The sequence below is a fragment of the Gobio gobio genome (genome assembly GCF_949357685.1).
Source record: "Gobio gobio genome assembly, chromosome: 25".
Lineage (NCBI taxonomy): Eukaryota > Metazoa > Chordata > Actinopteri > Cypriniformes > Gobionidae > Gobio > Gobio gobio.
In genome coordinates this window covers 8,171,180-8,315,358 of record NC_137121.1, presented here as the reverse complement: position 1 = coordinate 8,315,358, position 144,179 = coordinate 8,171,180, and the positions used below count along the sequence as shown (strand labels likewise).

The 144,179-nt window shown below is 43.9% G+C and overlaps 2 protein-coding genes across 2 annotated transcripts in view; both read left to right on the top strand.

Annotated features, from left to right (window-relative positions):
- LOC307121800 (N-acetylneuraminate-9-phosphate synthase-like) overlaps positions 1-7,499 on the top strand; it is a gene marked incomplete at both ends in the record, with an annotated part of 15,490 nt that extends 7,991 nt beyond the window's left edge. The window contains one exon of the mRNA XM_079809558.1: positions 7,376-7,499. Coding sequence (XP_079665684.1) covers positions 7,376-7,499 — 124 coding nt within the window. The remainder of the gene's footprint in view (positions 1-7,375) is intronic.
- Positions 7,500-40,503: 33,004 nt separating this feature from the next.
- LOC307121798 (beta-1,4 N-acetylgalactosaminyltransferase 2-like) lies at positions 40,504-139,916 on the top strand (the record flags this gene model as incomplete). The annotated part of the gene is made up of 12 exons (XM_079809556.1): positions 40,504-40,511; positions 40,599-40,910; positions 125,035-125,091; positions 125,175-125,312; positions 128,194-128,300; positions 129,270-129,307; positions 130,416-130,596; positions 132,157-132,243; positions 134,025-134,206; positions 134,291-134,434; positions 134,578-134,803; positions 139,735-139,916. 12 exons carry the CDS (start codon positions 40,504-40,506, stop codon positions 139,914-139,916), a joined length of 1,662 nt encoding a protein of 553 aa, XP_079665682.1.
- Positions 139,917-144,179: the final 4,263 nt, after the last annotated feature.

Below are 144,179 nucleotides of genomic sequence, written 5' to 3'. Positions count from 1 at the left end.
ATGCCAATCTTTAAGGTGTTTCCTGGCTCTCAATTATGCGGTATTTGGTGAGCGGTATAGAGGGGCCAATATTAGGGCAGGGGCTGCTGTGTCCAGTCTTGACCTTGGCCCCTACGAAACACAGCTTCCCCTCCCCACAGTGATGCTGCTGGCCTCACAGACATCTGCCTCACCTCTCATACACACCTCACATAAAAACACCCCCCTTTCTGGGAGGTGCCCCAATGGCGGTGACCCCCATTGGCTTAGGTTGTCCTCCTCTGGCCAACAGAAGAGCTTACCCGTCATCGGCGAATCACCTCATGCTCATTGGTCATCGCTTATATCTTTGACCCTCAACAGGATCCGATATTCTCTGGAACATTTTGGAAAGTGCATTCAAGAGTCAGCAGAGCCCCAGGTCTGATTTCAAATTAGTAAAAACATGGAGACAGGTTAATAATAGTTCCTGATCACACAGTTTTCCTGATACAAGTGTTCTCGTGAGACATCACACCCGCCTAGGACAGACCCTCAGTCACCACTCAGAGAGCAAATACAAACTTTAGAAAATATAAAGGAAGAAACAAAATCATACCTAGGGAGGATAATTCAATTCATTATAATAATATAGAAAGATAAATATTGACTAAGTCTTTGATTATAAATTTAATTAAGATATATATATATACAATTATATTGTAGAGGCAGTGGATTCTAGAACCCACCCTTTAAGTTTCTCCTGAGGCCAAAGTGGGGGTATTAATGGTCTACCAATTTAGGCTGGTTCCTAATTTCCAATTAAAAATAGGATTGTTACTTTTTCAAAACAGACCTTTTCAGGTATAAAACTCAATAGTGGCCTGAAATAAAAAAATAAAAAGTAAATAAATAAAAATAAACCACATAATAGTCCATCCAATTGCATTCAGTCTCATATAGCATGCCCCACCCCAAAAGAATAGAAAATAAAATAAAACATTCACATCATCCATCTCATTATTTCCACTTAAAACATAAACTTGTTCCTAATTTTTACTCAAGAACCCTTTTGCTAAATTTACTTTTTCCAACAGACCCATGTTATTAGTAAAACATTTAAGATCATTCATCAGGGTTTTCCTTAAAGTACCCTTTTTTTAATTTTCTTTTATTCTCAATGTCTTGTTCATTAAAACTCTTCAGGTGTAAGCTCCAAATGACCAAAATATTAAACCTCTTAATTCATGTCACTTGGTAGTGATACTTCATCAAATCCTCACTAGCCTTATCTTGCCACTTACACCCAAACGTGTCATAACTTTACAAAGAACTTACAGATTTCATAATTTCCCATATTACTTTAAATTTGGACTATAAGTCATCATCAATTTCTTTAAAGCTGTTTTTCCCTTTAACTTTACGGGTGTTCCTAAATTCTATTTCACAACATTAATCTTTGGGCTATTTCTCATTATTGTTCTATCAATCTGCAGATGCCACACAATATGATCATTATTGTTTCTTATCTCTACTGCTCTGCAGAAACCAAAATATTATATTCCTCTTATCTCAATCCCAGTCACACAGAAAGACTTAAAGTCACTTGCTTCTTTAACATTAATTGTGGTTCTCTATATAAATCAAAGTATCATAAAAAAAAAAAAAAAAACTTAAAATAAAGTAAAAATAAAACTTTTCATTTTTAGAAGTTATCTCTTTGGTCGCCCTCCGGCCTTTCAGAATTTTGAGGGAGTCTCTGGATAATTTAGATAGTGACTTCAGCCAATTTGTCACTTTGTCTCTGCCGTCAAGTCTATAACATTTACGCCTACCATTTTTAATCACATTATTAAATTTAAGCCCTCAGTTGAATTTAGACAATGGTTTTAACCCATGATGGACGGCAATCTTTAACTTTACAATTCCACTTGAACTAATCCAGAGAGTAATTCAAATCAACATCATAAATGACAAAAGTCGTCATAACAGACAGAGCTGGATAACAATCCATTTAAAGCTCGTCCTGTGTTCTGGATCATCTTTTCACCAGATTCCTTCAAAATTATCAGTTTCTCTAAAGGTTGTCGTTTACCATAACCCATCTGTAATGGTCAAATACCCATTTCAGAGGTTAATGACACCCCATCAGGACAGAACATTTCTAGGAACACATACAACACATACAAAACATAAAGTGCAGTCACACCCACACACACATTAAACATGAATTGCTCATTCTCAAATTTTACTTTTTGTGTTTACTCAAATTATTATTTAAACTCAGTTTTTGCATCTGCTCATTATTAATTTGTCTCTACAAAAGTCAGCTGGATTGTTTTGGTTCTGATATCATTTTCTTTGTTTTGTTTCAGCTTTAGCAGGGCGATAACAAATTGCACCATCCCTGCTTCCACAAGCAGTCTCTCTCTCTCTCTCTCTCTCTCTCTCTCTCTCTCTCTCTCTCTCTCTCTCTCTCTCTCTCTCTCTCTCTCTCTCTCTCTCTCTCTCTCTAACCTTTTTAACAGTCTTCTAAGACTTTAACTTCAATGTGAAATTCATCTCATACCTTTTTAAACACTGTTTTCCCTAAAACATGTCTTATTATTTTCAAGTGATGCCATGTGCTTTTACTCATCAATATCTTCTATCATCTGTGGCACAGGCTCAGATATCAGCCTTGAGCTGGTTTCGAAAGAGAGAGACTTCTATGCATTCAGTACTGGTACTGCATTTTCATAAACTTTTAACTTGTCAATCTAGCACAGCATAAGACTTGGCTAGAGATCACATTTATCTTCCAATAAACATCAGACATTATCCTTTTAACTCTATCTTTTGCCAGAAATTACGTTTTCAAATGATCATAATTTTATATTTGTCTTTTGCCCATACAATAAATTTAAACTTCAAACATCTAAATTGAGTCTGAGTTACTTCCAATTTTAGCCACAGCACCAGAAATGACATAGTGGGCCAGATTCAGATAAGCGAATTGTTTTATTACAGCTCTGCATGAGCTTATCTCTTGAAACCAAAACATCAGCTTCTAGGGTTTTTAGCTTTTAACCATATTCTTCTACAGTGTTTTTACCAACATCCAGTCAAGTAAACTTTATCAGAATTTTTCACGAATCATTGTAACATTTTTATCATTGAAACCCTCTATGTCTCTAATTATATAGTTACTGCCATTAATTTTTAACCTCATAATTTATTTTAAAATGATCATGGACCTTTCCTTTAAAAGGAATTCCTTAAGATGTCAATATATGAACTTATTACTTATTTCCTTATTTTCAATCTGTGTACCTCTGTTTAAAATCCCTCCGTGTCCGTGACTATATCTGCTTTTTCCTTTTTTTTTTTCTTTTCAAAAACAACTTCAAGTCCTTTTACTCAGACTACACAGACCAAATCCTACATAAGTTTCAGTGATTTCCTGCCAATTTATCTCATAAACAGTTAGGAATCAAACATTTTTCCAGTCTTTTAGCTTTTAGCCAGTCAAGTTTCTGATTAACTTTTCAAATTAGAATTAAAACCTTTGCTGCCCATTTACTTGATAATTCTTTCAAATTTCTTTGACGTCAGGGCTTCAGAGCAGCGCTGCTTACAGCGTTTGCTGTCTTTCGTCTCAAAATCTTTTTCTGGACTGATCATATCACTCAAATTTTTAGCCATCATTTTAGTCAAAGTTCATACTCACCTGAAATTATACCAGCAGAGATGGAGGCGAAGATCTTTAACCAACACAGCTGTGGCTTCTGCGTGATGAAACTGCAAAGTACACTTATACGAAAAAGTCACTTACTGGTCCATTCCAATTTGGGTCATACCTTACATTTTACTCGGGATCGTTCCTGATGCATCCCTGGCAAACAACCCTGAATCTATTTTTATTTTGTTTAACTAATAACTTAATCCCTAACTGTCTATTGTCCTAAATTCGGGGATCCCCTATCTGAGTTGGAAGAGACGGAGAAGGTTTGCGGTGATGCACTGGCCCCCTTTGTCCAGTGCCGCATGCCCCTTTAGGAGTGGTATCCTTACCTTAGCCCTTAATCAGCTCTCTCCCCTTTAAGCATGCCTACGTTGCACCCCGTTTCCAAATTATTGGCCTACTAGAGCGACTTCTTATACCCCTTGTGTGTTTCTCAAAAAGCTCTCGACTTACTCAGAGTAGCCGAAACACAATCCTTAGTATAATTATTCCCTATTTCCCATTGAAATAAAGCTCTCCCGTTCCCCTAACCCAGTCTCTTCCAGTCAGACAAGTCTAATAATAAAAATATACTACCTTATCTACTTGTTTGCCAGAGGTGTACCAAGGAATGATTGCTCGCCAAATCTCCACCATAAACTGTTGGGGTAACAGCTTAGGACCCAGGACCAGTAGTGAAAAATGAAGACCAGGAGTCAGGAGTCAGATTAATTAAAGAAAATTTACTGAAGAATAGTTTGCAGTTTCATCAGCAGAAGCCAGCTCAAGAGGAGTTCGTAGGCCGCGCTCCCTCTAACAGTCTCCCCGCCTCCGTCTAACGTACATACCATTTTCTGAACAGTTATACTGTTTTCAAGGTCTAGACACGTCATTACTGCCATGTGGAATGATTCTGATTGGTTCTAACAACATGCAATGTAAGCAACTTTCCACTCGTAGACAGATAGGGACATATATCTCTCAAAATGCGTAGACTCTGTGTCGCCCAGGCCCAGATTAATCCTCAATGACCTCGGAGGTCACAGAAAAGACGCCTCAAGGTCTGGCATCGCCTACAGGAAGGCCCATATCCAATACTGAATCTGCACAAATCATACAACGCACACACACAATACTCCAGAGAATACCAGTTTTCATCAAGGTCGGGACATCTTAACTAACTATCAACAAAGTCCTTCTTCAAAACATGCTGATACTAACTCTAGTTCAGAAGTGAATATATTCTATTTAGTAAGAAAGAAAAGTATTATCAGAGAGGTACATTTCTGTTACATTTTGAGTCCCCAAAAGAGTCACATAGCTGTAACATAGATGACCCCGGGGGTCGCTTTAGGAAGACATACAGTTAACACATGCTGAGCTCTTCTCACTTCAAACACCAAGGACATTTTCCTGTCAGCACATCTTGACACAGACATCAGAGCTGGATTCAAAAGCACAGAGCAACTAAAACACTACAATATTCAAAATCACTCCTTGAATATAGAGAACTGATTTATCAAATGTAGGACACTGTTATAACTTGATTATCATTCATTCTTATTTTAATATTGAACATAAAATCATTCTTGAAGGATATGTGTCTGATGAAGAGACAAGTGATATTTGGCTTGACCCTTGACCCTTCACAATCTTTTTCTCTTCCATCCAACGAGGCTTGCTTGTCCGATACCATGAGTATTGATCTCCTTTCGGACACCACAGAGCTCTCCAGGTCTATGTCTATCCACTTTGCTTTCCGCCGTCCAGCGAGGCTACCCGAAACCGCGAGTATTGATCTCCTTTCGGATGCTGCAAAAGCTCTCCTGGGCGAACTTGCATGCTTTACCCTCCACCTGTCCGCCAGCGAAGCTTACCCATCTGATACAGCGAGTATTGAGCTCCCATCTGATGTCGGCGAGAGCTTCCTGGCCGGGTGTTCCAATTCTCCTTTACCGTGCCGTCAGCCGATAGGACCCACTCCCCTGAAGCCAGAAAATGCTCCTGGTGGAGGCTGGGTGGGCCCCCTCGGTCAGTCGTTTCTTTTTAAATTGCGTCGCCCCGTCTATCGGTCAGTAGGGCTCACCTGTCTGTCGTCACGAGTATTGATCTCCCCGCCAGATGCGGCCTGAGCCTTCCACCGGCCGTTTCAAACAACGCGCCCTCCGTTTACAGCCAGTAGGGTGTCCCTCTGGTTGGGCGGAATAAATCATGTGCTCCTCTTTTTCGACCGGTAGGGCTTTTATTCCCCGTCCAATACAGCGAGCATTGGCCTCCCATTGGATGACGCAAAGGCCTTCCCGATCGGTCACCCCAAATTCTGTCTGCTCCACACTTACCAGCCAGTAGGGCCCGTTCCGCCAGGTGCTATGAGCTCCCGTCAGAGGCAACACGGGTTCTCCCGGCCAGGTAGTTCCTGAACATGCTGCTTCTCATTTATCGGCCGGTAGGGTTTTTCCATCTGATACAGCGAGCGTTGGCCTCCCATTGGATGTTGTAAAAGCCTTCCCGGCCAGTAGCCGCTCCTCATTATCGGCCGGTAGGGTTTTTCCATCTGATACAGTGAGCATTGGCCTCCCATTGGATGTTCTAAAAGCCTTCCCGACCAGTCGTTCCAAACCATGCTGCTCCTCATTTTCGGCCGGTAGGGTTTTTTCATCTGATACAGTGAGCATTGGCCTCCCATTGGATGTCGTAAAAGCCTTCCCGACCAGTCGTTCCAAGCTATACTGCTTTTCATCATCGGCCAGTAGGGTTTTTCATCCGACACAGTGAGCATTGGCCTCCCGTTAGATGTTGCAAAGCCTTCCCGTCCAGTCGTTCCAAACCTTGCTGCTCCTATTTTATCTGCCGGTAGGGTTCTTCCATCTGATACAGTGAGCATTGGCCTCCCATTGGATGTTGCAAGAGCCTTCCCAAACCGTAGTTCTAACCATGCTGTTTTCATTTATCAGCCGCTAAAGCTTTCCATCTGATACAGTGAGCATTGGCCTCCCATCGGATGTTGCAAGAGCCTTCCTGACCAGTCGTTCAAAACTAAGGCTGCTTCCAGCCATCAGCCAGTAGGGCTCGTCTGCCCAATGCCGCGAGCAGCTCCCATCAGAAGCAACAGGCCCTCCGGGCCAAGCAACCAGGCTCATCAAAACGCCAGCCTACCAATTATCTGCGTATTTGGGGGGGTTTTGGTGGCTGTCCTCTGTTTTTGCATTTTGGGGGGTACTCTGGGTTCGGGCAAAATTCCGAGCCCGGAGCCCTCCCCCGGACAGCACGCCAAATACGCATAATATTTACTCTATTTAATTTGATGTAAGTGTGAACTCGTGAATTGATGTTTTATAAACAAATTTCGGGAGGAACACATTCAGGAAATTAAAACTGTTAAGTGGAGCAGACCCAGATAATTAAACCTAATTGAACACAAGAGGAGCTCATTAAAAAATCAACGATAGGAGGTGTATATAGACTGCCGATTTACCTTCCTGTCATTGACTGTTTCTTAGCATCCCTCCACCACCCCTTCTCCTCACTTAATTAAACTCACATAAGACATCAAATTAATATATGTAGTCTAGTTCTAGACTATTTCCATCACGGGGGGGGGTACTCTGGGTTCGGGCAAAATTCCGAGCCCGGAGCCCTCCCCCGGACAGCACGCCAAATACGCATAATATTTACTCTATTTAATTTGATGTAAGTGTGAACTCGTGAAATGCTGACCGTAAAAGTGGCCGAACCGCAAGGCGTCAGGCCGGAGAACATCTTCAAACTGGTTGGCAAGAAAATCACCGTGGACCTGGAGAAAGATGCCACCATTACTGATGACGTGATTTCAGACTGATGATCAGACACTCCAAAACTAAAGGGGCAATAAAAATATATAAAATCAGCCATTATTAAATAAGACTTTTTATTATTACATTCTTGTCATTTTGACATGAGAAATATGTAAATTATGTCTTGATTTTGCATATATGCCTAATGTCTTGACATGTTGTAACCTGTCTCACAGACTATTGTCTTTGTAATTGTGGTGAATGAACAATAAAAATAAAACATCTTTCTTTCCAAATCAATCTTGAATCTGGGTCTTTGTTCATATTGGTCTCTTTATTAGACCCAGCTATATTCCTCAAAAGCAAGATGTTTTGTGTAAAATTGAACAGTTGTTCTTACTAACAGTTTTTAGTTAACTTTACTTAATATCCAATAATTTGTTGAACTTACTTAAAACGGTTTAGTAATCTCTACTGTTTGCATGCTAAGCCTTTGTTACTCAGAAAACATTACCCAAGCTAACATTACTTGGTTTGAGTAACATTTTGCAAAGCACTAAAATAAAAATAAAAAACAGGCAGGGCAAAAGGTTTTTGAGGCTGGGCAATTCTTAATAGACTTCACTTATTTCCTCCACTTCTGCAGTTATCGTTCTCTTTAGTTGCATTCACTCATTTCCCAAAGTCATCTTGAATGTTATTGTCAATACAACTAAACATTTTGGGAGAACGTAACATAAGTTGATTTCATAAATTCATGTTGACTTCCTAATGATTATTTCTTTATTATTGTAATTCTCTTCCTGCAGCGATGCAACAGGGAATCACAGTTATTTGATTTCAAAGGAAGGGAAGTAATAAATATTGATAGATTATATATAACATAACTATATTTCATATCAAATAATGATCTTTTAACATTTTATTGCTAACATTTATGGCATATACTTTTAATTGGGTTAATCCCTCTATATCTGTGACAATATCTTGCTTGAGTCATTCAACATTCAGCATCAAAACACAACAATGGTTACAAGTTTTTTTTTACTTTTTATGAAATAAGTTTTAATTAACAAGACCAATTTGCTGTCGCTATTGAGGTCATGCTGACACAAGACAGCAAATAAAATAGTAAAACAAAGCAATTAATTTATTCATGCCGCAATGCATTCTGGGAGTACACTTCCTCAGATCACAGATTAGTTGACAAAACGTAAATGGTTTAAGTAACAACTCGGAGTAATTAAGTTATGCTTACTTAATTTAATTAAGGCAACAAGTTTGCACAATTGAATTAAGTAAACTGAACAAATTAGTTTTAATGGTGTAGAATTCATTCAAACCACAGAGAATGCCTTCACGCGTCAAACGTTCAATTCGCGTGAATCGCACCGCAGAATGTCTATTCGTGTCTTTGCATTGACTTAACATGTAAATCACTCGCGCGAAACATTTCATTCGCGTCTGGTGTGAATGCATCACTACACGCGCCAAATGCCCGAAACGCTTAATTTGCGCTGTGTCATTCGTGCCGCAGAATGTCTATTCGCGTCTTTGCATTGACTTAACATGTAAATCACTCGCGCTTAACGCTTCATTTTTACAAAATATTGTTAAAGGAGATTTGAGTGAGTGTGTGGTCATTTGGACCAGACAGTATAACGATGCACCAAAATTCTTCTAATTAAAGAGAAATGTAAAATATGGTTCCCTTTCAGTCGGTCACTACGACGTACGTCGGTAATAACCGACGAATTGGGATCACTTCAGAGAGCCCCTATCAGCTTCGAGAACTTAAGAACAGGCCAATGAACAATTGGCGTGCGAGATTTGCATCTCGCGCTCCGCCCCGCGCCGCGGGTATAAACGGGAAGCGAGAGCACCGCACTGACGTCATTCACTTCGGAGCCGAACCGGCGTTTGAAGTTGCAGAGACTGCTTTCCTGTCTTTTCAGCGAAAGAGAATTTATCAGAACAGAGAAGAGGATCGTGTGCTGGTGTGACGGCGCTTTCCAGCGGGACCGCGAACTCAAGCTGCTAGAAGGAACAAACTGCTGTTATCACAGCAATCTGTTGGTATCGGTGGGCGTTCCATTCTTTGAGTGCAAACACAGGCTGCACTATCCCCTGTGTGTTGCCGCGGTTTCCCTGGGTGCTTCAGCACTCTCTTAAAAGAGCGTTCCTCACAAAAAGAGCAACACGGGTGTGACACTGCGTCTTTTTCAAGACGTCATTCCACTCGTGCGTTTCTGGATGCGGTTGTTTCCTGTCCTGACGGCCACGATCCCTCTCGCATAAACATGTTGAGACTGTGTTCGTGGGTGATCCGTGTTCTCTCAGGGGAACAGGACCACGTCGACGCGCTGGTCATCTCGCCTTCCGCGTGAGGGTTTGAGTGTTCAGCGCGCCGTGTGCCGTCTAGCTGCCGAGTGACAGTGCGGGTTGCCACGGCAGCTCAGCGCGCGTCACTCGGCGGCTACGCATGTTGAGACAGTGTTTGTGGGTGGTCTATGCTCTCTAATGAAAGCATGGCCACGTCGGCGCGCTGTTCATCTTGCCTTTTTCATAAGGGCTTGAGTGTTCAGCGCGCCGTGTGCCGTCTCACGGCCACGCCCACTGTCTCACATGTCTGCCGGTAGCTTACAGATGGGATTGCTGGTCCTAAAAAATAAATAAATAAATAATTAAAAAAAAAAAAAAAAAAGGACCTAGCGTTTCGTTTGGGGCTCTAGCAGAGGACAGATGTCAATCGCTGCATCGGAGAGAGGGCTGTTATGTGTTGAAAATGAAGATGATGCTGAGATTCCCACTATAATAGTGGGCGCTCGTGCTGAATCCGATTCATGCTCGACAGCCATGCTTTCCCGGGTGGCTGAGGCATAGTGCAACGCATAATTCGCCTTGCCTGCCTCTTGCCTTTCCCGGATGTGCGTTGGAAGGCTTTTGCATTATGGAACTATTGGTGGCAAAATATGGAACACCAATAGGGCCATAATCTGTATAAAGTTTTCCTCTCTCTCACTACCCTCATCGGTGGGGTGGCAGTGCCACTGGCAGGCCACCTCCGCCCTGCTTAGGGCATGAGGGTAGTTCTCAGCCGAGGTTGAGCTGCGCACAGCGCTGGCCCTTGGCTAGACGATGTCCAGAAACACCATTGACCCGGATTTGGTTCGGGACTGTTCTTCCCCCGGAGGAGGGCCGGGTAAAAACCATTAGTAATTCTGTTCCGCCACTGGGGTTAAAAACAGCCAGTGGTACCCAAATATATATCTAAAAAAAAAAAAAAAAAAAGAGAAGAACAGTTCCAATATCTCTGGGTCTCAGGAGTTCAGGAATGGCAGCGTGTGACGCTACAAGCCTCGCCGCCCTCATTCCCCTCCCCACAAGATGGCGAGAATGGCAGTGTGTGACGCTACAAGCCTCGCCACTCTCATTCCCCTCTTCTCAGCGGTGTGTGGACGACAGTGCGCGACGCTATGCCTCGCCGCTCTTGTTCCCCGCTGAGGAAGGAGGTGAGGCAGACCGTGTGCAACGCCACAAAGCCTTGCCACGCTCAGCCCCTCCTTCATTTGGAGAGCGCGCTGGGCGGTGTACAACGCTCCCATGCCTTGTCAGCCTCTGGTGCCTCTCCAAATCGCCAGCAGGGGGTGCCGGCTGTGGGAACGCACTCAAGCGGCCTTCCCACACTCGCGCACCCCCTCAGCGGATGCAGGTCGTGTGTCAGACCCAGACCCCTACACGGACCACTCCCATGTCGTCCTGGGGTCCCTGCATTCCGCCTCGCTGCCCTGCTGCGGGTACGTCTGTGGTACCGATGACCCCGCTTGTTCGGTCTCTGGGGGCCTGGCTAGCGCTCCCCAGCCCGTCTCGCTGGGTCATCTGTACCATCAGACTCGGTTTGCGATTCAGTTCGCCCGGCGTCCGCCCAAGTTCGGGGGCGTTCACTTCACGTCTATTGCGTGGGTGGATGCCCCCGTGCTTCGGGCGGAGATCGCTGTCCTACTGGCGAAGGACGCGATAAAGCCGGTCCCTCCAGCCGAAATGAAGTCTGGGTTCTACAGACCGTACTTCATTGTACCCAAGAAAGGTGGCGGGTTACGACCGATCCTGGACCTGCGTTACCTGAACCGCTCCCTCCACAGGATGCCGTTCCGAATGTTAACCCAGAAACGCATCTTCAGATGCATCCGTCCCTAGGATTGGTTTGCAGCGATCGACCTGAAGGACGTGTACTTTCATGTCTCGATTCTCCCTTTGACACAGACCGTTTCTACGCTTTGCTTTCGACGGACGGGCATACCAGTACAAAGTCCTGCCCTTCGGGCTGTCCCTGTCGCCCCGTGTCTTCACGAAAGTCGCGGAGGCGGCCATTGCTCCCATGAGAGAGCGTGGTGTTCGCATCCTCAACTATCTCGGCGACTGGCTGATTCTTGCCCAGTCACGGGAGCAGTTGTGCGAACACAGGGACATGGTGCTCCGGCACCTCAGCCAGTTGGGTCTTCGGGTCAACTGGGAGAAGAGCAAACTCTGTCCCGTACAGAGGATCTCTTTTCTCGGGATGGAGATCGACTCGGTCGCCATGACTGCGCGCCTCAAAGAGGAGTGCGTCCAGTCGGTGCTGAGCTGCTTGAGTACGCTCAAACGCAGTACAGCGGTTCCACTGAAACATTTTCAGAGGCTCCTGGGGCATATGGCAGCAGCAGCCGCAGTAACGCCGCTAGGGCTGCTCCATATGAGACCGCTTCAGCACTGGCTACACGACCGAGTCCCGAGATGGGCGTGGCACAGCGGGTCCCTCCGTGTCCAAGTGACGCCGAGATGCCGCCAAACCCTCACCCCGTGGTCGGACCCTTCATTTCTACGGGCAGGAGTGCCTCTAGAACAAGTGTCCAGGCATCATGTTGTCTCCACGGATGCCTCACCCACGGGTTGGGGGGCCACGTACAACGGGCTTGCAGTATCGGGTCTGTGGACGGGGCCCCAACTGCAATGGCATATCAATTGCCTAGAGTTGCTGGCAGTTCGTCTTGCTCTCAGCCGCCTCAAAGGGTCGCTCAAAGACAAGCACGTTCTGGTCCGGACGGACAGCACGACGGCCGTTGCGTACATCAACAAAAGAGGTGGTCTACGCTCCCGCCGTTTGTCCCAACTCGCCCGCCATCTCCTCCTGTGGAGTCAGAAGCATCTGAGGTCCCTTCGTGCTATCCACATTCCGGGCCTGCTCAATCGTGCGGCCGACGAGCTGTCACGGTTGCCAGTGCTTCCCGGAGAGTGGCGACTCCACCCCCAGGTGGTCCAGCTGATTTGGAGTCGCTTTGGGGCCGCACAGATCGATCTGTTTGCCGCCCACGACACGACCCACTGCCAGTTGTTTTATTCCCTGTCCGAGGGGACCCTCGGCACGGATGCACTGGCACACAGCTGGCCCCGGGCTCTGCGCAAATATGCGTTTCCCCCAGTGAGCCTTCTTGCACAGACACTGTGCAAGGTCAGGGAGGACGAGGAGCATCTCCTCTTGGTAGCTCTGTACTGGCCCAACAGGACGTGGTTCCCGGAACTAGTGCTCCTCGCGACAGCACCTCCTTGGCCCATTCCTCTGAGGTAGGACCTTCTGTCTCAGAGACGGGGCACCCTATGGCACCCGCGTCCAGACCTCTGGAAACTCCATGTCTGGTCCCTGGACGGGACGCGGAGGTTCTAGGTGACCTACCGCAAGCGGTAGTCGACACCATCGCTTCCGCCAGAGCCCCCTCTACGAGACGGCTTTATGCGTTGAAGTGGAACCTGTTCGTCGACTGGTGCTCTTCTCGCCGAGAAGACCCCCGGAAGTGTTCGATCGGATCTGTGCTATCTTTTCTTCAAGACGGGTTGGAGCGAAGGCTGTCTCCCTCCACCCTCAAGGTATATGTTGCCGCCATCGCCGCAAGCCATGACCTCATTGATGGTGAGTCCTTAGGCAAGCATGATCTGATCGTCAGGTTCCTAAGGGGAGCGAGGAGACTAAATCCTCCTCGCCCTTCTTCTATACCCTCTTGGGACTTGTCTCTGGTGCTGACCGCACTGCAGAGGGCGCCCTTCGAGCCTTTACAGTCAGTAGAGCTTAAGATCTTGTCTCTAAAGACAATACTCCTGATTGCATTGGCCTCAGTTAAGAGGGTAGGGGACCTGCAGGCATTTTCGGTCGACGAATCGTGCCTGGAATTCGGGCCGGGTGATTCTCAGGTGACCCTGAGACCCTGGCCTGGATATGTGCCCAAGGTTCCCACTACTCCCTTCCGGGACCAAGTGGTGAGCCTGCAAGCGCTGCCTTCGGAGGAGGCAGACCCAGCCCTAGCTTTGCTCTGTCCCGTCCGTGCTCTCCGGACTTACGTGGACAGAACGCAAAGCTTCAGGACCTCAGAGCAGCTCTTCGTCTGTTACGGAGGACAGCAGAAGGGAAAGGCTGTCTCCAAGCAGAGGATGGCCCACTGGATAGTGGATGCCATCGTCTTGGCGTATGAATCCCAAGACGTGCCCTGCCCGCTCGGGGTTAGAGCTCACTCCACCTGGGGTGTAGCTTCTTCCTGGGCGCTGGCTCGTGGCGCCTCGCTGACAGACATTTGTAGAGCTGCGGGCTGGGCGACACCCAACACGTTCGCTAGGTTTTATAGCCTGCGTGTAGAGCCGGTGGCTTCTCGTGTGCTCGCTTCCCATAGTCAGCTTCACTGAAGTGCCCGTTCTAGTGTCGGCTTGCTGCGCCATTCCCTTCCCCTGGAACGGATACGTGCGCTTATTTTCTCCAGTCGAGTTCCCCAGGATAGGCGAACCCTGTTGAGTCCTCCGCACCCCTCGGCAGTCGGATGTTGCGGAGCGTCCGACGCCAGGTCTGGCACTCGTATGCATTGGTGGAACTTGTGTCAGGCTGGGTTCCGTATGTCGTGACCCCTACGGCGGTCCCATACGTGTATTTCCACGGTACAGCTCCCTACGGCGAGCTCGTGTCTTTCCCTTGGCAGAGTTCTCTGCCGTCTCAGTACGGTGTCGTCCCCCGCCTGCATTAGGCCGGGGCCTCCCCTGGGACTCCGTATGTTGTGCTGCCCACGGCCAGCCCATACGTGTTCTCCACATGGTAACTCCCTCCGGGCATGATGTGGCTCCCGCAGCGTCCTTCGGGCACGCTTTCCCAGCGTTATCCAATCAAGTCTGCTGAATGGGTCTTGCGGAACAGCAGTATGACTCTTCTAGCGTGAATCTTCCCGCCCGCTTCAGAACGGGGTCTGAGGGGCTCTCGCTGGGCGCTGGAAGTGGTAGTAACTGTGGCGTTTTCCATAGGGATCCCAATTCGTCGGTTATTACCGACGTACGTCGTAGTGACCGACTGAAAGGGAACGTCTCGGTTACGTATGGTAACCCTCGTTCCCTGAAGGAGGGAACGGAGACGTACGTCCCGTCGCCACAGTTCCTTCCATCACTGCTTGGCCGAGTCACTGGTTCGGCTCCTCAGTGAAAAACGTCAGTGCGGTGCTCTCGCTTCCCGTTTATACCCGCGGCGCGGGGCGGAGCGCGAGATGCAAATCTCGCACGCCAATTGTTCATTGGCCTGTTCTTAAGTTCTCGAAGCTGATAGGGGCTCTCTGAAGTGATCCCAATTCGTCGGTTATTACCGACGTACGTCTCCGTTCCCTCCTTCAGGGAACGAGGGTTACCATACGTAACCGAGACGTTTTTGGGAAACTGGCTCTGTATAGACCAATTTACAGTCTACGTCACGCAGGTTCAACTGCGCATGTCGGTTGCAAAAGACGATCGGTGCAGTTTATCAGTTTTAGACACGCACTAGCAAATTTCCCTAAGCACTTCCCCTCGGGGGAATCCCTGCCGCCATTTTGAAGTCTGTTCCACTTCGTGAAGTGGACAAGGGAAATTTATATGGACAGACACTTGCTCCCTCAATTTTGACCGAGGGAGCAAATCTAATTCATATACACTTCAGGAAGCTTCATTTACCACAATGCAACACGATTGTGACCACCGCATATCGCATTTAATTTACCCCACCACAAACAACTCTATGATATTTGTATTATATTTAAAAACATTTAAAACAACCCAAATACATTGCTGGTCATATAATTAGAATATCGTCAAAAAGTTGATTTATTTAACTAATTCCATTCAAAAAGTGACACTTGTATAGTATATTCATTCATTACACACAGACTGATATATTTCAAATGTTTATTTCTTTTAATTTTGATGATTATAACTGACAAATAAGGACAATTCTAAATGCAGTATCTCAGAAAATTAGAATATTACTTAAGACCAATACAAAGAAAGGATTTTTTGAAATCTTGGCCAACTGAAAAGTACGAACATGAAAAGAGCATGTACAGCACTCAATACTAAGTTGGGGCTCCTTTTGCCTGAATTACTGCAGCAATGCAGCGTGGCATGGAGTCGATCAGTCTGTGGCACTGCTCAGGTGTTATGAGAGCCCAGGTTGCTCTGATAGTGGCCTTCAGCTCTTCTGCATTGTTGGGTCTGGCGTATCGCATCTTCCTCTTCACAATACCCCATAGATTTTCTATGGGGTTAAGGTCAGGCGAGTTTGCTGGCCAATTAAGAACAGGAATATCATGGTCCTTAAACCAGGTACTGGTTGCTTTGGCACTGTGTGCAGGTGCCAAGTCCTTTTGGAAAATGAAATCTGCATCTCCATAAAGTTGGTCAGCAGCAGGAAGCATGAAGTGCTCTAAAACTTCCTGGTATACAGCTGCGTTGACCTTGAACCTCAGAAAACACAGTGGACCAACACAAGCAGATGAAATGCCACTCCAAACCATCACTGACTGTGGAAACTTTACCCTGGACCTCAAGCAACGTGGATTGTGTGCCTCTCCTCTCTTCCTCCAGACTCTGGGACCCTGATTTCCAAAGGAAATGCAAAATATACTTTCATCAGAGAACATAACTTTGGACCACTCAGCAGCAGTCCAGTCCTTTTTGTCTTTAGCCCAGGCGAGACGCTTCTGATGCTGTCTGTTGTTCAAGAGTGGCTTGACACAAGGAATGCGACAGCTGAAACCCATGTCTTGCATATGTCTGTGCGTAGTGGTTCTTGAAGCACTGACTCCAGCTGCAGTCCACTCTTTGGGAATCTCCCCCACATTTTTGAATGGGTTTAGTTTCACAATCCTCTCCAGGGTTCGGTTATCCCTATTGCTTGTACACTTTTTTCTACCACATCTTTTCCTTCCCTTCACCTCTCTATTAATGTGCTTGGACACAGAGCTCTGTGAACAGCCAGCCTTTGCTTCAATATTTAACCTTTTCACAATACTCTGTTTTCTGATATACTGAATTTGGGATTTTCCTTAGTTGTCAGTTATAATCATCAAAATTAAAAGAAATAAACATTTGAAATATATCAGTCTGTGTATAATGAATTCATATAATATACAAGTTTCACTTTTTGAATGGAATTAGTGAAATAACTTTTGATGATATTCTAATTATATGACCAGCACTTGTATAATGCTGCATTAAACAATTTCGTAAAGGAAAATAAAATTCAAATAAATCAACTCCATAGTGGATTCCAAGTGATCAAGGGCTTAGGACGTTCCAGTTCAGTCCATTGCAAATGTTCCTCCAGTAGTGGACTCTCATGCAACGTAAGCAATGACGCACATCCGAGTGAACGAGACGGAGGGAAGTTAACGAGTGAAGGGCATAATAAAAATGAACTGGAACGCAACACTGGAAAGTGTTATAATGTATGAAATACACTGGTTTAAATCATGCTTTAGGCTATACATATAACAACAGTTGAATGATTTCAGCAAATAAGCAGTTAAATTTGATTAAATGTTTGATTAAATTGCTGACACTGAATGAAAATAATGAAAAATTTTAAAGAAATTTGAGAAAGTTTAAGATTAGGTAAGTTTAAAATATTTTTTATTTTCAAAATGTAGGATATACACTCACCTAAAGGATTATTAGGAACACCATACTAATATTGTGTTTGACCCCGTTTCGCCTTCAGAACTGCCTTAATTCTACGTGGCATTGATTCAACAAGGTGCTGAAAGCATTCTTTAGAAATGTTGGCCCATATTGATAGGATAGCATCTTGCAGTTGATGGAGATTTGTGGGATGCACATCCAGGGCACGAAGCTCCCGTTCCACCACATCCCAAAGATGCTCTATTGGGTTGAGATTTTAGTACAGTGAACTCATTGTCATGTTCAAGAAACCAATTTGAAATGATTCGAGCTTTGTGACATGGTGCATTATCCTGCTGGAAGTAGCCATCAGAGGATGAGCATGGTGGTCATAAAGGGATGGACATGGTCAGAAACAATGCTCAGGTAGGCCGTGGCATTTAAACGATGTCCAATTGGCACTAAGGGGCCTAAAGTGTGCCAAGAAAACATCCCCCGGACCATTACACCACCACCACCAGCCTGCACAGTGGTAACAAGGCATGATGGATCCATGTTCTCATTCTGTTTACGCCAAATTCTGACTCTACCATCTGAATGTCTCAACAGAAATCGAGACTCATCAGACCAGGCAACATTTTTCCAGTCTTCAACTGTCCAATTTTGGTGAGCTCGTGCAAATTGTAGCCTCTTTTTCCTATTTGTAGTGGAGATGAGTGGTACCCGGTGGGGTCTTCTGCTGTTGTAGCCCATCCGCCTCAAGGTTGTGCGTGTTGTGGCTTCACAAATGCTTTGCTGCATACCTCGGTTGTAACGAGTATTTACTTCAGTCAAAGTTGCTCTTCTATCAGCTTGAATCAGTCGGCCCATTCTCCTCTGACCTCTAGCATCAACAAGGCATTTTCGCCCACAGGACTGCCGCATACTGGATGTTTTTTCCTTTTCACACCATTCTTTGTAAACCCTAGAAATGGTTGTGCGTGAAAATCCCAGTAACTGAGCAGATTGTGAAACACTCAGACCGGCCCGTCTGGCACCAACAACCATGCCACGCACAAAATTTCTTTAATCACCTTTCTTTCCCATTCTGACATTCAGTTTGGAGTTTAGGAGATTGTCTTGACCAGGACCACACCCCTAAATGCACTGAACTGCCATGTGATTGGTTGATTAGATAATTGCATTAATGAGAAATTGAACAGGTGTTCCTAATAATCCTTTAGGTGAGTGTATATATATATATATATATAAAATAATTTCATATATATTTCCCCACAGAGGTGCTCATATGCTTTGCGCGGAAAGGGAAGTAGGCTATGCCTATAAGAGCTGGAAAGAGAGCATCACTTTTCTTTTCTTTTTTATTGTGACATGAAACATTTTTTATGATAAATGATGACACAAGAATAAACATTCAAAATAAATAAGAAATAAAATAAATTAAGGGTCTAGAGTAACAATTATAGACAGGAATAATGCCAATTACATATAACAATATTGGTGACTAGGTTAGTCACAAAGTTTAACAATCAAATCCTACAGAAAAGCATTAGCAAAATATTTCCCATACATGTTTCTATCATCAACATTAACATACTCATATAATGGAGATTGATACATGTTATTTGAAACACAAAAGAACATCAGAACACAAAAGAACCCAGACCATTCTTGGTAAATTCTTATGCTCACCTCTAGAAAGAGGGGCCCAACACCCCAGAAATCCCTAGTTGCCACACATGACAATTTTTCTTAAATCCAAAGGCAAGAGATCAATAAATGGAGACCATAAATTCTGAAAGCTCTGTGCATTACCCATAAACACAGCAGTCAGTCTCTCATGGGGCAAAACAGCAAAGATCTCTCTATACCACTGAGTGACAGAGGGGGGAGTGTCATTAATCCATCTAATAAGGATGCATTTCCTTGCCACAAGTAGCAGTTTATCTAACAGTTTGTAACCTGTTGCATCCAGTGTCAATGTTGTTGCCTGTCTTTGGATGGGAGCCCCAAAAGAAACAAAACAGGATCCTTTTTCAATTTTATCTGAAGAATGGTGCCAATTTCCTAAGCAATGAAACTCCAGAATCTAGAGATGTATTCACACCTCCAAAAACAGTGAAAGTATGTCCCTAACTCTGTATGGCACTTAACACACAGGGCAGATATAGTATGATAAATTGTATTCATTACAACAGGTGTCACATGTAATCTATGCTATATCTTATATTGGGTCTTCCTCCCATTTGCGAGCCACTGTGTTCAAAAGTCCAGTGGAATTAGAGTATATAAAAGAATAAAACCTAGATATAAAATGAGAAGCATTAGTTGTGTTGGCGAAGAAACTCTCCAGATTGCTAAGTGCTGGGGAATTCAGCACAGGACTTTGCTTTGAGAAAACATAATGGTGAATTTGTAAATAACCAAAGTGGTGTTGCTTTGGGAGATCAAACTTCTGTTGTAATTGTTGGAAGGACATTAGGGAGCCATCCTGGAACAAGTCTCCCAGTATACGAATCCCCTTCATGTGCCATGCTTTAAAGACAGGTGAACCTAAGCCAGGGGCAAAATCCTCAGACTCAGCATAAACAGAATTTCACCACTCCCAAAGAACCTTGAGATCTGTCGCCAAACTTTAACAGAATTGTAAAGTATCGGGTTTTTCCTCACTATATCAACATGCTTATAGGGGCAAGCAAACAGGCTCCAAATAGAAAATGGGGAGCACGCTCAGGAGTCCACATTCAGACTCAGATTACAGTAAGACCTATACCACTCCCAAATGAGTCTGGCATGGCAAGCCCAATTATAATATAAAATATTTGGCATAGCTAAACCACCCAGTTCTACTGGCATCTGCAAAGATTTGATATTTTGTCTAGGCTTCTTGCCATTCCATGCAAATCTAGAGAAAGCACTTTCCAGCTCTGCGGAGACTTTCCTGCTTAACCATAGGGGCAACATCTGAAGAGTGTACAATAATCAAGGAAGAATATTCATCTTGATTAAACTTATCCTACCGAGCAGCGAAAGAGGAAGAAGAGCTTGCCAGCGGTTTAAATATTTTTTTACAGTGTGAATAATCGGGGCGCAATTAAGTTTCCATAATTTGTTCAGGTCAGTTGACACATTAATCCCAAGGTAAACAAATCCAGATTTAGACCATTTAAAGGGGAAGTTAGTTAAAGATTCGGGGCCCTATCTTGCACCCAGCGCAATTGACTTTGTACACCGACGCATGTGTCATTCCTATTTTGCACCCGCGCAAAGCGCGCTTTTCCCTCTCCACAGAAGCACGTCGCTAAACTAGTGAATGAACTTGCGCTCCCTGGGCGGTTCAGCGCAAAAAAGGAGGCGTGTTCCGGCGCAAACAATCCCTGGTGCTATTTTGCTGTTCCATTAAACAATTGCGCCACTGACCAGAAAAAACCTAGTCTAAAGTCAGTGGCGCGTTGCGCGTTGTTCCTTATGCTATTTTAAGGGCGCATGCTTGACCATAATGTATAGCGTGCACAACGCACATACACTTTGCTCATGTAATCTACACAGATGCAACAGTTATTTTTGCAAATCATAAATTGTTACACTAAAAAATATTAACACATGAGATGACGGAAATCATTGTGGTGTGCCACGAAGATGTGAAAAAATAGGCATAAATCTAGCTTACAAATTATTCAGGCTAATTGTTGTCTAATAATTAAGGATCAGACCTGTTTGCCCAATAGTGGCAACTTCTGGCAAGACATATATGTATATAAGGACATCTAACAAATTGGTTTGTCCGTCAAGAACCAGGAAAATAAATCGGTGAGGGTGGACGCAGCGATGTCCTCTGCTGGCGTCAGGTCCTGAGTAGAGGCAGATCCACCTCCCGTTACACGGCGTGCCCGATTGATGCTGGCAAGCTTGGACTTTCCCCGTCTTCTGATGTCATTGTAGCGCTTGCGGCATTGGTGCGACGTCCTGGGGATGCCAGCTGATGAAACAATTGTGGCTATTTCCTCCCACGCCTGTTTAACCAACGCTATTTTGGGTGGGTTTCTCCCATCCCCATACAACACAACTTCTCTGTCTTTCACTGCTCTTACAAGAACATCAGTCTCCTCGGCTGTGAACCGCTCCTGGCGTGCGCCTGGTAAATACGCCATAATAATAGCAATCCATAATGGAACTTGCGCACCTGCTTTTACAGGGAATGTTGGATGACGCTCTGATTGGTTTATTCACGTTACGCCCAAACCACACCTATGAATAATGAAGCTACTTCAGACCAACCCATTTTCGATTTGCGCCGGGCGCAAGAGCCATTTATCCCGCCGGGAAAATAGCAACAGCGCCGAGACCCGCCCACAAAGTTACTTGCGCTTCGCGCTTTGACACTTGCGTTTCAGATCGTTAAAATAGGGCCCTCGGTATTAAAGTTGCCTAATGGTAAGGCTTCCGATTTACTAAAGTTAATTTGTATCCTGAGATTAAACCAAACTCATCAAATAGAGACAGCATTGTTGGTATAGATAATTCGGTTGATGATAAAAACAACAGAATATCATCTGCATACAATGCCATTTTATGCACTACCGATAATTGAAATACCCCTTATATCTCTATGCTGTCTAATAGCCACCGCTAGAGGTTCCAAAGCCAGCGCGAACAAAAGTGGGCTCAACGGGCAACCCTGTCTGATGCCCCTAGAAAGTGGGAAGGGATCTGACCGTAAGCCGTTAGTAATAACACAGGACGTAGGGGAATGATAGATAGTTTGAATCCATTTCAGAAAGTCACCATCTATACCAAATCTCTGTAAAGCCTCAAACAGATACCCCCACTCCACCCTGTCAATGCTGTTGGTTGGTGTAATGCATTACATTCAGGAGCCTCCTTATATTTGTAACAGAAAAACGCTTCTGAATAAAGCCAGTCTGATCAGGGTTAATGAGGTTGGGGAGAACTATCTCGAGTCTTCTGGTTAGCAATTTAGAGAGTATTTTAGCATCAACTCCAATTAAACTAATGGGTCTATAAGAGCTACATACATCGGGTGGTTTATCCTTTGAAGAATTAGCTAAATATTTGCCAAATTTAAAGTGGGTGGAAGCTGGCCATTTTTCAATGAATCTACAAACATTTCAGTGAGTGATCCTACTATATCTTTTCCCATTTTTTTTTTATAGAATTCTGGGCAAAATCCATCTGGCCCAGGGGCCTTCCCTCCCCTCGAAGAGTTTATAGTGTTAAGAACTTCCTCCTCTCTAATTGGCTTACATGTGAGAGAGGGGAGTTTAATATTATTAAGGAAATGGTTCATCCTTTGCTCTGTGGAGTGGCATTCTGATGAATAAAGATTTTGATAAAATTCTCTCATAATTATATTAATATATTTGTTTTCGAATCTATTAGCCCCAGAATTATCCTTTAAAGATGAAATTACATTGGTCTATGCCTCCCCCTTGCCAACCGCGTAAGAAGACGGACTGGTTTGTTCCCTGACTCATAGAGTCTTTGTCTAGCAAAGAAAATAGATGATTCTGCCTTCTTAGTTAATAGCTGATCTAAAGCAGAAACGGGCTGCATTAAGCTGATGGGATAAGCCTCTAGAGGTGACTCTTTGAAATCTCTCTCCCGCGTCAGAATTTTCTTCTTGAGCTCTATTATATTTCTCATAGATTCTTTCTTTTTAGCGGAGGTATAAGATATAATAACCCCTCTCAGATAGGCTTTTGCTGACTCCCATAAAATGGATGAATTTACTTCAGGAGATTTATTAACGTCAATAAAGTATTTCCAGTGCTGTTTAAGATATTGCATGAATTTAGGAAGGATTCAGCTCAGTAAAGAAGGATTCAGTCGCCACTGTCTACTGTACGGATCTTTATATGGGGGATGAACTATTATTGTAATGGGAGAGTGGTCAGATAAAGTTCTAATTCCAATGGAGCAGTCCATCGTTCTGTCCAATATCCCTTGCGATGACAAGAATAGATCGATACGCGAAAATGTTTGGTGAGGCTGCGAGAAAAAAGTCAAATCTTTGACCTTCGTATGAACTGACCTCCAAACATCAAACAGTTCAAGATCCTTGCAAAATTCTGAAAGCCTAAGACTTTTCCTTGGTTTGGTACCTCTTGGAGGAGACTGATCTATGGATGGGTCTAGTACGCAGTTAAAATCCCCTCCCAAGAGTATGAGAGAGCATGAGAATGAAGAAATGCCTGCAAGTAATTTGGGGAAAAATTGAGGTTCATATGCTGTGGGGGCATAAATGCAGCCGATTAGCACATGTTCCTCGTATAAAAAACCTGAGAGAAGTACATAGCGACCTTCATTATCTGTAATCGATTTTTCTAATTTAAAGGAGAAATTTTTATGAAGAAGAATTGCAACTCCCATACTGTTGGATTTATATGAGGAGAAAAAAACCTGGCCAACCCAGCTTCTACGCAACTTCATGTGCTCTATGTCAGAGAGATGGGTTTCTTGAAGCAACGCAATCTGACATTTCTCCGTCTGAAAAAAAAAAAAAAAAAATATATATATATATATATATATATATATATATTTTTTTTTTTTTATGAATGATCTCTGGGGTGTTAAAACAACATGAAGAATGGTCATAATAATGAACGAAGCAACACACAAAACAAAACCACAACCTCCCTGCCCCATTATCAAAAAAGATTACAAACCTAGCTTTATAAATACATCCCTCCCCCCCAAACAAACTCGAAAACAAAAGTGTGGAGGACGCGAAAAAAGAAGCCACATTACACCGAAAGATGGAGCTTATCTCTATCTAACACCCCCGCTCCCATTACGCGAAATATTACGCAACAGTAACCAAGTGGCTATAATTACTGTATGTACCCTACACATTAAGTGTATGTGTGTTTAAACACCACGTTGTTACTGGACAGTAGGAAATTAAAAAAAAAAAAGTATTTAAATGTTCCGTGATATGAAAAAAATTTACTATAACCATTTTACTGAAATATGAATAAACAGCTGCGTAACAGCATCACAGAATAAAGAATAAGAGAAAGTATTTAAATGTACCATGAATCTAAATACCACAATGGTGCTGGACAGTAGAAGATAAAAAAATAAAGTCTTTGAATGTACCGTGAGTCTAAATACCACACTGGTGCTGGACAGTAGAAGATAAAAAAAATAAAGTCTTTGAATGTACCGTGAGTCTAAATACCACACTGGTGCTGGACAGTAGAAGATAAAATAAAATTTAAAAAAATCTTTAAATGTACTGTGAGACTCAACCCTACACTGGTGCTGGACAGAAGAAAATAAGAAATAAAGTCTTAAGTGTACCGTGAGAAATGTCTTTAGAGTACCTGTCTGTCCAAGCATTTACCGACTGTAATAATGTGAACAATAGAATAATGCGTTCGGCATGAATAGCTATAATATGTCTCGATGGCTGCGATGTAACATTTAATTGCGAACCTATTATTTATTTTGTAAATAAATGTTTGTGCTTCACTCGTGTCATAATATTAAAACAGTAAAACAGTTTTCACATACCAAAAAAAAAAGTGTTTTGGCCGACCAGCACCGGTGATACTCAGCCACCCCTGTGGTGCGGTTGTCACGCACAGCCCTATCGCTGCGTGACAAACTATTGTAATGCGGACAACATTCTGAAAATAACATATAATAATCTATAATTAGTCTATAAATATATATCTATAAATAATCTATAATCTTTTTAAATCTAACGATTTTGTACAGTATCCATGTAATTTTCTATAGGCCTATGTAAACGCTCCCCCCCTGGTTTTCTGCGCGCGCATCCTATATGTTTACAAACAGTATCTATACTCCGTTAAGGTTGGCAGCCCCCAAAAAAGGAATAATCACCAAAACTTTTTTGGTTATGTAGTGGACAGCACATTCCAGGGCCCGGTTTATGGCCGGGCCACTCTCTGTCCACAGTGGACAAAGGTTTGCTACATTTTGATTGGATCTTGGTAGACTGAGACAAACAAACTGTCCAATGCCATCAGATAAAATTTTATGACAACATCCAGACACCTCTTAGAGGCCAAAAAGACCAGCTCCTGTACCAAGCCCAGGAAGGACAAGACATCTCATTGGCCCAAATGCAGTACCTGCCCTTCACCCACATCCCTATTGTCCTGGTCTATGACTGCCATACAAATTCTACACGACTTTAGCAGTAGTGGGTGAAACAAAGACCACAATGATTAATCTAAATCCATTCATAACTATGTTTGGAAACCTTAAGACTGATGTAAACTACACACATCCATTTCATACTTATTCAGAGAAATAAGTATTCTCATTGACAGCTATTTGTAATGCAACATCTTACACAGAATCAGCTGTTAATGAACAAATTAATGAACAGTTCAATCTTTTCCCATCATATTTGGTTTCTATTTGTTTAGAATATTGCCAAGGGTATTCTGATGGTGGTTTGGAAAGTGAGAAATACATTGGTAAACTTTAAAGACACTTAAAAGACTTCTAACTGTGTACAGTATGCAAATGAGTTCCACAGGAGAAAGGAGGGTGAGTCTCACTGTGGACCCCCTCTGATGCCAGCAGCCAATCGCAACACTGGAATGGAGAAGCGCCAAATTGCGATCTCCTCCTATTCGGAAAAGGATAAAGGTACCTTTTCAACAGACACACCTTGTTCTGAGTCTCCCCAGCAAGGATGAGACTGTAACAGTTCACCACGTTCTGAGTCTTCCTTCAAGAGAGACATAACAGATACACCAAGTTCTGAGTTTCTCCTTGAGAGAGACAAACAGTTCACCAAGTTCTGAGTCTGTCCGGCGAGGATGAGACTGTGACAGAGCAACCAAGTTCTGAGCCTCTGGTTCATCCAGAGAGACAACAAAAGATCCGAGGATCTGAATCTACAGCTTGTGAGGCAGCAACAAATACGACCAGGTTCTGAGCCTCCAGCCTGTGCCATTTGTGCTTGGTTTGTGCCGTTAAAACAAACACAGTAACTAGCTATTTTCTCAGAGCCCTGACTACATTTGCATTCCAAGCTATGACAGCACGTTCAGCACACAACCCTTGACGGATCTGCCAATATTTGGCAGATCCGTCAAGGGTTGTGTGATGATGGTGAGATCAGATCATACTGGGGGCTGTCAGATTACATACAAAACTCTCACTGGATTATTACAATTCATGGCAAAAGAAATGTTTATATATAAAAATTAAAAAATACATTTGAGAATCTTTCATGCATTCATAAAAAGTGAGAGGGCAGAAATATATTTTCTTTACCGGGTAGTCCTTCATTAACTCCTCTGTCTTTTCACCAAGATAGAGAATGAGGCCTCTGATCAGTTTCTCTTCAGGACACAATGCTGTTGTCCTACAAATATTTGAAATATGAGATTATTTTAAGTACAGATATCAGAATGCAACAACATTCATTCTCACAGCTTCATCAAGCATAATTTTCTTCATTTCATTTATTCTGACAGTCTCATCAGGTAAACATGATACAGGTGTATATTTTTTCCACAGGTAATCAGTCAGCTTTTATTCTCACAGCTAACTAGTTAATATGACGTTACCCTCACTTTCCTCACTACAATAACTGAAAGTTACATATCTTTATCCAGTGTACTGGTTAAGAGAATCACCTGGTAAGGACACCGTGTTATGATAAGTCACAGACCAATGTCAAACCCAAACCTTAGTAAATCATTTAACTATAACTAAAGATAATTATACAAATAATTAATTACATTAATTAATCCTAGGGCAAATGTGCATCGTCTATTATCATCCACTAAAATGGCTGTTTTCGCCACTGACAGGTTCAGATTGTTATTATAAGTGTCTGACAACATTGTAACATTGGAAAGGATCCCCCAGAGATAAGTTATACTTGTAAAATCCTTTTTGCTTTTTGATTTCTGAAGGATCACGTGACACTGAATTAAATAATACCGTCACCTTCCTAAAATAATTGCCATTCAATTCAAATGACTTGGGCAATTATTTTAGGAAGGTGACGATATGCATAACAATTGCTGGAATAAAAATATATTTATTTGACATATTTACTAAATTAATATATCAATATGCAAAAAAACAGAAACAAAAAAAAAACACAAACATATGTCTGCATATGACCAAACAAATGTTTATATTTATGCTTATATATGATCCAGTTTTTGGATGCAGCCCAAGTGTGCTCAGTGTCTAGTGTGACTGTGGCTTTAGCCTGAGGGGTAACCATTGCGACAGTTGGAGCGCTTGGCCCGGTTGCATGAACTGATTAGACTAGTCTTACAAGTTAGTTATCAATTTCTTCATAATTTGTAAATTCAGTTACATTATACAAAGGTAGATTTGATGTGTGTGATTTGATATCAATATCTTGATTCAATATCAATATCAAGGAAGCTTAATTTTCAATCTTTAAATTAAACTGAAAAAAGTAGCACAGATACATACAGTATAATAAAAAAAAGATATAAATTAAATAAAGAGAAATAATTTGGGTAGGTCAAACACTAGTATTCAGAAATACTACAGAAAATGAATAAAGTAATCAGATGTAAAATAACGTCTTTTAGTCTTGCATAGATTAAATACATAGGCTATTAATACTGATTCCTTACAAAGCTATCTTTTGTTGTTTTATCAACATTAATGACAGACAGATATTATTATATTAATGAAGCGAATTGGCACGTTTGTGTAACAAAAATATCCATATTTAAAACTTTATAGACTAAAATAACTAGCTTCTGGCGGTCAGCCGTACGCAAGTCGACTTACAGCGGAAGAGTAACCCTTGACGTGATGTGCTCGAGCATCGCAAGCTTTGACTCCTCTCATGGAGCTGGGCAACAAACTCACGCCTCTCTTCTCTTATATTGAAATCATCCGCCATTTCTCTTTAAAAAAAATCTTGTTTTAGACTCTAATTCATGACCAGTGTTGTGTTTTGCTCTATCCTCTGCACTTCTGTATTCATCAATGCGTCAAGGGTTCAAGGGTCAAGGGTTACTCTTTCGCCGTAAGTCGACTTGCGCAGGGCTGTTAGTTATTTTAGTCTATAAAGTTTTAAATATGGATATTTTTCTTACACAAACGCTTCAGAAGGCCTTTATTAACCTCCCGGAGCCGTGTGGAGCAGTTATATGATGGATAGATGCACTTTTAGTGACCTCAAAAATGACTCAACAACTCACTGCCATTATATAGCTTGGAAGAGCCAGGACATTTTTTGTATAACTCTGATTGTATTTGTATGAAAGAAGAATGTCATATACACCTAGAATGACTTGAGGGTGAGTAAATAATGGGCTAAGAGGGCGAGAACTACCAGCGTTTTGGAGTATTTCTCGCGAGATTCGGACGTGCGTATACTGATGTTGCGTTCGAATATGCCTACTTACCTACTATATAGTAGGCGAAAACAGTACGTGAAAGGAGTAGTATGTTCGAAACCTCAGTAATCATAAAAGAGTAGGCGAGAAGTTCCCGGACGGCCTACTGATTCCGCCCAGATTGTGAAGCACCCATCGTCGGATACTTTTTTATCCCTGCCTTCCCATGAGGCCACAGGAAAGGATACGTCAGGCGGAGAAAAGCGAATCAAATGTGAGTATTACAAACCAAAATCACGGTTCCTTGTGTTAAAATCGCATTTGTTGAACTACTGTAGAGTAAACAATTGAATTGTTTAAGGTGCAAAGCTAGACGACAGTCAGTATAATAGCTATAGTTGTGATTGTGCTGTAAAAACACGTTTTATTTTGTATGAGCTCCAGTAACACACACACGTCTCCAAAGTGGATTTACATAAACCATATAAAAATGCTTACTAAATGTTTATTTAACATCTGACTGGAACATTTTCGTTAAGTATTGCAGATGACATCACAGCATGAAATAGACATCTGATCAGAGTGATGTGTGTGCTATAATGTAGAGTTCACTGTTGTCAACACTGTTTACTTTACATGAACGTCAGTAATGTTAATAGATCTACATAAAGTAACTAAACATAAGTTATCTTTTTTATTTGTCCATTAGTAGGGTAGACCGAGTAGCCTACAGTTGGTACACTTTTTGCTTTTTCAGTTACCACACCAAAACTGAGGACTGAAAAGAAGTGATTTCTCATATGACATTTCCTTTACTTGTCTTCTAAAATATGAATAATTATTACCATCCATAAATAGGTCATATTTACCACAATTAGCTCATAAACACAAGAAGCGTTTTCGTTCCAACTGTACCCATGTCGGGTACAGTTGGAACAGTACCCGAGTACAGTTGAGACACCCATCCGTAATGTTGTAAAGCTGCCTAACCAATTCATTGAATTTGTAAAATACCTTTAAAATGAGAATTCAACAGTTTTTATTTCCATTCAGTATTTTCTTTGATTATTTGTTAAGTTAAAAGTAGTTAATTAGTAAAACATTGAACAGTAGCCTAATGGTAAACAGAGATACAATATTTAATTTCAGTTTATCCTTTTAATAGTATGGCTAGGCTAACAGTTCGGTTGAGTGACAGTAAAGCACATTGAACAATTGCAAACAATCAAATGCACAAAAATAACATATTAAACATAATAACAGTAAACATCGTGCAACTAAACTGCATGTGCCGCAATAGGATTCTAGTGCGGGTACAATTGATACACTGCGTCTCAACTGTACCCCGCTGACCACCTCGCACATTTCTCTAGATTTTACGATGGTCTTGCATGACACACAGTCATGCAATATGCCAGTTTTCAGAGCACAGATTAAGGTGTACGAAAATGTAAGTTAACTTTAACAGTCATGTAAGGATGAGAAGCTATTCAATGTGGAAAGGAGGTGGTGAAATGAAAAACTTCCCTTAGAAAAAAAACTTTCACCGATATCTTCGGACTGGAGAAGCACACGTACTTCAAATTTCCCAAGATCGAAGAGGGCGCTAATACGCATGTGCGAAGCAAATATCACAGATCAGACTTGTTGAGCACGCAAGTTATTTGAGGTGTCTCAAATGTACCCCTGTACCAACTGTACTCGGTCTAACATTTAAATGTAGTATTGAGCACATAAACTTTTATGCTTTTATCAAGGTTTAAAGGGTAACTAAACCCCTGCTCAGAGCTTAACTCCACCCACTGGCAAATTTTGAAAAATGCTGGAAAAGTGGGCAGAGCCCGGCGGACACAGAGGGGATGAACCGAGGGCGGGGCTGAGCGGAGGGCGTGCACCTGAGACCCGCAGTGACGGATTGATTGACAGCTGTCTGACTCGCGAGGCGCAGAGATGGAGAATGACTGGAGTAACGCCAGCTTTGCAACAGAGCGGTCATTTCTCCTACCTTCACCTGAAGTGGAGGAGGGTGAACTATCTGTAGACACAGGGTCAGAGCATTATCAATGCAAGCCGCTGCTCAAACTGCGTTAACTCCCGATGCCGACGATGCTAGTGAAGCAGCCGCGCAAGAGCACTGACCTAATCTATCTGCGTCCGAGGCAAACACTTGCGTGTCAGCGTTTGAAAGCGCGTCTCATGTATGAAAATTATCTGTAACGTTACACATGACGGGCGGCAATAAAATCGCAAGAAAAGCCTGACGTGTACTGACAACTTCATTATTTAACCGTATTTTCTTCAATACAATGTTAAAGCAAGTGTCAAGTGAGTTTCATTCATAATGTTTCCACTTCATGTAATATGACAGTTCATACTGGAGTAAAGCCGTTCTCATCATGTGATTGGGGGAAACATTTCTGAGGGCGTGGTGAGCTCGTGCCAGGGGCGTGGATAGTGAGCCGTTGGAGGTACCATCCTACGTCACGATCAGAGCCATAAGCCGCGTTTCCACCGCAGGAACTTTACCCCGGAACCAGGAACTTTGGGGGGGAACTCGGTGTGTTTCGACCGCAGGAACCAGGGTCTAAATGAAGTTCCGGGTAAATATTTCCCCCTCCAAACGGACCTGCTTGCGAGGTGGGACTTTTCAAAAGTTCCCGAACTTTCGGGGGTGGGACTTGGGCGCTGAACATGCTGATTGGTTGAGCTCTCGCAGCTATTTTTTTTCCAACGCCATATTTACAAGTCTTTTGCGAGGTGGGTTCCGTGGGTTTTGCGTTCAGTAAATATTTTTTTTTGCAACAATGGAGTTCAACAAAAAATTCGACCGATGGACCGACGACGAGGTTCAGGCTTTATTGAGCATATATGCGGAGGAGGACATCCAGCGGGAACTGGAAACGGCGACCCGCAATGAAAAGGTATAACTGAAGATATCGACTCGGTTCCAGTCACACTGGAAAACAGTGCAGAGAGAAGTTGAAGAAATTAGACAAGATTACAAGAAATTAAAGGATCATAACAACCGGAGCGGTTCCGACCGGCGTATCAACAAGTGGTATGACCGCCTGGACGCGTTGCTGGGACACAGACCGTCCTTTTCTGGCGCAGCGGTAACGAAAGACTCGGCTAGTGCGTTGTTGGAAACCATCCAGGAATCCGAGTGGGTTGAAGGTAAGTTAAATATATCATCTTGGTATCATCTATTAAACTCGTTGCAGTGTTTAAACACGTTGCAGTAACTTTTTTCAACGTGCTTTTCCAGGTGTAACGAGTGGCCCTGATGAATCGCAGGCAACGGAGACCAGCGTGTTTTCCCCCGCGGTCACCAGTACGTTATAAAGCTGACAAAAATGTGTATATATTTAAAAACTGATGTGTAATCCTTAATGGTTTTGTTGTTTTTAATTGTAAACTTAAATTGCCCATGATAAAAATTGCACACTGGGCATTGTTCAAGCTGGGCAAACAATTGTTCATTATTTGTAGTGAAAACACTTTAAATAATTAATTGATGGTTTCTATTGTTTCATGGTTGCCTTGTGTATTAATTTCCATGTGTTTCTGTGCAATTTTTCTACTTAGAGAAAAGGAAAAGGGACTGTGACTTTCTTGATGCACTGAGGGACATGGAGGATGCTAACCCTGCAGCATGGACAAGAACTGACCAATATATGCAGCTGTTACTGGAGAGCCAGGCCGAGGAGAGATGAGGAGGCAAGAGCTGGCATTCCACCAGTCAGAAGCGGAAGAAAGCAGAGGGACTTTCAGACCGGGTTTCTGTCTGTTCTTGGACAGTTTGTCCAGTTGTTCAAGAAGTAGCCACAATGACCAGCCGCTTGAATGAAGCATTTGCACTACCACATTTGTACTTTATATATTGTACGTGTTGGCACAGCTCTTGGACAGGTTACTGAAAAATACACTTTTTTTATATTGTTGTTTTCACATTTTATATTTTCATTTTATTGTTCTAGTAATTTATTTGTCTTTGCACACTTATTTTAATTTTGTAAGAACTAATCTGTCTAAAATAAAGTCAAATGTGTAAAATGTCACTGTGTCTTTAATTTCCACATTCTAACTATATAACCACATTCTAATTGTATTCATATAGTGTAGGAAGCAAATAAAAGGGCTGCTGCTCGCAAGTCTTTCTGAATATGCACATAAACATATCTAGAAAACCCAAATATTATATTTTTAAATGTATAACTATGTGAATGTAGTATAATAACTTATAACCACAACTTAAGTGAAGCCATAAGTGTGGTCCTGCTTCATTTCAAATTTGAGGAAGAAGTCTCTAAAATTATGCATTTAATGAAGCATATTGTAATAGTAGTCATGTGATTTTTTTTTTTTTTGTGAATGTTAAGAGATGTTATTGTGATAAAAAATAAAATACTTGCAGTCTAGTACCTAATCTTTCAACCGCTTAATTCAGTCTATTGTTTTCATTCAATTAACTTTTCACACATCTGTCATGAATGACTGAAACCTCATTATCCTTTTATAGAAAATGTTTTGTTTTGGAATTGAGCTATTACAACACATTCAGATTTTGGATTGCCCATCATCCCATTTTGCATTAAAATGGTCAAACCAGGTGAAAGTGCACGTTTAAATAAGCAGTGTTGGTAATGTGTGTACATAATCAGCAAAAGCAGCGCTGCTTGCATCTCCTACACTTGTTATTGTTGCAGACAGTATCGCGCAAAAGTGATTCATGTCCGTCGGTGACTGGGAGAAGCAGTCGCGCGCATTCCCACGTCACCGGACTAATTAATTTGCCTAATCTCCCCGGTACTTTAGACCGCGTTGGAAACGCAGATTGTAGCAGGTCTGGGGGAGAAAAAGTTCCTGGTACAAATAGTTCCGGGTAATTTCGGTGGAAACGCGGCTATAGAGAGAGAGAGAGAGTTGCGACAACTCCATAGACTCCAATGGAACGGGTTTTTTTACAGCAATGGCGGCTCGCGGAGACTCTCAATAGTTCCCGGAAGTAGCAGCCACGCCATAGAGTTACAGCAGAACAGACCGTTTGTGATGCACTTTTAAAAGGTAAGACGTTTAATCAGTAAGATTTTAAATGATCAGCACATTTTAATCAAAATAACTTGTACATTAAAGCCTGCTTGTGTAGATTATTCATCATTAAAAAAATATATATTTTAAAAACAACATCGCTGTAACTACATACTCATGCTACATACACATGTCGATGTGTAATAAAATTATTGAAAATCAATGCATTTATTGACTATTAATTACCAAAAAGCGCAGTTCTGTCACTGTGACTATCAATTTGAATTGCCCGTCAAAGCACTTCCTGGAACTATTCGAGGTCTACATGAATCACGTGACTATCAAGCGTTTTGAACTTCCGTTGTCGCAACTCTCTCTCTCTATGGCTCTGGTCACGATGTACCACAACGTCCAATAGGAAAATTCAACTGCAGTAGCCACCGTTCAACCTTAAGAGGGCAGCACTTTGGCGGTTTTACACCATATTTTATAGAATTAAAACACTTTATACTCAAATGTCAAAACATTTACTCGAATCAATGAACAGCATTAATAAAGCCCCAGTATTACAGATCATTAACTAAAAAAAGTTGGTTTAGGGTTTAGTTACCCTTTAAGATCCAGGTAACGTGAATGTTGTCTGATGTTACAGGTGCAGAAGAGCACGTGTGTGTTTATATGGTGGAGACTGGAGAGAGGGTGATGAAGGAAGCCTGTCATCAAAGGCTTTGAGTATACTACAGAAATGAATAAAACATCAATTTAAATCTTAAGTTGTAGGCTATTTGATTTTAATTTCAAACAGAGTTATTTAAGCACTTTTCTGATTCTTTATGTCTGTGCGTTTGCTGCAGAGCTTCTGTGGTTGAGCCTTGCTCAGGAAACCTTCTGCTTATCAGTTCAGTGTTTAGCCCACTACACCACAAAAGGCATAAAGCTACAATACAAATAGCATGTAATTGTAAAAATATTAAATTAAATATGGCAAGAAATGGGATGCTGACAACATGAATTGTAAAGCGTTTTAAGTAGTCGTGCTGATGGAGAGCAGGCACACGGATGTTTGGAGCAGACATCAGCAGTCAGAGATTGTCCCGCACATGTTCTCACTCTTGCTTCAGGGTTGTGGGGTTCAGGAGGACATGATGGACGGCTAGGACAGGCGAAGGTGTTCACGGTGGTCAACTGCTTCATCAATATAAAGCCACAGAATTGGTACAGCTGTGTTGAGATGGCAGCAGATGTGGGGTTCACCGCCTGTAAATGCGTGATGGTTTGTTAGAACAATATGTTTGAATAAAGCTTTGTTTCATGTGTTGGTGACTTATTCATTTGTGATGTTTACTTTTATTCATTCTTTTACTCATTAATTAATGTTTCCTATTGTTGTCAGTAAATAAAATATTTTATTAACTCATGCATTTATTCATTGCTTGACTGAAAATTGGTATTCACATTGGCTGCATTTGTCTAGTGTGTATTCATGCATCGCTATGTCATATGACAAGTTGCATTTTGCTTGTTTTACTAAAACAATATATTTTTCAGTAAAAAGAAAAAGTAATATAATTAAGTATTGGTCAGCATTTGTTATTATTATTATTGTAAGTGTTTTAGTGGGCTAGCAATGCAATTCATTCTGGGGTAATCTTAATTTTTAATAGTGATACTTACATTTTTCGAGTATAAAATAAACAGTTTTCTCCAAAGGTGAGATCCTTGAGCAGCTGAAAGACGTCTCTGTGCAGACACTGAGGGAAACCGCACAGGTCGGGCTGTGGAGTTACTGATGCTGTGAGCTCTCACTGCACCTGTCACTCATATCTTTTATTTTATAATTATTACATGGTTGTATCTTTAACAATAATAATGATAAAACAAAACAAATATCATGGGTTTGCATACATTATATACAAAGAAAAAAAAACAATAACAAGGTTAGATATCTTTGAATAATTCATCATAATGCAATAAAAATGTTATTTCATAAGCTTGAGGGATGAAACCGGAGTTACATTTAACAAGAAAAAGGAAAATATAAACGAGATTTAGGCCAATTTTGCTTGTGGATGAATTTTTTTGCATATAAAATAAAGAAATGAACAACATATTCAAGAGATCACGGTTTTGGTAAGGATAAAACTGGGTCAGATGGGTTAATTTCACAAAATAAATGGGCAGCTGGTTCTTCAACAAGACCACAAAATTAGCAAGTTTAATCAATATTAAGATATTTATAGATCGATTAATTAAACCTGTCACTCGTCTTTCAAGTCGTTGTTAAATGTTAAATCTAAATGTTAAATCTAAATCTAAATGTTAAATCTAAATCTAAATGTTAAATCTAAATGTTAAATCTAAATCTAAATGCTAAATCTAAATCTAAATGTTAAATCTAAATCTAAATGTTAAATCTAAATCTAAATCTAAATGTTAAATCTAAATCTAAATGCTAAATCTAAATGTTAATCAAACGTTAAATCTAAATGTTACATCTAAATCTAAATGTAAAATCTAAATGTTAAATCTAAATGTTAAAACCGGTTATCTGCATTCTGAATTTGCATATTAGTTAAATATTTAGTTTCACCCGAAACATTTAGATTCAACATTTATATTTAGATATAACATTTAGATTTAACATTTAGATTTAGATTTAGATTTTGTATTTAGATTTAACATTTAGATTTAACATTTAGATTTTACATTTAGATTTAGGCTAGATATAACATTTAGATTTAACGTTTAGATTTAACATTTAGATTTAGCATTTAGATTTAGATTCAACATTTAGATTTAGATTTAGATTTAACATTTAGATTTAACATTTAGATTTAGATTTAGCATTTAGATTTAGATTTAACATTTAGATTTAACATTTAGATTTAGATTTAACATTTAGATTTAACTATTTAAAATATCTCTAAGTTGATAAATATTGTTGTAAATGTGCTAAAAAAGTGACCGCCAAAAATTCATACCAGTTTTTTAAACATTGTTTGAAGCTAAATGTGTCAAAATGTTTCTGTTATTTTCAGCATGAGTCGCTTTACAAACGGCGCCCCATAAGCAACTAGCTATAGGAAGGCATTCTGACCTGGTCCATGTACGTTTTGATCGTTTGATTTTCTATTTGAAATTAAATAAGCAGAAATGACAAAATGGCTTCTTTATTAGTTTTTTCGTTTTAAAAAAATAAAATAAAATTAATCTGCACCCAGCCTGCTTTATTTAGCTGTGTGGAGTAGGCTAAATATGTGTGGTGAAGCTGCGCAAGACAGCGAAGAGCGGGTGTGACCATGCAATGTTCAGACAAGTGTTATACGCAGCAGTCATAAGTTTTCTTTACAATACGCTCGGTTTTGGACAAGAGATGGTCATTGCAAATACTGTAGGCCCAGGGCCGGCTCTGTAAATTTGGGGGCCCTAAGCAGGATAATTTTGGGGCCCTGCCTTGCAGTGAATAATGGAGTATTGCACCGCAAACCAGCAACTGTATACAATCTAACACTTACACATTTCATCTGTATATCTTTTAACATGATTGCCTACAATTATTTTACTGCTTATTAAAGTACACTCACTGAAACAGTAAAAGTAAAGATTACAGATTTGCAAATTTCTTTCAAACATAAGGTCAATTTGTTGTAAACAAATAAATATTAATAATTTAGCATTAACAATATATAGCTAACTTACAACATTAGCCATAGTGGTATGCGGCTCGCTATGCTCTACTGAAGCAGCAGTAGAGTCACCTCCTCCAGCTGTTGAGATTATAATATAATTAATAATAAATACAGTATGCAGAGTAGATAAAACACATTAATTTTAAATTAATATTAAAGTACAATTAGACAACATAGTGAATTATGATTATAAAACTAAATTTTTTATTGGCAAGAGGAAAATTAGCTATGTTGAAGTTGCGCACAAAACTATTCAAAAGAAAGGCAGTGGGAAATATTTACTTGTGTCATCTCTGGTGTCAGCCTCCTGAAATGTTTCTCCACGACCACCAAAATATTTAAGAATGGCTCCTCCTGAGAAAGTGACATTTTGTTTTTTACAATTATTGTGAGCAGAAAACAATGTTAAGGGTAAATTAAAAGAAATCCAATGTTAAATTATATTATTTAATTATTGGTTGATTAACTCTTACATACTGTTCATATTTTAAACCTTCACAGCATGGAGTGAGATATTTTTTACCTTTTATGATTACATACAGTAATACATTCACTGTAAAAAAAAATCAGGTGCCCAATTGAAAATTTTCTAGTGAGCGATCACATCTACAATTTTCAGTTGGCCAAATTTAATTTCTTGAATTTTAATTTAATTAAATTGCATCAATTCACATTAATTCAATTTGGCCAACTGAAAAATTTAGATGTGATCGCTCACTAGAAAATGTTCAATTGGGGACCTGCTTTTTTTTACAGTGTTCTTTACTAAAATTTATCACAAATCCATTTTGCTTTTAGGTGTCTTGTATCGATCATCATTCAATAATGTTTCAGAGAGGACACTGTGTTTTCTTTAGGTTTAAATGGTCTGGGCGATTTAGCTTAACAATATATCAAATATTTCATAATAGTATATAGATTAATATTTATTAATAATCTTTAATTTCCTATTCAATTAAGACCATAAGAAAAAGCTTGTATTTAACCGCTTTATTTTAAACTTCATTTTGATTTTGACTGTCAAATGATTGCTCTTTCTCTTCCTTTTTACTTTCTTTCTCTCGAATGTTCAATAATTAAACTATTTTTTATTGTAATAAGCGTCTATTGAGACAAAGATTTTTCGTTTTTTTCTTTCCCAGAACTAGTGTAGGTAGGCCTAATACATATCGGCAGAGGGTGGGTAGCGATGATGGTGATTTTAAATTTTACTGTAACTGTAATCAGATCCGCGAGCGAGGAGATGACTGACAGGACGATAGCGGAGGCAAGCGCAAGATAACTTTTGTTAATAAAAAATATTGATTTGTTTAATGTTTGTCTTTGTTTTATTGTTGTTGTTTTCAATCAAATAATAGTGAACCACAAACTGAACATTCGTTTTAAAGAGGAATTTCCAAAGATTTTTTATTTATTAATGTGAGTATTTTGTGTCATCCGTTTTTTTTAAATAAAAGTTTAATATATGTAGGTTTTTTTTTATTGTAGGCCTACAATTTTTTTGTAGTTGAGTTTTCATTAAAAATGGTAATGCCGGTAATGATGGAAATTCATGGTATGCGGGTGTATCATGTAATTTGCTTATTCGCTTTGTTAATAACGATATATATAATAATAGTATGTATATATATATATATATATATATATATATATATATATATATATATATATATATATATATATATATATATGTTTATATATCCTTATGCTCATCAAGCCTACATTTATTTAATCAAAAATACAGAAAAAACAGTAGCCTAATATTGTGAAATATTATTACATTGTGTTCTTTTTAACTTTTTATTAATCAAAGAATCTTGAAAAGAGTATCACAGTTTCCATCATTGTATATCCTCATATTAAAATGATTTCTGAATGATCATGTGACACTGAAGAGTGGAGTAATGATGCTGAAAATCCAGCTGTGATCACAGGAATAAATTATATTTTAAATTATTTTAAAATAGAAAACCATTATTTTAATATATTTCGCAATATTGCTGTTTTTTATCAAATAAATGCAGGCTTGATGAACATAAGAGACTTATTTCATAATGCTGCATAATATTCAAAAATAGTATAATAAAGTCCTTTCACATTTCGCCAGTCTACACTGCACATAGCCTAATAGGCCTGTAGCCTAGGTGCCGGTGGCACTTGGGTTTTGTTAACTTTGATAGTTTCATGAAATAGTAAACGATGTATCAATATAGGCTACATAAATACAAGTGAATTTAACACTACTTACCATTAATGCGACTTTTGCTGCTGTGGTTTTGTGCAGGAATTTGTTTGTTGTCTGTTAAAATCCATTTTGTCAGTGATGCAATTTATAAAATGAGCCAAACCGCAGGAAATTGTTCCACAAACGTTAGTTCGTCTGTCCATGTAATTTTCAACCGATTTATGAATAAGAACAGAAAATTACCACTTCACATCGCCCAATGGAATTTGAACTTGCTTTGCCAGATCACGATTGGTTGGTGTATAGCCTATACATGACAAACGGGCATTGGTGAATTGTGTAATACTTTAAAATATATAGCTAATATATAGCTTTGTAATTAAATCAACATATTAGCTCTGATTATGGATGAAAAAAAAAATATTGGTTTACTTTTTTCCCGTGAGGCCACACACTCTCTGAAAGGACCATATTTGGCTCGAGAGCCGCTTCCGAACAGAGGAAAATCAGCAGTCAATCAAAGCGCACGCAACCCATAGCAACACGTTACGCCAACGCCTCAACAGAAATTGTCCGACTTTTGAGCCATTCGTTACTATTGTAAGCATTGTCATGTTATAATAATCACATTTATTTAGTTTTATTGACCACAATATTATCATTGATATCTGTCTGAGAGGGGCACTTTTGATTCATTTTGAAAAAGGGGCAGGGGCTCGAGCACCCAAAGCCCCCCCCCTCTGCACGTGCCTGCTCTGCTCGATTGTCCTGCCAGCAGCGCTGAAGTTGCGCTGCCAGCCACATGTAGCCTAATAATATGCACGCACGTGTTGCGCTAGTTGCGCGTTGTCACAGCTACATAAACAAATTTCCGCGCACAGGAAGACAAATGGTAAGGTAATATTTTTTTAATTTATTTTAATCACAAAAACATCAAGTTAAAAAGGCCCATTGGCTACCTACATAAGCTGTTTTAAATTTCAGGTCCCGTCGAGCTCGGGTCGGGTATCCATCCTCTAATGAGGAGCCCGAGGCTCTGCCCCAGCCTCAATGCCCTACGATCTGCCTCGACCCTCTGCCCTGGACCTCAGAGTGGACCATTGGCCATTCGGCCTCGCCGGACTCCCTCGGCATGTTGGCTCCACTTGGGTCAGACAACGCGTCAGCTCCACTGCAGAATGTCTGCTGCTCTCTGGTCCTCTACCCCTTCGGCTGCGGCTTGCTGTACCCTACCTCAGGCTCCGCCCTCAGTCGCTCTAACTCGTCCTCAGACCTCTGGACCCTCACTCTCAGGAGGTCTTCTCCATCTCTCCACTTCCCCGGCTCATCGGCTGTGTGGTGGGCTCCATCCTCACAGTCATTGTCTCTAATAATTTGTTACATTTCTATATAGCGCTTTTCTGGGTACTCAAAGCACTTTACATATGGAAGGGGGGAATCTCCTCAACAACCAACAATGGGCAGCATCCAGAGATTTTTAATGACCACAGATAGTCAGGACCTCGGTTTTACGTCTCATCTGAAGGACAGTGCTTGTTACAGTATAGTGTCCCCATCACTATACTGGGGCGTTAGGACCCACACAGGGTACGCACCTCCATCAACACCGCCGTGGGGCAGTCCCCTGGCTTTGGCCTGGAAGAGCCATTACCCCCTGCTCAAGTCCATCCCTTGGCTCACTCCACCATCATCACCACCCTGGACTTTGTTGTTTGCCTTCCTCCCAGTCATCCGTCCACCTCCAGAACCTTCTCCTGCCTGTCTTTGCTATCCCTTCGCCAGGCCCCTTAACCATCCATTTGCCATCCCCTCATCCTCTTCGCCTCCTCTTCTCCACGGCACAAAGTCGCGCCTACCGGAAGGAGGTGTTCTGTCACAATCACGTTAGTTTGGACTTGTTATGTGTCGTCAGTTTTGTATTTGTTGTGTTTACTCTGTTTTAATGGAATACCCAGTTACATTGATTAAACGTTATCTGATTACCATCATCATCTTCTTCGGGCTCGTTTCTACAACCACCAACACAACATTTTCGGTGACTTTTGATCAATTTAATGTGTCCTTGTTAAATTAAATTAGTAACTTCTTTAGGAATTTTTTTTTTGTACTGACCCCAAACTTTTGAAGGTGTATTAATTTCAATCTTATTTTTATGTTTGCGAAAGACCTAGACGGATTTTGAAGTTCTGTTTTGTAGTTATTATTCATTCATTCTCTCTCTCTCCATCAGGTTGGTGGTCAGGTAGAAGGAAATCAGTTCTTCTGATTTTTAAAGAACGTTTAATAATGCATAGCAGGGCTTTATTCCTTGAGTGTGTACATTAATACAGTAACAATGCATGACTTTAAACCTCTTGTTGAAACAACAGTCAAAATGGCTTGCAACATGAGTGTTTTGAAAGAATTACAGTAGGAATGGTAAGGTCAAGGTACTGGTTGTCTCTGCAACTTCATACATCATCTGTCTTGTAAATCTGAAACAATAAAACTGTATACATGCAGCTTAAAACAAAGCATAGATGAAACGTACATGGTCTCCAATGTATGCACTTCATTCCATAAATGATCATCATCAGTTGAATGTGTGGTGGACATGACATTCAGGTACAAACACACTGCTGTGACTGCTCTTTCCTAATTAAATAATAGAACAAGACCAAGTGAAAAATATCCAAAAACTTTATACTTTTCATAATAGTCTATTTATATACACCATCTCTCATCATTCAAACCATTGTTATGCTTTCTATGGAGACAATCCTAGCATTGTATGGTATGCATATGAATAATTCTTTATGAAGTAAACATAAGATTCCATCAATAGGCTACATAAATGTTTATTTTCACAAAGCAGTTAAGAAACTATCACTTCAACTGATCTGTAACTTCTATCCGTAACTACCCACGCGATAATGATTGGCCGATTGATAAGCTTAAATCTGATTGGCTAAAGCGTTCGACTGATCCGGGTGGGAGGAGAGTCCTGCCAGGAAAGTCTCAAAAACACACACGCACAAATCCAAAGCAATTCACACGTGAATGACGATTTGCACATTCACATTACAGGATGAGCGTGTACATTTTAAACATTCAGAAGTTTTTGTGCACAGTTGTAAATCTACGAATTGTGTTTTGCATTTGGTTTTATGCATGTGAAATTGGCTACTGTGTGCATCTTGTTTTTTGCGTGAATTATTAATGAGACTAATCTGTCTCCATACTCTGAAGCCATTCAAAGCCCTTTGAAACCGTATTGATTTGGACCTTAAACCCGGTTGGTTGCATTTGAATTCCATTATATGGAGAAAAATCCTGGAATGTTTTCCTCAAAAAACTTAATTTCTTTTCGACTGAAGAAAGACAGACATAATTAACTTTCACTGTTGTTAGTTGCACTCAAATCATCCTTGTTCACATTACTTAAAAAAACTCATGTAACTAAATTTACTTAGATTTACTGAGTTGTTTCTACTAAAAATGAGTATTGTCAGCTTTATTTAATAAGTGTTTGTTCGGTCAACTTAACATTGCTGAGTGAAACAAACAAACTGGGCAGTGGATCTGTAGTTAATGATAATAATAATAATAATAACGTTATTTTATAGCGCCTTTAAAGGCAACTTCTCAAAGCGCTGTACATAAGAACATAAAATCACAACAGAATATAACAATATATATATATATATATATATATATACATACACATATATGCACACATACACATACATGTACATACACATACATACATAAACATACACACATATATATGAAAAATAAATAGTACAAAAAGAAAATATAATACAACTAAAAACAACTTAAAATAAAATTACATAAACGCTTCCCTAAACAAGAATGTTTTTAAGCTGGATTTAAAAATGTGCAAGGAATTTGCATTTCGTAACTCTACAGGCAAGGAATTCCAGAGTTTAGGTGCAAGATTCGAAAAAGCCCTAGGGACCGAGTTACAGGGACCGATAAAAGACCTGCATTGATGGATCTAAGATTACGAACTGGGGTGTATGGTGTCAAAAGGTCAGTCAAATATTGTGGTGCCAAATTGTTTAGTGCTTTGTAGGTCAGAAGTAATACTTTAAAATCAATACGGAATTTAACTGGCAGCCAGTGCAGTGATTTAAGAATAGGTGTAAGATGCTCTCTTACACTGGCTCCAGTTAAGATGCGTGCAGCGGAATTTTGTACCAACTGTAATTTGTTGAGATTTGTCTTTGAAATTCCAGCCAGCAAGGAGTTACAATAATCAATGCGCGAAAAGACAAATGTGTTAATTAGCTTTTCTGCCACAAAAGTTAACATTGGGCGCAATCTGGCGATATTTCTGAGGTGAAAGAAAGATACTTTAATAGTGTTTCTAACCTGTAAGTCGAACGTTAGGTTGGGATCAAGTATCACCCCCAGATTTTTTAACTTGTCTTTAAACTGTACAATGGAGTCACCCACCTGTAAGGATGGCAGCTCCATTCTACGTAACTGATGTGGTGAACCAATCAGCATGACTTCGGTCTTATCACTGTTTAGGCAAAGAAAGTTCTCAGACATCCACTTCTTTACCTAAGAGATACTTTGAGAGTTGAAATCTCAACATTTACATCAGATTTTGAGTGTACATATATCTGCGTATCATCAGCATAAAAATGAAAGTTAAGACCAAGCGACCTTAAAAGCTGACCTAGTGGAAATATATACAGACTAAAGAGTAATGGACCAAGTATTGATCCTTGAGGAACACCCGATTTCACAACCCCGACTTCAGATCTTGAACCCCCCAATACAACAAATTGTTTATGGTCGGAGAGATAAGACTTGAACCAATTCAAAGCAATCTCAGAGACACCAAAAACATGCTCAAGAAGTGAGAGTAAAGTACAATGATCAATGGTGTCGAATGCCGCACTGAGATCGAGTAGAATCAATATAGATATATAACCAGAATCTGAGGCAATTAACAAATCATTTAAAACCCTTACCAGTGCTGTTTCAGCACTGTGCAACTTACGGAAACCAGACTGAAGGGGCTCAAATAGTCCGTTAACGTTTCTTTAGAAAGAAAAGGAAGGTTAGAGATGGGTCTAAAATTTGTAAGGTTCTCAAAATCAGCATTATTTGTCTTTGGTACTGGGGTAACAGCAGCAATTTTAAGTGCAGCTGGTACCACACCAGTACTCAGAGAATCATTGACTATACTCAGTACAGCAGGACAGAGAGATTCAAAACATGACTTAAACAAACTAGTTGGTATGGGGTCAACAACAGAAGTGCTTGCTTTCATACTTGAGACAATGTTGCACAAAGACTGTGAGTCCAAAGTAGGAAAGTTGGAAAGTGGAACACCAGTAAAAACATAACCATTTGATGCGTTGACTGATGGCTTTGCAAGGGACTGCATTAGGAGAGTAAATTTAGGGATTAAAGTGTTATTTTCTCTTTTTCAGTAAAGGGAAAGATGTTGTTAGTTTATGTTAGTGTTATGTGCAGTTTTCCACTTACACTTGTAGAGCAAGTAGTTAATTTAATAAGGTAAATTAAATCAATAAATGTGTTCACCTAAAAAAATTAACTTTTATAAATTTAACATAACATTATTAAGTAAACTGCACATATAAATATTATGTAACAGTGACAAATTCAAATGGTTTGTATTTACTTAAAAGGGGGGGTGAAATGCTGTTTCATGCATACTGAATTTTTGGCACTGTTAAAGACATGGATTCCCATGCTAAACATGGACACCGTTTCATAAGCTAAGGTGGACGTTTGATGGGAGTATTTCTTTGCCAAAATTAGTACTTCCTGTTAGTCATAAGTTTCGGAAAGTTTTTTTCGATCATGGGTCCGCTTGACGTCAACAGGGCGGAATTTCCTTGTATGGGCCGTACGGACAATTCTACCGGAAGAGCGCGCGCGCGAGAGAGAGAGAGAGAGAGAGCGTGAAAGCAATAGGCTACGCCCATCAAAGCGCTGGCTCGTACAGATGGAATTTGCTTTTCCGGATCAACAACTGAGTTGCGCAAATATTTATGTCTGTTCCCTGCATTTCGGTGCCGATTGTTTTATAAACAAGGCCCAGTTCGACGCCGGATTTTCAGATCGCCTAATACTGAAGGATGGAGCGGTCCCAACGATAAAGGTCCCAACGTTGGAACCGCAGGTTTGACTGCTTCAAATGTCTGTTTTTGCCTATGCCCATCAAGTAGCCCAAACATGATCACGTATTGATCAATGGAGCATGCGATGTATAGTGCGTGTACATTTGTTTAGCTGGCCACTATATGTGTATGTTTGTGTATTGTAAAAGCACTCCAAACAACAATACACAAAGAATGGGGAAATATGTTGAACTAAATAAGCGCGGTTCTTCATTCAAATGCGCTACTATTCCATGTCTTTCTATGTAAACACTAGCCTGACGCGCAAAACCAGTCCGCTTACTACAAATCATGTCTTCACAAACCACGCGTAAACACACACACACACACACATTGTAACACTCTCGCTTGACATGGTGTTCTAAATAACACAAGCCGCTAAACATATTATATAGTTAGTGTAACTTATACCACATAGTTGACGTCCTGCTCTAGTCGTTTTTGCTGCTGCTCCTGTTCAACTTCAGCCTCTGGGTCTGATTCCGGATCATAGATGTATGGCTGTATCTGTTTAAAAGCCATTTTTTATGTTGAATAAAGTTTTTCCCCGCTTTTAGGGATGACGCAGCTTTCAGACGCACTCAACACAGTAACAGCGGCGCGCGCTCGACATTCTTTAGCTCCGCCCACACGATACGCCCCCAGCCGCACGGCTTTTTCCGGAAAGACTCGGAACAGCGCATCTTTCTTTTATAATTATAATAAAAATAAAGACTTTTCGGAGATATGCAGGATGCAGTGCTACTCTATAGGTACTCAAGATTGACATGAGACTGACTGAAACTGAGTGTTTCCCCCCCCCTTTAAAGAAATTTAGTCAGCTTTACTTGCCTTTCTTTTGTTCATATAACTAAATTGTTATTTGTAAAAATGACTCAATATAGTTGTGTGGAACCACTTGACTCCACTTTTTTAAGTAAATTCAACAAATTATTTTTTTGAAGGTAAATTATCATGAAATTTTCACTTTGAAGTGAACAAATCCTTTAAAGTAAATTTAAATATGAGCTGCTTGTTGGTCTAGATTCCTGCTCTCGGTTCATTGTAAACATTCCAACTTTCTTTTGAAAAACACTAAATCAGGTTACACAATTTCATATTTTTCAGTCACCAATGGCATGAAGACCTGGAGGGCAAAACATCCTCGGGCTGATCAAATAAAGAAGAATCTCAAAGAAGAAAAACAAAAATGAACTAAATAAAATCACCTGCTGCAGTATTTCAATCTCTAAAAACAGTGGGACAATCTAAAACGCTAAATGTGAAAAAAAGCGCTTAAAGTGTGATGATCAATGTTCCCTCTAAGCTGCTCTATAAACCTCTACAGTATCGCTATAGTGTTAGAACCGGTGAATGAACCGGTCTTTCATAGGAAGAGAATGAAGTTGCGCGTGAGCGACAGTGAGTCATGTTTGCGGTCCAAATTGCTCAAAATGAGAGGCAACGTGAAATGCAAAGACATGTGAATTTAAACGTCATCATGTTTTAAAGAAGAGTGGCTTAATTAGGTGGTGGAAATAATAGAGGATGGGCAAGCATGGTAACAAAACAGACATTTACACTTACACACCCACCACAAGTGTAGCGTGCAAGAACACCCCAGTAACACACGTCAGTTTAAATGAGTGTTTTGGGTTTCAGGGATGTTTACGTAACTATAAAAGAGTTCACATGTTCCCTTGAACATATTTAGCTAGATCTATTTATTTTCTTCAGTTTTTAAAAAACAAAACAAATTGAAGCATTTAAAATGATATAATATAGTTTCTCACCAGGGATATTTTAGGGATCTGTGCCATTAAAGTTTGAAAACCCCTGATATAGAAATTCATAAGCAATAAACAAACAAACATTTAAGTTTGATGGTTTAATGCTGCCTCTTGCCAATAATTGACTACAAAAACACATTAAAATCCATCTCAGTGTAACTGCAAATTTTTTTTTATAATATATTATATTATTACAATGAACTGAACTGTCCTGGAGTAGCTATTTTTTGGTAAAGAGGACATTTACATTTACATTTACATTTATGTATTTAGCAGACGCTTTTATCCAAAGCGACTTACAACTTGGGGGAACAATAAGCGATTGGTCGTGAAGAGTCGAGTGAGCGCAACAAGTGCCTGAAATACTTGGTCCGTGTACATTTCTCAGTGTAGCACAGGTTAGAGTAGGGAAGGAAAGAGGAGGAAAAGAGGAAAGGAAAGTTTTTTTTTTTTTTTTTTTTTTTTTTTAGGAGGTTAAGTGCTCACGGAAGAGATGAGTTTTTAGTTGACTTTTGAATGTTGTCAATGAATCCACATTTCGGATGGCGGTAGGCAGATCGTTCCACCAGCTGGGAACGTTGAATGAAAATGTTCTGGAGAGGGATTTTTTGCCTCTCTGTGATGGTACCACAAGCCTTCGCTCCTTAGCTGAACGAAGGCTTCTGGTGGGGGTGTGGCGACGTAGAATCGAGTCAAAGTATGCAGGAGCTGAGCGCGTGGTGGCTCTGTAGGCAAGCGTCAGCGACTTAAACTTGATGCGAGCAGCGAGTGGTAGCCAGTGCAGAGAGATGAAGAGTGGTGTGACGTGGGTCCTTTTGGGCTCGTTGAAGACCAGACGTGCCGCTGCATTCTGGATCATTCGAAGTGTTTGGATCGCACAAGAGGGGAGTCCAGCCAGAAGCGCATTGCAGTAGTCAAGTCTAGAAATAACCAGGGCCTGGACAAGAAGCTGTGTTGCGTGTTCTGTTAGGAACGGTCTGATCCTCCTGATGTTGTAGAGCGCAAACCTGCAAGAGCGAGGACTTGTTAACAGCACTGTAAAAAAAAACAACTAAAAACTACTGTGTAATATCATTGCTCCGCTGCACCCATGGTACGGCAGTAAAGTTCCTTGATTATTACGCAGGAATGAGAGAATAGTTCCTAGGCTAGCCATATCGGCCTAGAAAATCGCAACTTTTCATTTTCATGTACTGCTCCCCATCGGTTCAAGCCCCCCCCCGAACATAAGCAACAAATAACACCATTCTAAACAAAATTTATTTCAAATTTTATTCAAGCACTTTCAAGGACCTTTATTTGTTTTCAAGTACTTTCCAGGCCTTGAATCCATGTGTCTGAAATGTAAGTACTTTCAAGAAGCGTGGGAACCCTGTCTTTGACTAACAAGGAAGTTTTCAGCTCCGAAACTTACAGGATATTCTTATATCACGATGAACTTTCATATATCAAAGGCTCAATCGAAAGTTGATTTCTCAATTCATGACCCCTTTAATGAGAAACTTGGTGTTGCATTTATATTCTGAATTCATCTGCTTTCTTCTTTTGAGATGGAAAACTGAGAGGCCTGAGGATGTTTTGCCCTCCAGGTCTTAACTCCATTCGTGACTGAAAATGATGAAATGTGCAACGTGGATCTCCTGTTGATGTCTTGTGACATTTGTAATAGTGTTTTTAACAAGAATGTTCAAAATGAACAGAGCAGGAATCTAGACGAACAAGCAGCTCATATTTAAGTTTACTTTAAGCAGGTTTATTAGGAAATAGTTTAACCACAGACCTCATTCGAAACAAACCGGATTGACTTCATCTGATCTGGATGTTTTCAATCAGCACCTGCCAATGTGAGACACTTTTGAGGAACGGGTCAAAACCAACCCTCCGCACGGCATCTCTCGGACGCTGGCGTATACATTGCTGTTGCAGAAACGGCTTTGTCACTCGTAGTGATAAAACGACTTTTATCTTTCATCTTTCATATCTTTCAACTGTTTCCACAGCTCGCTGGGCGTTTTCCCGTTGAGTGCTCACAGCGGGCTTGCACCTTTGAACCGCTGTGAGCCGCGGCCATTTCCCCTGTGTGCCTCGGCACTGTCGGAGCGGTTCTTTTCTTCTCTCACTAAAAGAGCAACACGGTTTGACCCTGCGTCTTTTTCAAGATGTCATTCAAACCGTGTGTTTCTGGATGCCGTCGGTTTCTGTCCCCAGTTGACGGACACGATCGCTGTCTCTCGTGTTTGGGCGTTCAGCACGCAGAGGCGGCTTTCGTGGATGAGTCATGTTCGCACTGCGCGAACATGACCATCGCAGTGCTACGGTCTAGGCTCCAGTACCTCAAAAGGGGTGGAGTCCCATTGCGCATCCCCCGATCTAGTGGTCCTCCCGCTGCAAAGCAGAGGGCGGCTACTTTGGCTGATGCCTTTGGTGGAGATCTGAGGGTGATGGTCAGGGCACCCCCGCCCAGTCAACAGGCTGCTCGGGCCCCTCCCACCTCCACTTCGCCGGCGCAGTTCCCGGAAGATCGCGGTGGTCCTTCCCATGGGGGGCCGCCCGTTTCTTTCGGGGCTCCTGCTGAGGACATGTTATCGATAGCTGCATCGGGGGACGAGCTAATGGACTCTGGAGATGAAGATTCGGCTGCGTTGCCCCCTTCGGGTGTGGCACCATTGCCCGAGTCTGATCCAGAGCTCACGGCTATGCTTTCCCGGGCTGCCGCGAGTGTCGGGCTCGAGTGGAACCCTCCACCGTGTCCCGAACCCTCGCGGCTGGACGATTGGTATCTCGGGACGGCCCGTACTGGTTCTCAGTGCCCCGCCCCAGTGCCTTTCTTTCCGGAAGTGCATCAGGAGCTCACGAAGTCGTGGACGGCGCCCTACAGCGCTCGTTCATGATCAGCGAGTTCCTCCGTCCTCACTACCCTTGATGGAGGCGCGGCTAAGGGTTACGTGGAGGTCCCTCCAGTGGAACGGTCGGTTGCGATGCAACTGTGTCCTAAAACTGGCTCCGACTGGCGGGGCCATCCACGTCTCCCCTCCCGGGCGTGTAGGTTCTCGTCCAGCCTAACGGGCAAGACCTACACAGCCTGTGGAGAAGCCGCGTCTTCTCTGCATGCCATGGCGCTCCTGCAGGTCTACCAGGCCAAAGCGCTCAAGGAATTGCACGAGGGTAGTTCCGACCCAGGGGTTATGCAGGAACTGCGTACCGCAACGGACCTCGCCCTCCGGGCGACGAATGTTGCCGCACGCACCCTGGGTCGGGCGATGTCCACTCTGGTGGTCCAGGAACGCCACCTATGGCTGAACCTGGCGGATATGCGTGAGACCGACAAGGTGCGGTTCCTCAACGCCCCTGTCTGCCAGGCCGGCCTCTTCGGCGACGCCATCGAGAGCTTCGCCCAGCAGTTCTCGGTGGCACAGAAGCAGACGGAGGCCATCAAGAACATCCTGCCCCGGCGACCTGCTGCTGCCTCCACCCAGTCGCCGGCTGCACCTCCGCCTGCTCGTCGCCGGCTGCACCTCCGCCTGCTCGTCGCCGAGGGCGTCCCCCTGCGGCCGCCTCCGCCCCTGCTAAACCCAAGCAGCAGCCTTCACCATCGGGGAAGCAGGGTGCCGGCCGTAAGGGTGCCGCCCAGGGGAGCGGGGAGCCCAGGGAGAAGAGGAGCTGCTCCAGGGGAGGAGGACCGGGGGGGGAATGTCCAGACCGGTACACAGAACATCCTGCCGCTGGCCCTCCGGGGTCCAGCGGTACCCACATTCTCAATAAAAGAGCAGTTTCCTCCCTCCCTGAGCCCCGAGAGGGACAGGTTGGCAGTGCGCGACGCCCCCGGGCCTTGCCACTCCTTTCCTTCCCTCTCACCCCTCGCCAGGGGGCAGCAGAGTGGGCACCGAGGACGCCCCCGGGCCTTCTCACCCACTCTCTGCCCCACCTGGAGTATTCAGACAACACTCCGGGCCGCCTCCGGGCCTCCCGAGTCGGGTCTGAATACTCCACCTCGCTGCCTCACCCCGGGTACGTCTGTGGTGCCGTTGATCCCGCTAGTTCGGTCTCTGGGGGCCTGGCTAGGTCTCCCCAGGCCGTCTCGCTGGCTCATCCGTACCATCAGACTCGGCTATGCGATTCAATTCGCACGCCGGCCTCCCACGTACAGGGGCATCCTCTTCACCTCCGTGCGGAGCAGCGATGCCCATGTCTTGCGGTCCGAGATCGATGTCCTGCTGGCGAAGGGCGCGGTCGAGCCGGTTCCTCCTGCTGATATGAGGTCGGGGTTCTACAGCCCCTACTTCATTGTACCCAAGAAAGGGGGTGGGTTAAGGCCAATCTTGGACTTGCGCATTCTGAATCGGGCCCTGCACAAGCTTCCGTTCAAAATGTTAACGCAGAAACGCATTTTCCAATGCATCCGTCCCCAAGATTGGTTCGCAGCGATCGACCTGAAGGACGCGTACTTTCATGTCTCTATCCTTCCTCGACACAGACCGTTCCTGCGCTTTGCGTTCGAGGGGAGGGCATGTCAGTACAAAGTCTTGCCCTTCGGGCTGTCCCTGTCGCCTCGCGTCTTCACGAAGGTCGTCGAGGCAGCCATTGTTTCCGCTCAGAGAACGCGGCGTTCGCTTACTCAACTATCTCGACGACTGGCTCATACTCGCCCAGTCTCGGGAGCAGTTGTGCGAACACAGGGACATGGTGCTCAGTCACCTCAGCCTGTTGGGACTTCGGGGCAACCGAGAGAAGAGCAAACTCTGCCCCGCGCAGAGGATCTCTTATCTCGGTATGGAGCTGGATTCGGTCAGCCGGACAGCGCGCCTCACTCCAGAGCGCGTCCGGTCAGTGTTGAACTGCTTGAATACGTTCAAAGGCAGGACAGCGGTCCCACTGAAATTATTTCAGAGGCTCCTGGGGCATATGGCATCTGCAGCCGCGGGAACGCCGCTCGGATTGCTTCATATGAGACCGCTTCAACGCTGGTTGCACGACCGAGTCCCGAGATGGGCGTGGCAGAGCGGTCAGTACCGGGTCCTAGTTACTCCTTACTGTCGCCAAACCTTCAGCCCGTGGTCAGACCCCTCGTTTCTCCGGGCCGGAGTGTCCCTAGAACAGGTGTCGAGGCATGCTGTGGTCTTCACGGATGCCTCATCCACGGGCTGGGGGGCCACGTACAACGGGCACGCAGCTTCGGGTCTGTGGACGGGGCCCCAACTGCGTTGGCATATCAATTGCCTAGAGTTACTGGCGGTACGTCTTGCCCTGGCCCGGTTCAAGAAACCGCTTCGGGGCAAGCACATACTGGTCCGTTCGGACAGCACTGCGGCCGTTGCGTACATCAACCGTCAGGGTGGTCTATGCTCCCGTTGCATGCTCCGGCTTGCCCGCCATCTCCTCCTGTGGAGTCAGAAGTTTGTGAGGTCACTTCGTGCCATTCACATCCCAGGTGCGCTGAACCAGACAGCCGACGAGCTCCCCTCTACAAGGCGCCTCTACTCTCTGAAGTGGAACCTGTTCGTTGAGTGGTGCTCTTCCTGCCGGGAAGACCCCCGAAAGTGTTCGATTAACGTTGTGCTTTCCTTCCTGCAGGATGGGTTGGATCGAAGGCTGTCTCCCTCCACCCTCAAAGTGTACGTCGCAGCAATAGCGGCGTATCACGATGCAGTAGATGGTAAATCCTTAGGTAAGCACGACTTAATCGTCAGGTTCCTCAGAGGTGCGAGGAGACTAAATCCTCCTCGTTCTACCTCGATACCCTCTTGGGACTTAGCCCTGGTGCTCAGAGCACTTCAGGGTCTGCAAGCGCTGCCTTCGGAGGAGGCAGACCCAGCCCTAGCTTTGTTATGTCCCGTCCGCGCTCTTCGCGCTTACGTTGACCGGACTCAGAGCTTCAGATCCTCACAGCAGCTCTTCATCTGTTACGGAGGCCAGCAGAAGGGAAAGGCTGTCTCCAAGCAGAGGTTGGCCCACTGGATAGTGGATGCCATTGTCTTGGCTTACCGGTCCCAAGACGTACCTTGCCCGTTCAGGTTGCAAGCACACTCAACAAGGAGTGTTGCTTCTTCCTGGGCGTTGGCTCAAGGCGCCTCGCTGACAGATATATATAGAGCTGCGGGCTGGGCGACACCTAACACGTTCGCTAGATTTTATAGCCTCCGTGTAGAGCCGGTATCTTCCCGCATTCTCGCCCCCAGTGGCCAGCAGCGCTAAGTGCCCGTTCTAAGTGTCGGCTTGCATACGCCACTCCCGCCCTCTGGGCCGGAAACGTGCGTCTATTTGCTCCAGTCGTGTTCCCCGAAAATCGGCTAACCCTGTGAGTTCCTCCGTCACCCCTCCGGTGTCAGACGTGGCGGCCGTCTGATGCCAGGCCTGCACCCGTATGCTTGTGGAACGTGTGTGTAGGCTGGGTTCCATATGTTGCGGTCCCCTCTAGGCTACCCCATATGTGTATTTTCCACGGTACCAGCTACCCTACTCGGCTAGCCCCGTGTCTTTCCCTCGACAGAGCTCCCTCTGTCGTCTCTGGCTGTGTTCTTCCCCCCCTGGAACCAGGTTGGGTCCACTCCAGAGACTGCCATTTGTTGCACTACCCTGTTAGGTTAGTCCTTATGTGTATTCCACCTCTCCTTCCATTGAAGGATGTGGTCCGCAGCGTACCATCTCCCGAGACGGGCACGCTTTCCCAGCGTTATCCAATAGTCACGCTGAGTGGGTCTTGCAGGAACAGCAGTGACTGTCCTTCCCTGCCCGGAGCCCTGAATCCCACTCTAACATAGGAGTGGTCCAGCGAGCTCAGGCAGGATGCTGGAAGGGCCAGCCTCCTGGCGTGTTGGTAGGGATCCCAATTCGTCGGTCAGTTCCGACGTACGTCGAACGTGACCGACTGTCTCGGTTACGTATGTAACCCTCGTTCCCTGAAGGAGGGAACGGAGACGTACGTCCCGTCGCCAGGTGCTGTGCTTCAGCTGAAGGCCCGAGCCACTTATCTCGGCTCCTCAGTTGAAAACGGTATGCGGCACTTCCACTTCCTTATTTATACCCGCAACGCGGTGCGTGGAATGCGTGATCGCATGCCAATGTTTATTGGCTAGTTTTTAATTACTCGAAGTAGGTCGGTCTCTGAAAACAGATCCCAATTCGTCGGTCAGTTCCGACGTACGTCTCCGTTCCCTCCTTCAGGGAACGAGGGTTACATACGTAACCGAGACGATTTCACAACCCCGACTTCAGATCTTGAACCCCCCAATACAACAAATTGTTTACGGTCGGAGAGATAAGACTTGAACCAATTCAAAGCAATCTCAGAGACACCAAAAACATGCTCAAGACGTGAGAGTAAAGTACAATGATCAATGGTGTCGAATGCCGCACTGAGATCAAGTAGAATCAATATAGATATATAACCAGAATCTGAGGCAATTAACAAATCATTTAAAACCCTTACCAGTGCTGTTTCAGCACTGTGCAACTTACGGAAACCAGACTGAAGGGGCTCAAATAGTCCGTTAACAGTCATGTGAGCTCTTAATTGAGAAGCCACAACTTGTTCTAAGATTTTAGAAAGAAAAGGAAGGTTAGAGATGGGTCGAAAATTTGTAAGGTTCTCAAAATCAGCATTATTTTTCTTTGGTACTGGGGTAACAGCAGCAATTTTAAAGGGGTGGTAAAACACATTCTTTTGAAGGCTTGATTGTGTTTGTGGGGTGCACTGTAACATGTGTTCATGCTTCGTTTAAAAAAAAATTGCATTATTTTTCATATATTTGACCTTTATTCTACACTGCTCTGTCCCTCCTTGTAAAACTGTCTGATGCTTTCCGGGTTGTATGAAGCCAGTCCCTCAAAAATACGCGATGGGCTCAGATTGGTTAGCTGGCCCAGTGTGTTGTGATTCGCTAACCGCCTAGTGCACGTTTGTCGGAAACGTCACGCCCCTTACCTTTACCGGTAGACTGTGCTTTGGTCAGTATTAGAAACGATGGCGTCAATAAAACCATACCAATCTAAGCCCGAATCAGACCCAGAACATTTTAGTGAAGATAATCGAGCAGAACCTGTTCAGTCCTCAAGAGTAAAGACGGCGGATCTATAGTGATCGCTACTGAATGGCACTTTTGTATTTTTAGAACGATTATAGCCAAATATCTGTGGCAAGAACTATTAACCCAAAACGAACACTAAACATTGGCTTTACTAGTAGCAAAATCACACAGAACCATGTTTAGCATGCCTGTAGATAAATAATACATAAAAGCTCTAATCAAAGAATCATTTACACTAATGCCAAGTTCACTGTTGAGATTTTAACGTTAGGTGTTTGTAACGATAGGTGTTCGTCGGATAACGTTAAGTATGAATGAGCATTTAAAAGACTGGTTTGCAGAACAGCATTGTCATCTGTTTACTTCCTTGCTACAAAGTACAATTAACCTGTTACAGGAAAACACATAGACGAAAAATAAATCAGACTTACAGGTTGTGGTCCGTTAACAGCTTCTGTTTGTAAATTCAGCTTTCAGGACAAGCCGAGGACTCGCGAAGATGGTGGATGTTTTCCTCCGTGAAATGTGCAGCGTGCGCGTCGTGCATCCACGCACAGGCAGTGTTTGTCTCGCGCATCTGACGGTGTGCAAATCCGGCATTGAACTCGCGAAAATTGTGGATGTTTTCCTCCGTGAAATGTGCAGCGGGAGGCGCGCCCGTTGCGCATGATTCACACTGAACCGCTCATTGCAACTGAGGAATATTGTCCATTATGTCACATTTTCCAGTCTTCTCCTCCGACCCTGTCTGTCTCGTTCTTTATGATGGGCAGCATATATCTGAGACCTGTTCCCCTCTGTCTCAAACATATGCATATAACATGCTGTATGTTAAACGCCCAGCCCCAGACCTGCAATCCGGATGAAAATAACAGTGTTTTGTCGGCATTGCAGCAACACCACTCCAGCCTGTAGCCTTCCACTATACCACAACAACAGCGATACAAAATGGCCTCACCCCCCCTTATTTAATATTAACGGAGGAGGGGTTTATGTAAATATTGAGCCTGGTGATGTCACCAACCCTGGAGGAATGTCTGTAGTCGCCTGCTGGCCGTTTGCTGTAGTCCTTAGAAATGGATTTCTTTAAAAGCAAATATCTCCCTTTGCTTTAAACTTTGAACGTTGTAACTTTGCAGATGTTGTTTATGCTCAAGCAGCAACATTACACGCTAGCTAAAGTTAGAATAGTGAAATCGTGGTTTACCACCCCTTTAAGTGCAGCTGGTACCACACCAGTACTCAGAGAATCATTGACTATACTCAGTACAGCAGGACAGAGAGATTCAAAACATGACTTAAACAAACTAGTTGGTATGGGGTCAACAACAGAAGTTCTTGCTTTCATACTTGAGACAATGTTGCACAAAGACTGTGAGTCCAAAGTAGGAAAGTTGGAAAGTGGAACACCAGTAAAAACATAACCATTTGATGCGTTGACTGATGGCTTTGCAAGGGACTGCATTAGGAGAGTAAATTTAGGGATTAAAGTGTTATTTTCTCTTTTTCAGTAAAGGGAAAGATGTTGTTAGTTTTTGTTAGTGTTATGTGCAGTTCCCATTCAGTCGGTCACGTTCGACGTACGTCGGACGTACCGACGAATTGGGATCACTTCTGGGAGCCCCTGTCAGCTTCGAGCTATCTAGAACCGGCCAATGAACAATTGGCGTGCGAGATTTGCATCTCGCGCCCCGCCCCGCGGGTATAAACAGGAAGCGAGAGCGAATGCACGCTGTCATTCACTTCGGATCCAAACGGCAGATGAAGACGACTCTCATTTCATTCAATGAGTTTATCGCTGCTATCAGCAAGAGAGAAAGAACCGGAGAATCCAGGTGACGCGTGTTGGAGAGACGGCACACTTCAGCAGGATCCGCGCTGACTCATCGGCTGCCTCTGCAAGCAGAGAAAAACTGCTGTTATAATTGCAACAGCAAAATCTGTTGGTCTGGTTGGGCGTTTTTTTCCTGCTGAGTACAGGCACGGGCTGCACACAAATCCCGTGCACTGTCGCGTTTCCCCCTGAGTGCTTCAGCACAGAGCGTTTCCTCACAAAAGAGTTCACGGGTGACGTACCGTCTTTTTCAAGATGTCTTACCACCCGTGCGTTTCTGGATGCGGTCGTTCCCTGTCCCCTGCTGACGGTCACAATCGCTGTCTCACGTGTTTGGGCACACAGCACGCTGAGGCGGCGTTTGTGGATAGTTCATGCTCCCACTGCGGGAACATGACTATCTCGGAGCTAAGATCGAGACTCTCCTACCTCCGGGCTGGGGGAGTCCCCTTACCCATCCCACGAACTAGGTCTACCCCTAACCCGGGTGGACCTGCTTCTTTGGATGGCCAGGGTGATCTGAGGATCACGTTTAGGGCAAACCCGCCGAGTGAATCTCCGCAGGCCCCTATTCCCTCTGCTCCGCAGCCGGTAGAGCCTCCAAGGGAACCCGCTGGACCCTCCCACGGGAGACCAGTGGTGACTTTTGGAGCTCCAGCGGACGAACAGATGTCGATCGCTGCATCGGAGGGGGAGTTTCAGTCCTCGGGGGATGAAGGGTCAGTTGTACTGCCTCCCTCTGGGAGAGTGGCAACGGCTGCCCTGGACCCTGAGATGGCTGCTATGCTTGCCCGGGCCGCCGAAAGGGTTGGGCTCGAGTGGAACCCTCCACCGTGTCCCGAACCCTCTAGGTTGGACGATTGGTTCCTCGGGGTGGGTCGCGCTGGTTCTCAGCGTCCCGCCCCGACACCTTTCTTCCCGGAGGTGCATGAGGAGCTCACGAGGTCGTGGACGGCACCTTTTTCTGCCAGAAACCGGCCGAGTGACTCCTCCCCCCTCACTACCCTCGACGGCGGGCCAGCCAAGGGTTACGCGGGGATCCCGCCAGTGGACCGCGCCGTCGCGATGCAACTGTGTCCGGCGACCGCCTCTAACTGGCGCGGTGACCCACGTCTCCCGTCCCGGGCCTGTAAGATCTCTTCCGGTCTGACCGGGAAGGCTTACAAGGCCTGCGGACAGGCTGCGCCCACCTTGCATGGCATGGCGTTGCTTCAGGTCCACCAGGCCCAAGCACTCCTTGACATGCACGAGGGTAGGCCTGACCCAGAGCTCCTCCGGGAGCTCCGGACGGCGACGGACCTCGCCCTCCGGGCGACGAAAGTCACCGCCCGTGCCATCGGTCAGGCGATGTCCACGCTTGTGGTCCAGGAGCGTCATCTCTGGCTAAACCTGGCTGACATGAGGGAGACCGATAAGTATCGGTTCCTGGACTCCCCCATCTCGTCAGCTGGGTTATTCGGCGACACGGTCGAGAGCTTTGCCCAGCAGTTCTCGGCCGCCCAGAAGCAGACGGAGGCGATCAAACACATCCTGCCCCGGCGGCCCGCTGCTGCCTCCACCCCGCCGCCGGCGGCAGCGCCTCCGACTACTCGTCGCCGAGGACGTCCACCCGCCGCCGCCTCCGCCCCCGCCAAGGCACCGCAGCAGCCTTCCACCAGCCGACGGCGTGGGGCCGGCCGTGGGAAGGATGTCCAGCCCGCTCAGGCCGCTGCCAAGCGCCGTCGCAAGCGACCCTGAGACAGGCCGCCCAGAGATGGAGGAGACTGCTCTGAGGGAGATGGCTGCAGCACCACTCCTTCCCCCGGAGGAGGGCCGGGGGAAAATCTTTTGTTTTTCTGTTCCCAAAACATCAATAAAAGAGCAGTTTCCAATATCTCTGGGTGCCAAGAGAGCGTGCTTGGCGGTGGTCGACGCTCCCATGCCTCGCCACCCTCAAGTACCTCTCCCTTCGTCAGCAGGGGACGCCGGCTCCCCACACTCGCACGTCCCCTCCGCGGATGCAGGTAAGTGTTGCACAGCACACTCAGATCCCGCTGCGGGCCGCTCCCATGCCGTCCGAGCCGGATCCCTGCGTTCCGCCTCGCTGCCCCGCTGCGGGTACGTCTGTGGTGCCGATGGTCCCCCTTGCTCGGAGTCTGGGAGCCTGGCTAGCGCTTCCCAGGCCGTCTCGGTGGCTCATCCGTACCATCAGACTCGGCTATGCGATTCAGTTCGCCCGGCGTCCCCCCAAGTTCAGGGGCGTTCACTTCACGACTGTAGTGGAGGCGAACGCCCCCGTGCTCAGGGCGGAGATCGCTGTCCTACTGGCGAAGGACGCGATAGAGCCGGTCCCTCAAGCCGATATGAGGTCCGGGTTCTACAGCCCGTACTTCATTGTACCCAAGAAAGGCGGCGGGTTACGACCGATCTTGGACCTGCGATTCCTGAACCGGTCCCTTCACAGGCTGCCGTTCACGATGTTAACGCAGAAGCGCATCTTCAGGTGCATCCGTCCCCGAGATTGGTTTGCAGCGATCGACCTGAAGGACGCGTACTTTCATGTCTCGATTCTCCCTCGACACCGGCCCTTTCTGCGCTTCGCGTTCGAGGGACGGGCATATCAGTACCGCGTCTTACCCTTCGGCCTATCCCTGTCGCCCCGCGTCTTTACGAAAGTTGCGGAGGCGGCCATTGCTCCCATGAGAGAGCATGGTGTTCCCATCCTCAACTACCTCGACGACTGGCTGATTCTTGCCCAGTCGCGAGAGCAGTTGTGCGAACACAGGGACAAGGTGCTCAGTCACCTCAGCCAGTTGGGACTTCGGGTCAACTGGGAGAAGAGCAAACTCTGCCCCACGCAGAGGATCTCTTTTCTCGGTATGGAGATAGACTCGGTCGCCATGACAGCGCGCCTCACCGAGGAGCGCGTCCAGTCGGTGTTGAACTGCTTGAATTCGTTCAAAGGCAGGACAGCGGTACCACTGAAACATTTTCAGAGGCTCCTTGGGCATATGGCATCCGCAGCCGCAGTAACGCCGCTCGGATTGCTTCATATGAGACCGCTTCAACGCTGGCTACACGATCGAGTCCCGAGATGGGCGTGGCACAGCGGTTCCCTCCGCGTCCAAGTGACTCCGAGGTGCCGCCAAACCTTCGGCCCGTGGTCGGACCCTCTGTTTCTCCGGGCGGGAGTTCCCCTAGAACAAGTGTCCAGGCACTCCGTTGTCTCCAAGGATGCCTCATCCACGGGTTGGGGTGCCACGTAAAACGGGCTTGCAGTTTCGGGTCTGTGGACGGGGCCTCAACTGCAATGGCATATCAATTGCCTCGAGTTGTTAGCAGTTCGTCTTGCACTCAGCCGCTTCAAAGTGCCGCTCAGAGGCAAGCACGTTCTGGTCCGGACAGACAACACTGCGGCCGTAGGGTGGATCAACAAACAGGGTGGTCTACGCTCCCGTCGCATGTCGCAACTCGCCCGCCATCTCCTCTTATGGAGTCAGAAGCATCTGAGGTCGCTTCGTGCCGTTCACATTCCGGGCCTGCTCAATCGTGCGGCCGACGAGCTGTCACGTCAGCAGGTACTTCCGGGAGAATGGCGACTCCATCCCCAGGCGGTCCAGCTAATCTGGAGTCGTTTCGGGGCCGCACAGGTAGACCTGTTTGCCTCCCCAGAGACGACCCACTGTCAGTGGTTTTATTCCTTGACCGAGGGGACCCTCGGGTCGGATGCCCTGGCCCACAGCTGGCCCCGGGAAGAACGCAAGTATGCGTTTCCCCCAGTGAGCCTGCGCAGACACTGTGCAAAGTCAGGGAGGATGAGGAGCAGGTCCTGTTGGTCGCTCCGTATTGGCCCAACCGGACTTGGTTCCCGGAACTAGTGCTCCTTGCGACATCACCTCCCTGGCCCATTCCTCTGAGGCAGGATCTCCTGACTCAGAGACGGGGCACCCTATGGCACCCGCGTCCGGACCTCTGGAAACTCCATGTTTGGTCCCTGGACGGGACGCGGAGGTTCTAGGTGACCTACCGCAAGCGGTAGTTGACACCATCACTTCCGCTAGAGCCCCCTCTACGAGGCGCCTCTATGCGTTCAAGTGGAACCTGTTCGTCGATTGGTGCTCTTCTCGCCGAGAAGACCCCCGAAGATGTTCGGTCGCATCTGTGCTTACCTTCCTACAGGATGGGTTGGAGCGAAGGCTGTCTCCCTCCACCCTCAAAGTCTATGTCGCCGCTATCGCCGCTAATCATGAGCTCGTAGATGCAAAATCTCTAGGTAAGCACGATCTGATCGTCAGGTTCCTTAGGGGAGCGAGGAGATTAAATCCGCCTCGTCCTCCCTCCATACCCTCTTGGGACTTAACTCTGGTGCTAACTGCACTACAGAGAGAACCTTTTGAGCCTCTGCAGTCAGCTGAGTTGAAAGTTCTGTCGTTAAAGACAATACTCCTGACTGCGTTGGCCTCCATCAAGAGGGTAGGGGACCTGCAGGCATTTTCGGTCGACGAATCGTGCCTGGAGTTCGGGCCCGGTAACTCTCATGTGATCATGAGACCCCGGCCTGGATATGTGCCCAAGGTTCCCAGTACTCCCTTCCGGGACCAAGTGGTGAGCCTGCAAGCGCTGCCTTCGGAGGAGGCAGACCCAGCCCTAGCTTTTCTCTGTCCCGTCCGTGCTCTCCGGACTTACGTGGACAGAACGCAAAGCTTCAGGACCTCAGAGCAGCTCTTCGTCTGTTACGGAGGACAGCAGAAGGGAAAGGCTGTCTCCAAGCAGAGAATGGCCCACTGGATAGTGGATGCCATCGTCTTGGCTTATCAGTTCCAAGACGTGCCCTGCCCGCTCGGGTTAAGAGCCCACTCCACTAGGGGTGTTGCCTCTTCCTGGGCGCTGGCTCGTGGCGCCTCGCTGACAGATATTTGTAGAGCTGCGGGCTGGGCGACACCTAACACGTTCGCTAGATTCTATAGCCTCCGTGTAGAGCCGGTTTCTTCCTGTGTGCTCACTTCCCATGGTCAGTAACACCCCTGGGACTTCTGTATGTTGTGCTGCCCTCGGCCAGCCCATACGTGTATTCTCCACATGTTAACTCCCTCTGGGCATGATGTGGCTTCCGCAGCTGCCTTCACAGGCACGCTTCCCAGCGTTATCCAATACAGTCAGCTGAGTGGGTCTTGCGGAACAGCAGCTTTGACTCTCCCTGCGTGAACCTACCGCCCGCATCAGATCGGGGTCTGTGGGGCTCATCGCTGGGCGCTGGAAGTGGTAATAACTATGGCGTTTTCCATAGGGGATCCCAATTCGTCAGTACGTCCGACGTACGTCGAACGTGACCGACTGAATGGGAACGTCTCGGTTACGTATGGTAACCCTCATTCCCTGAAGGAGGGAACGGAGACGTACGTCCCGTCGCCACAGTTGCTGTACCATCACTGCAGGTCGAGCCACTACGTTTGGCTCCTCAGTGAAAAACAGCGTGCATTCGCTCTCGCTTCCTGTTTATACCCGCGGCGCGGGGCGGGGCGCGAGATGCAAATCTCGCACGCCAATTGTTCATTGGCCGGTTCTAGATAGCTCGAAGCTGATAGGGGCTCCCAGAAGTGATCCCAATTCGTCGGTACGTCCGACGTACGTCTCCGTTCCCTCCTTCAGGGAACGAGGGTTACCATACGTAACCGAGACGTTTTCCACTTACACTTGTAGAGCAAGTAGTTAATTTAATAAGGTAAATTAAATCAATAAATGTGTTCACCTAAAAAAATTTACTTTTATAAATTTAACATAACATTATTAAGTAAACTGCACATATAAATATTATGTAACAGTGACAAATTCAAATGGTTTGTATTTACTTAAATACATTTAGTCAGCTTTACTTGCCTTTCTTTTGTTCATATAACTAAATTGTTCTTTGTAAAAATGACTCAATATAGTTGTGTGGAACCACTTGACTCTACTTTTTTAAGTAAATTCAACAAATTATTTTTTTGAAGGTAAATTATCATGAAATTTTCACTTTGAAGTGAACAAATCCTTTTAAGTAAATTTAAATATGAGATGCTTGTTGGTCTAGATTCCTGCTCTCGGTTCATTGTCAACATTCCAACTTTCTTTTGAAAAACACTATTACAGGAAATCAGGTTATACAATTTCATATTTTTCAGTCACGAATGGCATGAAGACCTGGAGGGCAAAACATCCTCGGGCTGATCAAATTCTATCTCAAAGAAGAAAAACAAAAATGAACTAAATAAAATCACCTGCTGCAGTTTTTCAATCTCTAAAAACAGTGGGACATTCTAAAACGCTAAATGTGAAAAAAAATGCTTAAAGTGCGATGATCAATGTTCCCTCTAAGCTGCTCTATAAACCTCTACAGTATCGCTACAGTGTTAGAACCGGTGAATGAACCGGTCTTTCATAGGAAGAGAATGAAATTGCGTGTGAGCGACAGTGAGTCATGTTTGCGGTCCAAATTGCTCAAAATGAGAGGCAACGTGAAATGCAAAGACATGTGAATTTAAACGTCATCATGTTTTAAAGAAGAGAGGCTTGATTAGGTGGTGGAAATAATGGAGGATGGGCAAGCATGGTAACAAAAAAGACATTTACACTTACACACCCACCACAAGTGTAGCGTGCAAGAACACCCCAGTAACACACATCAGTTTAAATGAGTGTTTTGGGTTTCAGGGATGTTTACGTAACTATAAAAGAGTTCACATGTTCCCTTGAACATATTTAGCTAGATCTATTTATTTTCTTCAGTTTTTAAAAAACAAAACAAATTGAAGCATTTAAAATGATATAATATAGTTTCTCACCAGGGATATTTTAGGGATCCGTGCCATTAAAGTTTGAAAACCCCTGATATAGAAATTCATAAGCAATAAACAAACAAACATTTAAGTTTGATGGTTTAATGCTGCCTCTTGCCAATAATTGACTACAAAAACACATTAAAATCCATCTCAGTGTAACTGCAATTTTTTTTTTATAATATTAATATATTATAAAAAAAAATTTGCAGTTACCCTGAGATGGATTTATTATTACAATGAACTGAACTGTCCTGGAGGAGATTTTTAATAGTAGCTATTTTTTGGTAAAGAGGACTTGTTAACAGAACTGTAAAAAAAAAATAGTAAAAACTACTGTGTAATATCATTGCTCCGCTGCACCCATGGTACGGCAGCAAAGTTCCTTGATTATTACGCAGGAATGAGAGAATTGTTCCTAGGCTAGCCATATCGGCCTAGAAAATCGCAACTTTTCATTTTCATGTACTGCTCCCCATCGGATCTGGATGTTTTCAATCAGCACCTGCCAATGTGAGACACTTTTGAGGAACGGGTCAAAACCAACCCTCCGCACGGCATCTCTCGGACGCTGGCGTATACATTGCTGTTGCAGAAACGGCTTTGTCACTCGTACTGATAAAACGACTTTTATCTTTCATGTAACTTACTTCATGAAATAATATTAATAACAATCATAATTTTGTAATTATACATTGGATGTGCCAGCTTTGTGGTTTCATCGATTGTATATAAATTAATTTGGTTTGTCATGCTTTGTGTTCATAATCATTAGGCTATAGGGTACAACTGAGCTAAAGGCACACCTTAAAGGAACACGCCGAGTTTTTGGGACTTTAGCTTATTCACCGTATCCCTTAGAGTTACCTAGGGGAAATATATACAGACTAAAGAGTAATGGACCAAGTCCTGATCGTCAGGTTCCTTAGGGGAGCGAGGAGATTAAATCCGCCTCGTCCTCCCTCCATACCCTCTTGGGACTTAACTCTGGTGCTAACTGCACTACAGAGAGAACCTTTTGAGCCTCTGCAGTCAGCTGAGTTGAAAGTTCTGTCGTTAAAGACAATACTCCTGACTGCGTTGGCCTCCATCAAGAGGGTAGGGGACCTGCAGGCATTTTCGGTCGACGAATCGTGCCTGGAGTTCGGGCCCGGTAACTCTCATGTGATCATGAGACCCCGGCCTGGATATGTGCCCAAGGTTCCCAGTACTCCCTTCCGGGACCAAGTGGTGAGCCTGCAAGCGCTGCCTTCGGAGGAGGCAGACCCAGCCCTAGCTTTTCTCTGTCCCGTCCGTGCTCTCCGGACTTACGTGGACAGAACGCAAAGCTTCAGGACCTCAGAGCAGCTCTTCGTCTGTTACGGAGGACAGCAGAAGGGAAAGGCTGTCTCCAAGCAGAGAATGGCCCACTGGATAGTGGATGCCATCGTCTTGGCTTATCAGTTCCAAGACGTGCCCTGCCCGCTCGGGTTAAGAGCCCACTCCACTAGGGGTGTTGCCTCTTCCTGGGCGCTGGCTCGTGGCGCCTCGCTGACAGATATTTGTAGAGCTGCGGGCTGGGCGACACCTAACACGTTCGCTAGATTCTATAGCCTCCGTGTAGAGCCGGTTTCTTCCTGTGTGCTCACTTCCCATGGTCAGTAACACCCCTGGGACTTCTGTATGTTGTGCTGCCCTCGGCCAGCCCATACGTGTATTCTCCACATGTTAACTCCCTCTGGGCATGATGTGGCTTCCGCAGCTGCCTTCACAGGCACGCTTCCCAGCGTTATCCAATACAGTCAGCTGAGTGGGTCTTGCGGAACAGCAGCTTTGACTCTCCCTGCGTGAACCTACCGCCCGCATCAGATCGGGGTCTGTGGGGCTCATCGCTGGGCGCTGGAAGTGGTAATAACTATGGCGTTTTCCATAGGGGATCCCAATTCGTCAGTACGTCCGACGTACGTCGAACGTGACCGACTGAATGGGAACGTCTCGGTTACGTATGGTAACCCTCATTCCCTGAAGGAGGGAACGGAGACGTACGTCCCGTCGCCACAGTTGCTGTACCATCACTGCAGGTCGAGCCACTACGTTTGGCTCCTCAGTGAAAAACAGCGTGCATTCGCTCTCGCTTCCTGTTTATACCCGCGGCGCGGGGCGGGGCGCGAGATGCAAATCTCGCACGCCAATTGTTCATTGGCCGGTTCTAGATAGCTCGAAGCTGATAGGGGCTCCCAGAAGTGATCCCAATTCGTCGGTACGTCCGACGTACGTCTCCGTTCCCTCCTTCAGGGAACGAGGGTTACCATACGTAACCGAGACGTTTTCCACTTACACTTGTAGAGCAAGTAGTTAATTTAATAAGGTAAATTAAATCAATAAATGTGTTCACCTAAAAAAATTTACTTTTATAAATTTAACATAACATTATTAAGTAAACTGCACATATAAATATTATGTAACAGTGACAAATTCAAATGGTTTGTATTTACTTAAATACATTTAGTCAGCTTTACTTGCCTTTCTTTTGTTCATATAACTAAATTGTTCTTTGTAAAAATGACTCAATATAGTTGTGTGGAACCACTTGACTCTACTTTTTTAAGTAAATTCAACAAATTATTTTTTTGAAGGTAAATTATCATGAAATTTTCACTTTGAAGTGAACAAATCCTTTTAAGTAAATTTAAATATGAGATGCTTGTTGGTCTAGATTCCTGCTCTCGGTTCATTGTCAACATTCCAACTTTCTTTTGAAAAACACTATTACAGGAAATCAGGTTATACAATTTCATATTTTTCAGTCACGAATGGCATGAAGACCTGGAGGGCAAAACATCCTCGGGCTGATCAAATTCTATCTCAAAGAAGAAAAACAAAAATGAACTAAATAAAATCACCTGCTGCAGTTTTTCAATCTCTAAAAACAGTGGGACATTCTAAAACGCTAAATGTGAAAAAAAATGCTTAAAGTGCGATGATCAATGTTCCCTCTAAGCTGCTCTATAAACCTCTACAGTATCGCTACAGTGTTAGAACCGGTGAATGAACCGGTCTTTCATAGGAAGAGAATGAAATTGCGTGTGAGCGACAGTGAGTCATGTTTGCGGTCCAAATTGCTCAAAATGAGAGGCAACGTGAAATGCAAAGACATGTGAATTTAAACGTCATCATGTTTTAAAGAAGAGAGGCTTGATTAGGTGGTGGAAATAATGGAGGATGGGCAAGCATGGTAACAAAAAAGACATTTACACTTACACACCCACCACAAGTGTAGCGTGCAAGAACACCCCAGTAACACACATCAGTTTAAATGAGTGTTTTGGGTTTCAGGGATGTTTACGTAACTATAAAAGAGTTCACATGTTCCCTTGAACATATTTAGCTAGATCTATTTATTTTCTTCAGTTTTTAAAAAACAAAACAAATTGAAGCATTTAAAATGATATAATATAGTTTCTCACCAGGGATATTTTAGGGATCCGTGCCATTAAAGTTTGAAAACCCCTGATATAGAAATTCATAAGCAATAAACAAACAAACATTTAAGTTTGATGGTTTAATGCTGCCTCTTGCCAATAATTGACTACAAAAACACATTAAAATCCATCTCAGTGTAACTGCAATTTTTTTTTTATAATATTAATATATTATAAAAAAAAATTTGCAGTTACCCTGAGATGGATTTATTATTACAATGAACTGAACTGTCCTGGAGGAGATTTTTAATAGTAGCTATTTTTTGGTAAAGAGGACTTGTTAACAGAACTGTAAAAAAAAAATAGTAAAAACTACTGTGTAATATCATTGCTCCGCTGCACCCATGGTACGGCAGCAAAGTTCCTTGATTATTACGCAGGAATGAGAGAATTGTTCCTAGGCTAGCCATATCGGCCTAGAAAATCGCAACTTTTCATTTTCATGTACTGCTCCCCATCGGATCTGGATGTTTTCAATCAGCACCTGCCAATGTGAGACACTTTTGAGGAACGGGTCAAAACCAACCCTCCGCACGGCATCTCTCGGACGCTGGCGTATACATTGCTGTTGCAGAAACGGCTTTGTCACTCGTAGTGATAAAACGACTTTTATCTTTCATGTAACTTACTTCATGAAATAATATTAATAACAATCATAATTTTGTAATTATACATTGGATGTGCCAGCTTTGTGGTTTCATCGATTGTATATAAATTAATTTGGTTTGTCATGCTTTGTGTTCATAATCATTAGGCTATAGGGTACAACTGAGCTAAAGGCACACCTTAAAGGAACACGCCGAGTTTTTGGGACTTTAGCTTATTCACCGTATCCCTTAGAGTTACCTAGGGGAAATATATACAGACTAAAGAGTAATGGACCAAGTATTGATCCTTGAGGAACACCCGATTTCACAACCCCGACTTCAGATCTTGAACCCCCCAATACAACAAATTGTTTACGGTCGGAGAGATAAGACTTGAACCAATTCAAAGCAATCTCAGAGACACCAAAAACATGCTCAAGACGTGAGAGTAAAATACAATGATCAATGGTGTCGAATGCCGCACTGAGATCAAGTAGAATCAATATAGATATATAACCAAAATCTGAGGCAATTAACAAATCATTTAAAACCCTTACCAGTGCTGTTTCAGCACTGTGCAACTTACGGAAACCAGACTGAAGGGGCTCAAATAGTCCGTTAACAGTCATGTGAGCTCTTAATTGAGAAGCCACAACTTGTTTTAAGATTTTAGAAAGAAAAGGAAGGTTAGAGATGAGTCGAAAATTTGTAAGGTTCTCAAAATCAGCATTATTTTTCTTTGGTACTGGGGTAACAGCAGCAATTTTAAAGGGGTGGTAAAACACATTCTTTTGAAGGCTTGATTGTGTTTGTGGGGTGCACTGTAACGTGTTCATGCTTCGTTTAAAAAAAAATGTCATTATTTTTCATATATTTGACCTTTATTCTACACTGCTCTGTCCCTCCTTGTAAAACGGTCTGATGCTTTTCGGGTTGTATGAAGCCAGTCCCTCAAAAATACGCGATGGGCTCAGATTGGTTAGCTGGCCCAGTGTGTTGTGATTCGCTAGCCGCCTAGTGCACGTTTGTCGGAAACGTCACGCCCCTTACCTTTACCGGTAGACTGTGCTTTGGTCAGTATTAGAAACGATGGCGTCAATAAAACCATACCACTCTAAGCCCGAATCAGACCCAGAACATTTTAGTGAAGATAATTGAGCAGAACCTGTTCAGTCCTCAAGAGTAAAGACGGCGGATCTATAGTGATCGCTACTGAATGGCACTTTTGTATTTTTAGAACGATTATAGCCAAATATCTGTGGCAAGAACTATTAACCCAAAACGAACACTAAACACTGGCTTTACTAGTAGCAAAATCACACAGAACCATGTTTAGCATGCCTGTAGATAAATAATACATAAAAGCTCTAATCAAAGAATCATTTACACTAATGCCAAGTTCACTGTTGAGATTTTAACGTTAGGTGTTTGTAACGATAGGTGTTCGTCGGATAACGTTAAGTATGAATGAGCATTTAAAAGACTGGTTTGCAGAACAGCATCGTCATCTGTTTACTTCCTTGCTACAAAGTACAATTAACCTGTTACAGGAAAACACATAGACGAAAAATAAATCAGACTTACAGGTTGTGGCCCGTTAACAGCTTCTGTTTGTAAATCCAGCTTTCAGGACAAGCCAAGGTGCAAATCCGGCATTGAACTCGCGAAGATGGTGGATGTTTTCCTCCGTGAAATGTGCAGCGTGCGCGTCGTGCATCCACGCACAGGCAGTGTTTGTCTCGCGCATCTGACGGTGTGCAAATCCGGCATTGAACTCGCGAAAATTGTGGATGTTTTCCTCCGTGAAATGTGCAGCGGGAGGCGCGCCCGTTGCGCATGATTCACACTGAACCGCTCATTGCAACTGAGGAATATTGTCCATTATGTCACATTTTCCAGTCTTCTCCTCCGACCCTGTCTGTCTCGTGCTTTATGATGGGCAGCATATATCTGAGACCTGTTCCCCTCTGTCTCAAACATATGCATATAACATGCTGTATGTTAAACGCCCAGCCCCAGACCTGCAATCCGGATGAAAATAACAGTGTTTTGTCGGCATTGCAGCAACACCACTCCAGCCTGTAGCCTACCACTATACCACAACAACAGCGATACAAAATGGCCTCACCCCCCCTTATTTAATATTAACGGAGGAGGGGTTTATGTAAATATTGAGCCTGGTGATGTCACCAACCCTGGAGGAATGTCTGTAGTCGCCTGCTGGCCGTTTGCTGAGTCCTTAGAAATGGATTTCTTTAAAAGCAAATATCTCCCTTTGCTTTAAACTTTGAACGTTGTAACTTTGCAGATGTTGTTTATGCTCAAGCAGCAACATTACACGCTAGCTAAAGTTAGAATAGTGAAATCGTGGTTTACCACCCCTTTAAGTGCAGCTGGTACCACACCAGTACTCAGAGAATCATTGACTATACTCAGTACAGCAGGACAGAGAGATTCAAAACATGACTTAAACAAACTAGTTGGTATGGGGTCAACAACAGAAGTGCTTGCTTTCATACTTGAGACAATGTTGCACAAAGACTGTGAGTCCAAAGTAGGAAAGTTGGAAAGTGGAACACCAGTAAAAACATAACCATTTGATGCGTTGACTGATGGCTTTGCAAGGGACTGCATTAGGAGAGTAAATTTAGGGATTAAAGTGTTATTTTCTCTTTTTCAGTAAAGGGAAAGATGTTGTTAGTTTTTGTTAGTGTTATGTGCAGTTCCCATTCAGTCGGTCACGTTCGACGTACGTCGGACGTACCGACGAATTGGGATCACTTCTGGGAGCCCCTGTCAGCTTCGAGCTATCTAGAACCGGCCAATGAACAATTGGCGTGCGAGATTTGCATCTCGCGCCCCGCCCCGCGGGTATAAACAGGAAGCGAGAGCGAATGCACGCTGTCATTCACTTCGGATCCAAACGGCAGATGAAGACGACTCTCATTTCATTCAATGAGTTTATCGCTGCTATCAGCAAGAGAGAAAGAACCGGAGAATCCAGGTGACGCGTGTTGGAGAGACGGCACACTTCAGCAGGATCCGCGCTGACTCATCGGCTGCCTCTGCAAGCAGAGAAAAACTGCTGTTATAATTGCAACAGCAAAATCTGTTGGTCTGGTTGGGCGTTTTTTTCCTGCTGAGTACAGGCACGGGCTGCACACAAATCCCGTGCACTGTCGCGTTTCCCCCTGAGTGCTTCAGCACAGAGCGTTTCCTCACAAAAGAGTTCACGGGTGACGTACCGTCTTTTTCAAGATGTCTTACCACCCGTGCGTTTCTGGATGCGGTCGTTCCCTGTCCCCTGCTGACGGTCACAATCGCTGTCTCACGTGTTTGGGCACACAGCACGCTGAGGCGGCGTTTGTGGATAGTTCATGCTCCCACTGCGGGAACATGACTATCTCGGAGCTAAGATCGAGACTCTCCTACCTCCGGGCTGGGGGAGTCCCCTTACCCATCCCACGAACTAGGTCTACCCCTAACCCGGGTGGACCTGCTTCTTTGGATGGCCAGGGTGATCTGAGGATCACGTTTAGGGCAAACCCGCCGAGTGAATCTCCGCAGGCCCCTATTCCCTCTGCTCCGCAGCCGGTAGAGCCTCCAAGGGAACCCGCTGGACCCTCCCACGGGAGACCAGTTGTGACTTTTGGAGCTCCAGCGGACGAACAGATGTCGATCGCTGCATCGGAGGGGGAGTTTCAGTCCTCGGGGGATGAAGGGTCAGTTTTACTGCCTCCCTCTGGGAGAGTGGCAACGGCTGCCCCGGACCCTGAGATGGCTGCTATGCTTGCCCGGGCCGCCGAAAGGGTTGGGCTCGAGTGGAACCCTCCACCGTGTCCCGAACCCTCTAGGTTGGACGATTGGTTCCTCGGGGTGGGTCGCGCTGGTTCTCAGCGTCCCGCCCCGACACCTTTCTTCCCGGAGGTGCATGAGGAGCTCACGAGGTCGTGGACGGCACCTTTTTCTGCCAGAAACCGGCCGAGTGACTCCTCCCCCCTCACTACCCTCGACGGCGGGCCAGCCAAGGGTTACGCGGGGATCCCGCCAGTGGAGCGCGCCGTCGCGATGCAACTGTGTCCGGCGACCGCCTCTAACTGGCGCGGTGACCCACGTCTCACGTCCCGGGCCTGTAAGATCTCTTCCGGTCTGACCGGGAAGGCTTACAAGGCCTGCGGACAGGCTGCGCCCACCTTGCATGGCATGGCGTTGCTTCAGGTCCACCAGGCCCAAGCACTCCTTGACATGCACGAGGGTAGGCCTGACCCAGAGCTCCTCCGGGAGCTCCGGACGGCGACGGACCTCGCCCTCCGGGCGACGAAAGTCACCGCCCGTGCCATCGGTCAGGCGATGTCCACGCTTGTGGTCCAGGAGCGTCATCTCTGGCTAAACCTGGCTGACATGAGGGAGACCGATAAGTATCGGTTCCTGGACTCCCCCATCTCGTCAGCTGGGTTATTCGGCGACACGGTCGAGAGCTTTGCCCAGCAGTTCTCGGCCGCCCAGAAGCAGACGGAGGCGATCAAACACATCCTGCCCCGGCGGCCCGCTGCTGCCTCCACCCCGCCGCCGGCGGCAGCGCCCTCCGACTACTCGTCGCCGAGGACGTCCACCCGCCGCCGCCTCCGCCCCCGCCAAGGCACCGCAGCAGCCTTCCACCAGCCGACGGCGTGGGGCCGGCCGTGGGAAGGATGTCCAGCCCGCTCAGGCCGCTGCCAAGCGCCGTCGCAAGCGACCCTGAGACAGGCCGCCCAGAGATGGAGGAGACTGCTCTGAGGGAGATGGCTGCAGCACCACTCCTTCCCCCGGAGGAGGGCCGGGGGAAAATCTTTTGTTTTTCTGTTCCCAAAACATCAATAAAAGAGCAGTTTCCAATATCTCTGGGTGCCAAGAGAGCGTGCTTGGCGGTGGTCGACGCTCCCATGCCTCGCCACCCTCAAGTACCTCTCCCTTCGCCAGCAGGGGACGCCGGCTGTCGGGACGCACACAAGCGGCCTCCCCACACTCGCACGTCCCCTCCGCGGATGCAGGTAAGTGTTGCACAGCACACTCAGATCCCGCTGCGGGCCGCTCCCATGCCGTCCGAGCCGGATCCCTGCGTTCCGCCTCGCTGCCCCGCTGCGGGTACGTCTGTGGTGCCGATGGTCCCCCTTGCTCGGAGTCTGGGAGCCTGGCTAGCGCTTCCCAGGCCGTCTCGGTGGCTCATCCGTACCATCAGACTCGGCTATGCGATTCAGTTCGCCCGGCGTCCCCCCAAGTTCAGGGGCGTTCACTTCACGACTGTAGTGGAGGCGAACGCCCCCGTGCTCAGGGCGGAGATCGCTGTCCTACTGGCGAAGGACGCGATAGAACCGGTCCCTCAAGCCGATATGAGGTCCGGGTTCTACAGCCCGTACTTCATTGTACCCAAGAAAGGCGGCGGGTTACGACCGATCTTGGACCTGCGATTCCTGAACCGGTCCCTTCACAGGCTGCCGTTCACGATGTTAACGCAGAAGCGCATCTTCAGGTGCATCCGTCCCCGAGATTGGTTTGCAGCGATCGACCTGAAGGACGCGTACTTTCATGTCTCGATTCTCCCTCGACACCGGCCCTTTCTGCGCTTCGCGTTCGAGGGACGGGCATATCAGTACCGCGTCTTACCCTTCGGCCTATCCCTGTCGCCCCGCGTCTTTACGAAAGTTGCGGAGGCGGCCATTGCTCCCATGAGAGAGCATGGTGTTCGCATCCTCAACTACCTCGACGACTGGCTGATTCTTGCCCAGTCGCGAGAGCAGTTGTGCGAACACAGGGACAAGGTGCTCAGTCACCTCAGCCAGTTGGGACTTCGGGTCAACTGGGAGAAGAGCAAACTCTGCCCCACGCAGAGGATCTCTTTTCTCGGTATGGAGATAGACTCGGTCGCCATGACAGCGCGCCTCACCGAGGAGCGCGTCCAGTCGGTGTTGAACTGCTTGAATTCGTTCAAAGGCAGGACAGCGGTACCACTGAAACATTTTCAGAGGCTCCTTGGGCATATGGCATCCGCAGCCGCAGTAACGCCGCTCGGATTGCTTCATATGAGACCGCTTCAACGCTGGCTACACGATCGAGTCCCGAGATGGGCGTGGCACAGCGGTTCCCTCCGCGTCCAAGTGACTCCGAGGTGCCGCCAAACCTTCGGCCCGTGGTCGGACCCTCTGTTTCTCCGGGCGGGAGTTCCCCTAGAACAAGTGTCCAGGCACTCCGTTGTCTCCAAGGATGCCTCATCCACGGGTTGGGGTGCCACGTAAAACGGGCTTGCAGTTTCGGGTCTGTGGACGGGGCCTCAACTGCAATGGCATATCAATTGCCTCGAGTTGTTAGCAGTTCGTCTTGCACTCAGCCGCTTCAAAGTGCCGCTCAGAGGCAAGCACGTTCTGGTCCGGACAGACAACACTGCGGCCGTAGGGTGGATCAACAAACAGGGTGGTCTACGCTCCCGTCGCATGTCGCAACTCGCCCGCCATCTCCTCTTATGGAGTCAGAAGCATCTGAGGTCGCTTCGTGCCGTTCACATTCCGGGCCTGCTCAATCGTGCGGCCGACGAGCTGTCACGTCAGCAGGTACTTCCGGGAGAATGGCGACTCCATCCCCAGGCGGTCCAGCTAATCTGGAGTCGTTTCGGGGCCGCACAGGTAGACCTGTTTGCCTCCCCAGAGGCGACCCACTGTCAGTGGTTTTATTCCTTGACCGAGGGGACCCTCGGGTCGGATGCCCTGGCCCACAGCTGGCCCCGGGAAGAACGCAAGTATGCGTTTCCCCCAGTGAGCCTGCGCAGACACTGTGCAAAGTCAGGGAGGACGAGGAGCAGGTCCTGTTGGTCGCTCCGTATTGGCCCAACCGGACTTGGTTCCCGGAACTAGTGCTCCTTGCGACATCACCTCCCTGGCCCATTCCTCTGAGGCAGGATCTCCTGACTCAGAGACGGGGCACCCTATGGCACCCGCGTCCGGACCTCTGGAAACTCCATGTTTGGTCCCTGGACGGGACGCGGAGGTTCTAGGTGACCTACCGCAAGCGGTAGTTGACACCATCACTTCCGCTAGAGCCCCCTCTACGAGGCGCCTCTATGCGTTGAAGTGGAACCTGTTCGTCGATTGGTGCTCTTCTCGCCGAGAAGACCCCCGAAGATGTTCGGTCGCATCTGTGCTTACCTTCCTACAGGATGGGTTGGAGCGAAGGCTGTCTCCCTCCACCCTCAAAGTCTATGTCGCCGCTATCGCCGCTAATCATGAGCTCGTAGATGCAAAATCTCTAGGTAAGCACGATCTGATCGTCAGGTTCCTTAGGGGAGCGAGGAGATTAAATCCGCCTCGTCCTCCCTCCATACCCTCTTGGGACTTAACTCTGGTGCTAACTGCACTACAGAGAGAACCTTTTGAGCCTCTGCAGTCAGCTGAGTTGAAAGTTCTGTCGTTAAAGACAATACTCCTGACTGCGTTGGCCTCCATCAAGAGGGTAGGGGACCTGCAGGCATTTTCGGTCGACGAATCGTGCCTGGAGTTCGGGCCCGGTAACTCTCATGTGATCATGAGACCCCGGCCTGGATATGTGCCCAAGGTTCCCAGTACTCCCTTCCGGGACCAAGTGGTGAGCCTGCAAGCGCTGCCTTCGGAGGAGGCAGACCCAGCCCTAGCTTTTCTCTGTCCCGTCCGTGCTCTCCGGACTTACGTGGACAGAACGCAAAGCTTCAGGACCTCAGAGCAGCTCTTCGTCTGTTACGGAGGACAGCAGAAGGGAAAGGCTGTCTCCAAGCAGAGAATGGCCCACTGGATAGTGGATGCCATCGTCTTGGCTTATCAGTCCCAAGACGTGCCCTGCCCGCTCGGGTTAAGAGCCCACTCCACTAGGGGTGTTGCCTCTTCCTGGGCGCTGGCTCGTGGCGCCTCGCTGACAGATATTTGTAGAGCTGCGGGCTGGGCGACACCTAACACGTTCGCTAGATTCTATAGCCTCCGTGTAGAGCCGGTTTCTTCCTGTGTGCTCACTTCCCATGGTCAGTAACACCGAAGTGCCCGTTCTAGTGTCGGCTTGCTGCGCCATTCCCTCCCCTATGGTAGACGGATGCGTGCGCTTATTGTGCTCCAGTCGAGTTCCCCGGATCGGCGAACCCTGTTGAGTCGTCCGCAACCCGTGGCAGTCGGACGTGGCGGAGCGTTCGACGCCAGGTCTAACACTCGTATGCATTGGTGGAACTTGTGTTAGGCAGGGTTCCATATGTAGTGACCCCTACGGCAGTCCCATATGTGTATTCTTCCACGGTACGGCTCCCTACGACGAGCCCGTGTCTTTCCCTCGGCAGAGCTCCTCTGCCGTCCCAGGTACGTGTTGTCTCCCTCCTAAGTGGCCGGGGCCACCCCTGGGACTTCTGTATGTTGTGCTGCCCTCGGCCAGCCCATACGTGTATTCTCCACATGTTAACTCCCTCTGGGCATGATGTGGCTTCCGCAGCTGCCTTCACAGGCACGCTTCCCAGCGTTATCCAATACAGTCAGCTGAGTGGGTCTTGCGGAACAGCAGCTTTGACTCTCCCTGCGTGAACCTACCGCCCGCATCAGATCGGGGTCTGTGGGGCTCATCGCTGGGCGCTGGAAGTGGTAATAACTATGGCGTTTTCCATAGGGGATCCCAATTCGTCGGTACGTCCGACGTACGTCGAACGTGACCGACTGAATGGGAACGTCTCGGTTACGTATGGTAACCCTCATTCCCTGAAGGAGGGAACGGAGACGTACGTCCCGTCGCCACAGTTGCTGTACCATCACTGCAGGTCGAGCCACTACGTTTGGCTCCTCAGTGAAAAACAGCGTGCATTCGCTCTCGCTTCCTGTTTATACCCGCGGCGCGGGGCGGGGCGCGAGATGCAAATCTCGCACGCCAATTGTTCATTGGCCGGTTCTAGATAGCTCGAAGCTGATAGGGGCTCCCAGAAGTGATCCCAATTCGTCGGTACGTCCGACGTACGTCTCCGTTCCCTCCTTCAGGGAACGAGGGTTACCATACGTAACCGAGACGTTTTCCACTTACACTTGTAGAGCAAGTAGTTAATTTAATAAGGTAAATTAAATCAATAAATGTGTTCACCTAAAAAAATTTACTTTTATAAATTTAACATAACATTATTAAGTAAACTGCACATATAAATATTATGTAACAGTGACAAATTCAAATGGTTTGTATTTACTTAAATACATTTAGTCAGCTTTACTTGCCTTTCTTTTGTTCATAAATTGTTCTTTGTAAAAAATGACTCAATATAGTTGTGTGGAACCACTTGACTCTACTTTTTTAAGTAAATTCAACAAATTATTTTTTTGAAGGTAAATTATCATGAAATTTTCACTTTGAAGTGAACAAATCCTTTTAAGTAAATTTAAATATGAGATGCTTGTTGGTCTAGATTCCTGCTCTCGGTTCATTGTCAACATTCCAACTTTCTTTTGAAAAACACTATTACAGGAAATCAGGTTATACAATTTCATATTTTTCAGTCACGAATGGCATGAAGACCTGGAGGGCAAAACATCCTCGGGCTGATCAAATTCTATCTCAAAGAAGAAAAACAAAAATGAACTAAATAAAATCACCTGCTGCAGTATTTCAATCTCTAAAAACAGTGGGACATTCTAAAACGCTAAATGTGAAAAAAAATGCTTAAAGTGCGATGATCAATGTTCCCTCTAAGCTGCTCTATAAACCTCTACAGTATCGCTACAGTGTTAGAACCGGTGAATGAACCGGTCTTTCATAGGAAGAGAATGAAATTGCGTGTGAGCGACAGTGAGTCATGTTTGCGGTCCAAATTGCTCAAAATGAGAGGCAACGTGAAATGCAAAGACATGTGAATTTAAACGTCATCATGTTTTAAAGAAGAGAGGCTTGATTAGGTGGTGGAAATAATGGAGGATGGGCAAGCATGGTAACAAAAAAGACATTTACACTTACACACCCACCACAAGTGTAGCGTGCAAGAACACCCCAGTAACACACATCAGTTTAAATGAGTGTTTTGGGTTTCAGGGATGTTTACGTAACTATAAAAGAGTTCACATGTTCCCTTGAACATATTTAGCTAGATCTATTTATTTTCTTCAGTTTTTAAAAAACAAAACAAATTGAAGCATTTAAAATGATATAATATAGTTTCTCACCAGGGATATTTTAGGGATCCGTGCCATTAAAGTTTGAAAACCCCTGATATAGAAATTCATAAGCAATAAACAAACAAACATTTAAGTTTGATGGTTTAATGCTGCCTCTTGCCAATAATTGACTACAAAAACACATTAAAATCCATCTCAGTGTAACTGCAATTTTTTTTTTATAATATTAATATATTATAAAAAAAAATTTGCAGTTACCCTGAGATGGATTTATTATTACAATGAACTGAACTGTCCTGGAGGAGATTTTTAATAGTAGCTATTTTTTGGTAAAGAGGACTTGTTAACAGAACTGTAAAAAAAAAATAGTAAAAACTACTGTGTAATATCATTGCTCCGCTGCACCCATGGTACGGCAGCAAAGTTCCTTGATTATTACGCAGGAATGAGAGAATTGTTCCTAGGCTAGCCATATCGGCCTAGAAAATCGCAACTTTTCATTTTCATGTACTGCTCCCCATCGGATCTGGATGTTTTCAATCAGCACCTGCCAATGTGAGACACTTTTGAGGAACGGGTCAAAACCAACCCTCCGCACGGCATCTCTCGGACGCTGGCGTATACATTGCTGTTGCAGAAACGGCTTTGTCACTCGTAGTGATAAAACGACTTTTATCTTTCATGTAACTTACTTCATGAAATAATATTAATAACAATCATAATTTTGTAATTATACATTGGATGTGCCAGCTTTGTGGTTTCATCGATTGTATATAAATTAATTTGGTTTGTCATGCTTTGTGTTCATAATCATTAGGCTATAGGGTACAACTGAGCTAAAGGCACACCTTAAAGGAACACGCCGAGTTTTTGGGACTTTAGCTTATTCACCGTATCCCTTAGAGTTACCTAGGGGAAATATATACAGACTAAAGAGTAATGGACCAAGTATTGATCCTTGAGGAACACCCGATTTCACAACCCCGACTTCAGATCTTGAACCCCCCAATACAACAAATTGTTTACGGTCGGAGAGATAAGACTTGAACCAATTCAAAGCAATCTCAGAGACACCAAAAACATGCTCAAGACGTGAGAGTAAAATACAATGATCAATGGTGTCGAATGCCGCACTGAGATCAAGTAGAATCAATATAGATATATAACCAAAATCTGAGGCAATTAACAAATCATTTAAAACCCTTACCAGTGCTGTTTCAGCACTGTGCAACTTACGGAAACCAGACTGAAGGGGCTCAAATAGTCCGTTAACAGTCATGTGAGCTCTTAATTGAGAAGCCACAACTTGTTTTAAGATTTTAGAAAGAAAAGGAAGGTTAGAGATGAGTCGAAAATTTGTAAGGTTCTCAAAATCAGCATTATTTTTCTTTGGTACTGGGGTAACAGCAGCAATTTTAAAGGGGTGGTAAAACACATTCTTTTGAAGGCTTGATTGTGTTTGTGGGGTGCACTGTAACGTGTTCATGCTTCGTTTAAAAAAAAATGTCATTATTTTTCATATATTTGACCTTTATTCTACACTGCTCTGTCCCTCCTTGTAAAACGGTCTGATGCTTTTCGGGTTGTATGAAGCCAGTCCCTCAAAAATACGCGATGGGCTCAGATTGGTTAGCTGGCCCAGTGTGTTGTGATTCGCTAGCCGCCTAGTGCACGTTTGTCGGAAACGTCACGCCCCTTACCTTTACCGGTAGACTGTGCTTTGGTCAGTATTAGAAACGATGGCGTCAATAAAACCATACCACTCTAAGCCCGAATCAGACCCAGAACATTTTAGTGAAGATAATTGAGCAGAACCTGTTCAGTCCTCAAGAGTAAAGACGGCGGATCTATAGTGATCGCTACTGAATGGCACTTTTGTATTTTTAGAACGATTATAGCCAAATATCTGTGGCAAGAACTATTAACCCAAAACGAACACTAAACACTGGCTTTACTAGTAGCAAAATCACACAGAACCATGTTTAGCATGCCTGTAGATAAATAATACATAAAAGCTCTAATCAAAGAATCATTTACACTAATGCCAAGTTCACTGTTGAGATTTTAACGTTAGGTGTTTGTAACGATAGGTGTTCGTCGGATAACGTTAAGTATGAATGAGCATTTAAAAGACTGGTTTGCAGAACAGCATCGTCATCTGTTTACTTCCTTGCTACAAAGTACAATTAACCTGTTACAGGAAAACACATAGACGAAAAATAAATCAGACTTACAGGTTGTGGCCCGTTAACAGCTTCTGTTTGTAAATCCAGCTTTCAGGACAAGCCAAGGTGCAAATCCGGCATTGAACTCGCGAAGATGGTGGATGTTTTCCTCCGTGAAATGTGCAGCGTGCGCGTCGTGCATCCACGCACAGGCAGTGTTTGTCTCGCGCATCTGACGGTGTGCAAATCCGGCATTGAACTCGCGAAAATTGTGGATGTTTTCCTCCGTGAAATGTGCAGCAGGAGGCGCGCCCGTTGCGCATGATTCACACTGAACCGCTCATTGCAACTGAGGAATATTGTCCATTATGTCACATTTTCCAGTCTTCTCCTCCGACCCTGTCTGTCTCGTGCTTTATGATGGGCAGCATATATCTGAGACCTGTTCCCCTCTGTCTCAAACATATGCATATAACATGCTGTATGTTAAACGCCCAGCCCCAGACCTGCAATCCGGATGAAAATAACAGTGTTTTGTCGGCATTGCAGCAACACCACTCCAGCCTGTAGCCTACCACTATACCACAACAACAGCGATACAAAATGGCCTCACCCCCCCTTATTTAATATTAACGGAGGAGGGGTTTATGTAAATATTGAGCCTGGTGATGTCACCAACCCTGGAGGAATGTCTGTAGTCGCCTGCTGGCCGTTTGCTGAGTCCTTAGAAATGGATTTCTTTAAAAGCAAATATCTCCCTTTGCTTTAAACTTTGAACGTTGTAACTTTGCAGATGTTGTTTATGCTCAAGCAGCAACATTACACGCTAGCTAAAGTTAGAATAGTGAAATCGTGGTTTACCACCCCTTTAAGTGCAGCTGGTACCACACCAGTACTCAGAGAATCATTGACTATACTCAGTACAGCAGGACAGAGAGATTCAAAACATGACTTAAACAAACTAGTTGGTATGGGGTCAACAACAGAAGTGCTTGCTTTCATACTTGAGACAATGTTGCACAAAGACTGTGAGTCCAAAGTAGGAAAGTTGGAAAGTGGAACACCAGTAAAAACATAACCATTTGATGCGTTGACTGATGGCTTTGCAAGGGACTGCATTAGGAGAGTAAATTTAGGGATTAAAGTGTTATTTTCTCTTTTTCAGTAAAGGGAAAGATGTTGTTAGTTTTTGTTAGTGTTATGTGCAGTTCCCATTCAGTCGGTCACGTTCGACGTACGTCGGACGTACCGACGAATTGGGATCACTTCTGGGAGCCCCTGTCAGCTTCGAGCTATCTAGAACCGGCCAATGAACAATTGGCGTGCGAGATTTGCATCTCGCGCCCCGCCCCGCGGGTATAAACAGGAAGCGAGAGCGAATGCACGCTGTCATTCACTTCGGATCCAAACGGCAGATGAAGACGACTCTCATTTCATTCAATGAGTTTATCGCTGCTATCAGCAAGAGAGAAAGAACCGGAGAATCCAGGTGACGCGTGTTGGAGAGACGGCACACTTCAGCAGGATCCGCGCTGACTCATCGGCTGCCTCTGCAAGCAGAGAAAAACTGCTGTTATAATTGCAACAGCAAAATCTGTTGGTCTGGTTGGGCGTTTTTTTCCTGCTGAGTACAGGCACGGGCTGCACACAAATCCCGTGCACTGTCGCGTTTCCCCCTGAGTGCTTCAGCACAGAGCGTTTCCTCACAAAAGAGTTCACGGGTGACGTACCGTCTTTTTCAAGATGTCTTACCACCCGTGCGTTTCTGGATGCGGTCGTTCCCTGTCCCCTGCTGACGGTCACAATCGCTGTCTCACGTGTTTGGGCACACAGCACGCTGAGGCGGCGTTTGTGGATAGTTCATGCTCCCACTGCGGGAACATGACTATCTCGGAGCTAAGATCGAGACTCTCCTACCTCCGGGCTGGGGGAGTCCCCTTACCCATCCCACGAACTAGGTCTACCCCTAACCCGGGTGGACCTGCTTCTTTGGATGGCCAGGGTGATCTGAGGATCACGTTTAGGGCAAACCCGCCGAGTGAATCTCCGCAGGCCCCTATTCCCTCTGCTCCGCAGCCGGTAGAGCCTCCAAGGGAACCCGCTGGACCCTCCCACGGGAGACCAGTTGTGACTTTTGGAGCTCCAGCGGACGAACAGATGTCGATCGCTGCATCGGAGGGGGAGTTTCAGTCCTCGGGGGATGAAGGGTCAGTTGTACTGCCTCCCTCTGGGAGAGTGGCAACGGCTGCCCCGGACCCTGAGATGGCTGCTATGCTTGCCCGGGCCGCCGAAAGGGTTGGGCTCGAGTGGAACCCTCCACCGTGTCCCGAACCCTCTAGGTTGGACGATTGGTTCCTCGGGGTGGGTCGCGCTGGTTCTCAGCGTCCCGCCCCGACACCTTTCTTCCCGGAGGTGCATGAGGAGCTCACGAGGTCGTGGACGGCACCTTTTTCTGCCAGAAACCGGCCGAGTGACTCCTCCCCCCTCACTACCCTCGACGGCGGGCCAGCCAAGGGTTACGCGGGGATCCCGCCAGTGGAGCGCGCCGTCGCGATGCAACTGTGTCCGGCGACCGCCTCTAACTGGCGCGGTGACCCACGTCTCCCGTCCCGGGCCTGTAAGATCTCTTCCGGTCTGACCGGGAAGGCTTACAAGGCCTGCGGACAGGCTGCGCCCACCTTGCATGGCATGGCGTTGCTTCAGGTCCACCAGGCCCAAGCACTCCTTGACATGCACGAGGGTAGGCCTGACCCAGAGCTCCTCCGGGAGCTCCGGACGGCGACGGACCTCGCCCTCCGGGCGACGAAAGTCACCGCCCGTGCCATCGGTCAGGCGATGTCCACGCTTGTGGTCCAGGAGCGTCATCTCTGGCTAAACCTGGCTGACATGAGGGAGACCGATAAGTATCGGTTCCTGGACTCCCCCATCTCGTCAGCTGGGTTATTCGGCGACACGGTCGAGAGCTTTGCCCAGCAGTTCTCGGCCGCCCAGAAGCAGACGGAGGCGATCAAACACATCCTGCCCCGGCGGCCCGCTGCTGCCTCCACCCCGCCGCCGGCGGCAGCGCCTCCGACTACTCGTCGCCGAGGACGTCCACCCGCCGCCGCCTCCGCCCCCGCCAAGGCACCGCAGCAGCCTTCCACCAGCCGACGGCGTGGGGCCGGCCGTGGGAAGGATGTCCAGCCCGCTCAGGCCGCTGCCAAGCGCCGTCGCAAGCGACCCTGAGACAGGCCGCCCAGAGATGGAGGAGACTGCTCTGAGGGAGATGGCTGCAGCACCACTCCTTCCCCCGGAGGAGGGCCGGGGGAAAATCTTTTGTTTTTCTGTTCCCAAAACATCAATAAAAGAGCAGTTTCCAATATCTCTGGGTGCCAAGAGAGCGTGCTTGGCGGTGGTCGACGCTCCCATGCCTCGCCACCCTCAAGTACCTCTCCCTTCGCCAGCAGGGGACGCCGGCTGTCGGGACGCACACAAGCGGCCTCCCCACACTCGCACGTCCCCTCCGCGGATGCAGGTAAGTGTTGCACAGCACACTCAGATCCCGCTGCGGGCCGCTCCCATGCCGTCCGAGCCGGATCCCTGCGTTCCGCCTCGCTGCCCCGCTGCGGGTACGTCTGTGGTGCCGATGGTCCCCCTTGCTCGGAGTCTGGGAGCCTGGCTAGCGCTTCCCAGGCCGTCTCGGTGGCTCATCCGTACCATCAGACTCGGCTATGCGATTCAGTTCGCCCGGCGTCCCCCCAAGTTCAGGGGCGTTCACTTCACGACTGTAGTGGAGGCGAACGCCCCCGTGCTCAGGGCGGAGATCGCTGTCCTACTGGCGAAGGACGCGATAGAGCCGGTCCCTCAAGCCGATATGAGGTCCGGGTTCTACAGCCCGTACTTCATTGTACCCAAGAAAGGCGGCGGGTTACGACCGATCTTGGACCTGCGATTCCTGAACCGGTCCCTTCACAGGCTGCCGTTCACGATGTTAACGCAGAAGCGCATCTTCAGGTGCATCCGTCCCCGAGATTGGTTTGCAGCGATCGACCTGAAGGACGCGTACTTTCATGTCTCGATTCTCCCTCGACACCGGCCCTTTCTGCGCTTCGCGTTCGAGGGACGGGCATATCAGTACCGCGTCTTACCCTTCGGCCTATCCCTGTCGCCCCGCGTCTTTACGAAAGTTGCGGAGGCGGCCATTGCTCCCATGAGAGAGCATGGTGTTCGCATCCTCAACTACCTCGACGACTGGCTGATTCTTGCCCAGTCGCGAGAGCAGTTGTGCGAACACAGGGACAAGGTGCTCAGTCACCTCAGCCAGTTGGGACTTCGGGTCAACTGGGAGAAGAGCAAACTCTGCCCTACGCAGAGGATCTCTTTTCTCGGTATGGAGATAGACTCGGTCGCCATGACAGCGCGCCTCACCGAGGAGCGCGTCCAGTCGGTGTTGAACTGCTTGAATTCGTTCAAAGGCAGGACAGCGGTACCACTGAAACATTTTCAGAGGCTCCTTGGGCATATGGCATCCGCAGCCGCAGTAACGCCGCTCGGATTGCTTCATATGAGACCGCTTCAACGCTGGCTACACGATCGAGTCCCGAGATGGGCGTGGCACAGCGGTTCCCTCCGCGTCCAAGTGACTCCGAGGTGCCGCCAAACCTTCGGCCCGTGGTCGGACCCTCTGTTTCTCCGGGCGGGAGTTCCCCTAGAACAAGTGTCCAGGCACTCCGTTGTCTCCAAGGATGCCTCATCCACGGGTTGGGGTGCCACGTAAAACGGGCTTGCAGTTTCGGGTCTGTGGACGGGGCCTCAACTGCAATGGCATATCAATTGCCTCGAGTTGTTAGCAGTTCGTCTTGCACTCAGCCGCTTCAAAGTGCCGCTCAGAGGCAAGCACGTTCTGGTCCGGACAGACAACACTGCGGCCGTAGGGTGGATCAACAAACAGGGTGGTCTACGCTCCCGTCGCATGTCGCAACTCGCCCGCCATCTCCTCTTATGGAGTCAGAAGCATCTGAGGTCGCTTCGTGCCGTTCACATTCCGGGCCTGCTCAATCGTGCGGCCGACGAGCTGTCACGTCAGCAGGTACTTCCGGGAGAATGGCGACTCCATCCCCAGGTGGTCCAGCTAATCTGGAGTCGTTTCGGGGCCGCACAGGTAGACCTGTTTGCCTCCCCAGAGGCGACCCACTGTCAGTGGTTTTATTCCTTGACCGAGGGGACCCTCGGGTCGGATGCCCTGGCCCACAGCTGGCCCCGGGAAGAACGCAAGTATGCGTTTCCCCCAGTGAGCCTGCGCAGACACTGTGCAAAGTCAGGGAGGACGAGGAGCAGGTCCTGTTGGTCGCTCCGTATTGGCCCAACCGGACTTGGTTCCCGGAACTAGTGCTCCTTGCGACATCACCTCCCTGGCCCATTCCTCTGAGGCAGGATCTCCTGACTCAGAGACGGGGCACCCTATGGCACCCGCGTCCGGACCTCTGGAAACTCCATGTTTGGTCCCTGGACGGGACGCGGAGGTTCTAGGTGACCTACCGCAAGCGGTAGTTGACACCATCACTTCCGCTAGAGCCCCCTCTACGAGGCGCCTCTATGCGTTGAAGTGGAACCTGTTCGTCGATTGGTGCTCTTCTCGCCGAGAAGACCCCCGAAGATGTTCGGTCGCATCTGTGCTTACCTTCCTACAGGATGGGTTGGAGCGAAGGCTGTCTCCCTCCACCCTCAAAGTCTATGTCGCCGCTATCGCCGCTAATCATGAGCTCGTAGATGCAAAATCTCTAGGTAAGCACGATCTGATCGTCAGGTTCCTTAGGGGAGCGAGGAGATTAAATCCGCCTCGTCCTCCCTCCATACCCTCTTGGGACTTAACTCTGGTGCTAACTGCACTACAGAGAGAACCTTTTGAGCCTCTGCAGTCAGCTGAGTTGAAAGTTCTGTCGTTAAAGACAATACTCCTGACTGCGTTGGCCTCCATCAAGAGGGTAGGGGACCTGCAGGCATTTTCGGTCGACGAATCGTGCCTGGAGTTCGGGCCCGGTAACTCTCATGTGATCATGAGACCCCGGCCTGGATATGTGCCCAAGGTTCCCAGTACTCCCTTCCGGGACCAAGTGGTGAGCCTGCAAGCGCTGCCTTCGGAGGAGGCAGACCCAGCCCTAGCTTTTCTCTGTCCCGTCCGTGCTCTCCGGACTTACGTGGACAGAACGCAAAGCTTCAGGACCTCAGAGCAGCTCTTCGTCTGTTACGGAGGACAGCAGAAGGGAAAGGCTGTCTCCAAGCAGAGAATGGCCCACTGGATAGTGGATGCCATCGTCTTGGCTTATCAGTCCCAAGACGTGCCCTGCCCGCTCGGGTTAAGAGCCCACTCCACTAGGGGTGTTGCCTCTTCCTGGGCGCTGGCTCGTGGCGCCTCGCTGACAGATATTTGTAGAGCTGCGGGCTGGGCGACACCTAACACGTTCGCTAGATTCTATAGCCTCCGTGTAGAGCCGGTTTCTTCCTGTGTGCTCACTTCCCATGGTCAGTAACACCGAAGTGCCCGTTCTAGTGTCGGCTTGCTGCGCCATTCCCTCCCCTATGGTAGACGGATGCGTGCGCTTATTGTGCTCCAGTCGAGTTCCCCGGATCGGCGAACCCTGTTGAGTCGTCCGCAACCCGTGGCAGTCGGACGTGGCGGAGCGTTCGACGCCAGGTCTAACACTCGTATGCATTGGTGGAACTTGTGTTAGGCAGGGTTCCATATGTAGTGACCCCTACGGCAGTCCCATATGTGTATTCTTCCACGGTACGGCTCCCTACGACGAGCCCGTGTCTTTCCCTCGGCAGAGCTCCTCTGCCGTCCCAGGTACGTGTTGTCTCCCTCCTAAGTGGCCGGGGCCACCCCTGGGACTTCTGTATGTTGTGCTGCCCTCGGCCAGCCCATACGTGTATTCTCCACATGTTAACTCCCTCTGGGCATGATGTGGCTTCCGCAGCTGCCTTCACAGGCACGCTTCCCAGCGTTATCCAATACAGTCAGCTGAGTGGGTCTTGCGGAACAGCAGCTTTGACTCTCCCTGCGTGAACCTACCGCCCGCATCAGATCGGGGTCTGTGGGGCTCATCGCTGGGCGCTGGAAGTGGTAATAACTATGGCGTTTTCCATAGGGGATCCCAATTCGTCGGTACGTCCGACGTACGTCGAACGTGACCGACTGAATGGGAACGTCTCGGTTACGTATGGTAACCCTCATTCCCTGAAGGAGGGAACGGAGACGTACGTCCCGTCGCCACAGTTGCTGTACCATCACTGCAGGTCGAGCCACTACGTTTGGCTCCTCAGTGAAAAACAGCGTGCATTCGCTCTCGCTTCCTGTTTATACCCGCGGCGCGGGGCGGGGCGCGAGATGCAAATCTCGCACGCCAATTGTTCATTGGCCGGTTCTAGATAGCTCGAAGCTGATAAGGGCTCCCAGAAGTGATCCCAATTCGTCGGTACGTCCGACGTACGTCTCCGTTCCCTCCTTCAGGGAACGAGGGTTACCATACGTAACCGAGACGTTTTCCACTTACACTTGTAGAGCAAGTAGTTAATTTAATAAGGTAAATTAAATCAATAAATGTGTTCACCTAAAAAAATTTACTTTTATAAATTTAACATAACATTATTAAGTAAACTGCACATATAAATATTATGTAACAGTGACAAATTCAAATGGTTTGTATTTACTTAAATACATTTAGTCAGCTTTACTTGCCTTTCTTTTGTTCATAAATTGTTCTTTGTAAAAAATGACTCAATATAGTTGTGTGGAACCACTTGACTCTACTTTTTTAAGTAAATTCAACAAATTATTTTTTTGAAGGTAAATTATCATGAAATTTTCACTTTGAAGTGAACAAATCCTTTTAAGTAAATTTAAATATGAGATGCTTGTTGGTCTAGATTCCTGCTCTCGGTTCATTGTCAACATTCCAACTTTCTTTTGAAAAACACTATTACAGGAAATCAGGTTATACAATTTCATATTTTTCAGTCACGAATGGCATGAAGACCTGGAGGGCAAAACATCCTCGGGCTGATCAAATTCTATCTCAAAGAAGAAAAACAAAAATGAACTAAATAAAATCACCTGCTGCAGTATTTCAATCTCTAAAAACAGTGGGACATTCTAAAACGCTAAATGTGAAAAAAAATGCTTAAAGTGCGATGATCAATGTTCCCTCTAAGCTGCTCTATAAACCTCTACAGTATCGCTACAGTGTTAGAACCGGTGAATGAACCGGTCTTTCATAGGAAGAGAATGAAATTGCGTGTGAGCGACAGTGAGTCATGTTTGCGGTCCAAATTGCTCAAAATGAGAGGCAACGTGAAATGCAAAGACATGTGAATTTAAACGTCATCATGTTTTAAAGAAGAGAGGCTTGATTAGGTGGTGGAAATAATGGAGGATGGGCAAGCATGGTAACAAAAAAGACATTTACACTTACACACCCACCACAAGTGTAGCGTGCAAGAACACCCCAGTAACACACATCAGTTTAAATGAGTGTTTTGGGTTTCAGGGATGTTTACGTAACTATAAAAGAGTTCACATGTTCCCTTGAACATATTTAGCTAGATCTATTTATTTTCTTCAGTTTTTAAAAAACAAAACAAATTGAAGCATTTAAAATGATATAATATAGTTTCTCACCAGGGATATTTTAGGGATCCGTGCCATTAAAGTTTGAAAACCCCTGATATAGAAATTCATAAGCAATAAACAAACAAACATTTAAGTTTGATGGTTTAATGCTGCCTCTTGCCAATAATTGACTACAAAAACACATTAAAATCCATCTCAGTGTAACTGCAATTTTTTTTTTATAATATTAATATATTATAAAAAAAAATTTGCAGTTACCCTGAGATGGATTTATTATTACAATGAACTGAACTGTCCTGGAGGAGATTTTTAATAGTAGCTATTTTTTGGTAAAGAGGACTTGTTAACAGAACTGTAAAAAAAAAATAGTAAAAACTACTGTGTAATATCATTGCTCCGCTGCACCCATGGTACGGCAGCAAAGTTCCTTGATTATTACGCAGGAATGAGAGAATTGTTCCTAGGCTAGCCATATCGGCCTAGAAAATCGCAACTTTTCATTTTCATGTACTGCTCCCCATCGGATCTGGATGTTTTCAATCAGCACCTGCCAATGTGAGACACTTTTGAGGAACGGGTCAAAACCAACCCTCCGCACGGCATCTCTCGGACGCTGGCGTATACATTGCTGTTGCAGAAACGGCTTTGTCACTCGTAGTGATAAAACGACTTTTATCTTTCATGTAACTTACTTCATGAAATAATATTAATAACAATCATAATTTTGTAATTATACATTGGATGTGCCAGCTTTGTGGTTTCATCGATTGTATATAAATTAATTTGGTTTGTCATGCTTTGTGTTCATAATCATTAGGCTATAGGGTACAACTGAGCTAAAGGCACACCTTAAAGGAACACGCCGAGTTTTTGGGACTTTAGCTTATTCACCGTATCCCTTAGAGTTACCTAGGGGAAATATATACAGACTAAAGAGTAATGGACCAAGTATTGATCCTTGAGGAACACCCGATTTCACAACCCCGACTTCAGATCTTGAACCCCCCAATACAACAAATTGTTTACGGTCGGAGAGATAAGACTTGAACCAATTCAAAGCAATCTCAGAGACACCAAAAACATGCTCAAGACGTGAGAGTAAAATACAATGATCAATGGTGTCGAATGCCGCACTGAGATCAAGTAGAATCAATATAGATATATAACCAAAATCTGAGGCAATTAACAAATCATTTAAAACCCTTACCAGTGCTTACCAGTGCACTGTGCAACTTACGGAAACCAGACTGAAGGGGCTCAAATAGTCCGTTAACAGTCATGTGAGCTCTTAATTGAGAAGCCACAACTTGTTTTAAGATTTTAGAAAGAAAAGGAAGGTTAGAGATGAGTCGAAAATTTGTAAGGTTCTCAAAATCAGCATTATTTTTCTTTGGTACTGGGGTAACAGCAGCAATTTTAAAGGGGTGGTAAAACACATTCTTTTGAAGGCTTGATTGTGTTTGTGGGGTGCACTGTAACGTGTTCATGCTTCGTTTAAAAAAAAATGTCATTATTTTTCATATATTTGACCTTTATTCTACACTGCTCTGTCCCTCCTTGTAAAACGGTCTGATGCTTTTCGGGTTGTATGAAGCCAGTCCCTCAAAAATACGCGATGGGCTCAGATTGGTTAGCTGGCCCAGTGTGTTGTGATTCGCTAGCCGCCTAGTGCACGTTTGTCGGAAACGTCACGCCCCTTACCTTTACCGGTAGACTGTGCTTTGGTCAGTATTAGAAACGATGGCGTCAATAAAACCATACCAATCTAAGCCCGAATCAGACCCAGAACATTTTAGTGAAGATAATTGAGCAGAACCTGTTCAGTCCTCAAGAGTAAAGACGGCGGATCTATAGTGATCGCTACTGAATGGCACTTTTGTATTTTTAGAACGATTATAGCCAAATATCTGTGGCAAGAACTATTAACCCAAAACGAACACTAAACACTGGCTTTACTAGTAGCAAAATCACACAGAACCATGTTTAGCATGCCTGTAGATAAATAATACATAAAAGCTCTAATCAAAGAATCATTTACACTAATGCCAAGTTCACTGTTGAGATTTTAACGTTAGGTGTTTGTAACGATAGGTGTTCGTCGGATAACGTTAAGTATGAATGAGCATTTAAAAGACTGGTTTGCAGAACAGCATTGTCATCTGTTTACTTCCTTGCTACAAAGTACAATTAACCTATTACAGGAAAACACATCGACGAAAAATAAATCAGACTTACAGGTTCAATTCAATTCAATTCAATTCAAATTTATTTGTATAGCGCTTTTCACAATACACATTGTTTCAAAGCAGCTTCACAGAAAGTGCATTTCATAAATGTACATTGAAAAATGTTAGAAAAGAGAATGTTAAAGAAAAAATGTTAGGATAAGTTAATCAATCATGTATTATTTTAGGCCATAACAACGCTGGCGTTGAGTCGTCTCTTCACAGGCGTCGAGTCGTCTCATCACAGGTGTCGGGGCATCTGAAGTCTCCATCAGAGGCTGGATACAAACTGGAGCTGACGAACTAGTTACCTCGGGACTAGTGTCCCGAGATAACAACAGAAAAGCAGATGGGAAATAATTAGCATAGCTGCTGTTCAGAATATTAATGCTGTTGGTGCGATTTAACTGTAGTATAAAACTTAATTATAATGTGAATGCTTGGCTAAAGAGATGCGTCTTTAATCTAGTTTTAAACTGGGACAGCGTGTCTGAACCTCGAACAATATCCGGAAGACTATTCCAGAGTTTAGGAGCTAAATGTGAAAAAGCCCTCCCTCCTTTAGTGGACTTGGATATCCTAGGAATGACCAGAAGCCTCGAGTTTAGTGATCTTAAAGAGCGCGATGGATTGTAGGGCGATAAAAGATCAGTTAAATACACTGGAGCTAGCCCATTTAGGGCTTTATAGGTCAGTAGCAATACTTTGTAATTGATACGGAACTTAATAGGTAACCAGTGTAGGGATGATAAAATTGGTGTTATATGATCATATTTTCTTGACCTAGTAAGCACTCTAGCAGCTGCGTTTTGAACTAACTGCAGTTTGTTTATTGAGGATGCAGGACAACCAGCTAATAAAGCATTACAGTAATCTAGTCTCGAGGTCATGAATGCATGAACTAACTTTTCTGCATCAGAAATAGATAGCATGTTACGTAGCTTGGCAATGTTTCTAAGGTGGAAAAATGCCGTTTTTGTAACATATGAAATATGACTTTCGAAAGATAAGTTGCGGTCTAATATAACACCCAGGTCTCTTACTGTAGTGGATAAAGCGACAGGACATCCTTCCAAGTTAAAGTTGTATTGTGAGAGGTTTTGTGGGCAATTTTTTGGACCAATAAGTAACACCTCCGTTTTATCTGAATTTAATAGCAGAAAATTACACGTCATCCAGTGTTTAATATCATCAACACACGCTGTCAGTTTAGATAATTTAGCGTTTTCATCTGGTCGTGATGAAATATATAATTGAGTGTCATCAGCATAACAGTGGAAATTAATTCCATGTTTTCTTATAATATTACCAAGTGGCAGCATATATATTGAGAATAGCAGAGGGCCTAGCACGGATCCTTGCGGCACCCCATAGTCTACTGACGTCATCTTTGATTTTTCCCCATTTAGACAGACAAAATGGTAGCGGTCTGATAAATACGATCTAAACCAGTTTAATGCCTGTCCCTGAACACCAGTGTAATTTTGAAGTCGATCTAATAGTATTTTATGATCTATAGTATCGAACGCAGCACTAAGATCGAGTAGAACTAGTATTGAGATACAGCCTTGGTCAGAAGCTAGAAGTAAATCATTTGTGATTTTAACGAGTGCAGTTTCTGTGCTATGATGCTGCCTGAATCCTGATTGAAATTTTTCATAGATATCATTTTCTTGCAAGAAAGAGCACAATTGAGCGGACACAACTTTTTCTAGTATTTTAGACATGAATGGAAGATTTGATATTGGTCTGTAATTTGCTAGGTTATTATGATCTAATTGTGGCTTCTTAATGAGAGGCTTTATGACTGCCAACTTGAATATTCTTGGAACATGACCTAAAGATAAAGACGAGTTAATAATATTGAGAAGAGGCTCTTCCACTACAGGTAACAACTCTTTCAGTAGTTTAGTGGGTATTGGATCTAATAAACATGTTGTTGGTTTAGATGCAATGATAAGTTTATTTAGCTCTTCCTGTCCTATGGTTGTAAAGCGGTGTAGTAGTTCTTGAGGGGCGATAATTGCGGTTGAATCATAAGACATCATTAATGATTGTACATTTACAATTTTGTTTCTGATGCTTTCTATTTTGTCAGCGAAGAAGTTCATAAAATCATTACTACTAAACTGTAACGGAATATTTTGTTCAGGCGATGCTTGTTTATTTGTTAGTCTAGCCACAGTGTTAAATAAAAACCTTGGGTTATTTTGGTTATTTTCTATTAGTTTGCGGAGATGCTCAGCCCTGGCTGCTTTTAGGGCCTTTTTATAACGTGACATACTTTCTTTCCATGCGATTCTAAAGACCTCTAAATTAGTATGTTTCCATTTACGCTCTAAGTTACGAGTTTCTCTCTTGATAACATGTGTAGCACTGTTGTACCATGGTGCTTTAGTTTTCTCTCTAACCTTTTTTAATCTAATTGGTGCTACAATTTCTAATGTACTAGAGAAAATGGTGCTCATACTGCTAGTCATTTCCTCTAGTTCATCTGTTTGTTTGGGTTCACTTAGCAGCTGAGCCAGATCAGGTAAGGTATTTGAGAATCTATCTATAGCGGTTGGAAGGATTGTTCTGCCTGGTCGATAACGTGGCGCAACATGACAGATTTCAGCAGTACGCAGTATGCAAGTTACCATGTAATGGTCAGTGACATCATCACTTTGCGGTATAATATCTATGTCGGTTGGGTTGGTTCCATGTGATATAATTAAATCTAGTGTGTGATTAAGACGATGAGTGGGACCAGTGACGTTTTGCTTGACCCCAAAGGAATTTAATAGATCTGTAAACGCAGCCCCTAACGCGTCATTTGTGTTATCTACGTGTATGTTAAAATCTCCAACAATTAATGCTTTATCGACGTTGACCAATAGATCTGAGAGAAAGTCTGCAAACTCTTTTAGGAAAGCAGCATAGGGCCCTGGAGGTCTATATACAGTAGCTAAGGCTAGAGATAATACAGATTTCTTTCTTACATCTAATAGCGTGACATTTAGCACTAGTACTTCAAATGAATTAAACCTGTGACCTGTTTTCTGGGTAACATTAACAATATCTCTATATATTGTTGCAACACCGCCGCCACGACCAATCAGACGGGGCTCATGCTTATAACAGTATCCTGGCGGAGTAGACTCATTTAGACCGAAATAATCATTTGGCTTAAGCCAGGTTTCAGTAAGGCAAAGTACATCGAAACTATTATCTGTGACCATTTCATTTACAATAACCGCCTTAGGTGTGAGCGATCTAATGTTTAGAAGACCTAGTTTTAGAAATTGTTTTTGTTCACTAATATTGAGATTTTCTGGTTTAATCACAATTAGATTTTTCCTAGATCCTACAGTAGATTTAATGTTTGACCTCACTAAACGAGGAATAGACACAGTTTCTATATAATGTTCTACATTGGTACTTATGTCAATTAAGTTAGTACAAAATTGGTTTTGTTCACTAATATTGAGATTTTCTGGTTTAATCACAATTAGATTTTTCCTAGATCTTACAGTAGATTTAATGTTTGACCTCACTAAACGAGGAATAGACACAGTTTCTATATAATGTTCTACACAGTTATGTTCAGACACAGTTTCTATATAATGTTCTACATTGGTACTTATGTCAATTAAGTTAGGACAGCAAATACTGTTATTTGGACTTTGACTTACTAGTCATATGATGGTGTGCAGCGCTCTGGAGATGTTGTCCGACAGAAGAGCCGCTCCGATTCTGCTGGGGTGAAGACCATCAGGACGGAAGAGCCTAGGTCGCTCCCAAAACAGATTCCAATTATTTACAAAGAGCAGCTTCTGTTCATTACACCATGACATTAACCATTCATTTAGAGCAAATAATCTACTGAACTTTTCATGTCCTAGTCGGTACGTGGGAAGCGGTCCGGACACGATGATCGCTGCTTCAGGCGATGTTCTGCGCACCGTCTCGATCAGGCTCCTGTAGTCCCTCTTCAGAACCTCCGTCTGTCGCAGCCTGGTGTCGTTCGTCCCCGCGTGCAGCACGACAGCTCCGATGCGTTCGTCACCGTTCAGGATCTCGGGAACCTGCGCAGCGACATCGAGAACTCGAGCACCAGGAAAGCAGTGAGTGATAACCTTGCCTTTACCTGAGGTAGCGTGGACATGCCGGACGATGGAAGTACCGATGACCACAGCGTCGCGTTCCGTCTCGCGAAGAGGGGAGAAGCGGTTCCGGGTGGAGATCTCGAAGACCGGGAGGGGCGGAGAGGTCCTCGCTCTGGTCCTGGCTCGCGTCTTCCGCTGTGGAAACACCCAGGGTCCATGGCGCTGTGTCGGTGCCGGAGTGAACGAAACCAGGGATGATGATCGCGTCCTGGGTGCTTGGGTCCTGTGCAGAGAAACACGCGGAGTAGACGAGGTCGGAGTCAAAATGTTAGTATCCACTGACTTGTGCGCATCGGCGCGTGATGTTTCAAGCGCCGTTCGCCGCTCTCTCAGCACAGCTTGTCTGTCTAGAAGGCCGCGAATCTGACTCGCCAACGACTCCAACTCCAACTGCACCGAATGCAGCTCGAACGTGTCCTCACCTGCACTCAAAGGTAACATTAGACACACATCCGAGTTATTCGCCATTGTAGCAGAAGTGCTACGATGGCGAATTGTAGCTATCAGTGTTTACCGGGTGTAACGTTAAACAAGTTACCACGCGTGCAAGGCTAGCGGGCTACCGGTGTATACAAGTTACCACGCGTGCAAGGCTAGCGGGCTACGGCTAGTAGCGGAAGTTCGGATATAAGTAGCGATATCAAAGCAATCCGATTGTTTTTTATAGAGAATCGTATCGGAGATATGTTCACACGCTGTAAATAATAGAAAGTATTCGTTTGTAAGCGAGTATTAAGAAGAAAATCAAGGATTATGAATCAATTTGACGGAGCTCAAACACAAACAACGCGCTCACAACCCGCGCATGCGCATGCGCACTAGGTTGTGGCCCGTTAACAGCTTCTGTTTGTAAATCCAGCTTTCAGGACAAGCCGAGGTGCAAATCCGGCATTGAACTCGCGAAGATGGTGGATGTTTTCCTCCGTGAAATGTGCAGCGTGCGCGTCGTGCATCCACGCACAGGCAGTGTTTGTCTCGCGCATCTGACGTGTGCAAATCCGGCATTGAACTCGCGAAAATTGTGGATGTTTTCCTCCGTGAAATGTGCAGCGGGAGGCGCGCCCGTTGCGCATGATTCACACTGAACCGCTCATTGCAACTGACGAATATTGTCCATTATGTCACATTTTCCAGTCTTCTCCTCCGACCCTGTCTGTCTCGTGCTTTATGATGGGCAGCATATATCTCAGACCTGTTCCCCTCTGTCTCAAACACATGCATATAACATGCTGTATGTTAAACGCCCAGCCCCAGACCTGCAATCCGGATGAAAATAACAGTGTTTTGTCGGCATTGCAGCAACACCACTCCAGCCTGTAGCCTACCACTATACCACAACAACAGCGATACAAAATGGCCTCACCCCCCCTTATTTAATATTAACGGAGGAGGGGTTTATGTAAATATTGAGCCTGGTGATGTCACCAACCCTGGAGGAATGTCTGTAGTCGCCTGCTGGCCGTTTGCTGTAGTCCTTAGAAATGGATTTCTTTAAAAGCAAATATCTCCCTTTGCTTTAAACTTTGAACGTTGTAACTTTGCAGATGTTGTTTATGCTCAAGCAGCAACATTACACGCTAGCTAAAGTTAGAATAGTGAAATCGTGGTTTACCACCCCTTTAAGTGCAGCTGGTACCACACCAGTACTCAGAGAATCATTGACTATACTCAGTACAGCAGGACAGAGAGATTCAAAACATGACTTAAACAAACTAGTTGGTATGGGGTCAACAACAGAAGTGCTTGCTTTCATACTTGAGACAATGTTGCACAAAGACTGTGAGTCCAAAGTAGGAAAGTTGGAAAGTGGAACACCAGTAAAAACATAACCATTTGATGCGTTGACTGATGGCTTTGCAAGGGACTTCATTAGGAGAGTAAATTTAGGGATTAAAGTGTTATTTTCTCTTTTTCAGTAAAGGGAAGATGTTGTTAGTTTATGTGTTATGTGCAGTTTTCCACTTACACTTGTAGAGCAAGTAGTTAATTTATTAAGGTAAATTAAATCAATAAATGTGTTCACCTAAAAAAATTAACTTTAATAAATTTAACATAACATTATTAAGTAAACTGCACATATAAATATTATGTAACAGTGACAAATTCAAATGGTTTGTATTTACTTAAAGAAATTTAGTCAGCTTTACTTGCCTTTCTTTTGTTCATATAACTAAATTGTTATTTGTAAAAATGACTCAATATAGTTGTGTGGAACCACTTGACTCTACTTTTTTAAGTAAATTCAACAAATTATTTTTTTGAAGGTAAATTATCATGAAATTTTCACTTTGAAGTGAACAAATCCTTTTAAGTAAATTTAAATATGAGCTGCTTGTTGGTCTGGATTCCTGCTCTCGGTTCATTGTAAACATTCCAACTTTCTTTTGAAAAACACTATTACAGGAAATCAGGTTATACAATTTCATATTTTTCAGTCACGAATGGCATGAAGACCTGGAGGGCAAAACATCCTCGGGCTGATCAAATTCTATCTCAAAGAAGAAAAACAAAAATGAACTAAATAAAATCACCTGCTGCAGTATTTCAATCTCTAAAAACAGTGGGACATTCTAAAACGCTAAATGTGAAAAAAAAAACGCTGAAAGTGCGATGATCAATGTTCCCTCTAAGCTGCTCTATAAACCTCTACAGTATCGCTATAGTGTTAGAACCGGTGAATGAACCGGTCTTTCATAGGAAGAGAATGAAGTTGCGTGTGAGCGACAGTGAGTCATGTTTGCGGTCCAAATTGCTCAAAATGAGAGGCAACGTGAAGAGCAAAGACATGTGAATTTAAACCTCATCATGTTTTAAAGAAGAGTGGCTTGATTAGGTGGTGGAAATAATGGAGGATGGGCAAGCATGGTAACAAAACAGACATTTACACTTACACACCCACCACAAGTGTAGCGTGCAAGAACACCCCAGTAACACACGTCAGTTTAAATGAGTGTTTTGGGTTTCAGGGATGTTTACGTAACTATAAAAGAGTTCACATGTTCCCTTGAACATATTTAGCTAGATCTATTTATTTTCTTCAGTTTTTAAAAAACAAAACAAATTGAAGCATTTAAAATGATATAATATAGTTTCTCACCAGGGATATTTTAGGGATCCGTGCCATTAAAGTTTGAAAACCCCTGATATAGAAATTCATAAGCAATAAACAAACAAACATTTAAGTTTGATGGTTTAATGCTGCCTCTTGCCAATAATTGACTACAAAAACACATTAAAATCCATCTCAGTGTAACTGCAAATTATTTTTCATAATATATTATATTATTACAATGAACTGAACTGTCCTGGAGGAGATTTTTAATAGTAGCTATTTTTTGGTAAAGAGGACTTGTTAACAGCACTGTAAAAAAAAAAAAACTAAAAACTACTGTGTAATATCATTGCTCCGCTGCACCCATGGTACGGCAGCAAAGTTCCTTGATTATTACGCAGGAATGAGAGAATAGTTCCTAGGCTAGCCATATCGGCCTAGAAAATCGCAACTTTTCATTTTCATGTACTGCTCCCCATCGGTTCAAGCCCCCCCCCCCCCGAACATAAGCAACAAATAACACCATTCTAAACAAAATTTATTTCAAATTTTATTCAAGCACTTTCAAGGACCTATATTTGTTTTCAAGTACTTTCCAGGCCTTGAATCCATGTGTCTGAAATTTAAGTACTTTCAAGAAGCGTGGGAACCCTGTCTTTGACTAACAAGGAAGTTTTCAGCTCCGAAACTTACAGGATATTCTTATATCACGATGAACTTTCATATATCAAAGGCTCAATCGAAAGTTGATTTCTCAATTCATGACCCCTTTAATGAGAAACTTGGTGTTGCATTTATATTCTGGATTCATCTGCTTTCTTCTTTTGAGATGGAAAACTGAGAGGCCTGAGGATGTTTTGCCCTCCAGGTCTTAACGCCATTCGTGACTGAAAATGATGAAATGTGCAACGTTGATCTCCTGTTGATGTCTTGTGATCCCCTGTAATAGTGTTTTTAACAAGAATGTTCAAAATGAACAGAGCAGGAATCTAGACGAACAAGCAGCTCATATTTAAGTTTACCTTAAGCAGGTTTATTAGGAAATAGTTTAACCACAGACCTCATTCGAAACAAACCGGATTGACTTCATCTGATCTGGATGTTTTCAATCAGCACCTGCCAATGTGAGACACTTTTGAGGAACGGGTCAAAACCAACCCTCCGCACGGCATCTCTCGGACACTGGCGTGTTGCAACCCATTCTCACTCCCAAGGCGTCAAAATCCGAAGCATGGTCAAGTGCTTTCAGCGTCACAATAAAGACGCCAAAGTCACCCCTAGGCGTCACTATATTGACGCGCTGAGTGCTCCATTGATTTCAGTTGTTTACCCAATGCGTCAGATCAAGACGCATTTTATTCTTTGCATTTGTAAAAGTATACATGATTTTATTAATAGTTTATTCATATTTAAAGGTTACTTTTATATTTTGGAGCAGCTAACCCAACTCCTACCCTAAACCTACCCACTCCTAAACAATATAGAAACACATAACAGGCAAATAGAAGTACAGTCACATCTATTTATTGCAAAAACTGACTAAAAACAGTATAAAAGTATTAACTCATGTTGCATTCCAAGTCTTCTGAAGTCACACAATGTCTTCATGTAAAGAGCAGAGTTGATCTTAATGTTTTAATCGCTGAGATGATGATCCCACGCTCCGTTAACGCACTCATTCATATCTCATTCAAATAATACACACGCCTCTTTAGTATGACGCATTCGGTCACAAGACACACGAGAACCAATGACATTTTACAATCAAAGCTGACGTAATGACGCAATTGGTCACGAGACATACTAGAGCCAATGCAATTTCACTATGAAAACTGACGTAACGGGCGGCAATATTTGAAATTTTATGTGTTCGTGATCTTCTGCGGATGGAGACGCTGATCGCTTTTGGGGATTTCCTTCACACAAATCAATCGCTTGGCCTCGGAATATTTGTATTTTTTGAATAAATTGTGCATGCAGTCGACTCTGCCTGTTATATCTGCGTTTTATACCACACAAATGGGTAGGTTTAGGGATGGAATGGGGTTGGGTTACATGTTAAAACGTGTCTAGATAGCGTAAATAAAATGATGCTGGCTGATTAAATTGAGAATCACAGTCCAACATGTCATAATGGCAAAATCATAACCCAATATATGATCATCATGACGATAACTTTCCCATGCCCAACGCGTCTGTTTCTGACGCCAAAGGTTTCTCATTGAAATGAATGGAGCACTCGGCGCGTCAATATAGTGACGCCTAGGGGTGCCTTTAGCGTCTTTATTGTGACGCGGAAAGCACTTGACCATGCGTTGGAATTTGACGCCTTGGGAGTGAGAACGGGTTGCGTATACATTGCTGTTGCAGAAACGGCTTTGTCACTCGTAGTGATAAAACGACTTTTATCTTTCATGTAACTTACTTCATGAAATAATATTAATAACAATCATAATTTTGTAATTATACATTGGATGTGCCAGCTTTGTGGTTTCATCGATTGTATATAAATTAATTTGGTTTGTCATGCTTTGTGTTCATAATCATTAGGCTATAGGTTACAACTGAGCTAAAGGCACACCTTAAAGGAACACGCCGAGTTTTTGGGACTTTAGCTTATTCACCGTATCCCTCAGAGTTAGACAAGTCCATACATACCATTCTCATCTCCGTGCGTGCCATAACTCTGTCTGATGCACCCACCCCTAGCCTAGCTTAGCACAAAGACTGGAGGTAAACGGCTCCAGCTAGCCTACTGCTCAATACGTAATAAAATAACGCCAACGTTTTCCTATTTATATGTTGTGATGTGTATAGTTACATCATGTACTAAGACCGACGGAAAATGAAAAGTTGTGAATTTCTAGACCGATATGGCTAGGAACTATTCTCTCATTCCTGCGTAATAATCAAGGAACTTTGAGCCGCCCCATGGGTGCAACGGCGCAATGATATTACACAGCGCCTGAAAATAGTCCCCAGCACTCTCTGTGCTAGCAGGTTGTCACATTGGTTATGTTGACGGAAGTTAGCCTATTTTTTCAGGCGCTGCCTGCCATTGACAATACTGTGCAACAGCTTCACCCTGCCATTGACAATACTGTGCAACAGCTTCACCCTGCCATTGACAATGCTGTGCCTGGACCAAGGGGTTTTTCTGCCAGTAATGGGAGACATCCCCTAACCCCAGAAGAAATGCGCCCATTCCCTAAGGCTGGGCCTAGGAAAGTTGGTGGTGCCATCAGAAGGAAGAGGAAGACCGCCATCCTGACAGACACACCAGTCAAGTGACAACTAGAGGAACAAAAGGCCGCAGCAAAGAAGAGACTCTTCAAAAAAAAAAACAAGAAGCCACAACGGAAGGCTCCATCCAAAGCTCCTGCTCCTAAAAAATATCGGAAAAGGAGATCATAATCTGATGAAGCCTGATGAAGATGAAGAGGAATACTGTCTGGTTTGTTTAGAGTCATATGGGAATAGCCGACTTAGGGAAGTTTGGCTTCAGTGCCTGTATTGCAAAAAGTGGGCCCACGAGTTATGCACTCCACGTCTACCAGTCTAAACCTGCCAGAACTGCGTGATTCATGTGATTCATCTGATTGAGACACAGACATGTTGACATGCTAGTTAGCCTAACAGCATACTGCATTATTTCTGTTACTCCTAATACTACACACACACACACACACACACACACACAAACTCACACACTTACACACACTTAAAGATGACATTGGCCTACATAGGCTATTTAATAAGATTATAAAAAATCTAGGTAGGCTATTGGGCTTAATTAACGGTGACGGTGATAGATGGCAATAAATATAAAAATATTCTTCATATCTGGCTTTATTGTTCAAAATGTTATTAGTTTACATTTGTTGAATTGCGCTAGTGCGTCACGCTACGTTACGGAGCCCCTAAAGCAGGGGTGTCCAAAGTCCGGCCCGCGGATGAGTTTCAAACGGCCCGCAGCTTGTCTATTATATTATATAACTAAGGTATTTTCATCATGGACAGGGGCTAGTCAGGGATTTTACTGCCGTCCGAAACCAGAATGTCAGTGTTTTTCTCCCACCACCCACAAAAAAAAAAGTTTTTTGACAAACACCAAGGTCGTGTGGTAATTTAATTGTTGTCCGAATCCACATCTCTTGAGTTTTCAAGAATATATCCAAATTCACTGTTTAGGGGAGCACGGGGAACAACCTAACGCGGGGTTAGTTGTAACACACATGGTTTAAAACTTTCAACTCAAGACAGGATAATGAAACGCTTCGGTTACTTACGTAACCTCGGTTCCCTGAGAAGAGGGAACGAGTATTCCTTTCCTCGAGATTTTGAAGCAATTTTTATCCTAAAAATACCATGTAAAACGCAGTGCAGCTGCACAGCTGTCAGCAGGAAGCAGCTGCGTGCTGATTGGCTGTGCCGCTGCTACTACAGGAACCTATGGCGAGACCGCGGGGCGGGAAGGACCAATCAGGTCCCTCAAATATTCCTGCCACAGGGGGCAGCAGAATTTGCATAGCCAAGGGTATAAAAGACCCTGTTTCGCCAGGTTCGTCAGGTTAAATCAACTGAAGCGACTCCCTGAGCAAGCGAAGCACGGCAAGCAAACGCAATACTCGTTCCCTCTTCTCAGGGAACCGAGGTTACATAAGCAACCGAAGCGTTCCCTTTCGAGAGTACTCTCGTATTGTGTTTGCTAAACGCTATGGGGAACCAAGGCAAAACGCCGTGCTCGCTTAACGGCTCTGATAGCCTGGAGAAACCATACCCAGGCCGACCTAAGTGGGCACGCAAATATGATATTCATAGAAGTCCCCAATATGAGCCAGACCTGAGTCTGGCTATTTCAATGAGAATATCACACAAGATATATGTATATATATAATATATATATAGACCAGACAGATTCGAGTCCTATAAGGAATGTGGTTATTTAAATACTTAACCCAGACGGACTATCGGCCATAAGGGGTTAATATGTATTATACAGCGAGAAGCCCAGCCTGTAAGGCAAGGACATCCAAATTATAAATCTGATAAAAGTGGACGGGGAGGCCCAGCCTGCCGCTTCACAGATATCATTCAGAGAAATGCCAGTAGACCAAGCCCACGACGAGGCCATGCCTCTAGTAGAATGGACTTTGATGACTATAGGGCAGTTGAGATATTTGGACTCATAAGTCAGCGAGATAGCATCCACTATCCATCGTGACAAGGTCTGCTTTGTAACCACGCACCCGCGGGTGCGGCCGCCAAAGCACACAAAGAGCTGTTCAGTTTGTCTGAAAGCAGCCGAACGCTCTATGCATATTCTCAGCGCTCTGACAGGACAGAGCAAATTAGCATCTTCCTCATCTAACGATGATGAGAGTGCTGAAAGTGAAATAACCTGTGCTCTGAACGGAGTTGAAAGCACTTAGGTACATATCCATGTCTTGGTTTGAGGACGACTTTAGAGTTGTTTGGCCCAAATTCCAGACAAGAGGCGCTCACTGAGAGCACGTGCAGATCACCCACTCGCTTAACTGATGCGATAGCTAGCAGAAAAGCGGTCTTGAGTGATAGGAGCTTTAAGCTCACCGAATGCAGAGGCTTGAATGTAGAGCCTTTCATGGCATCCAGGACAGTGGACAGGTCCCATACAGGGACTGAAGGGGGGCGAGGTGTGAAGCCTTCTAGCCCCTTTGAGGAAGTGCACGATCAGATCGTTCTTTCCCAGTGACAGTCCATCCACTTGAATGTGATACGCTGCTATAGCAGCCACATAAACTTGAGCGTGGAGGGGGAACGACCCGCGTCCAGCAGCTCTTGTAAAAAATTTCACAAATATTCACAATTATGTGGGATCAGGCTTCGTGCTTTACACCAGTCCGAAAAAACTGACCATTTGCCTGAATAGAGCCACCTGGTTGCGGGGGCTCCAACTTCAGAAATAGTGTTTAATACATTTTCAGAGAGGTTCTCATGTAGCCGTTGATGGGCCAGACATGAAGCGCCCATAGATCGGGACGGGGATGCCAGATCTGCTGTTTCGCCTGCATGAGGAGGTCTCTCCTCAGCGGTATTGGCCACGGGGCTGTATCTGACATCCGACTTAGCAGTGAGAACCAAGGCTGATTTCTCCACAGCGGGGCTATCAAAAGCACAGTGCACTTGCTCTCCCTGATCCTCTCTATGACCTGAGGTAACATTGAGATTAGGGGAAAAGCATAAAGAGGGAGGTTGGGCCATTCATGGGCCAACGCATCCTTGTGCTTGGAGAATTATATTAGGCATTGAGCATTGTCTTGTGAGGCGAAAAGATCCACTTTTGCCTTTCCAAAATGCCCCAAATTGTCTGAATCGTTTGTGGGTGAAGAGACCACTCTACTGGGGACACTTGCCCTTGGACAGCATGTCTGGACCCAAATTCAGAATGCCTGGCACATGAGTCGCCCTCAGCGAGCTCAGGTTGTGTTCCGCCCATATTAGGACTTTTTCCGCCATTGTGTGTAGACCAATAGATCTTAGACCGCCCTGGCGATTTATATAGGCTACCACTGACCTGCTGTTCGTTCAGATCAGGACATGGTGGTGCTTTATGTACGGAAGGAAAGCTCTTAGCGATAGCTTGACCGCTTTCATCTCTAGACAGTTTATGTGAAGGCTCTTTTCCGAGTCTGACCAGAGACCGGAGACTGGCCTGCCCTTGTGAAGGGCTCCCCAACCTGGGTTGGATGCATCTGTCGAGATAATTTTCCACTTCGTAACAGTGCCCAAGCTCACGCCCGTCTGATACCAGACGGGATCTTTCCACGGAGCCAGAGCCAACACACAGCTGTGGTCAGTGTTGGGAATAACGGCGTTATAGATAAACGCCGTTACTAACGGAATTACTTTTTTCAGTAACGAGTAATCAAACGAATTACTGTTTCTTCCGTTACAACGCCGTTAGCGTTACTGAGGAAAAAAATGCGGCGTTACTATAATTGAGCTCATTGAAGCGGTTTTCATCCGAACAGGCTCTCTGTCAGTCGGACCTACAACGAGTGTGTGTGTGTGTGTGTGTGTGCGCGCGCCAGCCATGCGTGTTGGGGGTTGGGTTGGGTTGTACACATAACTGATGATGATTGGTGGGTGGGAGACAAGGTTGAGGTTGACAGGTTGAGTTCACACACACACCTATGACGCACACGCATATGCACAGTCCAACGACTTCAAAAAAGGTAGCTTTCGCAAACTGAAAGTATAAACGCTACTTTTCCCTCGTTGAGGTGAAAGGTAAGATATGTTTTGTAACGTGCAGCTTATGCCCAGGAAGAAAGAGTCTATCCACGTCGGTGGCAAGTAATTCTATTTCTAATCTAATGAAGCCTCACGTCATCACAGCCACAACATTAGTGGCTAAAAACCCAGGTGATAACGTGAGCTCCACTACCAGAGGAGTAGTAAAGAAGTACTGATACTATTTACACTATATTTACACTATAGTAGGTCTACTGATAATATTTACAATAATATATTGAATTTGATAGGTGTCTCTCACATTGTCCCACAGCAACATTACAATAGTGTACATTAATGTGCAATGTTTTATAATAATAATTTATTCTATTTAGTGTCCAATTCATTCATTTAACATATTTAATATTGGGGGCATCCAAGTTATTTGACATATTTGAACATTTGAAGAAAAAAAAAAGTAACACATTAGTTACTTTCCCTGGTAATTAGTTACTTTTATAATGATGTAACTCAGTTACTAACTCAGTTACTATTTGTAAGAAGTAACTAGTAACTATAACTAATTACTTTTTTAAAGTAACATGCCCAACACTGGCTGTGGTCTACCTTGATTTGTAATCGGCCCGAGAGCCATGCGTGAGCTGGATGCGGCGATTCAGCCAGCGCTGTAGGGGGCGCATGTGTCCCAGATCTAGTCTGAGAACTGGCGCCGCCGAGGCCATGAGTCCCAACATCCTCTGAAAGTGTTTGAGAGGAGTGTATGCACCGGACCTGAGGGAAACCGCTCGGTTCTGAACAGAGAGCGCACGCTGTGACGTCAGTCGCGCGTTCATCTGTAGAGAGTCTAACACTGTTCCCAGAAACGAAACGTTCTGTAGGGGAGACAATGAGCTCTTTGCCACGTTGAATCTGAGGCCCAAGCATTTTAGATGGTTGAGAAGCCAAGATCTGTGGTTCAATAACTGTATCTCTGATTGAGCTATTATGAGCCAGTCGTCGAGATAGTTGAGAAATCTCATTCCCCGAAGCCTCAGCGGGGTTAGCTCACTTTCCCCTTGAAGGCGAATCTCAAGAATGGGGGACACATGCGCCCCCTACAGCGCTGGCTGAATCGCCGCATCCAGCTCACGCATGGCTCTCGGGCCGATTACAAATCAAGGTAGACCACAGCCAGTGTTGGGCATGTTACTTTAAAAAAGTAATTAGTTATAGTTACTAGTGTGGCCTGCGATGGGGGGCTATTTGTATGTGGAAAAAGGCATCCTCTAGATCCACAGTGAAAAACCAATCTCCCGGGTGAATGCGCGCAAGGATTTGTTTTATTTTCAACATTTTGAACGGGTGCTTCCATGCACTTCGTAAACGTGCGGGGAGTCAGAGATAGACCAAAGGGTAACACCCTGTATTGGTAAACTTTCCCCTTGAAGGCGAATCTCAAGAATGGCCTGCAATGGGGGGCTATTTGTATGTGGAAAAAGGCATCCTCTAGATCCACAGTGAAAAACCAATCTCCCGGGTGAATGCGCGCAAGGATTTGTTTTATTTTCAACATTTTGAACGGGTGCTTCATAAGGGCCTTGTTCAGATGTCTGAGATCTAGAATGGCCTGAGACCACCACCCTTCTTTTGGCACAAGGAAGTAGCGACTGTAAAAACCTGACTCGCTTTGTGAGGGGTGCACGGTTTCCACCGCTCCCTTTATTTAACAGTTTGATATTTCGGTTCGAAGCACGTGACTCATGTCGCTTCTCACCGCTGTCTCTACCACAGTGCGAAAGCACGGTGGTCTGCGAGCGAACTGTAGCGAGTAACCTTGTTATTATGTTCAACACCCCTGTCGAAATGCCGGAAACAGCCTGCCAGGCCTCGGCTTGCGAAGCCAGGGGTTGAATTAATTTGTGGGGCGGGTCACTGAGTAACAGGGACCTGTTAGCCCGGTTGCATTGTGCTAGTGGCACTGTGAGAGGTGGCGTGCACTGAATGGCAACGCACGCTTTATTTGGGTCGCCGTGGAAGTGGCGTTTACCAAGGAGATTGTGTTTGTTTACAGGAGAGCACGTTTCTCACGGGCTCGTAGACTGTGGGAATAATGTTCCCAGCCGCCTGAGTGCAGGGGGCCGGAGAACGCAGAATAGCGGGCGAACGCTTTATTTGTGTCAATCAATCAATCCGGAGCTCAGCGAGTTGAGTCGCTGAAGAAGAAATAATCTGACGAACCTGGCGAGACAGGGTCTTTTATACCCTTGGCTATGCAAATTCTGCTGCCCCCTGTGGTGGGAATATTAGAGGGACCTGATTGGTCCGTCCCGCCCAGCGGTCTCGCCATGGGTTCCTGCAGTAGCAGCGGCACAGCCAATCAGCACGCAGCACGAGAGCTGTGCAGCTGCACTGCGTTTTACATGGTATTTTTAGGATAAAAATTGCTTCAAAATCTCGAGGAAAGGAAATTCCCAATAACGTTTAGCAAACGCAATACGAGAGTACTCTAGAAAGGGAACTGTATTTACTAGTTGCCATATCAACATTATTATCAACATTAAAAAATTGCGGCAAAATAAAAATATTTGGAAATTTTTTGAATATTTATTTAACCATAGCAAAAGTAAATGTCTTACTTAAGTTTATTTTTTATCTCTGTTTTTTGTGTTTATTTAAGATAAGACAAATCTGATTTCAATCTTAGGCCTATATCTGTTATTTAAGAGTTGAGATAGTTCTTTAATGCTGATCTAACCAGAAGAAGACATGAGCCAGGGTTAAATCCCTGTTTTACAGGTGGGGGAGTCCCTTTTAGAACTACGCTATTATATTCTATACTTTTATTAATTCTTTTGAGAAACCATGAGAAAAAGATGAATAATGACTGAGAGTCAATGTCCAGAAATGATTAATTATTATTATGTTTTTAACTATTTTGCGATGTTTGCTGTCAAACTCAAAAAGAGTATATTTTTAATGATTAAAAAATGCCATTATTTTATTTGAAAAAGTTAGTCATTGTATTTTATTGACAAAATATTTTAGTTTGTCTTGGATATTATTTTATTATATCAGATATCATTTTAAGCTGTAATTTGGTCATGTAACAATGTACCCCTCACATGTTACAATGTGCCCCTCACGTGTTGCAATGTGCCCCTCACGTGTTACAATGTGCCCCTCAAGTGTTACAATGTGCCCCTCACGTGTTACAATGTGCCCCTCACGTGTTACAATGTGCCCCTCACGTGTTGCAATGTGCCCCTCACGTGTTACAATGTGCCCCTCACGTGTTACAATGTGCCCCTCAAGTGTTACAATGAGCCCCTCACGTGTTACAATGTACCCCTCACGTGTTGCAATGTGCCCCTCACGTGTTACAATGTGCCCCTCAAGTGTTACAATGAGCCCCTCACGTGTTACAATGTACCCCTCACGTGTTGCAATGTGCCCCTCACGTGTTACAATGTGCCCCTCACGTGTTACAATGTGCCCCTCAAGTGTTACAATGTGCCCCTCACGTGTTACAATGTGCCCCTCACGTGTTACAATGTGCCCCTCACGTGTTACAATGTGCCCCTCACGTGTTACAATGTGCCCCTCAAGTGTTACAATGTGCCCCTCACGTGTTGCAATGTGCCCCTCACGTGTTGTAATGTGCCCCTCACGTGTTACAATGTGCCCCTCACGTGTTGTAATGTGCCCCTCAAGTGTTAGAATGTGCCCCTCACGTGTTGTAATGTGCCCCTCACGTGTTACAATGTGCCCCTCACGTGTTGTAATGTGCCCCTCAAGTGTTACAATGTGAACATGTTACACATATATTAAATTGAAATCTCAATTTAACCCAGGGTGGATAAATTATTTTTTTCAATTAATAAAATCATGTAAATGTCACTCATTAATTTTATTATTTTTTGTTGTTTTTATTATTTGAATGTACATTATTGCAGCTCATTGGAATTGATCTACATGCAAGGAACACTGCAAAATCCAGGGTGGACTGTTTCCGAATGAATGGTGTCCAGAACTTTTAAACTCCAAGGGATGACATATGTAAATTAGACTTTATTACTCTTTTTAGTATTCCTTTTAAATGCCACGACTAGACTAACAACTAGTTTATTCATCACCAATTTACACAAAATGTACCAGATGTGCAGCATTTGTACTCAAAACGGCACTCCAAACAAGTGGAGATTGAGTACATTTTCCAGAAGTATGTAATGTGTAACTCTCTGTGTTGTTTGTAATGTGAAGTTTTATTTTTCCAACATGCAACAAAATTTACATTACATTTAACATTATCAATGTTGTTCTTGTTATGCGTTTTGTTACTTTCTAACCATAAAAAGTGTGTATGATTTTTGAAGTTTTCATCCCCAACTATGTTGAACCTGAACCTAGAGCAAACCAATGACAGGGGCATGTAGGCATCATCTCCTTCAAGAACAACTTCAAGCAATATGTTCTTTAGCAACGCTCCTGATTACTGAAAAGATAGCAACAGTTAGCACAGGCCGTTAAAAAAGTTAAAAAGCACATTATCTAACATTATTCACCTACCTTGAAGATGAAGCATGATGGAGGGTCATCTTCTCTTAACAGCTCATCCTTAAAGAAAAATATAAGTGGATTAAAATTGTTCTATGATACACATTTTAAATCATCATTAAAATTGATTATGCATACCTTGCTAAAAACAGAGGGCACAACTGGGGTTTGGTCTGCTAAAATGAAGTAATTTAAAATTAGCTGACCAATATTATAGTTACATCATTTGAATCCCAGCATAGTATATGTATTCTCTTCCTCCCATGTCTTCCACAATTTCCAATGCAAATAAAGTAAGCAATAGAACCAGTACAATATCAAAATTAATTGAATGCAAGGACGCATTAAATAGATCACAAATTACAGTAAAGACTTGTCAATACAAAAATTACAATGCCACAATACCTCATTATGGTCTTCAGACTTCTTGATCTGGAGAACAAATTGTAGAAATGGAATGCAGAAAAGATCTTGTCATGCACGTTACAGATTTTGTAATTTGTGTGTGCTACTAAAAAAAACGACAGAAATTATGGATACACTTTACCCTTATTCTTTTTACTACATCGAGGCTAAAAAGAGTGTACAAACGCCATTATGAAATGTTCTTTTTCACAACTTATAATGCTTTTTTTTTTAATTAACAAAACTAAAAACTGTACAACAAGCTTACCTCTTCAACTCAACGTTGATGAACACGACGGCTGCGTTCGAAACCGCATTATCCCTACTATATAGTATGTAAAAAGCAGTAGGCGAGCAAATAGTATGTCCGAATCATAGACCGTAAAAAAATATGGACGACGCGACTTCATTGACTTCCGCTGACCAAAGTTGAAGCTTTCATAGGCCCGCTCACGGCGCTGACATCTTGGGACCGAGTCTGCGCAGTAGCGATCTCGGGACCGGAGTTGCGCAGTAGAGAACAGGAAGTAGAGGCGCGATTATCAAAAGCCCGCCCACACTCTCGCAGATGCAGAACTAAGAATTATGTTGGTGTGAAATAAACAGTTATGGAAGTGTAGAAATTAAAGCTAAAGCTCCAATCTCCTCCCAAAAATCCAGAAAAAAGTCTGTTAGTGCCTCAGTGACAAGTTCACTCAGAGAAGCCGTCAATCTCAGCTGTCAATCATGACGTCACACCCCCCGTTTTTATAGCATCAAATAACTCACTAAAACTAAACTCATTTAAAAAACGAACACTTGAAATGAAATTATTGTAATAAAAACTGCCTAAAATGACAGAAACCATCTTTGGGAAACAATTATTTGAAGTGTAATTAAATTGTTTAGTGTGTCTCGCGCCCATTCAAATACATGGAGAGGCGGGGTTTAGGAGCTATACTGGGACCGGCCACCGGGGGGCGATCGAGGCGCGAAAGCTTCAATTTCTGACTGGAGCACTACAGGCTTGGTCCGAATCCATAGTATTCATAAAAGAGTAGGCGAGAACTACCAGGGTTTTGGAGTATTTCTCGCGAGATTCGGACGTGCGTATACTGATGTTGCGTTCGAATATGCCTACTTACCTACTATATAGTAGGCAAAAAACAGTACGTGAAAGGAGTAGTATGTTCGAAACCTCAGTAATCATAAAAGAGTACGCGAGAAGTTCCCGGATGGCCTACTGATTCCGCCCAGATTGTGAAGCACCCATCATCGGATACTTTTCTATTCCTGCCTTCCCATAAGGCCACAGGAAAGGATACGTCAGTCGGAGAAAAGCCAATCAAATGTGAGTATTACAAACCAAAATCACGGTTCCTTGTGTTAAAATCGCATTTTTGAACTACTGTAGAGTAAACAATTGAATTGTTGAAGGTGCAAAGACGACAGTCAGTATAGTATAGTTGTGATTGTGCTGTAAAAACACGTTTTATTATGTATGAGCTCCAGTAACACACACACGTCTTCAAAGTGGATTTACATAAACCATATAAAAATGCTTACTAAATGTTTATTTAACATCTGACTGGAACATTTTTCGTTAAGTATTGCAGATGACATCACAGCATGAAATATAATAGACATCTGATCAGAATGATGTGTGTGTGCTATAATGTAGAGTTCACTGTTGTCAACACTGCTTACTTTACATGAATGTAATGTTAATAGATCTACATAAAGTAACTAAACATAAGTTATCTTTTTTATTTGTCCATTAGTACTGTAGTACTGTTCAAAAACCCTTATGATGACAAAAAGAAGGAGGACCGTGACGTCGCCCGGTATGGCGCAGCCGGGGCCCCACCCTGGAGCCAGGCCTGGGGTTGGGGCTCGTATGCGAGCGCCTGGTGGCCGGGCCTTCCCCCACGGGGTACGGCCGGGCTCAGCCCGAAGGAGCGACGTGGGGACACCTTCCCGTGGGCCCACCACTCACGGGAGGGACTGTAAGGGGCCGGTGCAAAGCGAATCGGGCAGCAGTCGAAGGCGGGGGCCTAGACGACCCGATCCCTGGACACGGAAACTGGCTCTTGGGACATGGAATGTCACCTCGCTGGCGGGGAAAGAGCCTGAGCTTGTGCGTGAGGTTGAGAGGTTCCGACTAGAGATAGTCGGAATCACCTCCACGCATGGCTTGGGCTCTGGAACCACACTCCTCGAGAGGGGATGGACTCTTTACCACTCTGGAGTTGCCCATGGTGAGAGGCGGCGGGCTGGTGTGGGTTTGCTTATAGCCCCCCAGCTCTGCTGCCATGTGTTGGAGTTTACCCCGGTGAACGAGAGGGTCGTTTCCCTGCGGCTTCGGCTCGGGGATAGGTCTGTCACTGTTGTGTGTGCCTACGGGCCGAACGGCAGTGCAGAGTACCCGACCTTCTTGGAGTCTCTGGGAGGGGTGCTGGAGAGTGCTCCGACTGGGGACTCCGTCGTTCTACTGGGGGACTTCAACGCCCACGTGGGCAATGACAGTGAAACCTGGAGGGGCGTGATTGGGAGGAACGGCCCCCCTGATCTGAACCCGAGTGGTGTTCAGTTATTGGACTTCTGTGCTAGTTACAGTTTGTCCATAACGAACACCATGTTCAAGCATAAGGGTGTCCATCAGTGCACATGGCACCAGGACACCCTAGGTCGTAGGTCAATGATCGACTTTGTGGTCGTTTCATCTGATCTGCGGCCGTATGTCTTGGACACTCGGGTGAAGAGAGGGGCGGAGCTGTCAACTGATCACCACCTGGTGGTGAGTTGGATCCGATGGCGGGGGAGGAAGCTGGATAGACTCGGTAGACCCAAACGTACTGTGAGGGTCTGCTGGGAACGTTTGGCCGAGTCTCCTGTCAGAGAGATCTTCAACTCCTGCCTCCGGCAGAGCTTCGACCGGATCCCGAGGGAGGCTGGAGATATTGAGTCCGAGTGGACCATGTTCTCCACCTCCATTGTCAAAGCGGCTGCTCGGAGCTGTGGACGCAAGGTCTCCGGTGCCTGTCGAGGCGGCAATCCCCGAACCCGGTGGTGGACACCGGAAGTAAGGGATGCCGTCAAGCTGAAGAAGGAGTCCTATCGGGCCTGGCTGGCTTGTGGGACTCCTGAGGCAGCTGACAGGTACCGACAGGCTAAACGGACTGCAGCCCGGGTGGTCGTGGAGGCAAAAACTCGGGCCTGGGAGGAGTTCGGTGAGGCCATGGAAAAAGACTATCGGCTGGCCTCGAAGAGATTCTGGCAAACCGTCCGGCGCCTCAGGAGGGGGAAGCAGTGCCCTACCAACGCTGTTTACAGTGGCGATGGGCGGCTGTTGACCTCGACTGGGGATGTTGTCGGACGGTGGAAGGAATACTTCGAGGATCTCCTCAATCCCGCCGTCACGTCTTCCATTGAGGAAGCAGAGGCTGGGGGCTCAGAGGAGGACTCTTCCATCACCCGGGCTGAAGTCACAGAGGTGGTCAAGAAACTCCTCGGTGGCAAGGCACCGGGGGTGGATGAGATCCGCCCTGAGTACCTCAAGTCTCTGGATGTTGTGGGGCTGTCTTGGCTGACACGCCTCTGCAGCATCGCGTGGCGGTCGGGGACAGTGCCTCTGGGATGGCAGACCGGGGTGGTGGTCCCTCTTTTTAAGAAGGGGGACCGGAGGGTGTGTTCCAACTATAGGGGGATCACACTTCTCAGCCTCCCCGGGAAAGTCTATGCCAGGGTACTGGAGAGGAGAATCCGGCCGATAGTGGAACCTCGGATTCAGGAGGAACAGTGTGGTTTTCGTCCTGGTCGCGGAACACTGGACCAGCTCTATACCCTCTACAGGGTGCTGGAGGGTTCATGGGAGTTTGCCCAACCAGTCCACATTTGTTTTGTGGATTTGGAGAAGGCATTTGACTGTGTCCCTCGCGGCGTCCTGTGGAGGGTGCTGGGGGAATATGGGGTCCGGGGTCCTTTGCTGAGGGCTGTCCGGTCCCTGTATGACCGAAGCAGGAGTTTGGTCCGCATTGCCGGCAGTAAGTCAGACTTGTTCCCGGTGCATGTTGGACTCCGGCAGGGCTGCCCTTTGTCGCCGGTTCTGTTCATAATTTTTATGGACAGAATTTCTAGGCGCAGCCAAGGGCCGGAGGGTGTCAGGTTTGGGGACCACACGGTTTCGTCTCTGCTCTTTGCAGATGACGTTGTCGTGTTGGCCCCTTCTAACCAGGACCTTCAGCATGCATTGGGACGGTTTGCAGCCGAGTGTGAAGCGGCTGGGATGGGGATCAGCACCTCCAAATCCGAGGCCATGGTCCTCAGTCGGAAAAGGGTGGCTTGCCCACTCCAGGTTGGTGGAGAGTTCCTGCCCCAAGTGGAGGAGTTTAAGTATCTAGGGATCGGTGCAGCTTCTGCAGTAATGCGGTCGATGTACCGGTCTGTCGTGGTGAAGAAAGAGCTAAGCCGTAAGGCGAAGCTCTCGATTTACCGGTCAATCTACGTTCCTACTCTCACCTATGGGCATGAGCTTTGGGTCATGACCGAAAGGATAAGATCCCGGATACAGGCGGCCGAAATGAGCTTTCTCCGCAGGGTGGCTGGGCGCTCCCTTAGAGATAGGGTGAGAAGCTCAGTCACTCGGGAGGAACTCGGAGTAGAGCCGCTGCTCCTCCACATCGAGAGGGGACAGCTGAGGTGGCTCGGGCATCTGTTCCGGATGCCTCCTGAACGCCTTCCCGGGAAGGTGTTTCGGGCATGTCCAACCAGGAGGAGGCCCCGGGGAAGACCGAGGACACGCTGGAGGGACTATGTCTCCCGGCTGGCCTTGGAACGCCTCGGTGTCCCCCCGGAAGAGCTAGAGGAAGTGTCTAGGGAGAGGGAAGTCTGGGCATCTCTGCTTAGACTGCTGCCCCCGCGACCCGGCCCCGGATAAGCGGAAGAAGATGGATGGATGGATGGATGGATAGTACTGTTGATGAATTGAGGAACATTAACACATCAGCAACTACCTCAACATTTAAATGTAGTATTGAGCAGATAAACTTTTATGCTTTTATCAAACTGTTGTTTAAGATCCAGGTAACGTGAATGTTGTCTGATGTTACAGGGGCAGAAGAGCACGTGTGTGTTTATATGGTGGAGACTGGAGAGAGAGTGATGAAGGAAGCCTGTCATCAAAGGCTTTGAGTGAGTACACTACAGAAATGAATAAAACATCAATTTAAATCTTAAAAGAGCTGTATGTAGGACTGTGGCCAAAACTGGTACTGCAATCACTTTCAAATTACTGTAGAGCGGTGGATCCCCCCCCCCCCCCCCTGACTCGAGGCTGCCAGATAGGCTGCAGGATCCAGCAGGAACGTAGGCTGCTACAAGGAGCTTTCAATGGCAAGTGACGAGTCGTACACAATCAGTTTTTTTTCTTTCTGTTAATTATGTTTATGCTTCAAGAGCGATGTTTTGTGAAGTAATTATGAATCGCAAAAATTTACTAATGGCGATTAGCCAAATATAATCGTAAATATGAACGCTCGTATGTGACAGTACATTCCCACATGAAAAAATACTATAGTAAAATTACAGCAAAGCTAAATAACATTAGCAATGGTCATACAGGTCCACTTGCAGCATGTTTTGTCCACTATATATGCGAAGAACGAATGAGGAATAATTTTTACCGAGGTAACGTTAGGCTACTGTCTCAAATACGTTTTCACATTGCCATAATAGGCGTGCTAATGTTGTTTTCCTCAGCGTCCCAGCATAATGACAGAGAAACGGGCTCTGATAATGCATTACTAATTTTAGCAATGATGACTCGCCGTTTTTATTTACCAAACAATTCCTTAACGTTACCTTTTCAATTCAATGACCCACCTCCTCCATCTGCGCTAACCTAACGTTACTTTGCACGAACATGCATAACTTTGTTCGACTGTCATGAATATTTGAAATGTCCATTTACATTAAGTACAAGTTAGCCAAACATAGATGAACCTTAACGTTACCTGTCCAGGAGAAAATTAGCAACGTTGGCATCAGTCTTCAAATTATTCTCCGTTTTCAGCCGTCTCCATCTTTCAAAGGCATCTCTTATACAAATCCTTGTTTTATTTCGGACACTGTCACAATGTTTTTCTGATTCATAACGAGGTTGTTTAGGTTTCGTAAAGTTAGACATTGTTTATCCAAAAAAGTTTGTAGCTGCAGCTGTGTTAACTAGAGCAGAGCTGGCAACCCGAATGCAGAAACACTACCGACTTTGTGATTGGTAGATAGGTGGAGGGTGGCGCTTCAGGCCAAAACACAACATGTCAACATCAACATCAGTTGAGGGCTGCAACTTCACTTTTAAAATGACAATATCTTGGCCTGACAACTGTTGTCAGTGATATAAGTATTTGAAATTAACATGATTTCTTAATGTCTAGTGACATATCAGGGCCATTTTATGATGAATTGAAATACATTTCTTACATACAGTTCCTTTAAGTTGTCCATCCATCCATCCATCTTCTTCCGCTTATCCGGGGCCGGGTCGCGGGGGCAGCAGTCTAAGCCGAGATGCCCAGACTTCCCTCTCCCTAGACACTTCCTCTAGCTCTTCCGGGGGGACACCGAGGCGTTCCAAGGCCAGCCGGGAGACATAGTCCCTCCAGCGTGTCCTCGGTCTTCCCCGGGGCCTCCTCCCGGTTGGACATGCCCGAAACACCTTCCCGGGAAGGCGTTCAGGAGGCATCCGGAACAGATGCCCGAGCCACCTCAGCTGTCCCCTCTCGATGTGGAGGAGCAGCGGCTCTACTCCGAGTTCCTCCCGAGTGACTGAGCTCCTCACCCTATCTCTAAGGGAGCGCCCAGCCACCCTGCGGAGAAAGCTCATTTCGGCCGCCTGTATCCGGGAACTTGTCCGTTCGGTCATGACCCAAAGCTCATGACCATAGGTGAGAGTAGGAACGTAGATTGACCGGTAAATCGAGAGCTTCGCCTTACGGCTTAGCTCTTTCTTCACCACGACAGACCGGTACATCGACCGCATTACTGCAGAAGCTGCACCGATCCGTCTGTCAATCTCCCGTTCCATCCTCCCCTCACTCGTGAACAAGACCCCTAGATACTTAAACTCCTCCACTTGGGGCAGGAACTCTCCACCAACCTGGAGTGGGCAAGCCACCCTTTTCCGACTGAGGACCATGGCCTCGGATTTGGAGGTGCTGATCCCCATCCCAGCCGCTTCACACTCGGCTGCAAACCGTCCCAATGCATGCTGAAGGTCCTGGTTAGAAGGGGCCAACACGACAACGTCATCCGCAAAGAGCAGAGACGAAACCGTGTGGTCCCCAAACCTGACACCCTGCGGCCCTTGGCTGCGCCTAGAAATTCTGTCCATAAAAATTATGAACAGAACCGGCGACAAAGGGCAGCCCTGCCGGAGTCCAACATGCACCGGGAATAAGTCTGACTTACTGCCGGCAATGCGGACCAAACTCCTGCTTCGGTCATACAGGGACCGGACAGCCCTCAGCAAAGGACCCCGGACCCCATATTCCCCCAGCACCCTCCACAGGATGCCGCGAGGGACACAGTCGAATGCCTTCTCCAAATCCACAAAACAAATGTGGACTGGTTGGGCAAACTCCCATGAACCCTCCAGCACCCTGTAGAGGGTATAGAGCTGGTCCAGTGTTCCGCGACCAGGACAAAAACCACACTGTTCCTCCTGAATCCGAGGTTCCACTATCGGCCGGATTCTCCTCTCCAGTACCCTGGCATAGACTTTCCCGGGGAGACTGAGAAGTGTGATCCCCCTATAGTTGGAACACACCCTCCGGTCCCCCTTCTTAAAAAGAGGGACCACCACCCCGGTCTGCCATCCCAGAGGCACTGTCCCCTTTAAGTTGTATTTTATTTTAATTTCAAACAGAGTTATTTCAGCACTTTTCTGATTCTTTATGTCTGTGCGTTTGCTGCAGAGCTTCTGTGGTTGAGCCTTGCTCAAGGAAACCTTCTGCTTATCAGTTCAGTGTTTAGCCCACTACACCACAAAAGTCATAAAGCTACAATACAAATAGCATGTAATTGTAAAAATATTAAATTAAATATGGCAAGAAATGGGATGCTGACAACATGAATTGTAAAGCGTTTTAAGTAGTCATGCTGATGGAGAGCAGGCACACGGATGTTTGGAGCAGACATCAGCAGTCAGAGATTGTCCCGCACATGTTCTCACTCTTGCTTCAGGGTTGTGGGGTTCAGGAGGGACATGATGGACGGCTACGACAGGCGAAGGTGTTCACGGTGGTCAACTGCTTCATCAATATAAAGCCACAGAATTGGCACAGCTGTGTTGAGATGGCAGCAGATGTGGGGTTCACCGCCTGTAAATGTGTGATGGTTTGTTAGAACAATATGTTTGAATAAAGCTTTGTTTCATGTGTTGGTGACTTATTCATTTGTGATGTTTACATTTATTCATTCTTTTACTCATTAATTAATGTTTCCTATTGTTGTCAGTAAATAAAATATTTTATTAACTCATGCATTTATTCATTGTTTGACTGAAAATTGGTATTCACATTGGCTGCATTTGTCTAGTGTGTATTCATGCATCGCTATGTCATATGACAAGTTGCATTTTGCTTGTTTTACTAAAACAATATAATTTTCAGTAAAAAGAAAAAGTAATATAATTAAGTATTGGCCAGCATTTGTTATTATTATTGTAAGTGTTTTAGTGGGCTAGCAATGCAATTCATTCTGGGGTAATCTTAATTTTTAATAGTGATACTTACATTTTTCGAGTATAAAATAAACAGTTTTCTCCAAAGGTGAGATCCTTGAGCAGCTGAAAGACGTCTCTGAGCAGACACTAGGTGCGTTTACATGGAGCACTGTAATCGGTTTAAAAGTCCAATCCGAATGAAAATGCTCCATAAACACCTCAATCGGATTAAAAATGGCCAAACCGAATGAAATTGTAATCGGTTTGAGAGAGGTGGGATAAACCTTTTCATGAACCGATCAAACGAAAAATTCCTCCATGTAAACGATCTGATCTGATTACTTTGAGTGCACGTCTTTCTGTGACGTGATATACAGCGCGCGCCTCCTCAACTGAAGAGCGCGCGCCGCGCTCACACCAGGCTAATGTTGACAAGAGAGGAAAGTTCATTTTTCTGAGGTATTAAACTGTTTATTTCGTAACATGTTATGAACATGATGTTGTAATAATGACACAGACATAGCCTGGCTACAGATCTCATCTTGACAGCGTTTGTCATAGGCTTCAACTGCGCCTGACAGAATAATTTATTTTTCTGAAGTGATTCTTACACTTTACGACAAATAATAAATAGCTTCTTTAAAACTGTACGTTATAAGTCCTGGTGGCTGTTGAGAGCTGCCATTTCAACGGGGAACATTCAAGCTGTTGGAGAGGACGTGTCGATATTTCTCAGTTTCTCGTAAATTAGATTTAAAAAAAAAAAGTTCAACAACTGCTTCAAATTGGTTAAGTAACATTACCCACAGTCTACTTTAATTACTTTGTTAATATTTATACCTTTGTGATTATGGTATCTTTCCTTAATCATCTGAAATATCTATGTTTAGTAACGTACTAATGATGCTGAGCACGTCTTGAATGCTATTTCATTCACATTTCACCGTACATCCTATGTTTTTATTAATAATTTGGGTGCATTTTATTGTTAATTTTGTGTTTTTCAAAATAAATGAATTGAATTCATTTTGATTCCGCATTCATCATTCACAGCTGTTGATATAGCCATTGTATAGGACATAAATTATGTTAAACTACTGCATGTCCGCCCACAGAAAAATAAATAAATATAAAAATTACCAACACAGAACTATTGATCCACGATACTAACATTACGAATCTGAGGCGGCAGACAAACTGTGTGCGCATGTCACAAAAGGATCCCGACTGAAAGTCAGCACATGTAACACCAGATCGGTTTAGATAACGTCTCATGTAAACAGCCCGCAGAATCTTTCAATCGGAATGATTTTAATCGGAATGACAAAAAAGTGCGCATGTAAACGTGGCTACTGAGGGAAACCGCACAGGTCGGGCTGTGGAGTTACTGATGCTGTGAGCTCTCACTGCACCTGTCACTCATATCTTTTATTTTATAATTATTACATGGTTGTATCTTTAACAATCATAATGATAAAACAAAACAAATATCATGGGTTTGCATACATTATATACAAAGAAAAAAAACAATAACAAGGTTATCTTTGAATAATTCATCATAATGCAATAAAAATGTTATTTCATAAGCTTGAGGGATGAAACAGGAGTTACATTTAACAAGGAAAAGGAAAATATAAAGGAGATCTAGGCCAATTTTGCTTGTGGATGAAATGTTTTACATATATTTCAACATATTCAAGAGATCACGATTTTGGGTTTTGGTAAGGATAAAACTGGGTCAGATTAGAAGGGTTAATATCACAAAATAAATGGGCAGCTGTTTCTTCAACAAGACCACAAAATTAGCAAGTTTAATCAATATTAAGATATTTATAGATCGATGAATTAAACCTGTCACTCGTCTTTCAAGTCGTTGCGCTTGAGATAACGTTGTAGGTCACATGATAACGTCAACATGGCGCATAAAGTGCGGCTCGCATTCATACTTAAGGAGATCAGGCAATATAGTACCTACTCTTTTAGAGCTCGTTAAGTAAGTAGCCTACTTATTGAAAATGAATACCTACTCAATGAGTATGCGGTTTCGAACGTAGCCGACGTGAAAGTGGATGTTTTCTTCCTTGTATTCTGATGGATCGCAACAAAACTTACAACATTACCGCCACCAACTGTTGAGCATGAACCAATAGCTATACACAGGTTATACTAAATAAACCAATCAAAATCCCTCTGGAAGTTTGTAGCCTACAGCCCACATGTGGTTAAAGCTCCACCCACTTGCTGCTGACCCGCCCATTTGCGGCTCCGACCTCCGTTTATTTACCCATCTCGCCGGCTGCAACTCCCAGTCCCATCATCCCATATCCACCTGCTGCTCTGCACCAGGTAACGAACACTGGCACTTATGGCTCTTTATTGACACAGGTCTATTAGCGTCATTTGACGTTTCAACTTTTTGATATATCTTTTTTTATGCATAAATGTAGCCTATACATATAAATAACGTTGTTTTAATCGTGATTGAATCGTGACAGATTTAAGCATGAACAGAAACCTCAAAAACATTTTCATCGTCATCATTTTATCGGGTTTGCTGACGTTCTTTTATACTGACGCGGGGTTCTGGAGTAAAGCTTCAGCTCAGATATTAAGGTAAGTGTCACTGTTTCGTGTGACTTACACTCTGAAAATTAAAACCTGAAAACCTTTGTTGTTGTAATGCAACCTAATATTTTGGACCTCGATTGGGCAACTGAATTGTAGCTAAGGCAGAAAATAAGGCTCTCAGTGATTTCTGCAATCTTGTTGGGTATTAAAAAGCCAGGCTGTTCAGAATATCAATCACCATTAAAACGGAACACATTTTATACATGGAGAAATCTATCTGGGTCTATAATCATGAAGGGCTTTGAAGCCCTAATTGATTCTACCTTGTACCTGCCATCATAGTTCTTACGATTACATGAAATCAATGTGTGTTAAGAGAAGGGGATGGACATTTTCAGTAGAAGAAAATCAAGGTGGAGTTATAGTTGAAGTTAAAATTCACAATACATTTCTTGAAGAGTTTCCCGATGTTTAAATAACATAACATACTCCATATTTTTGTATCCTATGCAAACAAGGAATTATGTTAATTATTCACACACACACACACACACACACACACACACACACACACACACACACACACACACACACACACACACACACACACACACACACACACTACCAGTCAAAAGAAACATGACTATTTTCCATGTTTTTGAAAGAAGTCTCGTCTACTCATCAAAGCTGAATTTATTTGATCAAAACAGCAGAAGCTTTAATATTGTGAAATATTTTTACAATTTAAAATAACTGTTTTCTATTTGAATATTTAGTAAAATGTTATTTATGTGATGTTAAAGCTGAATTTTCAGCATCATTACTCCAGTCTTCAGAGTCACATGATCCTTCAGAAATCATTCTAATATGATGATTTGATGCTCAAGAAACATTTATTATTTTTATTAATAATGTTGAAAACAGTTGTGTACAATTTTTTCCCCCCAGGATTATTTAATGAATAGAACGTTTATCTGAAATCTAAAGCTTTTGCAACATTATAAATCTCTTTACTGTCACTTGATCAATTTAATGCATCTTTGCTGAATACATTTATTAATGTCTTTGAGTCCCCCCCCCCCAATAAATGTTTTATCATTATAAAAAATATAATAATATTTTTTTATTATTTTTTTTTTAATTTTATTTTTACAAAAATATATATATTTGGTTTTTAAAGTGCCCTATTATGCTATTTTAAAGTTTCCTAATTTAGTTTTGGAGTCTCCAACAACAGGTTTACATGCATCATAAGTACACCAAAAAATAGAGGGGTCTGAAAGTGCAAAAAATAAAATAAGTGCACTGGTATTTTTTGTTGTTTTAGATTTTGTTTTAGATTTTGACCCCATGCTCACATTCATTTGGCATTCTTTGCAAACTGCCAGCCCTGGCAATGACTGAGTGAAGTAAGTCCATACTTCACTTTGGGTTTTCCTCCTTTCAGTCATCTTTAAAAAAGTGTTGAAAATTAGTAGTCTTTCATATTAATTTGAATCTTCATGTCACAAAAATAATTTTATTTATAAAAAGCATCAGCAGCAACTAATGTCAACAATAAGCAAAATAAATGTAGAATGTGTAATGTTTTCAAATGGAGAAAATTTATTAAAGACAGGAGTCATATCAACTTTGCAGAAATGTAATACTTAATTTTAAACTACAGTTTTAGTAGATTTATAAACTGTTTAATAGGTTAAAGAGTGAAGAATAATTCGCTGGATAATGTTAAATAACTGAATAAAATTCTCTGGAATATTGGAATATAACAAACAAAACATCGTAATTTATTGCATTTCTCAAATGGTATGTTAAGTTATATCAGAATTATTAATGTTTTTGTCGTTCTAGATTATGAAATATCTGCTGACAATGTTTATCTATGCATTACACAGAACTACTCAAACTGCGATCGTTCGCGGAGATAATAAATAATGAATATCCATAGAGTTGTTTAGCCTACTTTGATGTTTATTAGCGAATTAATGGTTAAGTAAATGTTTATATAATTAATTACGATGTTTTAAACAAGTGAACCCGAAATACAGACGACTTCACGAGACTATTGATGAGCATAGACAACAGAGAGAGAATTAAATTCAGCGCTTTTATTTCCAACATGTGCTCATTCATGGCTGTATTATTTAATTCCTGCAAAGTCCCACAAGATGGCGCCGTTTATCGGTAAATCCGATATTACAAAACCGATATCCGATTATGGTAAAATGCTTAAATATCGGGGAAAATATAGGTAAATCGATATATTGGTCAATCACTAATCATACGTTTATGCACAGGTTTATTTTCTCATAATATAGGCTACATTGCACATCTCCACAATGTTCAAAGATTCTCAAACGACTCGATGGATGAATTAGTCTCTCTAAATCCCTCCTTTCTGAGAGCATACTGTGCTCTGATTTGTCAGATAACCCAGTCTGTTGTGTTTGGTCTACCGCTTGGTCTACCGCGTAGCCTACAGCGTGTATTTCGGAAGCTAGATGCTCATTACCTTAACTGAACTCCAGCTCCGGCTTCCTAAAGCTCAGCGATTGTACACACTGTAAAGACCGTAACGATGATGTCGATTTTACACCAATCCTAGCGTGAGTCCGAATCGACGATGAAACATTGGAAGAACGATGCTACTCAGTTTGAGGAACATTATGAGATGTTTCAACTGTAATTCTTCACCATCAGCATTGACGTGTGTGTATGTGTGTGTGTGTGTGTGTTCCTAATGTATTGCGGAGCACATGTGGGAACTGTATCAATAACAGCGAATACCCAGCACTAACGTGAATGACTGATGGAACATTAAAGTTTGCAAAACAAATCTTGCTCCATCCTTTATCTTTACTTAAATTAGTAAGAACCAGGAACCATATTACAAATTAAAATGTTATAATGAGTAATGGTGGTGTGGAAAGACATTTGAAACGATTCACTCCTGCTTTGGTTTCATTTGGTGACAAGTCTATGTAAATTGCACTCAATTGTGCTTTTTTTTCACTCATACAAGAAACTCAAGCTCTCAAGCTCTCAATGATCCAGAGACTACAGAGTTCCCCAAAACAAAGTGAGTAGATTAATTTCACTTTGATGTGCAATCCAGAACCTGTAACTATTTGTTTTAGATTTGCTTTTCATGTATTGTCTCAGTATAGGGCCTTTTCACATTGATAATCCAACACAGTGTACCTGCCAAAACACTGAGCCTGCAAACCGGTTTGTGCCAAAAGATGAGCTGGATGACTTACAGAAACGGCGGGCAGAAGAGTTCAGACAACACCAGATCAGGTTTCTCACAATTTATCTGATCTTTTCAGTGTGGAGCAAAGTCCACCCTATAAAAAGTGACAAAGTGAGTGACACCCATAGACTGTAAAAAAATATGGACGTAGTGTCCGTGACGTCACCCATAGGATTCTGATGAGCCGTTCTGAAGCGCAAAGTAGGGACGAGATAGCCGTTGCCATCATGGCAGCGCGTCATCGCGCATCACTCCCGGATAACAGAAAATGGGCAAAAAGGCGGGACGTGGGCGGAGCTGAAGTGACGCGATGACTAACAGACAGCAGAGAAATGGCTATCCACCTGTCACTCGAAGTGGCCACGCCCTTAATTATGCAGAACTTTAATGCTTTATATAATGTAAACAAATTAGTTATTAAAAATTTCACCCCCCTCACAGTCGTCATGAAGGGCAAAATTAGCCGTATAGACCAAAACCACAATTTGTACCAGGCTATAAACATGTTTTCATCTGCTGTAAAGATGGCCATTTTAACATGGGGCTCAATGAGATTCTGCTCCTTCCTGAAGCCTGTCTCTAGTGGCCAGTCGATGAATAGCAGTTTATGTCACTTCCGTATTGGCTTCAAGAGAAACTGCGGCAGGTTGCGAGATATAAAGTCAGAATTGCGTGATATAAAGTCAGAAATTGCGTGATATAAAGTCAGAATTGCGTGATATAAAGTCAGAATTGCGAGATATAAAGTCAGAATTGTGTGATATAAAGTCAGAATTGCGAGATATAAAGTCCGAATTGCGTGATATAAAGTCAGAACTGCGTGATATAAAGTCAGAATTGCGAGATATAAAGTCAGAATTGCGTGATATAAAGTCAGAATTGCGAGATATAAAGTCAGAATTGCGTGATATAAAGTCAGAATTGCGTGATATAAAGTCAGAATTGCGTGATATAAAGTCAGAATTGCGAGATATAAAGTCAGAATTGTGTGACAAAGTCAGAATTGAGAGATATAAAGTCAGAAGTGCGAGATATAAAGTCAGAATTGCGTGATATAAAGTCAGAATTGCGAGATATAAAGTCAGAATTGCGAGATATAAAGTCCGAATTGCGTGATATAAAGTCACAATTGCGATATATAAAGTTGGAATTGCATGATATAAAGTGTGAATTGCGTGATATGAAGTCCAAATTGCATGATATAAAGTCAGAAGTGCGAGATATAAAGTCAGAATTGCGTGATATAAAGTCAGAATTGCGAGATATAAAGTCAGAATTGCGAGATATAAAGTCAGAATTGCGTGATATAAAGTCGGAATTGCGATATATAAAGTTGGAATTGCTTGATATAAAGTGTGAATTGCGTGATATGAAGTCCAAATTGCATGATATAAAGTCAGAACTGCGTGATATAAAGTCAGAATTGCGTGATATAAAGTCAGAATTGCGAGATATAAAGTCAGAATTGCGTGATATAAAGTCAGAATTGCGAGATATAAAGTCAGAATTGCGTGATATAAAGTCAGAATTGCGTGATATAAAGTCAGAATTGCGTGATATAAAGTCAGAATTGCGAGATATAAAGTCAGAATTGTGTGACAAAGTCAGAATTGAGAGATATAAAGTCAGAAGTGCGAGATATAAAGTCAGAATTGCGTGATATAAAGTCAGAATTGCGAGATATAAAGTCAGAATTGCGAGATATAAAGTCCGAATTGCGTGATATAAAGTCACAATTGCGATATATAAAGTTGGAATTGCATGATATAAAGTGTGAATTGCGTGATATGAAGTCCAAATTGCATGATATAAAGTCAGAAGTGCGAGATATAAAGTCAGAATTGCGTGATATAAAGTCAGAATTGCGAGATATAAAGTCAGAATTGCGAGATATAAAGTCAGAATTGCGTGATATAAAGTCGGAATTGCGATATATAAAGTTGGAATTGCATGATATAAAGTGTGAATTGCGTGATATGAAGTCCAAATTGCATGATATAAAGTCAGAACTGCGTGATATAAAGTCAGAATTGCGTGATATAAAGTCAGATTTGCGAGATATAAAGTCAGAATTGCGTGATATAAAGTCAGAATTGCGAGATATAAAGTCAGAATTGCGTGATATAAAGTCAGAATTGTGTGATATAAAGTCAGAATTGCGTGATATAAAGTCAGAATTGCGAGATATAAAGTCAGAATTGTGTGACAAAGTCAGAATTGAGAGATATAAAGTCAGAAGTGCGAGATATAAAGTCAGAATTGCGTGATATAAAGTCAGAATTGCGAGATATAAAGTCAGAATTGCGAGATATAAAGTCCGAATTGCGTGATATAAAGTCACAATTGCGATATATAAAGTTGGAATTGCATGATATAAAGTGTGAATTGCGCGATATGAAGTCCAAATTGCATGATATAAAGTCAGAAGTGCGAGATATAAAGTCAGAATTGCGAGATATAAAGTCAGAATTGCGAGATATAAAGTCAGAATTGCGTGATATAAAGTCGGAATTGCGATATATAAAGTTGGAATTGCATGATATAAAGTGTGAATTGCGTGATATGAAGTCCAAATTGCGTGATATAAAGTCCGAATTGCGTGATATGAAGTCGAATTGCGTGATATAAAGTCGGAATTGTGTCGGAATTGCGTGATATAAAGTCGGAATTGCATGATACAAAGTCGGAATTGCGTGATACAACGTCGGAATTGCGTGATACAACGTCGGAATTGCATAATACAAAGTCGGAATTGCGTAATATAAAGTCGGAATTGCATGATAAAAAGTCGGAATTGCGCAATACAAAGTCGGAATTGTGAGATATAAACTTGCAATTGCAAGTTCTAAAGTCGGAATTTGCAATTTTCTCAGTTTCATTTATAAATGACCATGTCCCTTAACAAAAAAAGTGGTATGTGTCTCCCAGGACAGGGAAAGAAAACGATGTTCTTATTCTCGCCCCTGCCAACACCCCACTCCAGTATCCAATCAGAGGATTCAGAGTGACGCCCTTGAAAAAAACACTCATTCCTGGTGAGTCTGATTTCTGATGATCTGAACTTTCTCAAACACGTCAGGTTACAGAGAAGACCAGTCAAATCTTTTTAAATGTTTTCTTCTGCTCACCAAGGCTGTATTTATTTTATCAAAAATAAAGTAAAAATGTGAAATGTTATTACTGTTTTCTGTTTGAATATATTTTAAAAAGTAATTTATTCCTGTGATCAAAGCTGAATTTTCAGCATCATTACTCCAGTCTTCAGTGTCACATGATCCTTCAGAAATCATTCTCATATGATGATTTGATCCTCAAGAAACATTTATGATTATTATCATATTATGATTATATGTTAAAAAAAGTCATGCTGCTTCATATTTTTGTGAAAAGTATACACTACCATTCATAAGTTTAGAGTAATTGAGATTAAAAATCAGAAAAGAAATTAGAAGAAATAAATACTTTTATTCATCAAGGATGCGTTAAATTGATCAAAAGTGACGATAAAGACATTTATAATATTACAAAATATTTTTATTTCAAATAAATGATGTTCTTTTGAACTTTTTACTCATTAACGAGAATCCTGAAAAAAATTACAAAAAAATATTAAGCAGCACAACTGTTTTCAACTTTGATAATAATAAGAACCATTATTAATAAATGAATAATAATTCAGCATTAAATCAGCATGTTTTCTGAAGGATCATGTGACACTGGAATTCAGCTTTACCATCACAGCAATGAATTACATTTTACAGCAATAAATTGCATTTTATTTTGTAATTGCAATAATCATGATATTACTTTTGTACTGAAATTTGAACTAATGAATCAATGAAAAAAAAAAAAAACATAATTATTGTCAAATTTTAACCATTAGTGTACAGTATATATATAAAAATGAGTATTTATTTAGGTGTTGCTATTGTTGTTAAAGTATAAATTGAATATGATCTATTAATGCATTTATATCTATATTAATGCATGTATCATCATTAAAGGTCTAGCGCTGCAAACACAAAACAGAGCAGTGTACAAGGTTTGTCCTGATGAATATGGTTTTCTTGCTAAAGGTGGTGGTTTTTTTACATCTCAATCATTGGTTTGCTTCAGATGGTCTCTGTATGGGGGTCTACTGTGTTTTTCCTTCTTTTATTCAGTGCTTTGTGCACTTTTGATCAAACATTTTTAAAAGAAGTCATCGTGATGTTAAAGGGTTAGTTCACCCAAAAATGAAAATTCTGTCATTAATTACTCACCCTCATGTCGTTCGAGACCCGTAAGACCTCCGTTCATATTCGGAACACAAATGAAGATATTTTAGTGTAAAGCTGATGGCTGAGAAAGGCTTCAGATAGGCCTCCATTGGCATTCAGTACATTTACACTCCCAAGACGCATAAAAGGCACTTAAAACGTCGTTACAAAGTCCATCTCACCACAGTGACTCTACAATAATGTTATGATGCGACGACAATAGTTTTTGTGTGCAAAAAAAAATCTAAATAACACCTTTATCCAACTTGTTCTTCGCTTCCGTGTGTGCCTCCACGACACATGCACGAGAATATGACGCAGATCCGGCGTTCGGACAGATGACCCAGAAGCGATTTGTTTACAAGCAGAGTAAGGCGCGCGTGTCTAAGCTTTTGGATTCTACATTGATCGTGCTTTAGGTCTTAGCGTAGTTCTCAAAATCGGACTAAAGTGTGCATTTCATGGATTCCCGAACGCTGGCGCTACGTCATATTCTCGCGCATGCGTCGTGGAGGCACACACGGAAGACAAGAACAAGTTGGATAAAGGTGTTATTTTGATTTTTTTTTTGCACACAAAAACTATTGTCGTCGCATCATAACATTATTGTAGAGTCACTGTGGTGAGATGGACTTTGTAACGACGTTTTAAGTGCCTTTTATGCGTCTTGGGAGAGGAAATGTACTGAATGCCAATGGAGGCCTATCTGAAGCCTTTCTCAGCCATCAGCTTTCAACAAAAATATCTTCATTTGTGTTCCGAATATGAACGGAGGTCTTACGGGTGTCGAACGACATGAGGGTGAGTAATTAATTACATAATTTTCATTTTTGGGTGAACTAACCCTTTAAAGAGAATCAAATGAGCTCATAGGATCTGAAACCTCTCCAGGTGTCTCTGAGGGTGCAGAAAGGGCTGCTCTCAGTGCCGGATGTTCAGGAGGGTGAGCAGGTGGACGGCCAAAATGAGAAACATCTGAGCATCTCATCCAGCAGCCTCCAACAGCTCAATGAGCTGCTGAGCAGAGTGACCTACACCAGCACCGTCTACCACATCAAGACCCAAGACCTCGGTACCTACATTCAGTCATCATTTACTCGCATGTCCTTCTAAACCTCAGGGTTCCTACGGGGTTTGGAAAAGTATGGAAAAGTATGGAATTTGATTTGAGTAATTTCCAGGTCTGGAAAAGTATGGAAAAAATAAATCAGAGTATGGAAAAATATTTATGTTTCCAGACTATTGTCCCTATTTAATTTTCTAAATATAAAATTAAGAATTTCTAAATGTATATAATAAATATATACACAATCGTTTTTTTCAATGAATGAAAAACTTGTAGCCTAGCTATGGCAGTAAAGGTCAGACCTGTGTGTTCCTTCCTTTTCTCAGTTCAACAGTGGTTAACACAGCACTTTGTAGTTTGAGAAAGCAAGTTGGGTTTGAGGATAAAACAGAGTCGATGGTAGAGTTCTTAAAGGAATAGTACACCCAAAATGAAAATTTGTCATTTATTCACCCCCATGCCTTTCAAAACCATAAGACTTTATTATATTAACATTTTTAATATTTTAAATCTGAGAGATTTCAGTCCCTTTATTAAAGGACTAGTTCACCCCAAAATGAAAATGTCCTAATCATTTACTCACCTCAATGTCATCCAAGATATCCATGACTTACTTTCTTCAGTGAAAGATAAATTAGGTTTTTGAGCAACAAACTGAGTTGGTTGCCATTCTGGATGGCATTGGGGTGAGTAAATGATTAGGACATTTTCATTTTGAGGTGAACTAATCCTTTAAATATCTTCATGTGTCCAAGATTTCCAAGATTAACAAAAGTCTTATTCGTTTAGAATGACATGAGGGTAAGTAAATTATGATAGAAATTACATTTTTTGGTAATTTTTGGGTAACTTAATAACCCTTTAAAAAAATTGTGACTGATTTAGCATTTTGATCGTTAAGGTCACAAAAGGCAATATTTTAATATAGGATTTCTAAATATTAGATAGCCTACATAGAGGTTTTGACTCAGAGTGTAACAGACTTGTCGGTGCCGATGGCATTGTGGGTAAGTGGTTCGCCATGTAGTACAGCTGTTGAGCTTCTGGAGACCCGAGTTCGAGTCCTGCCTCATGGACTTTTCCCAATCCCACCCCCTTCTCTCTCCCACCTTACTTCCTGTCTAGCTACTTTCCTATCCTAATAAAAGGCAAAAACGCCAATACTAAATCTTTAGAATGTAACACTTGTTAGCAGTTGAATTTGAAAACATTTTATCAGAACAAGTTAAATATGGTCGGAAAAATCTGTAGGAAGTCTGGAAATTCGAGTCTGGAAAAGTATGGAATTTTGAAATGAAAATTGTGTAGGAACCCTGAAACCTGCATGACTTTCTTTCTTCTGCTGAACACAAAAGGAGATGTTTCGAAGAATGTTATGGTCCAAAACAACATTAAACCCCATTTACTTGTATTGTATGGACAACGTTTTTCAAAATTACTTGGAATATAGTGCTAGTGTCATATGGACCACTTTGCTGATACTTTTTTAAAATCTTAAAACTAATGTACTTGCTCATTTCCATTTATATGTACAACCATTAATTTGACACTTTTTTATGTCTTTAGCGTATTTCTCTTTTGAGGACCATGAGGTCATATTCCCGATTGAGATCAGACGTTTGTCAGTTCCTGTTCTGTTTGACCCGGGGACAGGTGAGCTCAAGTGTTAACACATTTTTAACATGTTTAATATACTTGCGCTTCTGAACAGTTTTATTTGAGTTAGTTTTAATTGTTTTTTAAGTTTTAGTCTTTTTAGTACTGCAGCTTAAAAAAACTTGAACAAACATTTGAAATGTTTGGAAATCAAATGGGTTTAAGTTTGTTTGTTTTTCTATTTCAGCTTTATTTCAATTAATGATTTAATATTTTTAATATTTTAATATATTTAGTTTTAATTAACAGTAGTTATTACACCAAAATTCACATAAATTCTAAAACTGCACATAAAAAAACGTATGCACTCAATTGAGACGATCTGATAAGAAGTTATACGCATAATCTATGATGGAAACACATTTGCTAAATAAATTTAAAAAAAAAACTCACATGACTATATGCTTCAAAACAGCATGTGATTGGATAACTGGACTCACCAGAGGACCAAATCGCATCGCACAGCACCTCAAAAGTTGGTTTGGTCGTTCTGAAATGCCTGAGCCAAAGTTTGTCATCAGAATGTTTTGGTGTCTCACATCACTGTGTTAACAAACACCAGGCATCTGAACTCAAGATAGAATAACATGACAGCATTTATTGCATTTTATCTGTGCGCTCTTGTGCTGTCTTTAGCATCCTTGTTAGCACGCCTGCCTCCCACACCAAAGACTCCGGTTCAAATCCCGCTCAGAGCGGGTTACATTTGGTGCCGTGACCCGGATGGGAGTGAGGTTTAGGGAAGTGAGGACGTAGGTTTGCATGTAAACCTTAACTCCCCTGATCTTAAGAGGCTGTGGTTTTTAGCGTCCTTGTTAGTGCACCCGCCTTCCACGCTGGAAACCCCGGTTCAAATCCCGCTCAGAGTGGAACCGGTTACATTTGGTGTAAAAGTTGTGCGTGTAAACCTCACTTCCCTGATCTCAAGAGACTGCAGTCTTCCTTGTTAGCGCACCCGCCTTCCACGCCGGAAACTCCAGTTCAAATCCCGCTCTGAGCGAGTCGAGTAGTTCTGGTTACATTTGGTGCCGTGACCCGGGTGGGAGTGAAGTTTAGGGAAGTGAGGATGTAGGTTTGCATGTAAACCTTAACTCCCCTGATCTCAAGAGGCTGTGTTTTTTAGCGTCCTTGTTAGCGCACCCGCCTTCCACGCCGGAAACCCCGGTTCAAATCCCGCTCAGAGTGGAACCGGTTACATTTGGTGCCGTGACCCGGATGGGTGTGAGGTTTAGGGGTGTAAGTGTAACGGACGTAGGCCAGTAAGAGCTTTGAGTGTAAACCACACTACCCTGATCTCAAGAAACTGTGGTCTTAAGTGGTCTTTAGCGCCCTTGTTAGCACACCCACCTTCCACAGCATCGCCGGAGACCCCGGTTAGAATCCCACTCGGAGCCGTTTACATTTGGTGTCATGACCCGGATGGGAGTGAGGTTTAGGGAATTTTAGTGATTTTAAGAGGCTGCTGTCTTTAGCGCCCTTGTAGCGCCTTGTTAGCATGTCCGCCTCCCACGCCGGAGACTCCGTCGAATCCCACTCGGAGCCTTTTACATTTGGTGCCGTGACCCGGGTGGGAGTTAAATTAAATTTGCACCTTTGGATGGAAACATAGTAACAACAACTTCTAAACAAATAACAGATCTAATCACAGATTTTCTTTTATGTAAACACAATCACCACACTAACCTGTTATTAACTAACTAACATAATTCTCTCTCTCTCTCTCTCTCTCTCTCTCTCTCTCTCTCTCTCTCTCTCTCTCTCTCTCTCTCTCTCTGTAGACATAAGCTCCCAGGTGACTGTACTAATTAAAGCATTTTTGAGATATAAAGAACTAGACATCCTCATCAAGAGTATCCGTCGGCTCTACCCAAAAATAAAGATCATTATTGCTGATGACAGTCTGAAACCTGAGAAGGTGGTCGGTGACAATATAGAACACTATATCATGCCCCCGGCACAGGTACAAACATCAGGTTGTTTAAACTGAATGTTGTCGTAATTTGCTTGAAATATAAAAGTTTAATTATATTGTTTGTCCTTTCAGGGCTGGTTTGCAGGCAGAAATCTGGCAGTGTCACAGGTCACCACTAAGTACTTCCTGTGGGTGGACGATGACTTTGTGTTCCTGGATGAGACCCATATTGAGAGCTTTGTGAAAATTATGGAAGCCGTTCCTGAACTAGATGTGGTAAATATATAAGTTATATCATCTTGATGATATAAAAGTTGGGGTCTTCTGGATTGCGAAAGACCTTGACTGATTTTGAAGATGTGTTTTGTAGTTATTATTCATTCATTCATTCATTCATTCATTCTCTCTCTCTCCATCAGGTTGGTGGTCAGGTAGAAGGAAATCAGTTCTTCTTTAAGCTGGAATATGAGGAAGGGAGCAGCGAGGAAGGTGGCTGTATCACGCGTGTCCATAAAAGGCACGCGCCTCTGCCAGGTTTTGACGGCTGCTTCTTTGCAGATGGAGTTGTCAACTACTTCATGGGCCGGACAGATGCTGTGCGGAGGGTCGGTTTTGACCCGTTCCTCAAAAGAGTGGCTCACACTGGTAGGTGGACTTAAAAGTGTTGATTGAAAACATTCAGATCAGATTAAGTAACCAATTCGTTTTAGATGAGGTCTGTTGATAAATTATTTCCCAATAGACCTGCTTAAAGTGATAGTTCACCCAAAAATGAAAACAAGGTACGTTATTTGCACTTGGTGATGTTGTGTCAATTAGATACTTTTATTTTTTTATTGACAAAATTGACAAATTGTAGCAAAAATGACAGTGCTCTAACTATTGTTAGCTGAATTAATAAATAACAATTGACATTGGACATGATATCCGCTTGTTAAGTCGTGACGTAAGGAACGCCGTTTCTGGGTCCAAGCCTCAACTCGTTTCACTTGAGAATGCAATCGACGGCCGTTTATGAGTGCTTTATGAGTTAAAGAGTTCAATATTTTAAATACTTACAGTCTACACAACAGTCTCTGTGCTAACAGAGTCACAGATATTAATATTTTAACGATTTATAAAAGATGAATCACTGTCTGGCCATCTGGAATTTTGGTATGGAGATAAAGGTTATGATTATGTAACGTACTGCTCTGAGAGACAACTGGTTGAGAATCCAAATGCAGCTTTAATGAAGGGTAATCCACAATCGTAGTCAACAATCAGGCAAGAGGTCATAACAGGTAATCAGTCCAAACAAGACAGGAGCGACAGGCAAACGGGTAATCCACCGAACAGGCAAGAAATCCAAAACCAGAGACGTGAAACCAGGGAAAACGCTCAGAAATGCAGTTTACAACAAACAAGACTTCGCATTGAATGACAGAGTGAACATGATATATATAGGCAGTGGTAATGAGGTAAAGAGGTAAAGAGACACAGGCGTAAACAGTGAGTGCTAATGAGTCCAGGCAAAGGATTATGGGTAATGTAGTCCTTGATGGATTGACAGTCCGGGGTGGAGTGTCCTCAGGTGGTAATCAGGGGCATTCTCACCGGTGATTGTGACATAGTCCCCCCCCCCTCAAACAAGACTGTCCAGGAGGGAGGTGAAGCGGAGGTGGAACCAGGAGGCGGGATGGAGGGCCAGGCCCATGGAGCGGAAGAGGGCCTGGAGACTCAGGCAGAGCAGGCAGCCAGGACGGAACAGGCTGAACAGATGACCTGGCTGGCTCGGGCCGGGCAGACGGCCAGAGCAGAGAAGGATGGGCAGATGACCAGGGTGGTGCGGGCAAGGCAGGCAGCCAGGGTGGAGAAGACTGGGCAGATGACCAGGCTGGCGCAGGCAGAGCAGGCGGGCAGGGTGGAGTAGACGGCCAGGACGTAGCAGGCTGGGCAGATGACCAGGGTGGCACAGGCAGCCAGGGTGGAGCAGACAACCACCACAGCAGCGCCGAGGGTCTAGAAGACCCCCACGATGGAGCAGACGACCACCACAGTAATGCATACGGTCTAGGAGACCCCCACGGCGGAGCAGACGACCACCACAGCAGTGCAGACGGTCTTGGAGACCCCCATGGCGGAGCGGGCAGAACAAGGCGCCAGGACGGTGCGGGCAGTGCAAGGCGCCTAGACGGTGGGGGCAGTGCAAGGCGCCTGGGTGGCTCGGGCAGAGCAGGTGGCCCGGTCAGAGTCCTCTCTAGACTCGTGACAGGAGGCGGAGTCCTCTCTGGACTCTGACCACAGGGTGGGGCTGGAGCCGTCTCTGGACGCGGGTCTGTGGCTGGAGCCGTTGCTGGACGCTGGTCTGTGGCTGGAGCTGTCTCTGGACGCGGGTCTGTGGCTGGAGCCGTTGCTGGATGCTGGTCTGTGGCTGGAGCTGTCTCTGGACGCGGGTCTGTGGCTGGAGCCGTTGCTGGACCCTGGTCTGTGGCTGGAGCTGTCTCTGGACGCGGGTCTGTGGCTGGAGCCGTCTCTGGACGCTGGTCTGTGGCTGGAGCCATCTCTGGACGAGGGTCTGTGGCTGGAGCTGTCTCTGGACGCTGGTCTGTGGCTGGAGCCGTCGCTGGACTCTGGTCTGTGGCTGGAGCCATCTCTGGACGCGGGTCTGTGGCTGGAGACGTCTCTGGACGCGGGTCTGTGGCTGGAGACGTCGCTGGACTGGCGGGTACAGAGTAATTGTCACATTTCTCCACGACACCCACAGTAAAATCAGAGCCACTTATTTGTAATACCAAATCAATATAATGTTACAGAGTCGAATTAGGGTCATGTAATGGCATAAACGAGCTGAGCGGCTCAGATAGTCCCCCACGAAAAAAATATCATGAGGCATATCGTGTCCATTGAGGTAAGGTGTGCCAGTTCAACAAAGTCTCTAACATAATCCTCAATTGGGCCGTCTCCCTGATGCAGACGGGACGCTCTGTCAGGAAGAACTGTGAACTGTGCTGCTGGGTTCACAGTGGCGAAGTCTTCTGTAACGTACTGCTCCGAGAGACAACGGGTTGAGAATCCAAATGCAGCTTTAATGAAGGGTAATCCACAATCGTAGTCAACAAACAGGCAAGAGGTCATAACAGGTAATCAGTCCAATCAGGCAAACAAGACAGGAGAGACAGGCAAACGGGTAATCCACGGAACAGGCAAGAAATCCAAAACCAGAGACATGAAACCAGGGAAAACGCTCAGAAATGCAGTTTACAACAAACAAGACTTTGCAGTGAATGACAGAGTGAACATGGTATATATAGGCAGTGGTAATGAGGTAAAGAGACACAGGTGTAAACAGTGAGTACTAATGAGTCCAGGCAAAGGATTATGGGTAATGTAGTCCTTGATGGATTGACAGTCTGGGGTGGCGTGCCTTCAGGTGGTAATCAGGGGCATTCTCACTGGTGATTGTGACAGATTATAATTTTTATTGTAGTATTACACCACATTGTGTATGTATATTAGCACCGTTTGTTGTTTTTCTTGTGGTATGAGAGAGCGTTTGGACCCGGAAGCGCTGCCGCGTGACGTCAGACTTAACAACCGTATAGATGCAATCTAAGACAAAGTTCCAGTGAAATATCTTTACAATCCTCGGATGTGTTTACGTCCTTCATTATGTGTGGCAGTTTCTCTCTGTGATGATGAGGTCATGGTGCGTGACGGCATCTGAAATACACAATTGAGTTTAGAGTCTCTTCCATTTGATTTTGTAAAAACAGTTAAGGAATAATGACTGGGTATGTTTAGGCATAAAAGTAATAATAGAAAAAAATCTAACAATATGATCCTAAATTCAATATATCTGTTACTTAGTGGAGAAGAGAAGATGAGTATCCTTACCTGAAAAGACAACCCGTTCTCACTCCCAAGGCGTCAAAATCTGAAGCATGGTCAACTACCTTCCGCATCACAATGAAGACGCTAAAGGCACCCCTAGGCGTCACTATATCGACACACAGGGAACTCCATTGATTTCAATTGTTTGTCCAATGTGTCAGATCAAGACGTATTTAATTCTTTGCATTAAGCAGACATGATTTTATGAATATTTATCTGCTACTTTTTTATTTTGGAGCAACTAACCCAACTCTTACCCTAAACCTACCCACTTCAAAACAATATAAAACACGTAACAGGCAAATAAAGTACAGTCACAGGTATTTATTGCAAAAACTAACCAAAAACAGCATAAAAGTATTAACTCATGCTGCATTCCAAGTCTTCTGAAGTCATACGATATCTTCAGGTAAAGAACAGAGTTAATCTTAATGTTTTAATGTCTCAAATGATGATCCCGCCGCTCCGTGAACGCATGCATGCACTCAGTCAGTCAGTCATATCTCATTCAAATGATACACCCGACTCTTGAGCATGACACAATCGGTCACGAGACACACGAGAGCCAATGCTATTTCACTATGAAATCTGGGCGGCAACTTTTGAAATTTGAATGTGTGCATGATTTTCGGCGGATGGAGACGCTGATCGCTTTTGGGGATTTTCTTCACACAAATCAATCGCTTGGCCTCGTGACAATTGGAATATTTGTACTTTTTGAATAAATTGTGCCTGCAGTCGTGTCTGCCTGTTATATCCTGTATTTTATATCATATAATACACAAATGGTAGGTTTAGGGATGGGGATGGGTTACATGTTCAAACATGTCTAAATAGCGTAAATAAAATAAATGTAAATAAAATGATGCTGGCTGATTAAATTGAGAATCACACTCCAACATGTCATAATGGTATATAATTCCATCATGACGATAACGTTCCCATGCCCAATGCGTCTGTGTATGACGGCAAAGGTTTCTCATTGAAATCAATAGAGCACCCTGCGTGTCGAAAAATTACGCCTAGGGGTACCTTTAGCGTCTTCATTGTGACGTGGAAGGCACTTGACCATGCTTCAGATTTTGACGCCTTGGGAGTGAGAACGGGTTGGAACAGAGCTGCTCACACTTACATCATCTGATAAACTAAAAAGAGAAAAAGACACGATTGGTAGGAAACGAGTTACAATTTGAAAGTTAAAATGTATAGATATTTTAAGAAAGAAATCATTGTCCTGTGTCCTGTGTGTGTTGACAGCCTGTGTGGTTGTATAGTTGAGCTCCAGAAAATCATCAACGAGGTGGCTTTGACAGTTACAGGCTTGAAAAACAAAAAGGCGGGAATAAAGAACCCTAAACTCTAACACAAAGAACCATTTCAGCATATAAAGAGTTCTTCAAGATTATACGGTTCTAAATAGAACGGTTACTACATGTAAAGAACCATGTTTTTTTTAGAGTGTACAATACCTTTTGACTCTCCTTGCTATAGTTTTGGAGTTATGAGTCTTTACTGTCACTCAGAAAAAAACTCCTTTAGGAGCTTATTGGGTTAAAATAGCCTTCTTCTTTTTTTCATGTGAAGAACATTTTAATAATCTAAAGAACCATTTTCCACTATAAAGAACCATCAATGCCAAGAACCTTTATTTTTAAGAAACAAGAATCTGTTTTTATTTTTTTTTTCTTCTCAATTATATACAGAATTCTTCGTTGACGGACTTGGAGATTTATTAGTTGTCACCTGCAAAGGTCTCAAAATTGGTCACCAAAAACACAGTCACACAGACAAGTACCAATCCTACAGGCATCCTCCCAAAAGTGATTCAGTGGCAAAAATGACACACCATTTTTTCAAGAACCATCTGAAATGCATGAAATACTAAGGAACACTTCAACACTTCAGGTGAAATATGCTGTCACTCACCTTATTAATCATTAATTGGATGTTTTATTCAATCAAATACTTTGGCGCATCTGCTCATTATATTGTGACTAATGGAAGAATGAAATGCATGTCATCAAAACATTGAATAGAATATACTTTATTGGAAATTTGTCTTGGACATCATGACATGGCCAGTACACAATACAATACATACATAATATTAAACCCCCCCCCCCCCCCCCCCCCCAAAAAAAACCCACCCACACACACATTCTTATACCGGTATATAAAATACAGCATCATATTTTTTTCACCCCCTTTTTGAAAATACATGAAAATGCACTATCCACTCTTAAATGGTTGCAATTTAAGAATGCTTTGGAATATAGACATAAGTTTGGTCTCATTTTAAAGAAGACAGTCAGCAGATTATAGCTCGAAAATGAAAGTATGAAAAAGTTATGGAAGTTTAAATTTACTGTAAATCAAATGTACTGTACTAAATATTTTATATTTTATATAAAATATATACATTTATATAATTTCATATAATTTAAATTATATAAAATTACTATCAAATCAAAGCCATATGTCTAACCAATTTGTGTTCCAAATTTGAAGTTGATATCACAAAAATTGAAGTTCCCATGAGATTTTGTTTAGGCGCTGTACCACCGGGTGTCATTGAAATTCCTTTTTTTATGCAATCTCCTGTAACAAATGTATACATTTTTGTCCAAATATCACAGAACAGTTGGCAGATATAGAACCGTGAGACGATATGTGTTTTGTCAAGATTAGAAAAAGGTTTTTATTATAAAGTAGTTCAAATAAATGTTGTAATATGAAACATGATGACGCCCACTAGGGGAGGAGCCCACTAGAAGAATTTAGAGTACCGTTTCCATGGTAACGCAAGGTCCGATTTCAAAACGGTTTTCAAAGGATGAATTTTGAGTTTGTAAGCTTTCCAATGATATATAGTTTGTGAACATTAGATCAGGATAAAGATAGGATATAGTGGCAAATGGGCCCACCGGTGGGCCAGTGACAGTTAACATGTTAAACTAACTTGAATGGTTAGATTCACACTGAACATTCACTCAACCAACTTCATGCATCCTGGGTTGTTTTTTAAACACTAATGAAGGAGTTCACATGCAGTCAGCTGGTTTTGACTTTGACTTTTCCTTCAAAATCCACTCCCTTTTTTTGTTGTTGTTTGGAGTAACATGAGTTGGATCTTGTAACTAAAGAGCATTTGAAATGTTTATGAGGGTAACAGGTAATGAGCTCAGGATAATGGGTGAGGATAGTGTGATCTTTATTTCTCTTCTTAGAATGTAATTCAAATGTTATAGTTACACTGAATGAAGGTTGCTGAAACAAGTGCAGCCAAGTCAGTGAGGGGTGGCGACATTGGTCTGCTTTAGTTACATTAGTTACAAGGCAAGGCTGTACATAATGGCCTAGCTAGCGCACAAAATAAATCCATTCCAAAATTATATATATATGACTAGTCATGGGCCAACAACAAACAAACGGGGGTAATTTAATAACACCGCTCATCCAGCTCAACATAACTAGCATGAAAGCATTTAAAGCACACATTTAGAATCAACAGAACTTGTTCTTCCAGTGACCAACAACCACAACTTGGCTACACTAGTTTACAAAACTCAACACATTTATTGTTTATAAAGCAGGTTATGGTGGGTCACTTTCATATGAGCTCTCTCTCTCTCTCTCTCTCTCTCTCTCTCTCTCTCTCTCTCTCTCTCTCTCTCTCTCTCTCTCTCTCTCTCTCTCTCTCTCTCTCTCTATATATATATATATATATATATATATATATATATATATATATATATATATATATATATATATATATATATATATATATATATATATATATATATATATATATATATACAGGGAGTGCAGAATTATTAGGCACGTTGATTTTCTGATCATGTTTTTTTTCCAGGCACATTTGACCAATTCCAAACCACAGTAATCCTAATAACTACTATTGATTTAGTATTTAATAATGTATAAGTGATATATAATTGTTCATGAAGGCTGGAAATGAAAATCACCTTATATTCAGGTGTGCAGAATTATTAGGCATGTTTTCTTTTACAGATAAATTGAGCCAAAAAAGAGATTTAACTCAGACTGAAAAGTCAAAAAGTATTAAATGCCCATGAGAAGGATGCAATACTAATGCAATACTAGACATTGCAGTTAAGGCATGACCATTGGACAGTGAAATGCTCGTTGGGTCAGCAGGGTCAGACAAAAACATGTGGCGGAGAAAAGACACCTATTAACCGCAAAAGAATTAAGAATTAAGGTGAAGAATTAAGGGTGAAACCATCAGGAACCCTTTAGTCTCCAGCGCCACCATTTTCCAAAGCTGCAACCTACCTGGAGTCTCCAGAAGTGCAAGGTGTCAGGATCTCAGAGACTTCAGTTAGGTAAAGAATCCTAAAAAATGACCCCCACTAGATAAGAATCACAAGCTGAAGTGTTGTAAAATACATGAAGCCTGCTTTATTATAGGCTTTATAGGTTTTATAGGTTGAGAGTGACTCTTGAAGGACCAGCACCACATCCTCTAGTACCACTGTTTGAAGAATTCATCTTCCAGAATCTGGAAGTACGTTTTGGGAGTTCATTTTAGTCCATCCTGAAGTCCGTTTTGCAGAGATGGACTAAAAATGAACTCCCAAAACGTACTGCCAGATTCTGGAAGATGAATTCTTCAAACAGTGGTACTAGAGGATGTGGTGCTGGTCCTTCAAGAGTCACTCTCAACCTATCTGTCCATAAAGCCTATAAATAAACCTTCTTCATGTATTTTACAACACTTCAGCTTATGATTCTTATTTAGTGGGGGTCATTTTTTAGGATTCTTTACCTAACTGAAGTCTCTGAGATCCTGACACCTTGCACTTCTGGAGACTCCAGGTAGGTTGCAGCTCTGGAAAATGGTGGCGCTGGAGACTAAAGGGTTCCTGATGGTTTCACCCTTAATTCTTCACCTTAATTCTTAATTATTTTGCAGTTAACAGGTGTCTTTTCTTCACCACATGTTTTTGTCTGACCCTGCTGACCCAACGAGCATTTCACTGTCCACTTTTTGACTTTTCAGTCTGAGTTAAATCTCTTTTTTGGCTCAATATATCTGTAAAAGAAAACATGCCTAATAATTATGCACACCTGAATATAAGGTGATTTTCATTTCCAGCCTTCATGAACAATTATATATCACTTATACATTATTAAATACTAAATCAATAGTAGTTATTAGGATTACTGGTGTGGTTTGGAATTGGTCAAATGTGCCTGGAAAAAAAATATGATCAGAAAATCAACGTGCCTAATAATTCAGCACTCCCTGTATGTATATATATATATATATATATATATATATATATATATCGTGGATAGTGACAATCTGTAAGGTGTATAGTTCACCCAAATTGAAAATTACTGTGTGAGAAAAAAGTTTACAGTGTTTTAATGCCAGTAATACATTAAACTATCTATATAATGTTAAATATCATTTATAATAATGTAATGGGGGAATATTCGTGTGTCCTGACAATGTCCAAGTTAATGCTGGCTCTGATAGAAAGGTGTCAGAATACACATCACAGTATCACAGTTTGTTGTGTATGGGGCTGCATCGCCGTAGACCAGTCAGGGTGCCCATGCTGACCCCTGTCCAATTGAGCGTCTGTGGGATGTGCTGAACAAACAAGTCTGATCGATGGAGGCCTTACCTCGCAACTTACAGGACTTAAAGGATCTGCTGCTAACATCTTGGTGCCAAATACCACAGCACACCTTCAGTGCAGTCCATGCCTCGACGGGTCAGGGCTGTTTTGGCTGCAAAAGGGTGTGTGTGTGTGTGTATGTATACACAGTATATACAGGATACTTAAGGATGTGAAAAGTAGGACTGCTGCATTTGCATGCTTTATGCAAAAAAGGGACTGAACTGCTTTAAATACTGGTTGGTGTAGCCTGCAGCACATCATGTTACACATGTATTTAAAGGTGCAGTATGCGATTCCTGAGAAATACTGTTGATATCTGAAATCAACCCAAATAAACACACAAGTATACAAGAGTATAAGCAAGATACATACTATCTAGATTATAGCTAACATTACAACAAAAGCATATCTTGGTTCAGTGAAACTGAGCAAAACCAATGTTATTGAGCAGAAACAACACAACCTGGTATCCGTGA